Source organism: Pan troglodytes, chromosome 9 (genome assembly GCF_028858775.2).
Source record: "Pan troglodytes isolate AG18354 chromosome 9, NHGRI_mPanTro3-v2.0_pri, whole genome shotgun sequence".
Lineage (NCBI taxonomy): Eukaryota > Metazoa > Chordata > Mammalia > Primates > Hominidae > Pan > Pan troglodytes.
Window position 1 is genome coordinate 132,149,956 of NC_072407.2, and position 144,179 is coordinate 132,294,134.

General features: G+C 40.3%; 2 protein-coding genes and 3 pseudogenes across 19 annotated transcripts; 2 read left to right on the plus strand and 3 right to left on the minus strand.

Moving 5' to 3' along the window:
• Positions 1-2,793: 2,793 nt before the first annotated feature.
• Positions 2,794-90,441, minus strand: ZBTB44 (zinc finger and BTB domain containing 44). 18 transcript variants are annotated; one of them, XR_010147349.1, is made up of 9 exons: positions 90,312-90,441; positions 36,814-37,887; positions 15,911-15,995; positions 14,542-14,705; positions 12,886-13,186; positions 12,203-12,309; positions 10,260-10,377; positions 9,413-9,487; positions 7,413-7,822 (listed from the first exon to the last, which is right to left on the minus strand). XR_010147349.1 is itself a non-coding variant. In XM_016922293.4 (8 exons), the coding sequence occupies exons 2-7, from the start codon at positions 37,829-37,831 to the stop codon at positions 9,431-9,433; spliced, it is 1,743 nt and encodes a 580-aa protein (XP_016777782.1). In that variant the 5' UTR covers positions 37,832-37,887; positions 90,312-90,441; the 3' UTR covers positions 2,794-7,822; positions 9,413-9,430. The 18 variants fall into 18 exon arrangements, 12 of the variants coding, with proteins under 12 accessions (XP_016777782.1, XP_063639615.1, XP_054518832.1 ...); XM_016922293.4 differs by lacking the exon at positions 12,203-12,309 and having other exon boundaries at positions 2,794-7,822; XM_063783545.1 differs by lacking the exon at positions 12,203-12,309 and having other exon boundaries at positions 7,055-7,822; positions 14,542-14,651.
• On the minus strand, positions 60,865-62,056 carry LOC104001377 (NADH dehydrogenase [ubiquinone] 1 alpha subcomplex assembly factor 2-like; annotated as a pseudogene).
• On the plus strand, positions 71,013-72,996 carry LOC466851 (ATP-dependent RNA helicase DDX18-like; annotated as a pseudogene).
• LOC112204950 (small nucleolar RNA U3) lies at positions 80,533-80,615 on the minus strand (annotated as a pseudogene).
• LOC134807407 (uncharacterized) lies at positions 87,643-106,869 on the plus strand. The gene is made up of 4 exons (XM_063784648.1): positions 87,643-87,728; positions 90,137-90,545; positions 104,185-104,355; positions 106,778-106,869. The coding sequence occupies exons 1-3, from the start codon at positions 87,643-87,645 to the stop codon at positions 104,332-104,334; spliced, it is 645 nt and encodes a 214-aa protein (XP_063640718.1). The 3' UTR covers positions 104,335-104,355; positions 106,778-106,869.
• Positions 106,870-144,179: the final 37,310 nt, after the last annotated feature.

Consider the following 144,179-nt stretch of genomic DNA (forward strand, 5'->3'; position numbering starts at 1 on the left):
GGGATGAATAATGGAAAATGTTATCAACAGGGCTGCGAAGGATAACCCTGTGGAGGTATTAAATAGATGACAGCACATGAGAAAAAATCGACCAGTGCACATCTTTAGAAAATGGTCACGAGCACTTCCTTTCACACCGTAAGAAAAAGTTACAATGGCTCTCCTTTAAGGTAATTTAGACACAGCCACCTGGAGAATTCACATTTCCCTCCTGCATTACCCTCCCTCAAAGGTTTCACAAAGTGCCAATGCACAAAAGAACCCCAATTCCTGTTCTTCCAGGAACTGTGTTTGGGAGAGAGCCGAGTCCACAGAGACTCCACCAAGTCAATACCTCTGAGACTCCAGCCCTGTTCACGGCCTGATTTCTCAGTGGATCTTTCTCCCTGTAATGGGCAGGAAGGGCACCGTTTACGTGGATCACACATCTGTTAGTACTTTTCCTGTTTATCTTACTGGGTTTCTGAAGATCAAATAGCTAAAAAGTGCTAGCAGTTTATAAACTGTAAAGCAAAATGAAAAGGATTGTTAGGCTAGGCACGGTGGCTCACGCCTGTAGTCCCAGCACTTTGGGAGGCCGAGGTGGGTGGATCACGAGGTCAGGAGATGGAGACTCTCCTGACTAACATAGTGAAACACCATCTCTACTAAAAATACAAAAAATTAGCCGGGTGTGGTGGCGGGCGCCTGTAGTCCCAGCTACTCGGGAGGCTGAGGCAGGAGAATCGCTTGAACCCAGGAGGCGGAGGTTGCAGTGAGCTGAGATCGCACCACGGCACTCCAGGCTGGGCAACAGTGAGACTCCATCTCAAAAAAAAAAAGAACAAAAAAGGACTGTTTACTAATTTTGTAAGTCATTTGCACTCAACAAAGAATTCTGTTCCTGGATGAGTTAGGTACACAGTTCCTACTATATGTACTGTTGTTGAACTGTCAGCATTTCTGTCTGAGCCCCAATTTAAAACGGGCTACAGAACATTTATTTGGTGTAATATTTTCTTGTTATGTCCTAAGGCAACTTTGTCAACAGAGGGTCTCTAGATGTCAAGAATCATCAAAGGCCAGGTCATTTGAGCTGGTCCTTTACTAGGGGTGTGTGTGGGGTACTGAGCCTAACTTTCAGGATCTCTGGTAAATGAGACACTCACTAAATGACTTCCAGCCAAAGGCAGCCAGAAATGTTAGTCACGGGAAAAATTAGGCAGGTGTGGAAGAAAGGGCATGGGATGAAGTGAGGAAGCCTTGCAGAACGATGCTAGAGCCAGCTCCACTTTCTCATCTACAAAACAGATAGGTGCAAAAATTTTAATTTTGCAGAAAAATTCAAGTAAATGAATTGGAATTTAAGAAAACAACAAAACAGCTTTCCCTTTGTCCATAAAGGTGTTCAAACCCTAGTTATAAATCTATTTGCTCAAGAGGACTGACTTTCTAGATTGAATATGCCCTGTGTTAGTTTTTCTATCTGTATAGAAGTTAACTCCCCAAAAAAGAATTACATTAAATTTGGGGGTTTGATGTTGTTATATGCAAGTTCTGCCCCTTTAAACCTTTGGTATGTTTGTAGATTTTAACTTTCTCAGTTTAGTTCTTAGAACCAAAATTCCTGTTCAAAAGAGAAAAAGCCCAAACTTTTTTTTTGCTCTATCAGTTGAGATACACATCTTTGGTCATTACTTTTAGTATCATTCTCTGAAAGGAATCTTTCTGGTACGTAATTTATATGCAAGTACGCAAAGCCAACTGACAGGTTCTCACTCTGTCACCCAGGCTGGAGTGCGGTGGTGCAATCTCAGCTCACTGCAGGTCTTGACCTTCCAGGTTCAAGCAATTCTCCCACCTCAGCCTCTTGAGTAGCTGGGACTACAGGTGCGTGTCACCAGGCCCAGCTTTTTTTTTTTTTTTGGGTAGAGACGTCTCCCTATGTTGTCCAGGCTGGTCTTGAACTCCTGGGCTCAAGTGATCCTCCTCCCTCAGCCTTCCAAAGTGCTGGGATTACAGGTGTGGGCCACCATGGCTGGCAAGGATATATCTGTTTTGAATTCTTCATTCTGCACTTATGTACATCATCTGTGGTCAAGGCTACTGAAGAACCCAACATTTTCTGACTTTGAATGATTTGGTAAATTGTTAAAAATGGTCGACACACTGGAATGAAAAGAGTGTGCCTCTTAAAATTTACCCTCTTCCTCTCTGAACTTACTTCTAAAATGATCCAGGTAGCTTGAGGTCAATAAAATAATTTTATTTGCCTGTTACTGTCATTCTAAAGACCGGTATTGTCAAAATCCACATCACTGAATCTAAAGTTAGAAAACTTTTCCTTCCTCAGGATCTCATAGATTCATACCTATGTAATGAGCTGTTTTCCCCTGCTAGGTACCCACTTTTTAATCCCTGGTTGTAAGATATCATTGAAATGGCACCAGTTGGTCTCTAGTCAATAAAATGTGACTTTATAAAGAATCAGAGCAACTTTGAAAGATGCAACCCACCCATTAGTACCCAGCTTTACACAAGAACCTGATTCAATCGCTCTAGGATTGGATGATGTCCTCTAACTAGCTGCCTTTATACTCTCCTTCCAAGTTGGGGTATGGTGTTGGTGAGATCTTTGCACTTAAGCTCTACTTCACCAAAAATTGACATGTGCTGTCTAATATAACCCTCTCTACTCTGTGCACTCTAAGTAGATAATTATTTAAGTAATGAATTACTCTGATGCCTTTTCTCACTCACATGACCTCAGCCAACACTGCCGCCCAGCAAACAATAAATAACAACAGCAGGAAGTTTTATTCCATAAAGCATAAGATATTTTAATGAGAAAACGGAAACAAAATCAAACCTTAGTCTCATGTTTCTATCTAAAGACACTCAAAACTAGTTTTTCCCTGCCCATCCCTTTCCTAACTGCAACTTTATGTGTGACCATGTAATAAAGGCCAGTTTAAAGATTTTTTTTTTTAAAAAAAGTTTAAACCTTTTTTAAAAAGATTAAACAATCAGGCTAGCAAAAAGGTACTCAATACATATTTTCCTTATATCAAACAAGCTAATTTCAGTACAATATAACTATACAGAATATATACAATACACTTATGTTCACAAAGCAAACACTATAGGCTCAGAACAGATTTGAAAAAACATGATATTCACATTGATTACAATAACTCTAAAAATGATTGTAACGTTGAAACGGCACTTAGTTTACAAAAAAGGTCACAAAAATATATATATATATATATGTAGTCACCAAGAACTATGGTTCCTGTAAAATACTAATAGCCAGATACTAGTATATAAAATGTGAAGTTCTGATATTGTATACATTTTTTGGAAATAAAATCCAAAACCATTTTTGTTATTGTCAAAAGTCAAACATGCCAAGTAACTTAGCTATGGCCAGTGTCACCAAGTAAAGCCATACTTGAATGAGATGACGACTGGATACAAAGCTGGTGAACTGGGGACTGGCACAGTTAAGAGTTGTACTAATTCTAGGAAAGGGGTAGAAGACATAAAAACACCCATCTATGTAATTTAATTCACATTTTCTCCCCTGCATCACCTTCCCTTGAGAGTTTCACAAAATGCCAGTGCCCAGAAAGAATCACAATGCTATAACTGGCAGGGTAAAAAAGTCCCCCCGCCCCGACTTCCTTGCTGCCGGGCTATAGGCAAATATTAAAGCATGCATCAGCTACCCAAAGCCATCAGTCACCCATCTGGAAGACCATGGTGTACAGTTTCCACCTAGGCTGGCTGCACTAGGAAGTACTCCAGTTTTTAAATGGAGCCAGCTTTATGTTAGCCCTGTAAAATATTGAGCTACTGTAGCAGCAAATATGACATTACAGAAAAACAAAATTTTATTTAAAAAATTGTTGCATCAAAATTTTTTTCCTTCAAATCTGTGTCCTTTAACCAAACAACAGTTTCTTCTATCACTTAATTCTGGTCTATTACCTCAATCTGACTTTCTCATTATGCTTCTCTGGAAAGACACTTCTAAATCCTGGAGATTAAATTTACTCTTAAAAATGGAAATACAGGAATTTTAAAGTAAAAAGAAAAAGTCTGTTCTAAAAGTTCTTTCACAAATATATATATTTAAATATTAAAATAGGCTACCTAGGATTTTTATAAAATGGCTTTTGAAAAGATAGTAGAGGCACAAAGAAGCCATATACTATCCTCCAAGTTGGACATAAGGTGCCACAAGGCTGCCCTACAAAGAGGCAGGCAATCTCTACCTGATGCAACGGGAGGCACCAGTAAACAACAGAAACATTAAATACATTATTGGGAACTTGGACCAAAACCAAATTTTACTCTATTAGGGACCGTTGCTTTTTTAAAAAATACCTTGAGATATAAGCAGTAGAAGTCATCACTTTGTACAAGGAAGAAAATGAATACAGTTTATGATCTTACTCCTTCCAAATACCTGATGTCATTCATTTCAGGTACCTGAAAGATGAAAAGCAGTGCAACTTTCAACAATTTAATGGACTACTCTCATTATGAGAGACTTTACACAGCATCTGTCAACTTGAAAATTAAATTGGTAACTGAAATAAAAAATCTCCTAGAGAAAACACACATAAGCTAATCCTAGAAAAGGCTCTCCTTAGAAAGCAGGTGTTTCTAAGAACTGCAGGAAAGGCTTCCCATCTTGAACACAGCTTCCACTAATACCAAGGGAAACGTGCATTAAGAGGAGAGATGACGGGGCTCCCTTAAAGCAGGAAGATTTATCCTTCCTCAGCAGGTGATGTACTTTGGTAACCTCAACATTCATTTATGGGATGATTTTTCATCTGTTTTATTGAATAATGAAATCTAAATGTGGCTAGATTGGCATTTGGGAAAACAAAGGCATTTTAATAAAAGTCCTGACACTGGGGCTCCTCCCACCACTAGGCACCAATTTTATCAGTATATCACCACAACTGTGCCTGGGACTTTAAGCTTCATCAGCAACATCAGTCAATTTAAACGAGAAAGGAAATAATAAAAGAATTTGACTTTATAAACCAGGTACTTTGAACAAAAAGTAAAAATTTTAAAGTTAAAAAAGTTTTGTTTTTAATCCGCAGTCCTTACTCTTAAGTTCTTTGTAAACTATTATGCACACAGAAACCTTGGTATTAGTTGAAACCGGCCTGGGTCTTACACAGTGGGGGTTTACTTAAGTAAAAGTAACACAAACATTTTAAAGACAATCTCAATTTTTCGGATACTGCCAAACCGAGATACCAATAACATCTGAAATCTTTGCAGAGACTATTTATAAAAACATGGAAGTGTTTTTATTTTCCCATCATAAAAATATAATCACGATAGAGTGGAAATGTCTAACTGTATTAGTTTAGTAAAAAGTTAAAAAAAAGTATGACTACTGATGGTACTGGTACTACAAGTCTTCATCCCATAACTGACACAGGCTTAACCCCCCATAAATATTACAACATCTCAACTTATCTATCGTCTAAAATGAAACATCCAGAGAGCGACTGTTCTTAGTTGAGCCTGGGATTGAATCAATTCCACTTTATTGTTTAATCTGAACCATTATTGCTTTTGGCTAATTCATCTTGTTGAGGACTTTCCAAATAAAAATACTCTGTCACCATACTGTCAAGCAAAAACGACAATGAAAGATAAAAATGGGTATAGGCAAAATAAGGAACAACTTAATTTAAATGTTCATGATTTGAGTTTAAAGCCTGTGGGAGTATGCTTAGTTTTAATATTCCTCATAGACATGTTTGCCACAACAGAGCTTCCTTGTTACCCCAATTTTGTTTCACTGCTTCAGAAAAGAAAATTTAGCTTTTATACATTCATCTCTCAATAACTTTCAAAATCTAAATATATTACAAATAAAGCATCTTACGTCAATAACTTACAGTGAAAACTACATTTATTTATTACCTTTTGGCAACTTTGGGTCTGTTTCTTCTAACTGTAAACTTCACACTAGTTTTTTTTTCCCAGTTAGTATTTTTAGAAAATTTTTAATTCTCATTCACTTGGATGTGTATTTCAGAATTACAGCTTCATACTTTGCAGATGAGTGAAACAAAGTAACATATGAAAGTTTCTAATTCTTTTGTTCATTCCACAAATCTCAAACTTCTTTCAGCTAAAATATTAAAATTTTAGGATTATTCATTCAAGTAATAAGAATAATTCTCTGTTACAGAATTGCCACTACATTATACAGTAATGTATTTTTCAAGGACTATTAAAGCTAAAAGGGACTAAAACATAATCTGAGAATCTTCAAGAATAAAAGCTGATAAAATAGATAACTGTCCTCTATTTAGATTAAGAGAAAAAATTAGAAATAAAAGACTGAAAGATTTAATACAGCTTCCAAAGGCTCCCAAGAGAACCATTTATAAACTGGGAGAGTCTCCTGAACCAGCCTATTAGTTAGAAGGTAACTGAGTTACCAATAATTATGGACATCAGATGTGTTGACTAGTCTATTTCATTTGGCAAAGTATTTTAACAAGATGAAAGTTTTTTTTTTTTGGCTAGTTATTAAGACCAAAGGGCATGTGTCATAACAGGGGATCTAATTACTGTAAGCCAGAATGATTGCTGAAATGTCAAAATGTAAGATTGAATGAGGCTATTTAAACATTTTAGTATATTTTGTCTTACTGAAATTGATTTAAAAAACTGGCAATGTAACTAAATGCGTAACTAATTACTTGAAATAAAAAGATTACTTGAAATTCAAATTAAGAAAAATCCATTTAAATATATTTGTGGGTGATAATCTCCATCTGCATCCATTTATATAAAACTTAAAATGCCAAAAAATAAAGACCAATATTAATCTCTTTATTTCTAAATAAGATGAAATCACTGACATGCTTGATGCTTCCACTATTAGAATATACCCTTTAAACATGAAAAGAACAACTGCAGGAGCTTTAACATCCATTATCATGGGTGAACATCTTTGTTTACTTCTAAAGTACATCACACCTATTTGGTAGTTAAAAAACTGAAAATAAAAGCTTGTACAAAATGCTTGGTTTTAAAAAGGCAATTTATTCTGCATTCTGAAATTTAAGCCCTTTAGATACCACAAAGTTACCCTCCTGGCCTTAAGAAAGATAGCTACGTTTAAGCACTCTAAACTGGAATATTTATGTTTAGTTACACTGGTAATTTCTAATGAATGGGATAATATAACTGGCTATCTCTTTGCAATATTTTCAATATGTCCTGGTAAAAATTATGCATCTAGGCATCCCTAAGATGAATCTGAAATAAATCTAAATACTACTATATATACAATTATCCCTTGCAAATCTGTTTCCTAAAACAGATCCATAAACAGATCCAATATCCTTAAAGTACATATATCAAGAAAAATGTACCCTCACTGAAATAGAAAAAGGCCTTTATTTGTATCATTTTATGTTAAATACTGGTTAGTTACTGGTATTGATAAGATCTGGGCAGCAGACAACTAACCAGATATGCATTTTCACAGTATATTCAGATTTCCCATAAAACTTGGCAATGTGTATTACCAGTGAAAATCTAAAGTTTCTACTTGGGAAGGAATACCCAGTGATGGGTAATCCCTCATTCTGAGAACACAGTCAGAATATCTTAGAGCTACCAACATTGTGCTTGGCTCTGAATGCGAAGTTTTCAGGGTTGGGGATGTGCTAAAAACACTTTTAACCAATCAATCTGCAAACCATTCTTACACGTTTCTCTTCTTTATTCTTCTTTCCTTCTTTTCTTTTTTCTTTCCTCTTGCTCTTTCAAAAACAACCTCTTGGAACTAAGGGTAACAATGATTCCTGGTCATAATTTTACCTATTCTTGTCAATACAGATTTTAAAATTAATTTTGAGATCTATTGCTAGGCCTAACAGTTTTCAAAGACCACAACGTAACATTAAAACTCCTGACCTTTCCAGTTGAGACACAGCAGTACTATATGAAGTATTATAGTCTGCTGCAGAAAGTAATGCAACCCTATCAGTGAAGAAGCATAAATGGTGGGAGCCTATCATAACCTGTATATGCTGATTCTCCTGAAGGGAACACACCTATGTTTGGCAGCAAATGGGTAAAAACAAGTTCATGAGTGAGGTAAAGAGTTGAAAACAAGTTAAGGACTGCAGAATATGGGCGGACACAGAGAATCTTAACCTAAAACAGTTCTAAGGAATTTAATTTACTTTTCCTTTCTTCACATGTTTTTGGGGAAAAAATTACAGAATTAGCCAATCTAAAAAAATGAAACAAATCACTATAATTAAAAATATACACATTTAGTATGGTCTAGCACCTGAACAAAATTCAGATCTTGTGTTTTGACTAAAGAACTGTATTTTCTGTCTATCAAATCAGGTGCTCTCATAATTATTAAACTTTGGGTATCTACACAGAAACTTATTCCAAAGTTCACTGCTCATGGACTTACAAATATTTAGGATCAATATTAGAGATGCTTTAATGGCACCAGATGAAAAGTATACCCAAGTCTAGAGGATCATACAAATTTCAACTACAGACCAGAAAGTTTCATATTTTTAGCAGCAGAAATGATAATATTCATTAGTTTAAGGTTTTCAGTTTCTCATTAGTCTTAATAATTTTTTTCTCCCAGATTTATGAGTCATAGATGAAAATCTTACAGTCTATACTCTTCATTGTTGCCTACGTTGTGTAAAAACTATAGTAACTGTTTTTAATAACCTTGCAATGTCTAAAAATATGTAAGGACAACGTATCGCTGTCATATGGGATTCAGTAAACAATCTAGTTGGGTGAAGGATGCAGCCTTGGCCGGTGCAGTGACCCCAGCAGTCTGGGAGGCCAAAGGAGGAGGACCACTTGGTCTAGGAGTTCAAGACCAGCCTGGGCACCACAGTGAGGCCTCATCTCTACAAAAAATAAAAACGAAGTTAACCAGGCGTGGTGGAGCATGCCTATAATCCTAGATACTTAAGAGGCTGAGGCAGGAGAATGGCCTGAGCCCAGGAGTTCGAAGCTGCAGTGAGCTATGACTTAGCCACTATACTCCAGCCTGGGCAACAGAGTGAGATGCCATTCTTTTTTTAAAAAAAAAAAAAAAAAAAAAAGAATGTAGCCTCAATAGAGAATTATTTATTATGTCCAAAAGAGCACAATGAAAACATCTCCAACAACACATAAACCTATATATAAAATATAGAATATCTCCAATATTTTTACTTTATATGGCAGCACGCCAATATATGCAAGAGAACATATTGATGGGGCAGGGGGAAAACTGATCCGGGCAATGACACAGTCAGGCATTACATTCGGAGACCAGGTAAACAGCAATTTTAATCTGAAAAGCAGTATGAGAAGAGTTCCTATGAAGCTGGGATTTACATACTTCATTCTCCGTTCCTGGTCATTTCATCCACAGCTTGACTGTTGTCAATCGTGGTTCCTTGCCTTTGGAGTGGTACTATAAAGGTACAGAGAATGCCCATCTCAGTACCAAAATTTCACCATGAAAAATCATAACAGAAATGACAAAGCTTAAAGAAAAGTACGCCGGATTTCAGAAGTATTTACCATAATAATTTTTAAGAAAGCTTACCATAAATACTTCCAAAAACAACAGGCTTTACAAAATATTATACAACATCCTGTGTACAGCAGTAAGTATCTACTCAGGCCATTTGTCAAGCTGTTTAGTAATTAGTTTCTCATGCACCCTCTTGTCTCAGAAGGTCAATAAACATCTGATTTCCTCTCTAGCTAATGATCTGTTGTTAGCCTACTTTTAACAATGGAAGAAGGAACTGGTATATGTTTTAAGTCAACCAGTTCTCCTTAAGTCTCATAGTTTCTGTTTCAACATCATGTTATTGTGTACTTACAGAAGCAATCTCTCAGTTAGGAAAAATAAAATCAGTTTCAGGGCTCAGAAAGTAAAAAGGGAAATTCTTTCCCAATCTCCCCCTCCCTCCCACCCGGCTTTTTTTGTTTAAAAAATTAAATTAAATTTAAATGTACAAGACCAAGCACAGGCACTTTCCAAAAAACAAAACTGAAGCAAAATCACAAAACTACTCAATAGTTATAGAAGACAGCTCTGATTTTGGGGGGTCATCTCTGGTTGCCTCAGCACAAGCACTGCTCTTTGGCTGCTCTGGCACTTCTTCCTCTTTTTCTGCCAGCCCACCAAGAGACCCCAAGGGAAAAGTGCTTTCACAATTCTGGGTTGAGGAGACCTGTGAAATGACAGGCATTTGAACAGAGGAGTTGCTTTCAAAACCGTGTTCTCCAAGATCATATTGAACAAGGGTCTCTTCTTGTTCCTGGTTTAAGTAGTCCGGTACTAGGAAATCACTAGATAAGAGGCAAAGGATGAAATATGGAATTAATTTTCAAACCAGTAATAGATAAGCAACAGTAAAAAGCTCTGATTTATACAACAAAATTGGGACTCTTCATTTCACTAATTGTTCAGTGAAGATTAAAACTCAGGAACTTTCAACTTATAAACTTTCCTAAATATGAACCAAAACATCCATTAAAACCAAAATGTATCAATCTTCCCCACCACCAATACATCAGGTTAATTATCACTTTCATTATAACTCTGGACACCTTAACAGCCTTTCTTGTTCTATGTAGAGGAGTTTCTATATACAAAACAAATGTAGCATGCTCACTTAAACAAAGATCATCTGAGTAACTTTAATGCTAAACTTTTCTTGATTATACATTGAGTAAGAGATATATAAACCTAGCTTTGTATTACTAAACTTGACATAGGTTAGTTAAGAAACTAAGTCCTTATGCATAAATGACCTGATACATAATCTACTATAAAGTTGGGAAATGTAGAAAGTAATTTATGTGTATCCTGCTATTACATTTGGTATATGAAAATACTAATAAAGAATTTGGAAATGAATGCCTTGAGATTGGTTATGTGATAATCCTCAAAACGTGTTCAATTATTGGTCCCCACAGGCAACATGGACAGTAAAATATACTAAAACAGTGGCTACTTTCCTTAAGTGATGAAATAGATTTTAAATTTCTTCTTCATACTTTTCTGTATTTCCTAAATTTCCTACTTATAAGCATTTTTGGTAATTGAAACTAAGTATGTGAAATAAGTCTTATCTTAGAGGCTTTATTTAAATCTTTATTACTGAACTTAGAATTTCATTACACCATAATTGTCAATAATATATGTATTTAGACTTGATAAGGTTATTTTATAATTTCATTGTTCAGTATTAATAAAAAATTAAAATCTGTTCATCTGCAAAGCAATTTAGAATGCCCTATGTTATATTTTCTAAAAAGTCTTCATTCAGGTGTTAGAGAAGAAGAATGGAGAATACAGGGCTCTGTACAGGGACGATAAAGATAACATGAGTACTTAACAGGAACACTATTTTAGTCCTGAACAAACTATGTTTACTATGATATGTATAACCTAAGGTTTAGTGATATGGCAACCACACATTCAGAATTAGAGATGACTGCATTAAACAAAATGAATGTCTGGTTTGAAGGGAAAAACAAAATCTACGCAGGAATAATTTGGAATTTGTTTACAAATAAGGTTTTAAGTCAGGGGTGGTGCCCACACTTGTAGCCCCAGCAGGAGAATTGCTTGACCTCAGGAGTTCGAGGCTGCAGTGCACTATGACTGTGTCTATGAACAGCCACTGCACTTCAGCCTGGGCAACACTGCAAGACCCCATCTATTCAATTAAAAAAAAAAAGGTTTTAAAAATAAGGGTGATTTAAAATGTAAAGATTTGGGCTGGGCATGGTGGCTCACGCCTGTAATCCCACAGCACTTTGGGAGGCTGAAGCGGGCGGATCACTTGAGGTCAGGGGTTCGAGATCAGACTGGCCAACATGGTGAAACCCCATCTCTACTAAAAATACAAATATTAGCTGGGTGTAGTGGTGGGCACCTGTAATCCCAGCTACTCAGGAGGCTGAGGTTGCAGTAAGCCAAAATCGTGCCACTGCATTCCAGCCTGGGTGATAGTGAGACTCCATCTCAAAAAAAAAAAAAGGAAAGATTTGTAAAAATTTCATTTTATGAGAAACTAAGGATTCCTACAGAAGTACAATTCTTATAAACAATTTAAAACAGTTTTATATCTAGAGAAGGCCTTAGAAACCATCGTTTAAAGCTTACATTTTATCCTTCTCTAAGTTTCAAGCTTTTTCATGTGTAAAGTGACAGGTTTAATCAACAGCAGTTAGTGGCAGAGCTAGATCTAGAAGCTGATTTCCTGGGATGCCCTATAAATCAGAAAGGTAATTCTATTATAAATTAATATTACAAGAATAGAGCTCTAAACTGAATGAAAATAGCAATGACTTCATGATCTAAACCATCACACCCACTATAGTTGCCTTTGAAATTTTTCTTACTGGCCAATGGCTATTCCTTTATATAGAATATTTTTAAATAGAGAGAAGTGGTAAAGAATTTTATTAACATCTAGAGTCTGAAGTAATCCAGTATCACTAAGCATCATCTGACATGGTAAAATTTCCAGTAAGATCTATTTAAGGTCCATTACAGAATTACTTAAACCTTGTATTATTTAAAAAATATCTCAAGAGGACAAGTAGTCTACTTCTGCAGGAAAATATTTTTAATACCAACTATAAAATGTTTATAATTTTATATACGTAGAAGACTCAGCAAAATTTTATCAGATCAGGAGATTAGAGTATGAACAGTGGGAATCTGTAACAAATGTGACTGACTAGCTGGCAACCTGATGTAAAAACACAGAAGGCTGCCCTAAAAGCAGGAAAAGAGAGTTTAGAAAGCAGTTTTCCTGGTTGGGTTTTCGTTGTGCACCTCACCTGCTCTGGAAGTAGTTTGCTAGCTCTGATGCTTCATGGTTCAGACTCCTCAGGTGCACGATTAAATTTCCAGAGTTGGTGAACATGGCGCCACATGTTTTGCACTCGTAAATCCGAGGCTTGCGGATAATGTGCCGGGAAACCCTCATGTGGTGTTTATATTCCCCGAAGGAAGTGAAAGTGGCACTACATATCTGGCACCGGAAACAGCGTTTACCTTCATGCTTTAGGCGATGCATCTTTAGCGAGTAAGCCCTGGTGAACTTTTTCCCACAGCGGTCACACTGAAATGGTTTAATTCCTGTAAATAAAGCAAAACAAAATATCTAAAAACAAAAATAAACTGAAAAGTCATAAACCCTACAAATTTCTGAACTATATTTCTGTAGCAACAGATCATCTGAAAAGGCAAGAATTACCAGCAAAAACATATTCTAATTGAGTATCTCAGAAAATGTGCAGAATATGTGAAAAGTCACAAGTGCTTAAAAAGGAAAAGAAAAAAAGGCAGTAGGGGAGGCAAACTAGGTAACGTCTACTGAAGCTGATTTTTGAATGCTTTTCTAGATCATCTATTTTACTAACTTCAAAACACAATTTAACTACAGTATGTAGACAGAACCCAAATCCCCATTAACAGCACATATTATTTCATTTCATTAGAGGTTTACATTGAACAGATATGAAAATCATCAGTACCTACTCTCTGTTCCCTATCTCAGAGAAACGAGAAGAAAGAACAATTTTAACATCTCTGAATGTAATGAGCATGACAGAACCATCATTTGATATAATGGGTTTTTTTGGGTAATATGATGTAATATTGATAGAAATAAATGAGTTATAAAGTGTATTAATAGTCTCCTCAAATTCATTATCACAGTGTTTTGGGGAAAAAAAAATTTAAAACCTTTCAAAACACAGTCTACGGATTGAACAAAGTCACAGAGAATTGGTGCTAGGACAGGGACTGTAAGACCTATCTACAGAAGGGGAAAGTGAGATAGCTTTCTCACTCACGCAGCTGAAAACAGCAGCAAAGATCTCTTACTCGTCAGAGGTCAGTGTTTTACCCACAAGAATCCCATTGCCTTCATGTGATTACTGAACTAAAATTTCAAATCCCCTCTATATATTTATCCAAAATCTCTGTTATGTTTAAAAAAATACAAACTACAAAGCTGACTCATCAGGGCACACAGAGATTTAGGACTGTAGAATTGAAAGTAAATTAGCAAGAAAATATTACATTTTTAAACACACTTTTATTTGGGAAAAATTTCAAACTTAAAGAGACATTATAAGAAGAACAGCACAAAGAACACCCATACAGACCCTTTTAACCCTATTTGCTTTACCATCTGTGTTTGTGATTCTCTATCTCACCTCTATGTGCACACCTAATATGTCTTTTTATTTACAAAGTACTCACTCCATATCACCTTATGTTCTTTTAATCAGAATACTCAACACCCGTGGCAAGCAGCTTTCTGACACTGCATGATTTCAGCAATAAACCTTAGCTAATCTGTTTTCATTTGACTTCCCAGAGTTTTTTTTAAAACTCAGAAGCCCCTGTTTTCTATTTTAACTGGGACTGCAAAATAAAATGTTTTAGAGCGTTCACTTATGCACCAACAGGGAAGGTGACATTACCTGAGTGGATGAGCATGTGCTGCTTTAGGTTCTGAATACGGGTGAATCGCACCCCGCAGGTTGGACACTGAAAAGGTCTGTCGGGACCATTTGGACTTGGTCGCTCTGTACTGCTGGTGGAAGGAGCAATGTAGAGTTGGTAGGGATACTGAACATTTTCCAATCTAAAAAAAACAGACCAAAGAAGGCAACCAGGCTCTGATTTTTAAACTGAATAAACACTGCTATAGGTCAATTTTAAATGAAAAAAGATAAAACACTTAAAGACTTTTTGAAACAGTTTAACTGTTAGATTTCAAGTTTTACTTTAACAATATGAAAAACAATGTTAATGTCCAGAATGCTTTTTTTTTTTTTTTGAGACGGAGTTAGGCAGAAGTCATATCGTGTAGGGCTTTAGAAGGCATAGCAAGGCCTATAGATTTTAGGTAGGAATAAAGAATGTTAAGAATCTATAGCTTAAAACAGTGACATAATCTGACTTAATTAAAAAAGAAAAGATGATTTTGGCTGCTATATGGAAAATGGATTAGGGGAAGAATGCAATCAGAGGCTACTTTGAAGGTTATTGCAGTAGTCAAGGCAAAAGATGGTGGTGACTTACAGTAGGGTGGCTACAGTACAGATTAGAAAAGTAGACAGGGATATATTTTATAGGCAGAGTTGACAGGACTTAAGGATTAACTACGAGGGAGATGAAGAGTGGTAAGGAAAAAAGATTAAGAATAATCCTCAGAGATTTTGCTTGAGAAATTAGGGGATAATGATGATGCTTACTGATGCTTACTGAAATGGGAGAAAGGCTGGAGAAGCAGGATTCAGACAAGGAGTTAGAAATCAAGAGTTCTGTCTTGGCCTTGTTAAATGTGAAATGCCCTTTATACATTTATGTGGAAATATCAAGCAGGGAGGGAGTTATGGGTATACAGATCAGACTTTGGCAGATGTTTTTCACAGCAGTCCGTACAGCACACATTCTGACTTTGCACACCATACAGTCTGTTTCAACCACTCAACTCTGCCATCCACAAACAATATGTCAGCAAATGAGCCTGGTTGTGTTCCAGTAATACTTGATTTACAAATAAAGGTGGTAGGCTGGAATTGGCCTGTGGTTCATAGTTTGCCAACACTTGGTACAGATACAATTTAAAGCAATGGGACTAGGTAGTTTTGGAAATGCTGGGGGAAAAAAAAAAGCCTTGTATAGGTACTCTAATTTATAATGTGATGATGCTACTTCATTACTTTGAAAAGTATACTGAAGTGAGGTTGTAATAAACTTCTACAACTCTTGAGATGAAATGCTTGAATTTGGAGTTGTAAACACAACCCTTAAGAGGTAACGAAATGCTATGTTAGTACTGACCGATCATCATCATCCGGAGGAGCATTAGTGCTAGACGTGCTTTGAAGTGTAGGCAACCCCTCAGAAACGCCTTCATCTACTGAGCCTGTGAATAAGAGAAAGAGGACCACTGTAATCCTTTGGTGTGAATAAGCCAAGATTGTAACTGAAAGCTATATTATATCTAAGCCTCTGACATATATTATCTAGTGTTCATATCCTGAATTATTAATCCAAAGTAGTGTTCTACATTTTTTTTTTTTTTTTTTTGAGACTGAGTCTCGCTCTGTCGCCCAGGCTGGAGTGCGGTGGCGCGATCTTGGCTCACTGCAAGCTCTGCCTCCCGGGTTCACGCCATTCTCCTGCCTCAGCCTCCCGAGTAGCTGGGACTACAGGCGCCTGCCACCACGCCCGGCTCATTTTTTGTATTTTAGTAGAGACAGGGTTTCACTGTGTTAGCCAGGATGGTCTCGATCTCCTGACCTTGTGATCCACCTGCTTCGGCCTCCCAAAGTGCTGGGATTACAGGCATGAGCCACCGCACCCGGCCGTGTTCTATATTTTTAAATGTTTGTGATTAAAAAAAAAACACATGTAAGATAGTAGTCTTATATTACTATTTAAGTTCTTTTAGAAATATTTCTTTGACACATTTCAGAAAGCAAGCAGGGCAATTCAAAAGTGAACAAAAATCCACATAAAACTGAATAATTAACCATTTAAGGAAACACTGAAATTCTTATTTTTTAAAACTTATTGAAGACATACAACTTGTTGTACAACTTTTATACAGAATTTAACAGATAAAGTGAACACCCAGGCAACCTCCACACACAAGCCACACGAAAGCACGGCCAGCATCCTGGAAGTCCCCATTCATCCTTCCCTGATCATAAACCCCTCCCTTCTCCAAAAGCTTCTTATGGTTATCATTTTCCTCCTCCCATTCTCTCACTTTTAAAAGTAATTTTATCTTGAATAGAAGTATCCATAAAGTAGGTATTCGTTCTTGCTGGAACACAACTTTGGCTGGACTAGGGCTGCTTCTGCCTACAGTGGCAGAGTTTAGTAGCTTTTGGTTGTGACAGAGACCATGTGGCAGTTATGTCTAAAACAGTTATCATTTTGCCTTTAAAGGAAAGTTTGCCAAGGCTTGCCATAAACAATACTTTTTAGTGTTGTCTGGCTGTTTTATATAAACTGGGTCATACTATATGTATTCTTTTGTCTTGCTTCTTTCCTCCAACATTGTGGACTCATCGTTTTTACGTGTAACCAAACTTTATTTTCATTGTTTATAATATTCATCATTATCCATGTTACTCTTGATGGACAGTTTTTTGGCTATTAAGAACAATGCTACCTCTGTGAATATCCTTAATGCACATAAGCATGCTTTTCTCCATGGTAAAGACTTAGGAATGGAGGTGGTACATATGTAGGAATGGAATTGCTAGGTCACTGAACACATTTATCTTCAACTTTATTAGAAAATACTAAACTCTTTCCAGAGTGACTGTACTAAATTCACATCACTGCTAGTATATCAGAGTTGTGCTGCTCCATATCCTTACCTCCTTACCAACATTTGGTATTGCTGGATTTTTAAGTTATTACCACTGGTTTTTAAAATTATTACCAACCTGGTGTATGTCTTACAATATTTCATGGTGGTTTGAATTGCATTTCCCTTATAACTACTGAGGTGAATCTAGTGTCACATATTTACAGAATCTCCCTTCCTCCCTCTTTTGTGAAATGCCAGAGTTGTCTGCCTTTTTAGCATAAGAGTTCTTTTCACAATTTGTATATAAGCCCTTGGTCAGTGATACATACTACAAATATCTTTCCCCATCCCATGGCTTTTTTTTTCACCCTTTCTAATGGCTTCTTCTGATGACCAAAGTTTAACATTTTAATTTAATCAATCCTTTTCTCATTGTTATGGCTTTTTGGTCTTGTTTTTAAAAAATCTTTCCCTGTCTGAAATTATCTTATGAAAAGTATCATGTTTTGTGCCTTATGTTTTTTCTTTAACCCACTGGAGTTGACTTTGTGACCGAATGTCATGAAAGGTCTGCCTTCTCTGCTCTGCAGTGCCTCCTGTGTTGTATGTCATGTGTAAATACATAGGTCTGTTTTCGGGTTTTCTATTAGTTCTATCTGCTTATCTGTCCTTGTATTAATGCCAATCTTTAGTTACTGTAGCTTTATAATAAATCTTGCTATCAAGTAGAGAAAGTTCTCTGCCCTTGTTCATTTGCTTTCTGAACATTCTGGCTATTTTTTGACTTCTGCATTCCTGTATACATTTGAGAATCAGCTTGTTGAATACAAGTGGAAATAAATATTCCATTTCTCCCCTTCTATTTGTTTAGAAGTTACACAATATTTTCCTATTTCTTTGTATTGGTTGCCTTAGAAATTAGAGATATACTTTGTTTACCAAAGTCTAAAGTTAAAACCTTTACTTCCTTCTGGATAATACAAAGATCCTAGAAGCTTTAACTCCATTTCCCACCACTTCCATCCTGCCATTTACAAATTGCCTGATATTTTACTTCTTTGTTCTGATTAAGCCCCACAGACATTATCATATATACATGTTCTCACATTTACCTCTGCCTTTGCTGTTCATTCTTGCAAATGAAACCACTCATCTATGCTCACTTCACTTCTGCCAAAAGTCCATTCTTTATAACTTTTTTGGCAATGATTTGCTGATGATCAATTCTTTTTGTTTGAAAACATATTTATATATTTTCAAATATAAATATTTCATTTATATATTTTTCAAATATAATTCATTCTTGAAAGACATTTTTACCCTGTGTAGAAATCTAGACTGGGAGCTATTTTCTTTCAGCACACTGAGGATATCATCCCACTGGTTTCTGGTGGTGGTAAAAAGTCATATTCTTTTGAAGGTAATGTCTTTTTACATTTTTTTTCCCTGAATTTTCTCTACAATGTATCTAGGTCTGTGTTTCTTTTTACTATTCCTGTTTGGGACTGGTGTCTTTCATCAAATCTGGAAAATTCTCAGCCAACCTCTCCTCTCTCTTTAGAGCTTCCATCAAACCTACATTTGTTGTCTTCCACACCCTTCTCCTCTTTGCTACTGCAGTTTCCACCACTGTGTCTCTCTCTGTGTAGCACTGAAGTAATTTCTTCTAGTTTATCTTTTAATTTCCTAATTCTCTTCTGTTGAGTGCAATGTGCTGCCAAAATGTTCACGGAGATTTTAATTTTGGTTATCATTTTTCTTTTCTAAAAGTCCCATTTGGTACTCCTTAAATCTGCTATGTCACTTTTTATAGTTTACTGTTCTCTGCAATTATTGTTCATGTTTATTTTGTTAAATACAGTAAGCATATTTACTTTATATCTGTGCTTGAAAACTACGCCAAGTGGCAATGCCAATATATTTCTGCTGCATTTAAAAAACACATTTTTTTTTTCCTGTTGGTTCTCTCTCTGCCTTGTTTTCTTGAGTACTCTGGTAATTTTTCGACTGGTTATTGCCCTTGAAAATTATTTGTAGGAAATTGAGTTGCTGAGGTCAGGATACATAATGCCCTTTTCCAGAGAAGTTTTATGTTTGCTTCTGCTAGGTTCCTGGGCAGCATTAGCTATATGAGATTCACTGTTTGAGATTCCTTGGCCTACCCACTCAAAGTCTGTGTTGTAACAATTTGTAAGTGGTCTAGCAGTAACTTCTCAGGGATGTGTTTTCCTCTCTTTTTCCTTTTCTAGTCTGCTCATTGCCAAGGCAGGTTTTTCTACAGTCTCCTGGAGTTTGGAGGACAGGGAGCAGGTTTAGTTCTGACAGTACAATCCCAAAGGACAATGCACATGAGCATGCTTTTCTCCACAGTATATACTTAGGAATGGAAGTGGTATATGTGTAGGAATGGAGCCGCTAGGTCACTGAATATATTTATCTTCAACCTTATTAGAAAATACTAAATTCTTTTCCAAAATGATTGTACTAAATTTACATCATTGCTAGCAGTATATCAGAGTTGTGTTGCTCCATATCCTTACCAACACTTGGTATTGCAGGATTTTTAAATTATTACCAATCAGGAACGTGTTACAATACACACATTAAGCAGGGAGCAGGTTTAGTTCTAATGTAAACCTGCTCCCTGCTTAATGTGTGGGGCAACTTTTCTAAGACTTTACAACTTTTACACACTCTGAGCTTTCAGTTTCATTTCTCCTGCTCTTTGAGTTGATCAACCAAAGCCCACTTGTGTTTTGGCAAATGTCTTAAAGGCAAAACTGATTTTAGTGCTCTGATGATCTACTTACCTCCCTGGGCCAGGCTTTCTCCCCTAATTTAACCTTGCAGTTCCTTGGCCATCTTTTCAGCTTTTCAAACAGTTTTAAAGTGAATTTTTAAAAACTTAAAATTTGTTGTTTGTGGTGGGACAGTAGACTCAAACAACCTAGCTTATTCTCATTAGGTAATGAACTCTGCCAATTTCTTTACTGAACACAAACCAGCTGTGTTGCACCAAATGAACAAATCTGAGCCTCTGAGAATTTCGGTCTTTTAATAGCAAACAAGCTTTTGGTTATAATATTTTAATGAAAATGAAAATGTGGCCGGGTGCAGTGGCTCATGCCTGTAATCCCAGCACTTTGGGAGGCCGACGTGGGTGGATCACAAGGTCAGGAGATCAAGACCATCCTGGCTAACACGGTGAAACCCCATCTCTACTAAAAGTACAAAAAATTAGCCGGGCGTGGTGGCGGGCACCTGTAGTCCCAGCTACTCGGGAGGCTTGAGGCAGGAGAATGGCGTGAACACGGGAGGCAGAGCTTGCAGTGAGCCAAGATCGCGCCACTGCACTCCAGCCTGGGCGACAGAGAGAGACTCTGTCTGGAAAAAAAAAAAAAAAAAAAAAGAAAATGTACTAACTGTAACAGTTTGTACACCACTACATACATGTGAACATTTAATAAGTATCATCTGCTAATGAACATATGGGATGAAATTTCCTTCTGATGAAGATTTGGAATCTAATACTTAAGTTTCCCTCTTTGGAACACTTGAATTGCTGTCATTAGGAAACAGATACATCATCCACTTAAGTAAAAAGCATTTTAAAGAACTAAATTTTAAGGCATCCAAACTTTATTTAATCACTTGTACTGGAAAACTTGTGACAGGGTTACATTTTGCCTTGACTTCTTAAATGAAGGACACCAAATAGAACTTATTTTTTGTTTCTTGATGACTCACCACAATCATAAAGAACACTCATTACTATACAGTGTTCTAATACTTGGCATATACTCTGAGGCTTTTGAAAATAGGCAGGACTATGTGTGTTTACATTCATTCCCAATTGCACCCCCATTCTTTCTGGTCTCCCCATTCCATCCCTTCTGGTGTATGTGTAGCATTTCTGTGTGTGTCTTTTCTTTTTCTTTCTCTATCAAACGGCATTTCTGCTTTTCCCCTATGTCTACTTATGCAAGTTACTCCCAGGTTCTTCTGACTTGTTTTTAATCCAGATGTAGGACAGAGAACCAGATAATGCTGCATTTTAAGAAAGAACTGTTTACTTGTCAGTATCTTCCCATTCTCAGTTTTTTCCTTAAAGAAAAGAAAAATAAACATTAACTTTTCAATCAGTCCTGGGATAAGAAACTGGAAAAACGCCAGTATTTAGAGTTGGTCCCATGGACATAAAGATCTATTTTACGGTATTCTGAACTTATTCAGAGCACAGACAATATTCAAGCTCACAGGCAAAGGCTTGCCAAAAAAATGCCTGGAGTTGTGATAAGGGTAGGCCAAGAAGACTGGCATTTGCTTCTCACTATCAGGCAGGCCATACTCTTTCTAGGAGGGAATGGACTCTTGGTGAGGTGAGAATAAAAACCACACTGTCTGGGACTGATTCTAGTACCGTCAAAGGTTTGTTTAAAAAGCTGGTTGAAAAGAACTAAAATGCAGTACAAGATACATCTAGCAGATAGTCCTTCTTAAAACAAATCCATCTCTACATTCTAAAATGTCTAGATCCCCTAATTCAATGGATAGAGAGCATGCAAAGCAAAGCAAAACTATTTTCCCTCACCCATGGCTACTGAATGCACCAACAGCTAAAAATGAAAGCCACTCCAAGCTAAAATGAGTTAAAACAGACTTTTGGAATTCTATGTATACTGTGGAGGTAAACACATAGTGTTATATCACTTATGCAACTATCAGCAAAAAATAAATTTTGTGCAACTGTTTTTCTTGAAATGATGGTTTTTGCAAATAACACAAGTAATCATATGAATTGGAATTTCAGTTAAACTGATTTAACAGCAGAATATATACACATATATATACACACACACATATATATATACACACACATATATATGCACAATATTACTTTCCTGAGGTGACAGTGATGTTTCTTAAATTATTAAAATGAAGTTTCCTTTCTACCCTATAGGGATTCTGTTCTCAGTGGTAGTGAGGCTAAGAATTCTGGTCAGACACTTTTCACCTTGTGAAACAGTAAAACTGATTCACAGAGACAATCAGCTTTATATGGGTCAGGGCTAGCTTATCAAGACAGAGTCGACTCTCTCCCCAATTAGAAGTGCTGTATGATAGCTTCTGTTGCATCAAACTCAAGTTGCTGCTGCCACTGTTCAGGTATTCAAGATACTTACAAAGATCCCTCTGAAATTGAAAAGCAATTACAGTGGTCATCTCCTACTGAGTATTTACCATGTGCCAGGCATTGTTCTAAAAGGTTTTCAATATAAGATCTCAATTTATACTTGAAAAAGAGAAACATCTTCCAACATTCAGAAACAGGCTTGGCACTCATTTAGGGGTGGGGCCTGGTCCTTACAGCCACAGTATTCTCCTGGGGAACATAAACAGTCTCACAAAACAACATAAAATCAAGTCACTCTGTGACCCTTATTTAAAGCGAGACTAAAAAACACTTTTATTTGTGCAATCACAAACATACCAGTCATCCCCATCTCTCACTGGCTAATGAGTCACTACTGCTATAGATTCACTTTAGTCTGCATTCCTAGATAGTATTTATTAAGATACTCAATAACAGAATTCTCTCTCCTTTCTGACATCACCAGTCCTGAGCAAACCTCACTTCCTTGAACCCTCCCTAACAGAGAGTAAGCATCCCTGAAATCACCCAACACAAGGCCAAATCCTGCGCTAAGGCCTTTTTAACACCTTCTTACTGACAACCAGCTCTAAAAACCCCATGGTGTATAATCTCCCTTGTTGCAAATGAGCAACAAACTCAACCTGTTCAATCATAGGTGGTCTTTGGCTATAGGGCCCAGGCAGAAATAAAGATCCACTGAGATTCAGCTAAATTCCTTGTTGCTTCGTCCTGGGATCCTGGATGAGAGGGCAGATATAAAATCCCTTTTGAGGTGCCACCTGCCCTTGGCTGGGATTTAAGTTCATGCTGAATTAAGCTCAAATAGTTCAATGAAGCCCTTCACTGTCAGGTTTGTTTTGTTTTCCTAGAAACAGTCTTTTGAAAATATTTTGGTTATTCAGATTGTGTTGCTCCTTGGTGAAATTGTTTTCTAGGCTAACACCTGCTCTGAAGATCATCTGCCTGCCTGCCTACTGTGTTAACGGCCTACAAGAGAAATAAACTATAATGAGAAGATGAACACAGGTTGGATTAGTTCATCTGAACTGGCCCTGGAGGCCAAGTTCAGATCTCTGACTGGCAAAACCATTTCAAAACTTTACAAGGTATAACACAGATGAACTGTGAAAACATTATGGTAAAAACATAAGCCAGTGAGAAAAAAAACCCACGTATTTCATGATCCCACTGATATAAAATATCCAGAATAGGCAACTATTAATATTTACAGTGGTTTGCCTAGGAGTGGGGATGGGGTTAGAATGACTAGAGAGTTATCTTTTTAAGTAACAAGGCCCAACCTAAAACCAGCAGTCTTTTTTCTCCTTTAAATTTGTTGTATTTATTGCTTTTATTTGCTGCAAGTTGATACTGAATTTTACAACCTTTCCATGGGCAAGTGGCAACAAAAGGAACTTAAAACAGCAGGTAAAATCCTATCTGAACTAATTTCATGGATAATCAAATTATTATTTTGGAAATTTGAAAATAATACACTAAACATTATATTTTCTATCCCTAGAAAGACAAGATACCTCTCAGAGATGTTCTTTAACAAATTAGTAAGTAAAATTAAATACTCTTATGGAACTTACAGGGGAAAAAGTACCATGCACATCTTCCTTTTCTCCCTCTCAAATTTACTGACTGCCTTCAATACCGCAAGGAATTTTCTGTATGGCTTTGTTTTAGTATGCAAGTTTGGAGTTAAGATTGGTTTGTTGAGAGTGATTAGTACATTTGCCATGAAGGCAAGGAAAAAACATCATATTGGAGTTGGGCATGGTGGCTCACGCCTGTAATCTCAGCACTTTGGGAGGCTGAGGCAGGCGATCACTTGAGGTCAGGAGTTCGAGACCAGCCTGGCCAACATGGTGAAATCCTGTCTCTACTAAAAATACAAAAATTAGCCAGGTGTGGTGGCAGGCACCTGTAATCCCAGCTACTTGGGAGGCTGAGGCAGGACAATTACTTGAACTCAGGAGGCAGAGGTTGCAGTGAGCTGACATCACACCACAGCACTCCAGCCTGAGCAACAGGGCAAGATACTGGCTCAAAAAACCACAAAAACAAAACAAAAAAACACAAGAAACAAACCACATTGGGATTATCTGATTCAGAGCGGTTCCCATGTCTGCTTTATAGAATCCATTTATAATAATATATAGGTAACAGATTCTACTTATATAACTGAAAGATTTGTTCTACTTATTAACTCTTGTTAATAACATCATAAAGGGCTGGGTGCAGTAGCTTAGGCCTGTAATCCCAGCACTTTGGGAGGCTGAGGTGGGTGGATCACTTGAGGTCAGGAGTTTGAGACCAACCTGGCCCACATGGTGAAACTCCATCTCTACTAAAAATACAAATATTAGTTGGGTGTGGTGGTGTGTGCCTGCAGTCCCAGCTACTTGGGAGGCTGAGGCAGGAGAATTGCTTGAACCCAGGAGGCAGAGGTTGTAGTAAGCTGAGATCATGCTACTGCATTCCAGCCTGGGTGACAGAGCGAGACTCAGTCTCAAACAAAAACAAAACTACCATAAAGGCAAAACCTGAACTGATTATATATACTTGGGAGTGGTAAAGGATGACTATTTCACATGCCTAACTAAATATCTTAGATATTTAGACAGATTAATATTTGGGTTCCTACTTTCTTAAATGATTAAAATTATAATTATTCAGTAGGCAGTTCGTTACTCAGAAGGTACCAAGGTGTTTTCAATTACTGACTCTGGTAGTTTAGTAAAAACTTGGTTGTATCAACAAATAGCTATGATTTCTTGAAATTAAATATTTTGTTGGATGTGTTCATGTAAATTCTTCACAACTATTTTGACCCCAATTCAGGAATATGAACTTCAGTGGCTGCTGTGGGTGACATTATTTCCCCCAGAAAGACGCTACGTCTTGGCTGCTGGCAAGATGGCCGAATAGGAACAGCTCCAGTCTGCAGCTCCCAGTGAGACCAACACAGAAGGCAGGTGTCTGCATTTCCAATGAGGTACCCTGTTCATCTCACTGGGACTAGTTAGGCAGTGGGTGCAGCCCACAGAGGGTGAGCAGAAGCAGGGTGGGGCGTTACCTCACCCAGGAAGTGCAAGGAGCCAAGGAAAGCAGTGAGGGACTGTGCTATCTGGCCCAGATACTATGCTTTCCCCACAGTTTTTGCAATCTGCAGACCAGGAGATTCCCTCGTGTGCTACATCACCAGGGCTCTGGGTTTCAAGCACAAAACTGGGCGGCTGTTTGGGCAGACACCAAGCTAGCTCTTCTTTTTTCACACACCAGTGGTGCCTGGAACCACAGTGAGACAGAACCATTCACAGAACCTTTGCAGCCCCCTGCAAAGGGGGCTGAAGCCAGGGAGCCAAGTGGTCTCACTCAGCAGGTCCCACTCCCACAGAGCCCAGCAAGCTAAGAACCACTGGCTTGAAATTCTCACTGCCAGCACAGCAGTCTGAAGTTGACCTGGGACGATCAAGCTTGGTCGGGGGAGGGGCATCCGCCATTACTGAGGCTTGAGTAGTTGGTTTTCCCCTGACAGCGCTAAAAAGGCCTGGAAGTTCCAACTGGGCAGAACTCAACACAGTGTGGCACAGTGGCTGTGGCCAGACTGCCTCTTTAGATTCCTCTTCATTGGGCAGGGCATCTCTGAAAGAAAGACAGCAGCCCCAGTCAGGGCTTATAGATAAAAATCCCATCTCACTGGGACAGAGCACCTGGGAGAAGGGGCGGCTGTGGGCGCAGCTTCAGTGGACTTAAACGTCCCTGCCTGCGGGTTCTGAAGAGAGCAGCGGATACTCACAAGGAGGGTTCTACCAGCACAGTGCTTGACTTCTGCTAAGGGACAGACTGCCTCCTCAAGTGGGTGCCTGACCCCCATGCCTCCTGACTGGGAGAGACTTCCCAACAGGGGTGACAGACACCTCATACAGGAGAGCTCCGGCTGGCATCAGGCCGGTGCCCCTCTGGGATGAAGCATCCAGAGGAAGCAGCAGGCAGCAATCTTTGCTGTTCTGCAGCCTCCGCTGGTGATACCCAGGCAAATAGGGTCTGGAGTGGACCTCCAACAAACTGCAGCAGACCTTCAAAAGAGGGGCCTGTTAGAAGAAAAACTAACAAACAAAAAGCAATAACATCAACATCAACATCAACATCAACATCAACAAAAAGAACCTCCACACAGACGCCCCATCCAAACCCATCCAAAGGTCACTAGCCTCAAAGATCAAAGATAGATAAATCCACGAAGATGAGGAAAAACCAGCACAAAAATGCCGAAAATTCCAAAAACCAGAATGCCTCTTCTCCAAATGATTGCAACTCCTCTCCAGCAAGGGCACAACACTGGACAGAGAATGAATTTGACAAATCGACAGAAGTAGGCTTCAGAAGGTGGGTAATAACAAACTCCTCTCCACTAACGGAGCATGTTCTATCTCACCCAATGCAAGGAAGCTAAGAACCTTGACAAAAGGTTACAGGAACTGCTAACTAGAATAACCCGTTAACAGAAGAACATAAATGACCTGATAGAGCTAAAAAACACAGCATGAGAACTTCACAAAGCATACACAAGTATCAATAGCTGAATGGATCAAGCGGAAGACAACAGAGAATGAAGATCAACTTACTGAAATGAGGCATGAAGACAGGATTAGAGAAAAAAAGATTGAAAAGGAACAAACAAAGCCTCCAAGAAATATGGGACTATGTGAAAAGACCAAACCTACAATTGACTGAGGTCCCTGAAAGTGACAGGGAGAAATGAACCAAGTTGGAAAACACACTTCAGAATATTATCCAGGACAACTTCCCCAACCTAGCAACACAGGCCAACATTCAAATTCAGGAAATACAGAGAACATCATTAAGATACTCCTCGAGAATAGCAACCCCAAGAGACATAATCATCAGATTCTCCAAGGTTGAAATGAAGGAAAAATGTTAAGGGCAGCCAGAGAGAAAGGTCAGGTTACCTACAGAGGGAAGCCATCAGACTAACAGCAGATCTCTCTACAGAGAGTGGGGGCCAATATTCAAATTGTTAAAGAAAAGAATTTTCAATCCAGAATTTCATATCCAGACAAACTACGTTTCATAAGTGAGAAATAAAATCCTTTACAGACAAGCAAATGCTGAGGGATTTTGTAACCACCAGGGTTGCCTTACAAGAGCTCCTGAAGGAAGCACTAAATATGGAAAGGAAAAACTGGTACCAGCCACTGCAAAAACACACCAAAATACAAAGACCAATGACATTATAAAGAAACTGCATCAACGAATGTGCAAAATGACCAGCTAGCATCATGATGACAGGATCAAATTTGCATATAACAATATTAACCTTAAATGTAAATGGGCTAAATGCCCCAATTAAAAGACACAGACTGGCAAACTGGATAAATAGTTGAGACCCATTGGTGTGCTGTGTTCAGGAGACCTATCTCATGTGGGTCAAAGACACACACAGACTCAAAATAAAGGAATGGAGGAATATTTACCAAGCAAATGGAAAGAAAAAAAAGAAGCAGGGGCTGCAATCATAGTCTCTGATAAAACAGTCTTTAAACCAACAAAGATCAAAAAAGACAAAGAAGGGCATTATATAATGGCAGACGGATCAATGCAACGAGAAGAGCTAACTATCCTAAATACATATATACGCAATACAGAAGCACCCAGATTCATAAAACAAGTTCTTAGAGACCTACAAAGAGACTTAGACTCCCACACAATAATAGTGGGAGACTTTAACACCCCACTGTCAATATTAGACAGATCAACGAGACAGAAAATTAACAAAGATATTCAGGACTTGAACTCAGCTCTGGACCAAGCAGACCTAATAGACAGCTATAGAACTCTCCACCACAAATCAACAGAATATACATTCTTCTCAGCACCGCATGGCACTTATTCTAAAATAGACCACATAATTGGAAGTAAAACATACCTCAGCAAATGCAAAAGAATGGAAATCATAACAAACAGCCTCTCAGACCACAGTGCCATCAAATTAGAACTCAGGATTAAGAAACTCACTCTATCAGAGGTACAAAGAGGAGCTGGTACCATTCCTTCTGAAACTACTCCAATCAGTAGAAAAAGAGGGAATCCTCCCTAACTCATTTTATGAGGCCAGCACCATCCTGATACCAAAGCCTGGCAGAGACACAACAAAAAGAATTTTAGACCAATATCACTGATGAACATCAATGCAAAAATCCTCAATAAAATACTGGCAAACCAAATCCAGCAGCACATCAAAAAGCTTATCCACCATGATCAAGTGGGCTTCATCCCTGGGATGCAAGGCTGGTTCAACATATGCATATCAATAAATGTAATCCAGCATATAAACAGAACCAAAGACAAAAACCACATGATGATATCAACAGATGCAGAAAAGGCCTTTGACAAAATTCAACAGCCCTTCATGCTAAAAACTCTCAATAAATTAGGTATTAATGGGATGTATCTCAAAATAATAAGACCTATTTATGACAAATCCACAGCCAATATCATACTGAATGGGCAAAAACTAGAAGCATTCCCTTTGAAAACTGGCACAAGACAGGGATGCCCTTTCTCACCACTCCTATTCAACACAGTGTTGGAAGTTCTGGCCAGGGCAATCAGGCAGGAGAAAGAAATAAAGGGTATTCAATTACGAAAAGAGGAAGTCAAATTGTCCCTGTTTGCAGATGACATGATTGTATATTTAGAAAACCCCATTGTCTCAGCCCAAAATCTCCTTAAGCTGATAAGCAACTTCAGCAAAGTCTCTGGATAAAAAAATCAATGTGCAAAAATCACAAGCATTCTTATATACCAATAACAGAGAAACAGTGAGCCAAATCATGAGTGAACTCCTGTTCACAATTGCTTCAAAGAAAAGAAAATACCTAGGAATCCAACTTACAAGGGACATGAAGGACCTCTTCAAGGAGAACTATAAACCACTGCTCAATGAAATAAAAGACGATACAAACAAATGGAAGAACATTCCATGCTCATGGATAGGAAGAATGAATATCGTGAAAATGGCCATACTGCCCAAGGTAATTTATAGATTCAATGCCATCCCCATCAAGCTACCAATGACTTTCTTCACAGAATTGGAAAAAACTACTTTAAAGTTCACATGGAACCAAAAAAGAGCCTGCATTGCCAAGTTAATCCTAAGCCCAAAGAATAAAGCTGGAGGCACCACACTACCTGACTTCAAGCTATACTAGAAGGCTACAGTAACCAAAACAGCATGGTACTGGTACCAAAACAGATATAGACCAATGGAACAGAACAGAGCCCTCAGAAATAATACCACACATCTACAACCATCTGATCTTTGACAAACCTGACAAAAACAAGAAATGGGGAAAGGATTCCCTATTTAATAAATGGTGCTGGGAAAACTGGCTAGCCATATGTAGAAAGGTGAAACTGGGTCCCTTCCTTACACATTACACAAAAATTAATTCAAGATGGATTAAAGACTTAAATGTTAGACCTAAAACCATAAAAACCCTATAAGAAAACCTAGGCAATACAATTCAGGACATAGGCACGGGCAAGGACTTCATGTCTAAAACACCAAAAGCAATGGCAACAAAAGCCAAAATTGACAAATGGGATCTAATTAAACTAAAGAGCTTCTGCACAGCAAAAGAAACTACCATCAGAGTGAACAGGCAACCTACAGAATGGGAGAAAATTTTTACAATCTACTCAACTGACAAAGGGCTAATATCCAGAATCTACAAAGAACTCAAACAAATTTATAAGAAAAAAACAAACAACAACCCCATCAGAAAGTGGGAGAAGGATATGAACAGACACTTCTCTAAAGAAGACATTTATGTAGCCAAAAGACACATGAAAAAATGCTTATCATCACTGGCCATCAGAGAAATGCAAATCAAAACCACAATGAGATACCATCTCACACCAGTTAGAATGGCGATCATTAAAAAGTCAGGAAACAACAGGTGCTGGAGAGGATGTGGAGAAACAGGAACACTTTTACACTGTTGGTGGGACTGTAAACTGGTTCAACCATTGTGGAAGACAGTGTGGCGATTCCTCAGGGATCTAGAACTAGAAATACCATTTGACCCAGCCATCCCATTACTGGGTATATACCCAAAGGATTATAAATCATGCTGCTATAAAGACACGTGCACACGTATGTTTATTGTGGCACTATTCACAATAGCAAAGACTTGGAACCAACCCAAATGTCATCAATGATAGACAGGATTAAGAAAATGTGGCACATATACACCATGGAATACTATGCAGCCATAAAAAAGGATGGGTTCATGTCCTTTGCAGGGACATGGATGAAGCTAGAAACCATCATTCTCAGCAAACTATCACAAGGACAAAAAACCAAACACTGCATGTTCTCACTCATAGATGGGAATTGAACAATGAGAACACTTGGACACAGGAAGGGGAACATCACACACTGGGGCCTGTTGTGGGGCGGGGGGAGGGGGAAGGGATAGCATTAGGAGATATACCTAATGTAAATGACGAGTTAATAGGTGCAGCACACCAACATGGCACATGTATACATATGTAACAAATCTGCACGTTGTGCACATGTTCCCTAGAACTTAAAGTATAATAAATAATAATATAATAATAATAATAAAAGAAACTCATTCAAAACTGCACAACTACATGGAAACCAAACAACCTGCTCCTGAATGACCACTGGGTAAATAACGAAATTAAGGCAGAAATAACGAAGTTCTCTGAAACCAATGAGAACAAAGAGACAAGGTACCAGAATCTCCGGGACATGCTAAAGCACAGTTGAGAGGGAAATTTATAGCACTAAATGCTCACATCAGAAAGTGAGAAAGATGTAAAATCTATACCTTAACATCACAATTAAAAGAACTAGAGAAGCAAGAGCAAACAAATTCAAAAGCTAGCAGAAGACAAGAAATAACTAAGAACAGAGCAGAACCGAAAGAGACACACGAAAAGCCCTTCAAAAAACTAATGAATCCAGGAGCTGGTGTTTTGAAAAGATTAACAAAATAGATAGACTGCTAACCAGATTAATAAAGAAGAAGAGAGAGAATAATCAAATAGACACAATAAAAAATGATAAAAGGGATGTCATTATTGATCCCAGAGAAATACAAACTACCATCAGGGAATACTATAAACACCTCTTTGCAAATAAACTAGAAAATCTAGACGAAAATTCCCGGACATATACACCCTCCCAAGACTAAACTAGGAAGAAGCTGAATCCCTGAATAGACCAATAACAAATTCTGAAGTTGAGGCAAAACCTCAAAAAAAAAAAAAAAAAATCAACACCCCTTCATGCTATAAACTCTCCTGAAATAGCCTACCAACCAAAAAAAGCCCAGCACCAGACAGATTCACCAGACAGATTCACAGCTGAATTCTACCAAAGGTACGAAGAGAAGCTGGTACCATTCCTAACAACAGAAAAAGAGGGACTCCTCCCTCACTCATTTTATGAGGTCAGCAACATCCTGATTCCAAAACCTGGCAGAGGCACAACACAAAAAAAGAAAATACCAGGCCAATATACCTGATGAACATTGATGTGAAAGTCCTCAATAAAATACTGACAAACTGAATCCAGCAGAATATCAAAAAGCTTATCCACCAGGATCGAGTTGGCTTCATCCCTGGAACGCAAGGCTGGTTCAACACACGCAGATCAATAAACGTAATCCATCATGTAAAACACAACCAATGACAAAAACCACGATTATCTCAATAGACGCAGAAAAGGCCTTCAATAAAATTCAACACCCTGGCTGGGCGCGGTGGCTCACGCCTGTAATCCCAGCACTTTGGGACGCCAAGGCGGGCGGATCACGAGGTCAAGAGATCGAGACCATCCTGGCCAACATGGTGAAATCCCATCTCTACTAAAAATACAAAAATTAGCTGGGTGTGGTGGCATGCGTCTGTAGTCCCAGCTACTCAGGAGGCTGAGGCAGGAGAATTGCTTGAATGAGCTGAGATCACACCACTGCACTCCAGCCTGGTGACAGAGACTCCATCTCAAAAATAAATAAATAAATAAAAATTAAAAATAAAAAAAAATTCAACACCCCTTCATGCTAAAAACTCTGAATAAACGAGGTACTGATGGAACATATCTCAAAATATTAAGAGCTATTTATGACAAATCCATAGACAGTATCATACCTAATGAGTAAAAGCGAAAGCATTCCCTTTGAAAACCGGCACAAGACAAGGATGCTCTCTCTCACCACCCCTATTCAACACAGTACTGGAAGTTCTGGCCAGAGCAATCAGGCAAGAGAAAGAAAGAGTATTCAAATAGGAAGAGAGGAAGTCAAGGGTATTCAAATAAGAAGAGAGAAGGTCAAATCGTCTCTGTTTGCAGATGACATAATTGTATATTTAGAAAACCCCACTGTCTCAGCCCCAAAACTCCTTAAGCTGATAACTTCAGCAAAGTCTCGGGATACAAAATCAATGTGCAAAAATCACAAGCGTTCCTATACACCAGTAATAGACAAGCAGAGAGCCAAATCATGAGTGAACGTCCATTCACAATTGCTACAAAGAAAATAAAATACCCAAAAACACAACTTGCATGTTCAGCACATGCATCCCAGATCTTAAAAAAAAAAAAAAAAAAAGTACATCTTAATCCTTGCTACCAATGTATGTGACCTTATTTGGAAATAGGGTCTTTGCAGATGTAATCAAGTTAAGATGAGGTCATGCTGGATTAGGGTGGGACCTGAATCCAATGACTGGTGTCCTTTTAGGGAGAGAGAGATTTGAAGCCAGTGGCAAAACAGAGAGACAGGGAAGGTCATGTGAAGACGAATGCATATACTAAAGTACAATATCATATACTGGAGCTACAAGCCAAAGAACACCAAGGATTGTGGGCAGCTGCCACAGGCTGGAAGAGACAAGGAAGGATTCTTCCCTACAATCTTCAAAGAGAGAAAGATCCTTCAAAGGGAGCTAACACCTGTCGTTCAGATTTCTGGCCTCTGACTATGAGAGAATAAATTTTTTTTAAACCATTCAGTTTGCGGTACTTTGTTGCAGCAGCCCAGGGAAACTCACACAGAGGGTAAAAGCACAAGAAACTAACAAAGTTAATATGGTCTTCCTGGTTCTCCAATATTTTGGACAAATCTTTATTATTCACTAGTGGCTTTTCTTCTATCCCTTCCCAAACCTGAATATAGGTATTCCCCAAGGTATCCCCTTGGTTTTGGCTCTTCTGTTTTTCCTATTGAGATTGAATTTGCCACTACTAGTAGAAAAGTCCCAAGTTGGGAATCTCACTTATCTTTTCTACTGCTTTTGAAATGACACTGCTTGATCTTCATCCAAGCACAATTTACACAGAATTGACCTTGATAATTTACTCTCAAAACTGGATTCCCACCACCTTCCACTGATTTTCATATGGCAATAACTGCATTTAATAGATGCTAAAATGCTATTGATTCATATGATTGCCATTATTCTCTATAGCACTAAGGAAGAAAAAAGCAACTGTAGAAGACTGCCAACTGTAAGACATATCTGGATTCAGAAATAACAAAATATGAAAAATTATGACTTAGAATCAATGGAATATAATAAAATGTTACCATTATTTGCTAGTCATCAGAATACTTTAACCTCTCCTGTTCTTTCAATATACATATTCAGTATCATCAGGTACTAAGTCTTTCTTTACAAAGTCTTGTAATATCTATTTTCTTTCACATGGTTTTAAGTCTTCATTCACACCAAGATAAGTGCACTGCAATTGGTCTCTGAGACTGTCTCTGTACAGCCAAACTCACTGCATGTCAATAACAGTTTTCCTAAAATATCTGCATGTTTTTGTTTTTATCCCTTTAATGTAGACTCCTTACTACCTACCACTAAGATAAAATCCAAGTTTACTTGGCCTACTTGTGGCAGACATTGCTAGTTGCATACTCAATATCCATTTTGCTCTAATTTTGTTCAAGGCATTTAGGTACGCAACTAATATACATTATCTTCCCAGATTCCCTTGCAGCTAGGAAAGACTATGAGACACAGACTAGCAGAAGTTTTTTAGGGATTTCTGAGAACATAGGTGCTTTCTTGATACAAAGCATTGCCCCTTTCTAGAATACAAAGCTGAAGATGAAATGAGCATCTTATGGATGAAACCAACAAAGTAAAGATGGCAGATTATAAATATACAAGTTGCCTAGGCCACTGATTATATTGCAGATTCACTGTACCAGCCCTGGACTTTTATTCCTGAACACTTTGTGATAAAAAATCACAAGCATTCCTGTGCACCAGTAACAGAGAGCCAAATCACGAGTGAACTCCCATTCACAATTACTACAAAGAGAATAAAATACCTAGGAATATAACTTACAAGGGATGTGAAAGACCTCTTCAAGAACTACAAACCACTGCTCAAGAAAATAAGAGAGGACACAAATATATGGGAAAACATTCCATGCTCATGGATAGGAAGAATCAATATCGTGAAAATGGCCATATTGCCCAAAGTAATTTATAGATTCAGTGCTATCCCCATCAAGTTACCATTGACTTTCTTCACGGAATTGGAAAAAACTCCTTTAAATTTCATATGGAAATTTAATGAGATACCATCTCACACCAGTTAGAATGGTGATCATTAAAAAGTCTGGAAACAACAGATGCTGTTGAGGATGTGGAGAAATAGGAAATGCTTTTACACTGTTGGTGGGACTGTAAACTAGTTCAACCATTGTGGAAGACAGTGTGGCGATTCCTCAAGAATCTAGAAACAGAAATACCATTCGACCCAGCCATCCCATTACTGGGTATACACCCAAAGGATTATAAATCTTTCTACTATAAAGACACATGCGCACATATGTTTACTGCGGCACTATTCACAATAGCAAAGACTTGGAACCAACCCAAATCCCCGTCAATAATAGATTGGATAAAGAAAATGTGGCACATGTACACCATGAAATACTATGTAGCCATAAAAAAGAATGAGTTCATGTCCTTTGCAGGGACATGGAGGAAGCTGGAAACCATCATTCTCCGCAAACTATCACAAGAACAGAAAACCAAACACCACATGTTCTTACTAATAAGTGGGAGTTAAACAATGAGAACCCATGTACACAGGGAGGGGGACATCACACAGTGGGGCCTGTTGGGGGATGGGGGGCTAGGGGAGAGATAGGATTAGGATAAATACGTAACGCAGATGAAGGGCTGATGGGTGCAGCAAACCACCATGGCATGTGTATACCTATGTAACAAAACTGAACGTTCTGAACATGTACCCCAGAATTTGAAATAAAAAAAGAAAAAAATACTGCCAGAGAAAACAATTATAAATCATTTTATTTTCAATCTAAAAAGATAAATAAATAAATAATAAAGAAAAAATAAATAAAACTCTGCTACAGTTAATTTACTGCAGAAGGGATTCCATCACCTGCACTTAAATGCAAACCCTACTGAAACTAGGATTCGAGGCTCTTCACAGCCTGCGCTCAACCACTCCTTTTGTCTTATCTCCCACTATTCCCTACAGTTTCAGGCATCTGTACTTATTTACATCATTTTGCACTGAATTCACTGTTTACCAAACATACAATGCTCTTCCGTACCTCTGTGTTTGCATATATGCTCTGTGTTTTTATGTTTTCACAGAAATGACATTCCCACACTTGGGTAAACTCTTACTTATTGCGTAAGACCCACTCAAACATATAGTGTAACTTGCTCTTTCCTTTGTTGCAACCATACTACTTTGTTCACACCTCCAGATGAGCACTTTTGATAGTTCACTGTAATCATTTACTTACATATCTGCTTCCCCAATTAGATGATTAACCTAATTGTCATTGCAGGGACTATGTGTTTTTCTTTATGTATCATCAATGTTTGCTTGGCACATGGTAAGTTTTCAATACATATGAAGAATAAAACACAAACTGGATTTAACTGCTTTTTTGTGTATGTGTATCTGCCTTTGTCCCAGCAGATATCATTCAATTATTTTTATCTTCCCCAATGTGCAACTTGTAAAAAATAAACGATAGTGCTAATAGCATCTCAAGCAAATCCAGTTACCATGTTTTACTCTTCTTTATATTTCCTATATGACCGAGCACAAAACTTTTTATCTAACAGGAACTTAAAAATGTTTGAATTGACTTTATAGCACCAAGAAAAACACAGAAGGCATTATACCTATAGAGGAAGACTGTGGACTAATCAGAAGGTCCTCTTGGACTTGTTCACTTCCTGGAACTGTCTGCTGATCACTCAGTGAACTCTGAGATGCACTGACAGGCTGGGACACTTCCTCGTGGACCTCCTCATCACTTAATCTTTCTACTTTGACCCGGACATCTTCTTCGGTACCTAAAGGCAAGGTAGTTTTTGTGCTCTCACAAGTCACATAATCAGCCATTCTTCTACCGGTCTCAGATGGGCCAGGTAATTCTAAAGTCCGGGTATTTTCTGCTTGCTTAACTTTCTCAGGCTGAATCCTTCGATCAATTCCAAAAGGAAAAGTCCAAGGAAAAGCTAAGGAAGAGTCAACTGGTTGGTTTCTATTTTCTGAGTAGGAAGCTGAAGAATTCAATACCTGGGGTGAGCTTGTTTGTGTGCCACACTTTACAGGACTTTCAGGAGACATAACAATGTAGCTTTTGCGCTTTCTTCGGGATTCTCGGCAGACAGGAATCGTTCTTTCTACCACACTGCACTCTGAGGACACGGGAGAAATGCTCCCATCTCGAGAAGTAAAATTGCAGTTAGAATTATTTTCTTGTCCAGCATCTAGACCCTTTTCAGGTTGGCTGTTGGGTGTATTCCATAAAATGCTTGATTTCATGAACTCTGAGCAGGTGCTGGCAACACTGAACATTTGCATATAGCTGGCTGCTGCTAGAACATCAATAATATTTTCTGTGTTAATTGATAGAGTGGCTGTGTAAGCATATTCTAAAAGAGGTATAAAGCCAGTCACTGTAACATGATGCAGATCCAACACATTCTTGTTCTCATCCTCGGCTTGGCCTACAAGTTTGGTGCGAAAGAAATCACTGCAAGCTGCTAGTACCACCTTATGTGCCCGGAAGATTTTGTCCTGGACACGAATAGTGATATCACAAAAATGTCCATCATTTCGCAGCATATTTAGCTTTCCAAGCATTTCCTGGCTGTGGGAAGAGGAGCTATGAGTAAATGTTTTCACACCCATCTTTTACTTCCTCTTCTACAGATGCTCTTCAAGGATGCAAATAAATCAGAAATGTCCTAAAAAATACATAAAATAGAGCATTAATTGATATTTTAGTGGTTTAAAATGTGATTTAGATCATTTTCATGTGGCCACTGTACTAAATTAAAAAGCTGAAAGATGGTAGTGAGAGAGAAACTTCAAGGTAGGGACTGTATAGAAATATATTCTCCTTATCTGCCTTCCAAACTGTCCAATCAGTGAAGTCTGTGAACCAATTTTTTTGTTGTTGTTGTTTTGTTTTTGAGACAGAGTCTTGCTCTGTCGCCCAGGCTGGAGTGCAGCGGGGTGGTCTTGGCTCACTGCAACCTCTGCCTCCCGGGTTCAAGCAATTCTCCTGCCTCAGCCTCCCGAGTAGCTGGGATTACAGGCACCCGCCATCATGCCTGGCTAAGTTTTGTATTTTTGTAGAGATGGGGTTTCACCATGTTGGCCAGGCCGGTCTTGAACTCCTGACCTCAGGTGATAGGCCTGCCTAGGCCTCCCAAAGTGCTGGGATTACAGGCGTGAGCCACCATGCCCGGCCTGTGAACCAGCGTTTTAATGAGCTGCAGGGCTGCAACAGTTTGTAAATAATGACAATTATAGAGTGTCTTCTATGTGCCAGACAGTATTTGAAATGCTTCACATTTAATAATTAGTTGATTGTCATCATATCTCTATCAGTAGGCGTATTATCATTACTGTTTCTAAATGTGAGCATGCAGCAGGCAATGCCAGTGTAAACACTGAACAATCCATTACATAATCATCCCTGTTAATGTTTTATGCAGGTAAATGTATAGAGGAAAAGAAAGATGGGAAAAAGAAAAAAAGGAAGTGGAAAGGAAAAAAAAAAGATTTCAAGATGAATTTAAAAAGGTTGCCAGGTGTGGTGGCTCACACCTGTAATCCCAGCACTTTGGGAGGCCAAGGCAGGCGGATTGCTTGAGCTCAGGAGTCCAAGACCAGCCTGGCCAACATGGCAAAACCCTGTCTCTACAAAAAACACATAAAAATTAGGCGGGTGTGGTGGCATGGGCCTGTAGTCCCAGCTATTCGGGACGCTGATGTGGAAGGATCACTTGAGCCTGGGAGGTGGAGGTTGCAGTGAGCCGAGACTGCACCACTGCACTCCACCCTTGGTGACAGAGTAAGACCCTGTCTAAAAAAATATAAGTCCCAGACTATTCTAACTTGAGAAGACAAAATCATCAATTTGAGACTGTTCCATGTCAGACTTCACAAAAGGATAAGGCATAAATCTCTGTTCCAAAGCAGCCAGGTAAAGCTACTGAAATAATTATCTTGACCATAATTAGTAACAGAAGTTCGAATGTAAACTGAGCGCTCCACATACCCTTCCTGAAGTCAACTGACCACAATGAGACACTAGACAGCCAGGGACTGGTCTACGCAAACCATCATGTAACATATTTGCTGATTTGGGTCTCACAAAAATAAGATGAAAGGAAGAAAATGGGAGGGCTATATATAAAGCGTTTTGTTCATTTATTGCATCCCAGGAGACTAGCTTCTGCTTTTAAAGCATGGCCTTCGAGAGTGCTTACTTTGGGATCATCTGGCTGAGGGAAGAAACATGCTTTCAGAGCAAGTGAATTAGTTATAATCCAGGGACCATCTGCATGAACAAAGGTGTGAAGGCAAGAAATTAAACAGCATATTTGGAAGACATGTGCATCGGAGTATTAAAATGAAACCATTTCCATCTTGAATAGGCCCCAAACAACAGATAATGTACTACGTTCTCAAGTGAGGCACAAGGGCACCTTATACAAGGGGTAGTGGAAAACTATTTTCAACCTTGAGTTACATCCACCTTCAATCATCTTCCGTGTTCAAAGAGTAGATATGAAAAGGATTTTTGCTGAGAGTAATCAGTTTGTTGTGAGTTGCAAACCCCATTCTACTTCCCTGCTTACTCCCCTGCAGGGAAAGGGGCTTCAAGGCATGCTGATCCTTTACCTCAAGTCTATGGAAAATATGTTACAACTGAAAAAACTCTGAAGGGCACATAAGTCTGATTTAAACAACAACCAAGGCCAAGATGTATGCCTACTATCTCCCAACGGTATATAAAGGCAACACAGTGGAGTGGTTGAAAGCACAGACTCTGGAGCCAGAATGCTCACTCTGCATGCTGGTTCTGCTATTTTTACCTGTGTCACCTTAGGCAAGTCATTAAACAAACCCTCTGTATCTTACTATATTCAGTGGTATAAGAAATATAACACAACACACCTCATAGAGTTCTGAGGATTAAATGACCTAATACATGTTAAGTGTTTAGAACAGTAACTAGTAACATAATCAATGCTATAGAAACATTAGTTGCTGCTGCTACTAACATTGCTATCAAAGACCTTTTCTTCCTGAAAGGGCCAGAAACCACAGCCAGCAAATGAAGAGAAGTGAAAGAAGAAAGTTGGGGAAGAGAGAAAGAAAGAAAAAGGAGGTAAACCACACCTAACTCTTCAACTGCAGGCCTGTAGTAGGCCTGAGGTGGGAAAGGAGGGAAAGCTTTTACTCTAAGTTTATTAGTTCTTGAAAATATTGCTGGTATTTCCTGAAAGTGATCAGAACAGTTATTAAAACTTACTTTCCAGGAAGCTGGAGAACTAACTCCACAGAATAAATAAAATAGCTCATGAGTACCTCCCGTAAGTCATGCTTGTTCACATATATGGTACAAAGTCTGATAGAAGTATGGGATGAGAAGAAGGTGATGATGAGGAAATGCATTCTCTACCATATATTTATCACATGCATTTCCCAATATGTCTGCAGAAACTCAGGCCCAAGATATGCTCCATAATACAAACTTATATGGACAAATATATTTTGGATACAGAGACATACCTCATCTTCTTGCACTTTGCTTTAATAAACTTTGCAGATATTGTGTTTTTTACAAATTGGAAATTTGTGGCAACCCTGCTGTCAGCAAGTCTACTGGTGCCACTTTCCACCAGCTTGTGCTCACTTCACATTTGTGTCACATTTTGGTAATTCTTGCAATATTTCAAAATTTTTCATTATTATTATATCTATTATGGTGATCTGTGATCAGTAATCTTTGATGTTACTACTGTAATTGTTTTGGGGTACCACAAACTGCACCCATATAAGACAGTGAACTTAATGTTGTGTGTGTTATGACTGATTTACCCACTAGTCATTCCCCCATCTCTCTCCTCCTCCTCAGGTCTCCGTATTCCATGAAAAACAAGGATATTGAAATTAGACCAATTAATAACCCTACGATGGCCTCTAAATGACCAAGTGAAAGGAAGAGCTGCACGTTTCTCACTTTATTTTTTTTATGAGGCGGAATTTTGCTCTGTCACCCAGGCTGGAGTGCAGTGGCACAATCTTGGCTCACTGCAACCTCCACCTGCCAGATTCAAGCAATTCTCCTTTCTGCTTCCAGAGTAGCTGGAAATACAGGTGCGTACGACAAAGCCCAGCTAATTTTTGTATTTTTAGTAGAGAGGGGGTTTCATCATGTTGGCCAGCCTGGTCTCGAACTCCTGACCTCAAGTGATCCACCCACCTCATGTTTTTCACTTTAAATGAAATGCTAGAAATGATTAAGTTTAGTGAGGAAGGCATGTTGAGAGCTGAGAGAGCCTGAAAGCTAGACCTTTTATACCAAACAGCTAGCCAAGCTGTGATAGCAAAGGACATACTCTTGAAGGAAATTAAAAGTGCTACTCCAGTGCACACACAAATGATGAGAAAGTAAAACAGCCTTATTGCTGACATGCAGAAAGTTTGCCTGGTGTGCACAGAAGATGAAACCAACCACAATATTCCTTTAAATCAAAGCCTAATCCAGCGCAAGGCCATAACTCTCTTCAATTCTGTGAAGGCTGAGAGGGATGAGGAAGCTGCAGAAGAAAAGTTGGAAGCTAGCAGAAGTTGATTCATGAGGTTGAAGGAAAGAAGCCATCTCCATAACATAAAAGTGCAAGGTGAAGCCACAAGTGCTGATGTCGAAGCTGCAACAAGTTATCCAGAAGAGCTAGTTAAGATCATTGACGAAGGTGGCTACACTAAACAGCAGGTTTTCAATACAGACAACACAGCCTTACACTGGAAACAGACATGTTTAGGAATTTCACAGCTAGAAAGAAGTCAATGCCTGGCTTCAAAACTTCAAAGGACGGGATGCCTCTCTTGTAAGCGGCTAATGCAGCTGGTGACTTAACTGGAAGCCAATATTCATTTACCATTCTGAAAATCCTAGACCCCTTAACGATTAGGCTCAATCTATTCTGCCTGTGCTCTGTAAGTGAAACAACACAGCCTGATGACAGCACATCTATTTACAGCATGGTTTACTGAATGTTTTAAAAGCCCACTGTTGAGACCGACTGCTCACAAGACTGCTTTCAGTATATTACTGCTTTCCAACAGTGCATCTGGTCATCGAGGAGCTCTGATGAGGATGTACATGACTGATGTTGTTTTCATGGCTGCTAATATAACATCCATTCTGCAGCCTATAGATCAGGGAGTCATTTTGATTTTCAAGCCTTATTATTTAAGGAATACATTTCAAAAGGCTATAGCTGCCATAGATACTGATTCCTCTGACGGATCTGCACAAAGCAAAGTGAAAACTTTCTGGAAAAGACTCATCATTCTAGATGCCATTAAGACTGTTTGACATTCATGGGAGGAGGTCAAAATATCAACATTAACAGGAGTTTGGACAAAATTGATTCCAGCCTTCATGGATGACTTTGAAAGGTTCAAGACTTTCACAGAGGAAGTAATTACAGATGTGTTGGAAACTGCAAGAGAACTAGAATTCAAAATGGAGTCTGAATTGCTGCAATCTCATGATAAAACTTGAACAGATAAGGAGTTGCTCCTTGTGGATAAGCAAAGACAGTGGTTTCTTGAGTTGGAGTCTACTCCTGGTGAAGATACTAGGAACACTGTTGAAATTACAATAAATGATTTAGAAAACGACATAAACCTTGTTGATAAAGCAGTGGCAGGGTTTGAGAGGATCAAGTCCAATTAAAAAAAATTTTTAATTAAAAATTTTTTTTAGCTGGGCGCAATGGCTCACCCTATAATCCCAGTACTTCAGGAGGCTGAGGTGGGTGGATGGCTTGAGCTCAAGAGTTCAAGACCAGCCTGGCAACAGGGTGAAACACCATCTCTACAAAAAATACAAAAATTAGCTCAGTGTGGCGTCACATGCCTGTAGTCCCAGCTACTCAGGAGGCTGAGACTGGAGGACTGCATGAGCTTGGGAAGCAGAGGTTACAGTGAGCCGAGATCAAGCCACTGTACACCAACCTGGGCGACAGAGTGAGACCCTGCCTCTAAAACAAATTCAGAAAAGCTGGCAGAGGTTGGTTGGTTCATGAGGTTGAAGGAAAGAAGCCATCTTCATAGCATAAAAGTGCAAGGTAAAGCTGCAAGTACTGATGTCAAAGCTGCAAGTTATCCAGAAGAGCTAGGTAAGATTATAATTTTTGTTTTAGAGGCAGGGTCTCACTCTGTCACCCAGGCTGGAGTACAGTGGCATGATCATGGCTCACCGTAGCCTTGAAGTCCTAGGGTCAAGCAATCCTCCTGTCTTAGCCACTCAAGTATCTAGGACTATGGTGTGTATCACCACGCCTGGCTAATTTTTAAATTTTTTTATTTCTTTTGGTAGAGATAGGGGTATCCCTATGTTGCCCAGGCTGGTCTCGAACTCCTGGCCTCAGCATTGCAAAGTGCTGAGATTACAGGTTTGAACTACTACACCTAGCAATCAACTCTGATTTTGAAAGAAGTCCTTCTGTAAGTAATATGCTATCAAACAGCATCACATCCTGTAGAGAAATCCTCATGAAGGCCGGGTGCAGTGGCTCATGCCTGTAGTCCCAGCACTTTGGCACTTTGGGAGGCCAAGGCAGGTGGATCCCCTGAGGTCAGGCGTTCGAGACCAACCTGGACAACATGGTGAAATCCTGTTTCTACCAAAAATACAAAAAATTAGCCGGGTGTGGTGGCAGGCACCTGTAATCCCAGCTATTCGGGAGGCTGAGGCAGAACTGCTTGAACCCGGGAGGTGGAGGCTGCAGTGAACCAAGATCATGCCATGCACTCCAGCCTGGGTGACAGAGTGAGACTCTGTCTACAAAAAAAAAAAAAAAAAAAAAGAGAGAAATCCTCACGAAAGAAAGATCCAGGTTGGGTGCAGGGGCTCATGCCTGTAATCCTAGCACTTTGGGAGGCTGAGGCAGGAAGACTACTTGAGCCCAGGAGCTCAATGCAATGGAGTGAGACCCACCTCTAAAAAAAAAAAAAAAAAAAAAGTGGGGGGTGGAGTGGGGTAGGGGAAGAAAGATTCAACCCACGTGGCAAACTTCATCACTGTCTTATTAAACAAACTGCCACAACTCCAATCTTCAGTGACCACCATCCAGAGCAGTAGCACCCATCAATATCAAGACAAGACCTTCCACCAACAAAAAGATTATGACTTGCTGAAAGCTCAGATAATTGCCAGAATTTTTTAGCAATAAAGTATTTTTAAGATATTTGAAAAATGTGCCAAGTATAGTGGCATGCAGCTGTAATCCCAGCTACTCAGGAAGTTAAGGTAGGAAGAGCCCTTGACTCCAACCTGGGCAACACAGCAAGACCCTGTCTCAAATTTTATTTTATTTTATTTTGAGACAGAGTCTCACTCTGTCACCCAGGCTGGAGTACAGTGGCACAATCTTGGCTCACTGCAACCTCCGCCTCCCGGGTTCAAGCAATTCTCCTGCTTCAGCCTCCTGAGTAGTTGCGAATACAGTCGCCAGACACTACACCTGGCTAATTTTTTGTAATTTTAGTAGAGATGGGGTTTCACCATGTTGGCCAGGCTGGTCTCGAACTCCTGACCTCATGTGATCCACCTGACTCAGCCTCCCAAAGCGCTGGGATTACAGGTGTGAGCCATCACGCTCGGCCTCAAATTTTAAAAGAGAGAGAGAGAAAAAGAAAATGTCATACATAATATGGACAGTTGAGAAACCACAAGGTATAACCTGAAGTTTTTATAAGTTAGCCAAGTCTCTTTAAAAAAAAAAAATCTCGCCAGGCACGGTGGCTCATGCCTGTAATCCCAGCACTTTGGGAGGCCAAAGCGGGTGGATCACCTGAGGTCAGGGGTTCAAGACCAGCCTGGCCAACATGGTGAAACCCCATCTCTACTAAAAATACAAAATTAGCTGGGCGTGGTGGTGTGTGCCTGTAATCCTAGCTAGTTGGGAGGCTGAGGCAGGAGAATCACTTGAACCCGGGAGGTGGAGGTTGCAGTGAGCCGAGATCACACTATTGCACTCCAGCCTGGGCCAAAAGAGTGAAACTCCACTAAATAATTAATTAATTAATTAATCTCATTTATCTCTGTGTGTAGATGAATATGTATATGTGTAGTTATAAGTTTAATTTGGAGGTCATTTAAAATTCTTGAGTAAAGATCAGTATTAACTACAATTACTAATTTAGACTTTGTGCAGCATTTACAAGTAATAAAAATGTACTTGTAGCAGTTTGCAATTTGAACTATTCAGTAATTCAGGAAGTTTACTTCCCACCCATTTTATTCCAAATTACTGATGAAATGCTGCTATCACACATTCTTGTGAAAGTGGTATGTTGCTAAACAACATATAATTTAAGGGAATACAAAAAAGAACCTACAATTTTTTTTTACAGTTGGGTTGAAACAATTTTGCCAAATAAGGTATACAGCCTAGTTGATAAAGTAGATTGGTTTAAGTTAGACAAATCTTAGGTTTTAAATTTTCACTTCCCCATTTACCAGCCAGGCATTAAATCTGAGTCAAGTTGTTCACCTCTCTAATGATGCTTCTGTTTTTTTTCTCATCTGAAAAACAGGAATCATAGAAATTATACTTCCAAGATAGCCAAGAGGATTAAATTAGCACAATTCCTGGCATAAAGCAAGCATTCAATAAACGTTAGCTATTTATTCACACTAGAAAAAGCGTGAACAAAAATTAAATGGAGATCAAATTTTAAAATGTCTATTTTTCACAGCATTTTAAAAACCTGTATTTTGATATATAGATTAGCTGATAAAAATTATCAGAAGATTTGAGATTAAAACGAAGTAGCTCTTAGCATATAAAGTGACGTGGCTGCTTAACATGATGAAAGAGAAAGTAATGAGACTGTTAACCTTGGAAGTAATTTTAGTTGGATGGGAAAAGTTGATATTTGAAAGAATGTATCTATTTAAATATGCAGCCACATCTCAAAACTGGAAGCTAACTTTCAAAAGATACAAACCAGGTTTTAATTATGCTAAAACTGAACTGAGATCACTCACTCGCAGCTTATATTCTAATTAAAACCCATGAAGGACAGAAAAGGTTAAGGAGAGGGGCATATAAGTTTAAGATGCCTGTAAGAGGAATATCCAGGTGGAAATTTATACATAAACTTGTCTGTATTGGCTTTTATCAACTATGCTCCAGATATAACACTAGGGGCTTTAGATATGCTATCTCACATGAGTTTACATTATAATACCCTGATTTTACAGATGAGGAAACTGAGGCCAGAAAATTATTTGGTTCAAGACCACTTATGTTTATACCAAGCTTCAGACCTACAATCTTCTTCAAAAAGTACAGGTAGCCACATGGGAGTAGAAGAGTCCTATCTGCCTTTTAAGAAGATGTCTTGGTGGCAGCAGTGAGGATAAAGAAAATGCATCTGAGAAATATTTAGAATGGAAAACCACCTAGGCATGATTTTGTACTAAGGGTGGGTGGAACAGTAGCTAAAAGAGTCAGATGGTTTTATCTCTAACTTTGTTTTCACCAAACAAGACGAAAGAAGAACTGGTTTCGATAGGGGTTGATGATGGGGAAAGAAATGTTTAAATTTTGGATATACTGAGTTTAAAATACCTGAGAAGAATATCCACATGTAAATTTATACATGAAGTTGCCCATTCTGGCCTGCAGTTCAGGGAAGAAGTCACGATAAATTTCATTCTGCTGAATTTATCAGAGCTGAAGACATGTAAAGAATGTACGGGGAAGAAGGGCAGAAAGGCAAGTTGTTAGAAGCTTGGAGCAGATAGAGCAAAAGGCCTTGGTGAAAACATTTTGTGTCTAATTTCTCTCGACCCTGTCCAGTATTGCACATAACATACAACAGAGTGAAATATATGAATGAATAAATTTGTTATAAAATTTCTATCTGGTTTTGCTATATAAAATGCCTATATCTATTCATTATAAATAGTTAAAGGAAAAAGTTGCAATTTGAGTTTACAGTCTTGAATTTCATATTAAAAGCATCAGTATGAAATGATAATGTACTTAATCTCTAGCAATGAATATTGCTAGCACCCAGAATGGCTTCTAAATTCCATTTCTCATCTCAAAAAAACTATAAACTCATGGGTCCTTAGAGAAATGGCTGATTCCATGTCTCAGGCAGTAAATGCCTTCTGGAATATCTGACCAGATAACAAGGAAGCTACCAAAGATTACTCGGGGTATGTCAAAGCTCAAGTCAACTTGAGGAGGTTCCCAACAGACAAACCTAGGAGAACCCTCTCCAACTTCCTGCCAGCCCTAAGCAATCACTAATCTATTTTTTGTCTATAAACTTCCCCATCCAAGACTTTCATATGAATGGAATCATATAATAATGTGGACTTTTGGGGCTCACTTCACTTAGTATAATGTTCTACCATGTATCATGCATCATTTACATTTATTGCTGAAAAAATACTCCACTCCATATTCCGCATTTTTATTATCTACAGGTTAATGGACACGAGTTGTTTCCAGTTTTTGGCTATTATGAATAATGCTGCTATAAACAATCATGTGTAAGTTTTTGTGTAGACGTATGTTTTCAGTTTGTTGGGTATATGTGTAAGACAGGAATTGCTGGGTCATATGGTAACTCTATATTTAATCATTTGAGAAATTGTCAGACTGTCTTCCAAAGCAGCCACACCTTTATATTCCCATCAAGAGTTTATGAGGAGGCTGGATGCGGTGGTTCACATCTGTAATCCTAGCACTTTGGGAGGTCGAGGCGGGTGGATTACTTGAGGTCAGGAGTCAAGACCAGCCTGGCCAATATGGTGAAGCCCGAACTCTACTAAAAATACAAAAAAATTAGCTGGGTGTAGGGGTGGGCGCCTGTAATCCCAGCTGCTCGGGAGGCTGAGGCAGGAGAATAGCTTGAATCTGGGAGGCGGAGGTTGCGGTGACCCAAGATCACGCCACTGTACTCCAGCCTGGGTGTCAACGAGACTCCGTCTCAAAAAAAAAAAAAAAAAAAAAGAGTGTATGAGGATTCTGATTTCTCCACATCCTCACCAACACTTATGATCCAACTTTGTTTCTAGCCATCCTAGTGGATGTGAAGTGGTATCTCACTGTAGTTTTAATTTACATTTCCCTGATAAGTAACAATGTTGAGCATCTTCATGTGCTTACTGGACATTAGTGTATCTTCCTTGGGGTCCATTTGGAGCTCTGCCCATTGGGTTGTCTTTTGGTTACTGAGTTGTCAGAGTTCTTTATATATTCTAGTTGTGAGGTGCTTACCAGAGAAATGGTTTGCAAATATTTTCTCTCATTCTGTGGGTTGTCTTTTATGACGGTGTCCTTTGAAGCACAGAAGGTTTTAATTTTTATGAAGTTCAGTGTTTTTCTTTTGCTGTTCATGCTTTTGGTATCGTATCTACAAATTCCTTGCCAAATACAAAGTCATGAAGATTTACTAATATCTTTTTTTTTTTTCAAGGAGTTTTAAAGTTTCAGGCCTTTAACCTATTTTGAGTTATTTTTTGTATATGGTCCCACCTCGTTCTTTTGCATGTAGCTATTTAGTTGTCCCAGTACCATCTGTTAAAAAGCATATTCTTTTACCACTGAAAGATCTTGGCATCCTTGTTGGAAATCAGTTGAACACAAATGGGTTTATATCTGGACTCTCTATTCCATTGATTTATATGTCCTTGTGCCAGTACCACAATGCTTTAATTACTGTTGTTTTGCAGTAAGTTTTGAAGTCAAGAAGCTGAGTCCTCTTATTTTGTCCTTTTTCAGTACTATTTTGGCTATTCTGGGTCCCCTGCAACTCCATATTAATTTCAGAATCAGACTGTCAATCTTTACAAAGTCAGCAAGGATTCTGATAGGAACTGCATTGAATTTATAGATTAGTTTGGAGAATACTGCTATCTTTACAATGTTGAATCTTCTGATCCATGAACATGGGGTGTTTTTCTATTTATTTAGATTGTCTTTAATTTCTTTCAGCCATGTTGTAAGTTTCAGAGTATGAGTTTTTCTTTGTTAAATTTATTCTTTTGATGTCACCATGAATAAAATTATTTTCTTAATTTTTTTTTTTTTTTTTTTTTTTGAGACAGAGTCTCACTCTGCTGCCCCAGGCTGGAGTGCAATGGTATGATCACGGCTCACTGAAGCCTTGATCTGCTGGGCTCAACTGATCCCCCTACCTTAGTCTCCTGAGTAGCTGGGACTACGGGCACGGGCCACCAACACGCCTGGCTAATTTTTGTATTTTTTGTAGAGATGGGGTTTTGACACATTGTCCAGGCCGGTCTCAAACTCCTGGGCTCAAGCAATCCACCCACCTTGGCCTCCCAAACTGCTAGAATTACAGGCATGAGCCACTACCTCCAGTCTGTTTTCTTAATTTAATGCTTCACTGCAAGTGTATAATAAGACAACTCATGTTTGTATACTGGTTTTATATTCTGCAACCTTGCTCAACTTGTTTATTAGTCCTATACTTTTTAAATGAATTCCTTACGATTTTCTATAAACAGGTTGAGTATCCCTTATCCAAAATGCTTGGGGGCCAGGCATGGTGGCTCACATCTGTAATCCCAGCACTTTGGGAGGCTGAGGCAGGTGGATCACTTGAGGCCAGGAGTTCGAGACCAGCCTGGCCAACATGGAGAGACCCCACCCGCCCAACCCCGGCCCATCTATAAAAAATACAAAAAAATTAGTTTGACGTGGTGGCACATGCCTGTAATCCCAGCTAGTAGGGGGGCTGAGGCAGGAAAATAATTTGAACCCAGGAGGCGGAGGTTTCAGTGAGCCAAGAGCACACCACTGCACTCCAATCTGAGTGACAGAGCAAGATTGTCTCAAATAAAAAAAAAAAAGTTTGGGACTGAAAGTATTTTGAATTTTAGAATATTTGCATTACATGTTATTAGTTGAACATTCCTAATCCAAAAACCCGAAATCCAAAATGCTCTAATGAGGATTTTGAGCGTCATGTTGGTGCTCAAAACACTTTGCACTTTGGAGCATTTCAAATTTTACATTTTTGGATTTGGGATGCTCAACGTGTATAAGATCAGGTCATCTGAAAACAGTCTTACCTCTTCCTTTCCAAACTAGATGCCTTTTATTTATCTTGCCTAATTTCCTTACCTAGAGTCTCCAGTGCAATGTTAAACAGAATTAGCAAGAGCAGATATCCTTGTCTTGTTCCTAGTCTTAGAAGGGGAAATTCCCAGTCTGTTATCACTGATTATGTTAGCTACGAGGTTTTCATAGATGCCCCTTTTCAGGTTAAGGAAACTCTTCTCTATTCCTAGTTTGCTACAGTGTTACTATCACTAAAGGGAATTCAATGAGTCAAATGCTTTTTCTGCATCTATTGATATAATCATGTAATTTAAAAATTATTCTATTAATATATTCCATTAATTAATTTTAAATGTTGAACTAGCCTTGGCAACCTGGAAAAAATCCCAGTTGGTCATGTATGATACATAGTTTGTTTTTTTAAAAAATATGTTGTGGGATTCAGTTTGCTAGTACTTTGTTGAGGATTTTCACATCCATTATTCATAAGAGATATTGGTCTGGAGTTTTCTTGTGACGTCTTTGTCTGGCTTTATTATCAGGGTAAATACCAGCCACATAAAATGATATGGGAACAGCAGTTCCCTCCTCTCCTGTTTTTTGGAAGAGTTTGTAAAGAATCGGTATTAGTTCTTTAAATGTTTGATAGAATTCACTGTAAAGCTATCTGAGCCTGGGCTTTTCATTGAAGGTAGTTTTTAAATTACTAATCTCATTACTTGATATAGATCTATTCAGACTGTCTACTGCTTCTGACATTTGACATATGACAATTATATTGCTATAAAATTTTTCATAGTATTCTTTTATAATCTTTATTATTTCTTTCCTTATGCCTCCTTAAGTAGGTTTGCTCTTTTCCCAGTGTCTTAAGGTGGAGGGGCGAGGTCATTCGAGATCTTTCTTCTTCCTTAATATAAGCATCTATAGCTATAAATTTCCCTCTAAGCACTGCTATAACTACATCCCATGAGTGTTTGTAATGTCGTATCTTCATTTTTATTCACCATAGAACATTTTCTTTTTTAAAATACATTTTAAAAAATAGTGACAGGGATTCACTATGTTGCCCAGGCTGGTCTCAAACTCCTGGGCTGAAGCGATTCTCCTGCCTTGGCCTCCCAAAGTGCTGAGATTAAAGGAGTGGGCTACCATGCCTAACCCACTCTAGAATATTTTCTGATTTCATTTGGATTTCTTTTTTGATCTGTTGGTTATTTAGGAATGCATTGTTTAATTACCACATATTTGTGAGCTTCTCAAATTTTTTCCTGCTTTTGATTTCTAATTTCATTCCATATGGTCTCAGAACATAATCTCCATTTTTTTTTGAGACAGAGTCTCACTCTGTTGCCAGACTGGTATGCAGTGGCATGATCTTAGCTCACTACAACTTCCGCCTCCCAGGTTCAAGCAGTTCTCCTGCCTCAGCCTCCCAAGTAGCTGGGAGTACAGGCGCGTGCCAGCATGCCCAGATAATTTTTGTATTTTTAGTAAAGACAGGGTTTCACCATGATGGCCAGGATGGTCTCGATCTCTTGGCCTCGTGATCGGCCCACCTTGGCCTCCCAAAGTGCTGGGATTACAGGCATGAGCCACCGCGCCAGGTCATTTGCATTAAAATTTATTGGCCAGGTGCAGTGGCTCACGCCTGTAATCCCAGCACTTTGGGAGGCCAAAGCGGGTGATCACCTGAGGTCAGGAGTTTGAGGCTAGTCTGGCTAACACGGTGAAACCCTGTCTCTACTAAAAATACAAAAATTAACCAGGCATGGTGGCAGGTGCCTATAATCCCAGTGACTGGGGAAGCTGAGGCAGGAGAATCGCTTGAACTCGGGAGGCAGAGGTTGCAGTGAGCTGAGATCACGCCTTGGCACTCCAGCCTAAGCAACAAGAGTGAACGTGAAACTCTGTCTCAAAAAAAAAAAAAAGAAAAAAGAAATCAGAGGTTTGTTTCATGGCTAGCATATGGTCTATAATGGAGAATGTTCCATGTGCACTTGAGAAGAACATATACTCTATTGTTGCTGGGTGAAGTGTTCCATAGATGTCAGTTAGGTCTAGTTGGTTTATAGTGTCTATTTACTTGTTGACCTTTTAATTTTCTATACGTTTCTTTTCTTTTTTTTTTTTTTTTTTGAGACAGAGTCTTGCTGTGTTGCCCAGGCTGGAGTGCAGTGGCATGATCTTGACTCACTGCAACCTCCACCTCCTGGGTTCAAGTGATTCTCTTGCTTCAGCCTCTCGAGTAGCTGGGATTATAGGAGTGCACCACCATGCCTGGCTAATTTTTGTATTTTTAGTAGAGATAGGGTTTTACCATGATGGCCAGGCTGGTCTCAAACTCCTAAGTGATCTGTCCGCCTCGGCCTCCCAGAGTGCTGGGATTACAGGTGTTAGCCACTGTGCCTGGCCTGTTCTATACATTATTAAAAGCGGTATACTGAAGTCTCCAACTACTAATGTTGAATTGTCTGTTTCTTCATTTCTGTTTTTGCTTCATGTATTTTGGTATTCTGTTATTACATATATGCAACATAACTGTTACAGCTTCCTGATGAAATGACCCTTTTATCCTTATAAAACGTCTCTAGTAACACTTTTTGTTATAAAGTCTATTTGCTGGATACGAGTAAAACCACTCTCGCTTTCTGGTGGTTGCTGTTTACATGATATATTTATTTCCATCCTTTTACTTTCAATCTATTTTTCTTTGAATGACAATTATGTCTCCTTTAGCTAGCATACAGCTGGATAATGCTGTTTATAAACTTAGTCTGACAATCTCTGTCTTTTGATTTCAATCCGTTCACATTTAATGTTATTTGTATAGTTAGATTCAAACCTGCGATTCTATGTCCCATGTCTGTTTTGTTCCTCTACTATTCCTTTAGTGTTTACTTTTGTATTATTTTCTAATGTAGCATTTGCAGGTTTAAAATGATTTTTAATTATATTTTTTGAGTTGTTTTTAGTAGTTGCTCAAGGTTTTAGAATATATACCAGAACCAGCTTCAGATCTATACTAGCTTAATTCTTGTGACAGACAAAAACATGACTACTATATATGTCAATTCCCTCCCCCATTTATAGTAGTATTGTTACAGATATCATATCTGCTCATGATTACAAACACAATATGTGGTCATGATTACTGCTTTCCCATCTGTAGTCATTTCCTTAGCCCAACACAGCTTTGCTCCTACCCACTTATTTTTATGCTGTTACTGGCAGATATATTACAGATTTATTACATTTCTTTGTTATGGGATCAGCATTACATATATGTATATACATATAAAATAGCTTGCTTTTTAATAAACTTATAACAAGAAAGGAGAAAAAATGTTAATTTATTTTTTTTAAAGTAATTATATAATTACCTTTTCTGATGCTCTATTTTTTTGTGTGCATTCAAATTACCATCTAGGGTCATTTGCCTTCAGCCTGAAAAAATTCCTTTGATGTTCCTTGTAAAGTGGGTCAGCTAGCAACAAATTTTCGTTTTTATCTAGGACAGTCTTTATTTTGCTCTCATTTAAAAAAGATAGCATTGTTGGATATAAGACTTTTGGTTGACAGTTTTCTTCCCTTGTCCTTTGCACATTTTGAATATGTTCTCCCAACGCCTTCTGGCCTCCACTGCTATAAGAAGTCAGCCATTAATCCTACAGTGGTTCCATTTTGAGTGAGTTATTTTCTTACTATTTTAAAGATTTTCCCTTTTTAAACTTTTAGCGTTTTTACTGTATGTTTAAATTGCTACATTTTTCTTACTTAGAAAAAGATTTTCAGTAAAGATGCTCCAATGTATGGAATTATATCCAATAAGCCCATTGTTAGTTAAAAATATCAAAGTCAAAAATGCATTTAATATACCAACCTTCCTAAAGATCACAGCTTAGTCTAGCTTAAAGTGCTCAAAACACTGACATTAGCTTACACAGTTGGGCAAAATAACCTAACACAAAGTATTTTTAAATAAAGTGTTCAGTACCTCATATGATTTATTGCATACCACATTGAAAGTGAAAAACAGAGTGGTTGTAAGGGTACTTGAAGCACGGTTTCTACTGAATGCGTTATCACTTTCGCTTTTGCGCTATCATACACTAAAAACTTGTAAGTCAAACCATCATTCGTTTGTATGGGAAGTTTTCTGCCACTATTTGAGTGTTTTTTTCTATTGCTATATCATTTTCTATTGTTATCTTCTTTCTCTTCCTCCTCTCCTTCCAGAACTCCCATTACTCTTAAGTGTTTAATGGTATGTGGGATGGTGTCTTATGTTTTGCTGAAGCTCTACTCATTATTATCTTATCTCTGTTCCTCAGTTTGCATAATTTCTATTGATCTATGTTCGAATTCACTAAACCCATCTTCTGCCAGTGAAGAAGAGCACTGCTAGTGAATTTTCGGTTAATTATTTTTTTCAATTCCAGAATTTCTAATTTTTTTTTTGATAATTTTTATATTCTTATTGATAGCCTCTATTTTATGCAAAATTGTCACTATACCCACTTTTACCTCTTTATGCTTTTTCTCTAGTTCTGTGAACACACTTATGATGGCTATTTTGAAGTCTTTTCTGTTAAATCTGACATGTGGTCTCTCTCACACAGGCAGTTTATAAGGTCTGCTTTTTTTCTGGTGCATGAGTCATAATTTCTTTTTTCTCTGCATGCCTCATAATTTTTTGCTAGACACTGACATTTTTGATAATATAGTATAGCAAATCCAGTTACTGTTCCTTTCTTCTACCTCCCTCTTTCTTGGTGCTTCTTACTGTTTCTTGCTTATTTTTTAGTGACTAGCCGAATTATTTTAGCAAAGTCTATTTCCCCACTTCCCCAACCTCCACAATGCTAAGCCTTGGATGTCGATCCACAGAGAGGTACATTTTTGGGTACACCCACAGTCACCCTGGACTTACAATGATATTCTAGCTCTTATCACACCAAGGTGTTAAACTCCACTAACTGCTCTGTTATTAAAAAAAAAAAAAAAAGCCCTGGGTTTATATTCTACAAATTAATTGAAATCAAAATGTGGCTCAGGTTGGGTGCAGTGGCTCACACCTGTAATACCAGCACTTTGGAAAGCTGAGGCAGGTGGATCACTTGAGGCCAGGAGTTCGAGACCAGCCTGGCCAACACGGCAAAACCCTGTCTCTATTAAAAATACCAAAATTAGCTGGGCTTGGTGGCATGCACCTGTGGTCCCAGCTAACCGGGATGCTGAGGCAGGAGAATCGCTCGAGTCCAGGAGGTGGAGGTTGCAGTGAGCTGAGATCATGCCACTGCACTTCAGCCTGGACAACAGAGCGAGACTCTGTCTCAAAACCAACCAACCAACCAACCAACCAACCAACCAACCAACCGTAGCTCATTTGAAGGAACAGTTTGAGGTCTATCTGATATTTCTTCTTGCTACAGTAGAGCTTCACTTAGCTGTCTTATTCTGGTCTTTTCTATAGTCCTCTCCCACAACTACCACCATTTTTGACAGTGCCCTTAGCTTTGAAATTCTACACATTATCTTCCCAATTAAGTAAGCTGCATTCAGAAGAGATTAAGAACTATTGGTCTACTTCTCCCCACCACAAAAAATCTCTGAGCCAAGTCTCTAAAGCTGGGGATGGAAATAATTGCAAGCTTCTCTCAGAATGAAATCCCTGCTCTAGGAGCTGAGTACTTGGCAGAAAGGGGGACAGCAACCTGAAGACTTCTAGGCTTGACTCAATCATTGCTTCACAAGCCAGCGCAACGGCAATTTTTGTCCCAGTATTCTCAGGGTGTCAAGCCCAAAGTACAGCCTTCATTTCGTTAGCAGGGGATGGGTGTAAGAAGGGAGCCTCTACCTCTAAAGTGCATTTGCAATTATAATAAATGCAAATGATTTAATCACAACAATGAAAACACAGAGACAGCACGAGGAGAAAAAAGAGAATAACCATGATCTCAATGTAGTCTGTTTATAAGTAACTAACTTCAAACATATCTTAGGTACGTTAAAGGGGAAAGGTTGGAAAAGAATACATACCATTTAAACACTAATCAAAAGAAAGCTGAACTGGATTAACTCATCAAGTGAAACAATTCTGTGTATATACCTTAAAAGACAGCATCAAAATACATGAAGTAAAAACGACAGAAATGAAAGAAAAAATATACAAGGCCCTAATCTTAGAGACTTTAACACTCCTGTCTCAGCCATCACAAAACTAGTAGGCAGAAAATTAGCAAAGACATAACACCATCAACCAACTGGATCTAACTGACATTTATAGAACATTCTATGCAGTAACAGAAGAATAGTCAGTCTTTCTAATGTACGTTCTCTGACCCTAATGGAATTACAACACAAAAATTAGTAACAGAAAGGTAATTAAAAAATCACCAAACTTCTTTACGTTGACTTGTTCCTGTCATTGATTAGTTCTAGCACGCTTTTTGTATTTTTAAAAAATTACTTGGGTGTAAATAATCAGGTCTCTCAATAAGTTTTGTTTTTTCCTTTCATATCTCTATGCCTATTATTTTTCTTGCCTTTTTGCACCAGTGAGGACTTTTAATATAATGTTTAATAGGATTGGTGGGAATAGAACTTGAGGGAAGGGACAATCTTCCTTTTTAGCATCCAGTCTTACTATCTCTAGGTTTTTTGTAATTGCCCTTTGCCAGGTTGGGGAAGTTCTCTCATTAACACAACACACTTCTAACAATCCATAAATCAAAAGGCAAGACTCAAGGGAAGCTATAAAACGTTAAAATGAACAAAAATGAAACACATCTACATTTATGGAATGCAGCTAAAGTAGTGCTTATAGGGAAATTCATTCCCTTAAATGATTATAATTAGAAAATGAGTAAGGTCTCAAATTAATCATCCAAAGTGTCTGCCTTAAGAAGCCAGAAAACAGGCCGGGCGCGGTGGCTCATGCCTGTAATCCCAGCACTTTGGGAGGCCGAGGTGGGAGGATCACTTGAGCCCAAGAGTTCAAGACCAGCCTAGGCAACACAGTGAGACCCTGTCTCCACAAAAAATACAAAAATTAGTTAGGTGTGGTAACATAAGCCTGTGGCCCCAGGTACTTAGGAAGCTTAGGTGGGAGGATGGCTTGAGCCCAGGAGTTCGAAACAGCAGTGAGCTGTGATTGTGCTACTGCACTCCAGCCTGGGCAACAGAGACCCTGTCTCAAAATAAATAAATAAATAAATAAATAAATATTTTAAAAAGTAGTTTTATTGTTGTTGTTGTTGTTTTTGGGGGGGGGGATGGAGTCTCGTCTCACTCTGTCACCCCGGCTAGAGTACAGTGGTGTGATATCGGCTCACTGCAAGCTCCACCTCCCGGGTTCACGTCATTCTCCTGCCTCAGCCACCCGAGTAGCTGGGACTACAGGCTCCCGCCACCATACCCAGCTAATTTTTTGTATTTTTAGTAGAGACGGGGTTTCGCCGTGTTAGCCAGGATGGTCTCGATCTCCTGACCTCGTGATCCGCCCGCCTCGGCCTCCCAAAGTGCTGGGATTATAGGCGTGAGCCACCGCGCCCGGCCTATTGTTTTGATGATGTGCCCATGTCATTTTATTTTGTAAAAGTTCTCCAATACCCTATTTGCATGAGCCCAGGAATTCAAGGTTACAGTGGGCTATGATCATGCCACCACACTCCAGCCTGGGTGATGGAGTGAGACCCAATTTCTTAAAATGAAACATAACACTCTATTATAAACTAAAGCCTACATCATCTAAGTTACTTAATAAGCAGCAGTTAAGGTTATTTTTGTGGCAGAATATACACAAAATTTACCGTTTTAACTATTTTTAAGCATACAGTTTGTATGTTCACATTACATACATTCACACTGTGGTTCAACCATCCATCACTATCCGTCTCTGGAGCTTTGTCATCATCCCACGGTGAAACACAGTACTCATTAAACAACAGCTCCCCATTCTTCCCACCCCCACATTCCTGTAGTCACTGTTCTACTTTCTGTCCCTATGAATTTGACTACTGAAGGTACCTCATATAAGTGGAAGCATTCAATATTTGTTTCTGGCTTATTTCACATAGCGAAGTGTTCTCAAGGTTCTTCCACGATGTACTACTGTGTCAAGATTTCTTCCTTTCTAAAGCTGAATATAAACCACATTTTGTTCATCCATTCTTCTCATGCTGGACACTTGAGTCTTTTCTACAGATTTTAAATCCCTGACTTAACCAATAAAAGGTTTGAATCACAAACATAATTTCCAGGTAAAGAGCAATGTTGAAGGCCACCTAGCCCTACAGCCTTCTAATTAAATCACTTGACTGAAGTTACCCCAAACATAGAATTCTGTATTTTGCAGTATTTTGAGTAAGAGTGGCTACCACCTTAAACGGTTCACATTTCTCTCTTCCACGTTGGCAATTATCACCTGTATTTTAATTTATTTAGCCACGACACACGACAGCAGATGTCATGTGTGTGACACACCTCCCTGGGCAAGGAGATTTTTGTTTAAATTAGAGATGGGGTCTCGCTATGCTACCCACATTGGTCTCCAATTCCTGAGCTCAAGCAATCCTCCCATATCAGTCTCCTAAGTAGCTGGGACTACAGGTCCCCACCACTGTGACTAGCTCCAATATTTTTTTAATTGTGGTTAAAAAAATATAAAATAAAATTTGCCATTCTAACCTTTTTTTTTTTTTTGAGATAGTGTCTCGCTCTGTCACCCAGACTGCTGGAGTGTAGTGGCGCAACCTTGGCTCACTGCAACCTCCATCTCCCAGGTTCAAGCAATTATCCTGCCTTAGCCTCCCAAGTGGATGGGATAACAGGTGTACGGGACTCACCTGGCTAATTTTTTTGTATTTTTAGTAGAGAGGCGGTTTTGCCATGTTGGCTAGGCTGGTCTCAAACTTCTGACTTCAAATGATCCACCCGCCTCGGCCTCCCAAAGTGCTGGGATTACAGGCATGAGCCACCGTGCCCGGCCCATTCTAACCATTTTAAAGTGTACAGTTCAGTGACATTAAGTACAATCACACTGTTGTGCAACCATTTCCTATTTCCAAAATTTTTCATCAGCAAGGCCAGATTTTTACAAAACTCAAAAGAACTGCAGGGAACAAAAGCAAAGCGCACCAGACTTTATTTTGGCATGATCACTGCAAAATAATCTTATGTAAGAATTACTCAATTTAAATTTATATCAAAAGATTTTCATTTTTAATAAACACAATTATATGTTCAATCTCACTTTAAAAAATTAAGCTTTATTCGACAATGAGAAGGAATCTTGATTTTTTTTCTTGATATTAAAAAGGCAAAGCAGGCCAGGCGCAGTGGCTCATGCCTGTAATCCCAGCACTTCGGGAGGCCGAGGTGGGTGGATCACCTGAGGTCAGGAATTTGAGATCCACCTGGCCAAAATGGTGAAATCCCATCTCTACTAAAAATACAAAAAAAAATTAGCTGGGCATGATGGCAGGTGCCTGCAGTCCCAGCTACTCAGGAGGCTGAGGCAGGAGAATCTCCTGAATCCGGGAGCTGGAGGCTGCAGTGAGCCAAGTTTGTGCCTTTGCACTCTACCCTGGGTGACAGAGTAAGACTCCATCTCAAAAAAAAAAAAAAAAAAAAAAAAAAAAAAAAAAAAAAAAGGCAAGCAGCTGGGCACGGTGGCTCATGCCTGTAATCCCAGCACACTTGGGAGGCTGAGGTGGGCAGATCACCTGAGGTCGGAAGTTCAAGACCAGCCTGGCCAACACGGCGAAACCCCGTCTCTACTAAAAATACAAAAAAGGCAAGCAAGCAAACAGGTAGGTAAATTTTTTCACATTTAATATTAGAATTCATGCAATTTATAGAATTATACTGTATATGATGTTAACTGCAAATTTTTTCATTGTATCATTCTTGCTTATAGGCAATACGGACAAACAACTCACACTTTGCAGTCATCCTCCTCTTATTAAAAGTTTATTCATTGGTAAAATAAAATTCAAGTAACTAATAATCACAAACACTTTGGTAATGTATAATTACCACAACTGTTCATGGTACCTCAACAAACATTTACTGGTGGCATATACTTGTGCTAAAGCCCAGAAAAGTAAACCAAGTCAGTTACTTAATGTCAGTTATTAACGTCAGAGCTAGGGATGTTAGTTACTTAATGTCAGGGCTAGGGATGGAGCACAGATGACTTGGTTCTTAAGAGTCCACTACTTTGTACAAAAAGCACTGTTGGCCAGGCGTGGTAGCTCACTCCTGTAATTCCAGCACTTTGGGAGGCTGAGGCGGGTGGATCACGAGGTCAGGAGTTCGAGACCAGCCTGACCAACATGGAGAAACACCGTCTCTACTAAAAATACAAAATTTAGCCGACGTGGTGGCACGTGCCTGTAATCCCAGCTACTCTGGAGACTGAGGCAGAAGAATTGCTTGAACCCAGGAGGTGGAGGTTGCAGTGAGCCGAGATCACGCCACTACACTCCACAGCCTGGGAAACAGAGCGAGACTACGTCTCCAAAAAAAAAAAGTCCACTGCTTTGTACAAAAATCACTGTTAAAAACAGGACCTGGGGGCCAATCTCTCTAAATTGTAAGTATATTTTGACTTCTTTTCTTTGTGAAAATCGTCACATCCATATACACAAAACGACCTGACCATAATGCAGTCACTGACTGTGGCTCCTTCTATCTTGCGGCATCTGGGATTCTGGCTGAAAGGTTTTACCAGTGCTGGTGGGAACCAGTGAGTTCTTCCTTTCCAAAGTATGGAGCAAAGCCATGTCCTTTGAGTTTGAACTGGTGGAGCCAAGAGTTCCTCACTAGTCTCTTTACTAAGGAGTTTTTGGTTTTCATAAAAATCTTTGCTTTTTAATTTCTTCTCTGTATTTTTCATTCTTTAGTATTTCCTCCATCGTAGGTGGAGTTATTCTTGTTCTCTCTTTTTTTTTTTTGAGATGGAGTTTCACGCTCGTTGGCCAGGGCTGGAATGCCGTGGCACAATCTCGGCTCACTGCAACCTCCGCTTCCCGGGTTCAAGTGATTCTCCTGCCTCAGCCTCCTGAGTAGCTGGGATTACAGGCATGCACCACCATGACTGGCTAATTTTTGTATTTTTAGTAGAGATGAGGTTTCACCATGTTGGCCAGGCTGGTCTCGAACTCCTGACCTCAGGTGATCTGCCTGCCTCGGCCTCTCAAAGTGCTGGGATTACAGGCGTGAGCCACCACACCCAGCCTCTTTTTTGTTCTTCTGATCTAAGCTTCCCATTCTGTTGGAATATCCCCTACTTCACAGTCTAATTTTTTATTTGCTGCTTCTACAATTCTTTTCTCTTGAATAGTTTGTCCTCACCTCTCCAGTTCTTGTACTCTGGAATAGAGTAGTATTTGTTCCCAAACCAGTTCACACCCACATGCTCCTACACTTCTTTTGACAGTGATCTCCACAAGGCACAGAACAAATCCTGAGACCAACCCGTGCTGTCCACTCTGCTCTCAGAACTGCTAGCAGCCAGTATGCAGCACGGGTAATGCTCCAGCCACTGATCCAGCCCACCTACAAGTATTCTTTCTAGTGATTTGATAATAGTGTAAGAAAACTTGTTTCTATAAAGGAACAACTGTTCTTGTTGGAATAAAAATCTTACTATTCTAAAACTCATATTCGATCTGTTCAAACCAGTAAATCAACTATCCGAAAAGTGACAAACTACACAACTAAAAAGATTGATGTGGAAAAATGTTAGGACTCATTACAGTCAATTCCTTTCTAAATTATCAGACTGAGACGAAATCAGGCAAATTCTGTAACAAAGTGATCTTTAAAAAAATGAAAAAATCACCAATGGGCCAGAAAATTAAAAGCTGAGTCCTTAGCTGTAGTTATTTGCTGCCTAACAACCTAAAGAGAAAAAAGTGACTGTGAAAATGACAGATATTAGCCTATTCTGATTATCTGAATATCCCAGAAAAATACATCCTTTTCGACCTGTAAATGTATTTTTAAAATTACAATAAACTTAAAAAAAATCTATTAATTTGAATAGTCTCTGAAACTTACTACCTGAAATTTTCCCAATAAATTATACCTCACACTATAACTACTCAATTCCTATTAAGGTTTCTAATTCTAGATCTGCCATAGACACTCGTGGTATCCCTAACCCTTTGAACTACAGAAGATTGCTCCAAGGATAAATACATTTGAATCTTCTGACACATTACTAAGCATTAATTAAAAGAATTATAGTCTTTTCATATTACCCAAAACTCAGTAACAGATTTCTTCACCTCATGCATAATTAGGCTTTGAGTATTTCACATTCAATTCAATTATCAATGAATATATTAACATTGCCTGGAGACAGCATGTACACTAGGTAGAACAACAGCTTTTTAGTTCAGACAGACCTGCATGTTAATCATGGTTATATGACTGTAGTGGCTGGATGACCTTAAACAAGTGAGCTTTCTGAGGACTGTCATACAGATTCAATGAGATGAGTCTATGTAAAGAGCCCAGTGCCCAGCACAGACTATTTATATAAGAATATGGTGCAGCAGTGATTAACAGATAAGCTATCATTATTGACAGATCTCTGACTCTACCACCTTTGACTAAAATCTCAGCAATATCCCTCTGAATGTCAATTCTGGGCTTCTACTGACCAGCTAGAGTGCTAGACAATTCCATCTGAATGTGTTCGCTATCTTGCGAATTCAGTGTCTGAAAACAAACTCAAATTATTTCCCAACTAACATACCACTACAGAATTTCTTAATCTGTTAATCATGGATACCTTCAATTGCTCAGTCACCCATAGCTTAAAATCTAGTACTCATTTTTGATTCTCCATGCCCCATCCCTCACCTCCCATCAAAACTGGGTATCATCCATCAGGCACTCTCCCTTCACAGCCAAGTTTATAAAAATTACAGATACTCCCCACTTATAAATGTTTATCATAAATCAAAGTCATTTCTCAGAGCAAGAGTGTTAACTATGCCTATTACCAAGAGATGATAATAATGGACTTGTGTGGTCATGTAAGTCTTAGCTCTCTAGTCTTCATTAGTTTTTTCTCTGTGCTTAGTTTTGAGGTATATTACTAAATCCAGCATGTTCGATAAGCACAAAAACAGTAAGAATGGTGAAAGTACTAACAAACAGAGGTAAGTGTTGGAAATAAAATGCAGAGACATATTAATAAAGAATAAGAAAGCTGCTGCTCCCATAAATGGGATCAATATTAAATAGAATGAATGACTCTAAAGTACTTGCAACAAATCCTGCAACATATGAAGATGATATACCTACATGATAACTGATAATAGTAAGAGAAGGAAATAATGATTGGAGAAATGGAAAAACTTTGGAGTATGTGGTTAGAGTGGGATTAACACTAGACAGCGGATTTTAAACTCGAATCTCAGGCCTCTTTACACTCTTAAAATTTATTGAGAACCCAAAAGAGCTTTTATTTACATGAACTATATCTAAAAATATTTACCGTATTATAAATTAAAATTTAGAAATTTAAAAAATTATTCACCTAAAAATAACAGTACATTTTAAGACAATATAGTTTTCAAGAAACTAAATTTTCTCAGACAAAAAAAAAAAAAAAGAAAGAAAAAGGCAAGAGTAGCACTGATTTTTGAAAATCTCTTTAAGTCTGGCTTATTGGAAATCAGCTGAATTCTCACATGTGTTAAGTCTGTTACAGTATCACACTTCAGCTGAGCACAGTGGCTCACGCCTGTAATCCCAGCACTTTGGGAGGCTGAGGCAGGCAGATCACCTGAGGTCAGGAGTTCAAGACCAGCCTGGCCAACATGGTGAAACCCCCGTCTCTACCAAAAATATAAAAATTAGCCGGGTGTGGTGGCGCACACCTGTAGTCCCAGCTACTTGGGAGGCTGAGGCAGGAGAATCACTTGAACCCAGGAGGTAGAGGTTGCAGTGAGCCGAGATCACGCCACTGTTCTCCAGCCTGGGTGACAGAGCCAGACTCTGTCTCGGGAAAAATATAAATAAATAAATAAAATAAAAAAATAAAAAATAACATTTCAAGTAGGTAGCCTCTGGAAAACTCCATTGTATATCTAAGAATAAGAAAGAAAAATGGCAAGTAGTGTCTTAAAACACTGCTAGAAGACTATTTTGATCTCATGTACTCTCTAAAAGGTTCTCGGGATCCCCAGGAGAGTCCTCAGACTACATTAACCACTGCTTTCAAGTTTAATGTTAAAAATCAGGACACGGGCCTGGTGCGGTGGCTCATGCCTGTAATCCCAGCACTTTGGGAGGCCGAGGCAGGCAGATCACCTGAGGTCAGGTGTTTGAGATCAGCCTGCTCAACATGGTGAAACCCTGTCTCTACTAAAATACAAAAATTATCCAGGCATGGTGACACGCACCTGTAATCCCAGCTACTTGGGAGGCAGAGGCACGAGAATTGCTTGAACCCGGGAGGCGGAGGTTGCAGTGAGCTGAGATCACACCACTGCACTCCAGCCTGGGTGACAGAGCGAGACTCCGTCTTAAAAAAAAAAAAAAGAAAAAGAAAAAGAAAATGAGGACATGGTTAGGAATTTGTAGACAAGAACTTAAACAAGACTAAGCAAGGTGAATGGACTGCTGTTTAAATAAACCACAGAAAAGACAGTTCCACATCTGCAAGATTCTACCAAATCTGCATAGCAAAAAGTAGTAAAACAATGTGATGTGGGAAGTGCTCAAGAGGTCTGTTTTGCCATTTGTCACTGAAGATGGATGGGTGTAATGTTTGTGTATTTGAGGCAGAGGTCCCTTACCTGAACAAATCTGCAACGTAGATATAAAAAATTTAGGTGGCTAGGTGCGGTGGCTCACGCCTGTAATCCCAGCACTCTGGGAGGCCGAGGAATGTGGGTCACCTGAGGTCAGGAGTTCAAGACTAGCCTGGCCAACACGGTGAAACCCCGTCTTTACTAAAAATACAAAAATTCGTCAGGCACAGTGGCGCATGCCTGTAATCCCAGCTACTCAGGAGGCTGAGGCAGGAGAATTGCTTGAACTCGGAGGCGGAGGTTGCAGTGAGCCGAGATCCCACTGCACTTCCAGCTCCAGGGCAATAGAGCAAGACTCTGCCTCAAAAAAAAAAAAAAAAAAAAAGATTTAGGTAAAAGATGGTGGTCAACAGAATGTTTATCTGGCCAAGAAAAATAGAAGCTAATGGGTAGCTTCAGAAGTTAGGTTTCCTTGCAGACTTTAAAAAAAAAAAAAGGTGGGGGTGGGGCACACAAAACAAGCCAACTAAATTTTCATATCTGTATTGAAGGCCTAGAATTGTGGGGATCGTTTGGTTACCATAGGAGAGCCAGCCTAAGGATGGCAAAGCAAGAACTTATGTCCTCAAGGATGTCACTGAATTGCTAATTTAACCAACTCTGAGGCTGTTTTTTGTTTTAAATAAATGTCCGTATTGTTTAAGCCACCTGATTCAAGGTTTTCTGATAACATAAATTGAATACCCTCATACACATGGCCCATAGGTACTTCAGCAGGTCCCAAGTGAATTCATTATCATCTCTGAAAAATGCATTCTTCTTTTTCAAGTACTCTGGTCAATGACAGGACCAGCTCCAAAAAGCTAAAACCCCCAAATGTCCATGTTCTAATCCCTTGAATTTGTGAATGATACCTTTATGGCTTTGCAGATGTGATGAAATATCTTGGAATGGGGAGATTATCCCAGATTACCCAGGTGGGCCCTAAATACAGTCACAAGTCTCCTTATACAAGGAAGGCAGATGTAGACTTGGCACACACAGGAGAAGGTGAAAAGTGGGGAAGAGGAGGTGGTGTAGCAACGTGAAGACTAGTGATGAATGATATGGTCACAAGATGAATATGCCTGCAGCCCACATAAGCTGGAAGAGGCAAGGAATGGTTTCTCTCCTAGATCCTTCGGAGGGAAGGAGCACTTGCCAACATCTTGATCTCAACCCAGTTATGATTATTTCAAGCTTCTGTGAGGAAATTACTTTGTTGTTTTAAGCCATCTAATTTGTGATAATTAATTACAACAGCCACAGAAAACTAATACAATTTCTCTTCCCCTTTTCCTCCTAACACAGACCTGGTCACCAAGACCTATCTCAAATCCATCCCTTCCTTTCTCCACTGCCACTGTCTCTGCGTCTGCCTTGGACTACTGAAACAGCATCCTGATTGATCTCCTTGCCTTCAGTCTCACTGGCCTTATATTAATCTTTACTGTTATTTAAACTGTCTCTAAAATACAATTATCTGAGTCCAGACACTTATTAGCCCACAGCTTGATAATCACGCTGAACTATCAACAGTACTTGGTACTTTTCAGCACTATCCTACACCCTATCACATCTGACATGGACTGATTTAAATACATAAAATCCTTGAGATCTGGCAGAACTATTATCATCTCCCATTACATTGATGGGGAAATTAAGGCTCAGAGAATTAAATGACTTGGCTAAGGTTACAGGGCTAGTAACAGCAACTTATATCCTGATGGTAAACTTTCTCGCTATTTTATAATCTCTCTATTATGCTTTTAGATACTTTAAGCTGCTATCTCTCCCTCCCTGCTCTGCAAAATGAACTCTTTGCTCTAAACTGCTTTTGACTCATCATTTTCCATATATATCATACATATTCCCACTCCCCCAGCTCTGGTCCCTTTTTGGAATTCCCTCCTCACTGATCTCCACAGGTCAAATTCTACTTTATTTTGTTTTCCCTTCTAAGCTAAATGTCAGGAAAGCCTTTGTTGTTTTTTTTTTTTGAGACGGAGTCTCATTCTGTCGCCCAGGCTGGAGTGCAGTGGCGCAATCTTGGCTCTTGAATTGCTTGAACCTCCGCCTCCCGGGTTCAAGCAATTCTCGTGCCTCAGCTTCCTGAGTAGCTGGGATTATAGGCGCATGCCACCATACCCAGCTAATTTTTGTATTTTTAGTAGAGACAGGGTTTCACCATGTTGGCCAGGCTGGTCTCGAGCTCCTGACCTTGGGATCCGCCCACCTCGGCCTCCCAAAGTGCTGGGATTACAGGTGTGAGCCACCGCGCCCGGCCAGCCTTCCATTTTTAATGTCACTTTCAGATGTACTTTCAAATATATTCTTTGGATCTTAAAATCTTAATGAAACTAAAGATGAGAAAAATAAAGATTAGAGAAAATATGGCCTAACAGGGATTCAAATTCAGAGCCTCTGACTTTAATTAAATCCTATCCTCATTTTACTATTAAACCAAGCTGTCTTTCTCTACACTGAACTCTGGTGGTAGTTCTGTTGGGACTCACTGATCCTGTGTTTGATAGCGTATCAATTTAGGTTTACCAGGGTATACACTCTAATCTCTCCAAGGATTATTCCAATATATTTATGGAATCAATCACATCTGTACTTCCAGCATAGGTTCTTTAAAAATCACTTTATGAGTGCTTTCCTGATATAATTCATGTACAATAAACTGCATAGTGGACAATTTGATGAGTTATAACATATATATCACCACCACAATCAAGATAAGGAATACTGCCACAATTTCTGTAAGTTGCTTTGCAGTCTCACCTTCCTGTCCTTGCCAGGAATTATCAATGTGCTTTACACTTTAGTAGCTCCATTTTCTAGAATTTTATATAAATGGGATTATATAGTATGTACTCTTTTTTTCTGGCTTCTTTCATGGACATAATTACTCTGAGATTCATCCATGCTGTTGAGCGTAAGGATTTTTGTTCTTTTTATTGCTGAATACTATTCCACTGCATGGATGTAACACAATCTGTTTATCATTTAATTGTTGATAGACTTGAGTTGTTTGCAGTTGGGCTATTACGAATAAAGCCGCTATGCACATTTGTGTACAAGATTTGTGTGGACAAACCAGCAGATGTTCTTAATTATTTCTGTTTCTATACCATTTATGTGTTATACTCTTAATATGGCTTATTATACTGCAGTGATTCCATAAAAAAAGTCACTACTCTATTCACCAGTATAATACTTTACATACAAGTGATCAGTAAGTAGTTTACAGATTTTGCTCACCCATGGGCCTAATGAGACTTGACAGAAAAGGCTGAGCCTTGTCTATATTCTATAACTGCCTAAAAGAGTACATACACTGGTATGCAACAAGATCATAAGAAAAAAATTAAAAATTAAAAAAATAAATAAAAGTGTGCATTGAAAAATTGCTGAATAAATGTTCTTGATTTACGGTGCTTATTTTTGGGATAAGCGTATTATTCTTTTATGTTCAATCACATTATTATTAAAAGCTTAATTGCAAATGATAAACAAAACATATAAATTAGTATTTTAAGAGTGTAACATACACAACATACAAATGTTTTGCAGGAAACCTGTTAAAACAATTGATTTAGGAATGGAAGAACCACAGCTCAACGTAGAAACTTCATGTTAAACTTACATGGAAAATGTATACGTGTACTCAAACTAGTGAAAATTACAACTCACCCACCCCACCAAAAGTTATTAAGACGTTTCTCACTATTAAGACTCTTTTTTACTTTACAAATATAGCAGTACCTCATATTTTATATTTTGCTCTAAACTTGTCACTCTTATCAATCTAAGTAAAGGTATTTTCCCATGATATGAGCCAAGTTTTTAGATTAGATTCACATGAGAACTCGTATTTGGGAACATGCTTTTTCTTTTTCTGAACACTACTGAAAGTGTTTTGTGATCTTTATTTCACACTAGTTTACTTCCCTTAAGTGTTTTTTAAGTTTTCAAGGAGAATTTCAAATGGACTACTTTATCTGAGTTTTAAAAAGATAATTTTAGGCCTGGAACAATGGCTCATGCATATAATCCCAGCACTTTGGGAGGCCAAGGCAGGAAGCTCATTTGAGCCCAGGAGTTCAAGACCAGCCTGGGCAACACAGAGAGAACTTGTCTCTACTAAACATGAAAAAAAAAAAAATTAGCTAAGTGTGGTGCTGTGCACCTGTAGTCCTGGCTACACAGGAGGCTGAGGCAGGAGGATCACTTGAGCCTGGGAGGTTGAGACTACAGTGAGCTGTGATTTCACCACTGCACTCCAGCCGGGATGACAGCAAGATCTTGTATCAAAAAAAAAAAAAAAAAAAGACCATTTGGCCGGGCGTGGTGGCTCACACCTATAATCCCAGCACTTTGGGAGGCCAAGGTAGGTGGATCACCTGAGGTCAGGAGTTTGAGACCAGCCTGGCCAACATGACGAAACTCCATCTCTACTTAAAAAAAAAAGAAAAGAAAAGAAAGAAATTAGCTGGGTATGGTGGTGCACGCCGTCATCTCAGCTACTTGGGAGGTTGAGGCAGGAGAATCGGTTGAACCTGGGAGGCGGAGGTTGCCGTGGGCCAAGACTGCACCATTGCACTCCAGCCTGGGCAACAAAAGCGAAATTCCATCTCAAAACAAACAAACAAACAAACAAACAAACAAAAAAACCATTTTATAACTAGTTGTTTTTCAATGAAACAAAGATTCTAATCATTTTACTCTATGAATAAGCCCTTTCTAGTTCAGAGATTTGAAAAAGTAATGGAGAGTTATCAATAAATCAATTAAATCAGAAACATTAAATGATTAGAATTTCCTCTCGTTAGTAGTCACCAAGTCATGCTGATTGTTACTTTCTACATCAAGAGAAGATAATATACATTGAGTAACTCCCACCAAGTGTCACTATCTCACTCTGGACTCACAAGCTCTGGTAAAAGGATTTTTTAAATCCAGTTATAGGCCGGGCACGGTAACTCACACCTGTAATCCCAGTACTTTGTGGGGCCGAGATGGGTGGATCTCTTGAGGCCAGGAGTTTGAGACCAGCCTGGCCAACACAGCGAAACCCCGTCTCTACTAAAAATACAAAAATTAGCTGGGTGTGGTGGTGCATGCCTGTAACCCCAGCTACTACTCAGGCGCCTGAGGCACAAGAATTGCTTGAACCTGGGGGGCAGAAGTTGCAGTGAGCTGAGATCACGCCACTGCCCTCCAGCCTGGGTGACAGAGAGAGACTCTGTCTTAAAAAAATAAAAATAAAAATAAAAATAAATCCAGTGTTAAATGAGGAGACAGAAAATCAAATTAAATTGTCCATTTCCCTATAACTAAGTTAACAAAACCATGATTTACACAAAGGTCTATATGACCAAAAAAAAAAAAAAAAAACTTCAATTCCCAGTTATTTCTCCCCACCCCATTATGTTGTCGTTTATAATAATTTAACCCATTTATGCCAGAGGTTGCAATTATTTGAATTTTTGCAATCAGACCTTAGCGATGACCTTGAGCAGGACAGCAATAACTCCCACATGCTTAGTGTTCCAATAATGGAACGGTAGGCAAAACAGGTTAATCAGAGTACTTAAGGGATATCTGCTATTCACATCATATTATTTTATCTAGAAAGAAAGACTGAATAGAGGGCCTATCTATCTTATTCATCCATTTGGCTCCTTACATGAGCAAGTAAAATTCAAGTTAGTTTTAGTCAACTAGCATTTAAAGAGCTCCTTATTTTCCCTAAAGACTTTTTAAGTGTTCACACCAAGTACTCAAGAGTTCAACTGCATATACGCTTTAAAATATGTATACAAGTGGAAGCAACATCAGCCCCGAGAACTGAGTAGCTGTACTGTGTGACGTCATGATCTAGGCACTTCTTGGACAGCAATGTCTCACCTGCCAATGAAAAACTCCTGCGCAAGAAGATCAAGAAGCAGAAACTCAAACTGCGGCACCAGAACCTAAAGTTGCAGGGGCCTCAAATCTGACCCTGTCAGAAACTCAAAATGGAGATGTGTCTGAAGAAACAATGAGAGGTAGAAGGGTTAAAAAATCAAAACATTCTATGAATGTGGGCTTATCAGAAGCTCAAAATGGAGACATGTCTCAAGAAGCAGTGGAAAATATAAAACCTAAAAAATCTCCCCAGAAATCCACCGTATTAACCAATGGAGAAGCAGCAATGCAGTCTCCCAATTCAGAATCAAAAGAGAAAAATGGTGAATGATGCTGGGACTGATACAAAAAAAGCAAAAACTGAAAACAAAGAGGAATCTGAGAAGAAAGTGCCGAGGCTCCTAAAGAAACAGAAAATAACGTAGAGAAGCCAGATAATGATGAAGATGACAGTGAGGTGCCCAGCCTGCCCCTGGGACTCACAGGAGCATTTGAGGATACTTCATTTGCTTCTCTACATAATATTGTCAATGAAAACTCTGAAGTTAAAAAAAAAAAAGGGTTTTACCAACATGACTGAAATTCAGCATGAAAGTATCAGACCACTTCTGGAAGGCAGGGATCTTCTAGCAGCTGCAAAAACAGGCAGTGGTAAAACCCTGGCTTTTCTCAAACCTGCAGTAGAACTCATTGTTAAAATTCATGCCCAGGAATGCATCCGGAGTCCTTGTTCTCTCACCTACTAGAGAATTAGCCATGCAAATTTTTGGTGTTCTTAAGGAGCTAATGACTCACCACGTGCATACCTACGGGTTGATAATGGGTGGCAGTAACAGATCTGCTGAAGCACAGAAACTTGCTAATGGGATCAACATCACTGTGGCCACACCAGGCCGTCTGCTGTATCATATGCAGAATATCCCAGGGTTTATGTATAAAAACCTGCAGTGTCTGGTTATTGATGAAGCTGATCGTATCTTGGATGTTGGGTATGAAGAGGAATTAAAGCAGATTATTAAACTTTTGCCAACATGTAGACAGACTATGCTCTTTTCTGCCACCCAAACTCGAAAAGTTTTGAAGGCCTGGCAAGGATTTCTCTGAAAAAAGGAGCCATTGTATGTTAGTGTTGATGATGATAAAGCTAATACAACAGTGGATGGTCTTGAGCAGGGATATGTTGTTTGTCCTTCTGAAAAGAGATTCCTTCTGCTCTTTACATTCCTTAAGAAGAACCGAAAGAAGCTCGTGGTCTTCTTTTCATCTTGTATGTCCGTGAAATACCACTATGAGTTGCTGAACTACATTGATTTGCCCGTCTTGGCCATTCATGGAAAGCAAAAGCAAAATAAACGTACGACCACATTCTTCCAGTTCTGCAACACAGATTTGGGAACACATTGTGTATGGATGTGGTGGCAAGAGGACTGGACATTCCTTAAGTCAACTGGATTGTTCACTATGACCATCCGGATGACCCTAAGGAATATATTCATCGTGTAGGTAGAACAGCCAGAGGCCTAAATGGGAGAAGACATGCCTTGCCAATTTTGGGCCCAGAATAATTGGGTTTTCTTCTACTTGAAACAATCCAAGGTTCCATTAAGTGAATTTGACTTTTCCTGGTCTAAAATTTCTGACATTCAGTCTCAGCTTGAGAAACTGATTGAAAAGAACTACTTTCTTCGTTAAGTCAGCCCAGGAAGCATATAAGTCATACATATGAGGTTATGATTCCCATTCTCTGAAACAGATCTTTAATGTAAATAACTTAAATTTGCCTCAAGTTGCTCTGCCATTTGATTTCAAAGTGCCTGCCTTTGTTGATCTGAATGTCAATGGCAATGAAGGCAAGCAGAAAAAGCGAGGAGGTGGTGGTGGATTTGACTACCAGAAAACCAAGAAAGTTGAGAAGTCCAAAATCTTTAAACACATTAGCAAGAAATCATCTGATAGCAGGCAGCTCTCTCATTGAAGACATGCCTTTCTTTCATCTTGAATAACTGTCCTAAAATGAATTTTTTCCCCTTGATTTAATAAGATTTTTGTAGCCTTTAGAATTTAAACTTATCTAACAAGAGTATAAATTGACTTGGGTTGCAAGCACTGAGCACTGTAACTTCTATCAAGTCTCTTTTTATTTTTGGGATATAAAACAGGCTCTAATTTTCTTGGTTGCCCAAGAGCAGAGCAAGAATATTAGGTCTTTCTTGTGATTATATAATATTTTAATTTTAAATATCCCTCCCTCATACACACAAATGTATGTTACTGTTTTAATATAATTAAATTTTTGTACCTTTTAAAAAAATATGTACACAAGTACTGTGGCTTTCGCCAACTTACCTCTGCACAAGCAGTTAACTTTATATATGTCTTGGTATGGGGTTGAATTGGGTTCTCTAAAAAGATACGTTGAGGTCCTAAACCCCAGTGCCTCAGAATGGGACCTTATTTGGAAATGGAGTCTTTATAGAGGTAATCAAGTTCAAGGGAGATCATTAAGGTGTCCTCGTATAAAGCGGACATTTATAGACAGACATGCACATAGGGAGGATGCCCCATGAAGACAAGCCAAGGCACTACCAGAAGCAAAGAGACGTGGAACAAGAGATGCTTCCCTCATGGCCCTCAGGAGGAACCAACCCTACCTATGCCTGATTTCGAACTTCAAGGCTCCACAACTATGAGACAAAAATTTCTGTTAACAGCCACCTACTTCGTCATAGTTTGTTACGGCACCCTAGCAAACTAATACATGTTGCTTTTTAATAAACTAAATGTTTTGACTAAAAGTCACAGATTGTCAGAAGAGATAAAAGCATTCTTAAATATATGTTTTTTTATAAGAAACACACTTTAAATAAAAAAAGACAGATATGGAAGAACATACATCATGCAAACAGTACGTACAAGAAAGCTGGAGTTGGCTTACTTTAATATCAGATAAAGCAGACTTAAGACAAAGTATTATCAAAGATAGAGGTGAGTAATAAAAAATGTATATGCTTCAAAATAAAACACTGACAAAATTAAAGGGAAAGATAATTCCACAATAATAATTGACGATTTTTTTTTTTGAGATAGGGTCTTACTCTGTTGCCTAGATTAGAGTGCAGAGGCACAATCACAACACACACAGCCTGGACCTCCCGGACTCAAGCAATCCTCCCACCTTAGCTTCCTGAATAGCTGGGACTACAGGCGTGCACCACCTCACCCAGATGATTTTTGTATTTTCTTGTAGAGACAGGGTTTCAGTATGTTGCCCAGGCTGGTCTCAAACTCCTGGGGCTCAACGAATCCACCCACCTTAGCTTCCCAAAGTGCTGAGATTACAGGTGTGAGCCACCGTGCCTGGCCTAAAGTTGAAGTTTTTTTTTTTTTTTTTAAAGACTGAGTCTCGCTCTGTCACCCAGGCTGGAGTGCAGTGGCATGATCTTGGCTCACTGCAACCTTCAACTCCTGGGTTCAAGCGATTCTCCTGTCTCAGTCTCCCAAGTGGCTGGGACTACAGGTACGTGCCACCACGCCTGGCCACTTTTTGTATTTTTAGTAGAGACGGAGTTTCACCATGTTGGCCAGGCTGGTCTCAAACTCCTAACCTCAGGTTATCTGCTTGCCTCAGCCTCCCAAAGTGCTAGGATTACAGGCGTGAGCCACCACGCCCAGCAATAGTTGAAGATTTTAATATCACCTCTCTGCAATTATAGAACTGAACCACACAGACACAGACACACACACACACACACACACACACACAAAACCATCAGTAAAGATAAAAGATCTGCAGCTTGGGAAACATGGTGAAACCCATCTCTACAAAAAATACAAAAATTAGCCACACATAGTGGCATGCACCTGTAGTGCCAGCTACTTGGGAGGCAGAGGTGAGAGGATTTATTAACCCTGGGAGGTGGAGGTTACAGTGAGCCAAGATCGATCCACTGCACTCCAGCCTGGGTAACAGAGTGAGACCCTGTCTCAAAACATTAAAAAAAAACCGTAAAGGGCAATCATCGTCACCAAACTGACATTTATAGTATAGAATATACATTATTGTCAAGTGCAAAGTGGTATGTTCACCAAGAAAGATCATATGCTGGGCCATAAGACAAATCTTAATAAATTTTAAAGGAATGAATGCACAGAGTATGTTCTTTCACCAAAACAGAAAAAAATAAGTAATAAAATATCAAGAAAGTCCTAAGTATCTGGAAATTAAACAATGCACTTCTAAATAATAACCCATGGGCTGGTCAAATAAGGAATCAACAAAGGAAACTGGAATATATTTTTAACTGTAATTCAGCTAGGCATAGTGGCACGCACCTGTAATCCCAGCTACTTGGGAGGCTGGGGCAGGAGAATCACTTGAACCCAGGAGGCAGAGGTCGCAGTGAGCCGAGACCGTGCCATTGCACTCCAGCCTGGGTGACACAGCGAGACTTCGTCTCGGGGGAAAAAAAAAAAAAAATGATGGTCTCTAAATATCAATGACTTACCACCTCATACCCATGTGAATGTCTAATGTAATAGTAAAAAAAAAAAAACAAAATAACAAGTCTTGGCAAGGATGTGGAGAAATTAAAATCCTTGTGCACGGTTGGTGGGAATGTAAAATGGCGTAGCCACTATAGAAAACAGTATAGTGGGGCTCCTCAAAAAATAAAAAATAGAAATTACCATATGATCCAGCAATTCCATTTCTGGGTAGATACCCAAAAGAAGTGAAAGCAAGGACACACCAGTATTTGTACATTAATATTCAAAGCAGTATTATTCACAACAGCCAAAAGGTAGAAGCAACCCAAATGTCCACAAGAGATGAATGAATTAATGAGATGTGGCATAAATACACAATGGAATATTATTCAGCCTTAAAAAGGAAGGAAATTCAGATATATGCTGCAACACAAACAAACCTTGAAGACATTTTGTGAGTGAAATAAACCAATAATTAAGGAACAAATACCATATGATTCCGATTACACGATGTACTTAGAGGACACTCAAATTCAGAGACAGAAAAGTAGAAGGGTGGTTGCCTGGGGATGTGGGGAGAGAGAGATGGGGAGTTACTACTTAACGAGCACAGAGTTACACTTCTGAAAGATGAAGAGAGTTCTGAAAGATGGGTGGTGGTGATGGTTGTATAATAATGTAAATGTACTTAATGCCACTGAACTGTACCCTTAAAAATGGTTATGATGGCAAATTTTATGTTACGTGTATTTCACCACACACACACACAAATCAATGGTCTATGTGTCTACCTTAGCTAGAAAAAGAGCAAAGAAAACCCAAAATAAATAGACAAAACAAAGCACAGACATAAATTAAACAGAGAAGCCATAGGAAAAATTAAAGCCAAAACTTGGTTCTCTGAAAAAAATAAGCAAAATTGATAAATCTTTAGCTAGACCAATTAAGAAAAAAAAGAGGAAAAAAGTGAAGGCGGGGTAGCAGAAGGGAAACCTGTGAAAGAGACAGATACACAGAATAACCAGCATAGTAGGAGTTACTTCAGAAACCAAGGGTACAAGGTATTTCAAGGAGTGGTGATTGACAGTGTCAAATGCTGCTGACTGGTCAAATAAGATAGAAACCAAAGTCTATTTGATTTAGCCACAGAGGAATCACTGATGACCTTATAATAGCATATAAGAAAAAAGTAGAATTAGAAGCAAGATTGCCACAGAAAAAGAAAGAATATACAGACATGAGGAAGTGAAAACTGTGAGTAAAGATAATTCATCATAAAGCAGCTAGGTTCTAAAAATAGAGCAAGGGGGTTAGCTGGACAGAAGTAAGGGGTCAGGCGAGGATACTGATTTTTTACAGAATGGACAAGCTAGAAAATGTTTTTTTCCCTTGTTACTCTCTCAGATTTTTTTTTTATTAAAGTAAAATATAAACAGAATGTTTTGATTTTTGTTGGAAAAGACACAGAAAAGAGGGAAAGGTTAAAGATACAGGAAACGGGTGATAACAGATGGTATAAGGTCCCTAGATAGGTAGAAGGAAATGGGATTCAGAGGATGAGTGAAAGGATTAGCCTTAAACAGGCAGAGGCCCAGGCTGGGGAGATGGGGAGAGGAAAGAAAGAGTACAGCTATAGTTAAGTTTATTGGTGGCGTGGTGAGAAGTAGCTAGAGTTCTTGTCTGGCTTTGGCTTTACTCCTCTTTCAAGTTTTAAGAGGTAGACTCCTGAGAGAAAAGATGATGAAGTAGAATTTTTAAGAAAATGAAACATGAAAAATAACACGTGGAGGCCGGGTATGCTGGCTCATGCCTTTAATCCCACCACTTTGGGAGGCCAAGGCAAGCAGATCACGTGAGCGTTCAAGACCAGCCTGGGCAACATGGTAAGATCACGTAGATGCGGGCATCTACAAAAAATATAATAATCCGCTGCGTGTGGTGGTGTGCATCTGTGGTCCCAGCTACTTGGGAGGCTGAGTTGGGAAGATGGCTTGAGCCTAGGAGGCAGAGACTTCAGGGAGCAGAGACTGTGCCATTGCACTCCAGCCTGGGCAATTGAGCCAGATTCCGTCTCAAATAAATAAATACATGTGGAGAAAAAAGTAGAAGGATGTATGATAAGAGGCACTGAAGACCCAACTGCTTTGAACCATTTTATATTAAAAGTAGTAACAATAGGCAAGGTGCAGTGGCTCATGCCTGTGATTTCAGCACTGTGAGAGGCTGAGTTGGGCAGGCTGCTTGAGCCCAGGAGTTTGAGACCAGCCAATGCAACATGGCAAAACCCCATCTCTAGTACAAAAATTAGATGGGAGTGGTGGAGTGCACCTGTAGTCCCAGTCACTCAGGAGGCTAAGGTGGGAGGATCTCTTGAACCCGGTGAGCCCAGGAGATCAAGGCCATAATGAGCCACGATCACACCACTGCACTCCAGCCTAGGCGACAGAGGGAGACCCTGTCTCAAAAAAAAAAAAAAGTAATAATAATCATTAGTTTATAGTTAATACTTACATAGTACCCAATATGTGCCAAGTATTGTTCTAAGTACCCTTTACATATTATGTAACTTAATTTTCACATAAACTTTTGTGACAGCTATCACCAGGTATCTTCATTTACCAGTGACGAAAAGGCAGCATAGACAAGTTAAGGAACTAGCCACACAACAGGTAACAGAGTCAAGAGTTGAACCCAGCTAGCATGCTAATTGGTGCTCCTTACACTATGCTATACTGCCTCTCAAAGTGAAGTTAGGTAAAACTAGTGGCGGAAAGTAGAAAGAAGGAAAAAACAATACCAAGTGGACACAAAGACAAAGAGAAGCACCGATTCCTGTAAATAAAAATAATTCTCTTGGAAGAATGGGTTAGTTTTATACAGCATGTGAAGTGCACCAAAGACAAAAGAAACCGTCCTGATTCAGTAATGGAAAGCCACAAAAAGGAAATGAGCAGTGGGAAGGTCCAAAGCAGAAAGTAAGAAGAGCAAAGAGCCAAAGAAAAAGTAAAACCCAGGAAAAATGTAAAAAGGAGAAAAAGCTGTAAGTAGAAGAAACACATACACACAACAGTAAACACCACCAGTAAAAAAGTGAAATGAGGGCTGGGCGTGATGGCTCACGCCTGTAATCCCAACGCTTTGGGAGGCTGAGGCGGGTGATCACCTGAGGTCAGGAGTTCGAGATCAGCCTGCCTGACATGGTGAAACCCCGTCTCTACTTAAAAAATACAAAAACCTGCTGGGTGTGGTGGTGCGCGCCTGTAATCCCAGCTACTCGGGAGGCTGAGGCAGGAGAATCTCTTGAACCCGGAAAGTGCAGGTTGCAGGGAGCCAAGATCACACCATTGCGCTCCAGCCTGGGGGACCAGAGTGAAACTCCATCACACATACCCACACATACACAAAAGTGAAATTAAAGCAAAATAAGTAAATCTAAGTCCCTGAAAAACTTATTCTTTATTTTCTTATCAAAGAGCACGATTATTTAATAAAATACACTATTGGATATGCTTATCTGCCAAGAATAGGCAAGGATCAGATACCTAACAGGTTAAGATTGGAATAAAAGAAAATAATTTTTAAAAGGAATCATCTAAAGTTGTTTCAGAAGCTAGAGAGTAGTAGTTCCACAAAAACTAGATTCCAGAGACTCACAGTCTTAGTTACACGTTGCCAAGATGTTTGTAGTTATGCTGAGTGCGTAAAAAACTATCAAAACCAAATCAATAGCAAATCACTTCAGCATTAAAAAATACATACCAAGGCCGGGCACAGTGGCTCACACGTTTAATCCCGGCACTTTAGGAGGCCGAGGTGGGTGAATCACCTGAGGTTGGGAGTTCAAGACCAGCCTGACCAACATGGAGAAACCCCATCTCTACTAAAAATACAAACTTAGCTGGGCGTGGTGGCGCATGCCTGTAATCCCAGCTACTCGGGAGGCTGAGGCAGGAGAATTGCTTGAAGCTGGGAGGTGGAGGTTGTGGTGAGCCAAGATGGCGCCATTGCACTCCAGCCTGGGCAACAAGAGCGAAACTCCATCTCAAAAAAACCAAAACAAAAACAAAAAAACACCCCCCAAAAATATCATTTAATACCTGTAGAAGGATAGCAATATCCTGAAGTAAAAGAATATCAAAATTGTAAAAAGGCCAGGTATCAAACATCTGTAATTTTGAGTTTTTTTTTTAAAGCTATATAAGGAAAGTTAAAAGGGAAGAATATTCAACGTGGAGACAAAGAAGGATGTTATTCTCTAATTAATAAGCTTCAGCCACCCATTTCACTCTTGCAAGACAGAGTTATCAACGTGAAATAACATGATAATACAAGTCAGTGATTTACTCCAGGGTAAGTTATGTAAAACTGTGCCAGCCAATATCAACATTGTAACTAATAATATTAGTGAAAAAATTAATTTAACACTCAATGTGGCCTTCAAGCATAATACAAATCTAACGTATTTTTTTAATTTTTAAAGGCACACATACAATCACTATTTTAAATCCTATGGCTTGGAATATTTCTAGCTCATTGCTTAAAATGGGGTGAAGTATTTCTACTATAAAGAACAAAGAAAAACTAATGTAACTTTTAGCTTAACAGGAGATAAATTTTAAACAATTATTCTGAAGTACCAAGGACTATCCATTACAGTTGTGAATGTGGTAGCACTTAAAAAGCAAAAACACCCCATAACGCTTATATAGAGTGTATTCAACAGGGGTTACAAAATGTCAGGAAACCACAGGCAGAAATTTGATACATGAAATATTTATAAGAGTATTAAAAAATCATATTGGAAGAAGCTTAATTAGAAGCCTCCTAAGTAATGAGGGAACCCTCTTTACAACAGTCTTTAATGCTTGACCATTTTCAGTGATAAAAGACTAGGAAGAGTTAATAAATTTTTCAGAAGATCATTGTACACAGACATGGAGGATACAGCATGTTACTGGTTTTTACACAGCTGCCATTACTGCTTTATAATAAGAATATACATATATTTTTTTCTTTTTTTAAAAAAAATGGATTTTTCCAGTGCTCTATATATTCAGAGAAACTTCTCTAGAAACAAACTATAGAAATGATCCCTGAAAGTACAGTCCTAAGAATATATTTTTAGTCAGTAACATTTTATTTTGAAAACTTTTACATACAGCAAAATTTAAAGAATTTTATACCAAGCTGCAAAGGAGGAAGTCAAACTGTTGCTGTTTGCTGATGATACAAACTTATACCTAGAAAACCCTCAAGATTCATTTGAAAAGCTCCTAGATCTGATAAATGAATTCAGTGAAGTTTCAGGATACAAAATTAATGTACACAAATCAGTAGCACTGCTATACACCAATGATGACCAAGCCGAGAATCAAATCAAGAACGCAATCCCTTTTACAACAGCTGCCAAAGAAAAATTAAAATACTTAGGAATATACCTAACCAAGGAGGTGAAAGATCTCTACAAGGAAGACTAGAAAACACTGTTCAAACAAATCATCGATGACACAAACAAATGGAAACACATCCCATGCTCATGGATGGGTAGAATCAATATGGTGACAATGACCTTACTGCCAAATGCAATCTACAGATTTAATGCAATTCACATCAAAATACCATCATCATTCTATAGAACTAGAAAACACAATTCTAAAATTCATATGGAACCAAAAAAGAGCCCACATAGTCAAAGCGAGACTAAGCAAAAAGAACAAATCTGGAGGAACCACATTACCTGACTTCAAACTACACTACAAGGCTATAGTCACCAAAACAGCATGGTACTGGTATAAAAACAGGCATGTAGACCGATGGAACAGAATAGAGAACCCCAAAATAAAGCCAAATACTTACAGCCAACTGGTCTTTGACAAAGCAAACAAAAACATAAAGTGGAGAAAGGACACCCTATTCAACAAACAGTGCTGGGATAATTGGCAAGCCACATGTAGAAGAATGAAACTGGATCTTCATCTTGCATCTTACACAAAAATCAACACAAGGTGGATCAAAGACTTAAATCTTAAGGCCTGAAACCATAAAAATTCTGGAAGATAACATCAGAAAAACTCTTCTAGACATTAGCTTAGGCAAAGAATTCATGACCAAAAAACCAAAAGCGAATGCAACAAAAATAAATGGGACCTAATTAAACTAAAAAGCTTCTACATAGCAAAAAAAATAATCAGCAGAGTAAAGAGACAACTCAAAGTGGTAGAAAATTTTTGCAAAGTATGCATCCAACAAAGGACTAACATCCAGAATCTACAAGGAATACAAACAAACCAGCAAAAACAAACGCACAAACAAAAACCACCAATCCTATCAAAAAATGGGTTAAAAAAAACATAAGACAATTCTCAAATGATATAAAAACAGCCAACAAACACATGAAAAAATGTTTAACATCCCTAATTATCAGGGAAATGCAAATTAAAACCACAATTAGATACTACCTTACTCCTGTAAGAATGGCTATAATTTAAAAATTAAAAATAATAAATATTGGCATGACTGTGGTGAAAAGGGAACACTTTTACACTGCTGGTGGAAATGTAAACTAGTACAACCACTATGAAAAACAGTATGGAGATTCCTTTAAGAACTAAAAGTAGGCTGGGCACGATGGCTCACGCTTGTAATCCCAGCACTTTGGGAAGCTGAGGTGGGCGGATCACCTGAGGTCGGGAGTTCGAGACCAGCCTGACCAACATGGAGAAAACCCATCTCTCCTAAAAATACAAAATTAGCTGGGCGTGGTGGTGCATGCCTGTAATCCCAGCTACTTGGGAGGCTGAGGCAGGAGAATGGCTTGAACCCAGGAGGCAGAGGTTGCAGTGAGCCGAGATTGCGCCACTGCACTCCAACCTGGGCAACAAGAGCTAAACTCCACTCAAAAAAAAAAAGAACTAAAAGTAGAACTACCATTTGATCCTGCAATCCCATTACTGGGTATCTACCCAAAAGAAAATAAGTCATTATGTGAAAAAGACACATGTACACACACTTACAGCAGCACAATTCACAATTGCAAAAATATAGAACCAACCTAAACGCCCATCAAACAACGAGCAGATAAAGAAAACGTGGTATATTTACACCATGAAAACTGAATGAAATAGTGGCTTTTGCAGCAACTTGGATGGAGTTGTAAGCCATTATTCTAAGTGAAGTAACTCAGGAATGGAAAACCAAATATCGTATGTTCTCACTTATAAGTGGGAGCTAAGCTACAAGGACGCAAAAGCATATGAAGGATATAATGGACTTTGGGGACTTGGAGGGAAGGGTGCAAGTGGGGTGAGGGATAAAAGACTACACATTGGGTACAGCGTACACTGCTCAGGTGACGGGTGCACCAAAATGTCAGAAATCACCACTAAAGAACTTATCCATATAGCCAAAAACCACCTGCACCCCCAAAACTATCAACATTCAAAAAAAAAAAAAAATCAAAGAACAAGCAAAAAAAAAAAAAAAAATTATAGTTGAATACCTGAATAGCCATACCTAAAGCCCACCATTAACATTCTACTGTAGCCCGGGTGTGATGGCTAACGCCTGTAATCCCAGCACTTTGGGAGGCCAAGGTGGGCAGATCACAACTTAAGGAGACCGAGACCATCCTGGCTAACACGGTGAAACCCCGTCTCTACTAAAAATACAAAAAAATTAGCCAGGCATGGTGGCAGGCACCTGTAGTCCCAGCTGCTTGGGAGGCTGAGGCAGGAGAATGGCGTGAACCCAGGGGACGAAGCTTGCAGTGAGCTGAGATTGTGCCACTGCACTCCAGCCTGGGCAACACAGCAAGACTCTGTCTCAAAAAAAAAAAAAATTCTACTGTTATTGTTTTATCACATACCTATCCATCCATCAATCCATCTTGATTTTTACTCTACTGTTAAAATGCCTTTTAAAGTAGTATCTAAATGCAGTTTCTGAAGCAAGGGGTCAGAAACTCCCGCACCTATTAGAAAGGAAAATGATATACAATCATGCGTGGCATGTGTCCCTCAATGATAGACCACAAATACCACAACCGTCCCATATTATAATACCATATTATTATTATTTTTGAGACAAGAGTCTCGTTCTGTCACTCAGGCTGGAGGGCAGTGGTGCAATCTGGGCTCACTGCTGGAGGAATCACATTACCTGACTTCAAACTATACTACAAGGCTATAGTTACCAAAACAGCATGGTACTGGTGTAACCTCCCAGGTTCAAGCAATTCTCCTGTCTCAGCCTCCCAAGTAGCTGTGACTACAGGTGCATGCCACCACACTTGGCTAATTTTTGTATTTTTAGTAGAGACAGGGTTTCACTATATTGGTCAGGCTGGTCTCGAGCTCCTGACCTTAGGTGATCCACCCGCCTCAGCCTCCCAAAGTGCTGGGATTACAGGCATGAGCCACCGTGCGCAACCCTGTAATACCATATTTTTACTGCACCTTTTCTAGCTTTAGATATGCTTAGATATACATATACTTTCCACTGCATTACAAAAGCCTACAGCATTCAGTACAGTAACATGCTGTACAGATATGTGGCCTAGGAGCAACAGGCTATACCATATAACCTAGATGCAGAGTAGGCCATACCATCAAGTTTTGTCTAAGTACACTTTATGATGTTCATACAATGACACAATCGCCTAACGACGCATTTCTCAGAACATATCCCCGTTGCAATCTCTGAGGTTGTTACAGCATCAGTCATGTAGTTCCCTATTCATGGTGACTGAAAATTTATTCAATTTTTATGACTTGTTACATTTAGTTGTGAGGTGGAGCAAAGCAGCTAAGTGCTAACTCTAAACAGCCTTGAATTTGAAAACTGGGTCGGCCACTTATTGTGATACTCAATGCAAGTCATTTAATGCTTTTAGATATCAGTTTCCTTACTGCAAAATAAGATACTAGTAGCAATGTCAAAGTGTTAATGTGAGATTTAAAGAAGATAATGTATAAAATGTTTAGCACAGCTGGCATACAGAAAGGGCGTAACAAATGTTAGCATTATTATCAACACTGTATTAGTTCATTCAGCCTACACAACAGGTTCTAGCTGCTACATGGCTACACATACCCATGCAACTGTTTATAGTATTCTTTTTCATCACCTTATATGTTCTAAGAACCTTGGGTAGTGTATGTATTTTACTGAGATTAAAGACAGAATGAGGGTGAATGGGTCCAAGTGCAAGCATTCCCCATCTTCCCACTCCACTCCCTAATGGAACTAGATGTTCACTCTGTTATTGAAAGCATGATTGTGGAGTCCTAGTAAGGGAAAAGGAGTCAGGCGGGTGGGAAAAGGAGTCAGGCGGGTGGGAAAAGGGTACAGCAAAAAGAAAAAGCAGATAAGGTAAAAGTCTGCCTTTCTTCATGGTCCAAGACACACAGCCCTCTTGCACAAATAACTCACAAGCTTTCTGCACTCAACTTATCACCAGACTCTCAGCTGACAGAAAAATGCAAGTTAGCTCACTGCAACCTTGGCCTTATCAGTACCGCACATAGCCCTCTCTGCAGCACACAGCAGAAGCATCATCCTATAACATCCCCAGCAAGCCATTGTCTCCTGGCAGTCAGCTTCTCTCTTGCTGATCTGCCCGTTGCACCCTTGCAACCAACCTACTTTCACACTTTCTCTAATAAATCTGCCCTTCTTTACCTACAATTGCCTTGGTAATTCCTTTACCACCTGCAACGCCAGCCTCAGCTAGTGTGACCTATGACAGTGAGGATGAACACAAGAAAACACACTATAGGCACAGTTTTGCTTTTCAGCACTTGGTTGACAAGAGGCTGATAAACTGCCTAATTGTGCTCTGCTTACTTTAGATGAACACTGCTCCCTCTTAAAACTTCATTTGAGATCACATAATTATGATTTTATATCAAATTTGGTCCAACCCAAACAAAATGTGTTATCTCCACTGATTACACATCCAAATGCCTTTTTTCTGTACATAGCATATTTATGCCAGTTTTGTTGTAGATGGAGTCACCTGGGCGCAGTGGCTCACGTCTGTAATTCCAGCACTTTAGGAGGCCAGGATTACACTTCAGGAGGCCGAGGCAGGTGAATCACTTGAGGTCAGGAGCTCGAGACCAGCCTGGACAACATGGTGAAACCCCATCTCTACTAATACAAAAATTAGCTGGGCGTGGTGGTACACGCCTGTAATCCCAGCTACTAGGGAGGCTGAGGCAGGAGAATCGCTTGAACCCAGGGTGCAGAGGTGGATTGCAGTGAGCTGAGACCAAGCCACTGCATTCCAGCCTGGGCAACAGAGGGCGACTGCATCTCAAAAAAAAAAAAAAAAAAAGTTAAAAAAGTAGATGGAGTCATAAAACCTCTACCAACTACCTGCCTCTTTAAAGACATGATTTAAGTAAAAGCTACAGTTCTATTTTTATGGAATTTTTATTTAAAAATATGGTATCTAGGCCTACGGCTACAGGCTTACACGTGTAATCTTAGCACTTTGGGAGGCCAAGGCAGCAGGATCACTTGAGCTCAGGAGTTTGAGAGATCAGCCTGGACAACATAATGAGAAATCTATCACTATTTTAAATCACTATTTAAAAAAAAGAGCTGGGCGCAGTGGTGTGTGCCTGTAGTCCCAGCTACTCAAGAGGCTGAGGCAGGAAGATCCCTTGAGCCCAGAAGTTTTGGGCTGTAGTATCCTATGCCGATTGGGTGTCTGCACTAAATTAGGCATCAACATGGTGACCTCCAGGGAGTGAGGGACCACCAGGTTGCCTAATGAGAGAAGTGGCCCAGGTCAGAAACAGAGCAGGTCAAAACTCCCGTGCTTATCAGTAGTAGGATCACATCTGTGAATAGCCACTGCACTCCAGCCTGAGCAACACAGTAAATCCCCCGTCTTTAAAAACAAAAAAAGTAAGCATGGAATCCACTTCTCTGTTAACTTCTAAAAATTAGTCTTAGTTCTTTCTCTTTGCCAGAGGAAGCAGAATCTAATTTTAAAATTTAAAAGTACTTCTATGTGGCTTCACATAACATAATTTGTCTATTGCTAATTATTCTGAGCTTGATATGAGAATGTAGTAGATACTAAAAGGAGTATGGTAAAGGTAAACAATACTTCATCTTTAAAAACTAATTTTAATGAGGTTTATCCAAATATAGTTTTTTTTTTGTTTGTTTTGCTTTTGAGATGGAGTCCCGCTTTGTCACCCAGGCTGCAGTGCAATGGCGCAATCTCGGCTCACTGCAACCTCCGCCTCCCCGGTTCAAGCAATTCTCCTGCCTCAGCTTCCCAAGTAGCTGAGACTACAGGCATGTGCCACCATGCCCGGCTAATCCAAGTATAGTTTTAAAACATTATTTTGACTTCTACACTATGTACATACTTTACATATTCAAAAATAAAATCCTAAGTAAAAACTGAAACCTATGAACCATATCAAATTGGTAGCATAACCAGAGAAAAGTATTTCAAGTGACTTTTGAACACAGTACTCATTATACATTCTTCATGCAATATAGTCTAAATACGAAAATAAATGCAAAGAAATCTTAAACTACATGAAGCTTATTGGTATTAGCAATACCAGCACCATAATTTTAAAATGATTTTATGTATACAGTGGGAGAAAGCAAATAAGTTTATTATTTTTTTTTGAGACAGGGTCTCACTGTCAACCAGGCTGAAGTGCAGTGGGGCATGAACATGGCTCACTGCAGCCTCAACCTCCTGGGCTCAAGCGATCCACCTGCTTCAGCCTCCTGAGCAGCTGGGAACACAGGCACACACCACCATGCCTGGCTAATTTTTTTATTTTTTATAGAGATGGGGTCTCATCATGCTGCCCAGGCTGGCCTTGAACTCCTGGGCTCAAGCAATCCTTCCACCTCGGCCTTTCAACGTACTGGGATTACAGGCATGAGCCACTGTGCTTGGCCAGTTTATTAACTGTATTAAAAACCAAGATTTTCATTTAAGACAAGAGACAAATATAGAGTCAAGGAAGAAAAAGTCTGCTTGTTAAATAGGAATTGGAATATCACTCTGAACTCATGATTAAACAAGCAAAAACCTTTTTCTTAGTTCTCTCCTCTCAAAGCACCTAGAAGCAATGATACTGCAGCAGCAACGAATATGCCAAACATCCAGAACTTGGTTTCTATATACGATTTCTCATTAAAAAGAACCAAGACTCCCTGGATAAACAGCTCTTTCCAGAGGTGAGCAAAGAAAGTATAAGATAAACCCTGGAGTAACTTGTGTCAGAAAGCACTCCAAGATTAATGGGGAGCAGGGGTGTCAAGACACACAATAGTCAGCTTGAAATGGTTCCTACTGACCAAATCTGGGACAATTTGGTCACTAAAAAGAAAAACGACTGTAACTGGTTATAAAACAAGGAATAAATTAAAACCCATGAGAGTCTGAAGTGGTATCATTCACCCCTGCCCCAAAAAACATCATTGGGGGTGGCTATTTCTCCAGCTCTTTACTATGAATATTGAAAAGCAAAGAGATTAAATTTAACATTTAATTTGCATTTTGGGGAAGAACAATAGTTTACTTGCACTTAATGAAGGAAATCTCTTCCTTACAGAGAACCTCCAATAACTGATTTAAGCAAAAGTCATCATGGGTGCTAAAAACCACTAAGCAAAAGATTGTCAGAAACTGGGTATTTGCTTAGTGTCCAAGTTTTACCCCAAGATTACATATTAATCACAAACTGGCAAACCACACCTTTACAACAGATCAGTAGTCAGGACTTTAATCAAATGGTTACATTTAGCATCATTAATAGTGTGGGAATCTGACATTATGTGCCTCCTATATTATGCAATAGGAGGTACACAGCATCACCTATTAAATATTCTTGCCAAAGGAAGTTTTACTTTAAGCTAATTAAGCCTTCCTTTACACCTAACTTCCAGTTAATAGGAAATTCAGGGAGAAAGAGGAATAAATGAAATGACATTAGGAGGGCACAAATCCAGAATGTGGGTATATTTTACAAGACAACTGGTTTGGTCAATTAGGTGTCAGAAAAAAAGAAGGGAGGGAATATTCATCCTATTTAATTTCCCCTGCAAAAAGAAGAGGGGATGGATACTCTTCATTTTACAAAAGGACTAAAGACTTACTCACCAAATGCAATCAATGCATGAATCTTGACTGACTACAACTGGGGGCAGAACCCTCAAAGACACTTTGGAACAACTGAGGAATTTTGAAGATGGAGTTGTTAATTTTGATAGGCATTAATAATGATACTGGGGTTAGTAGGAGAATGTCCCTATTTTTAGGAAACACATGCTGAAATATTTGAGGATTACAGTGTTTGCAGCTTACTTTCAAATAATTACACACATACAGAGAAAGACAGGAAACAATATGGCAAAAATGCTAATCACTGAGTTGGTTATTCATCGCATTGATTAGCATTTTTATTCATTGCATGAATAACCGATCACAATTGTATAGAACGAACCTCTATACGACTAAAATTTTTCATAACAAAGTTAATAAAATTGTACTTCTATTGAGAAGTACGGTAGAAAGTACACGAAAGTACATCTATACTGGAATTATATTTGGGTTGAAATCTAAACTATCTTACTAGTTGTGTGCCCTAAGGCAAGTTGTAATTCTTCGTATCACTAAGTTAGTCACTTCTATAAAATTAAAGTAATAATACCTGCATCATTAGGTTGTTCTGAGAATTAAATAATTACAAATGCAAAAATGCCAAGCAGTACTGCACAAAATGAATAATCTGGTTTTCATAATTAATCAGTACATTACTAATAATCCTAAAATACAAAACTAAAGGACTACGTTCATTATATTCACATTCTATGATAAGGGGAAACTACATTAGGTAAAATTATTATTAATCCACTGACAGTCCAAGTGAAGTAATGGGGGAAATGAAGATTTATACAGTATTTTTTAAACCCAAGAATTCCAACTGAACACCTAGAGAAAAGGAAATCAAAATCGTGCAGCTTGCTTCCGGTATCAGCCGATCTCCAAATAAAGCATTAAGAAAATAAGTGGAAGTTATAGAGAATTTCTTCCTGACTTCAAGAGATTATCTACTTACACGCTGAAAAAGAAATTAAGTTTTTGTCTTCATTTTTGTAAGTTCCAAAAAAAGCACACAATTACGGGGTTTTATTCTAAATTCTGCTTGGATTCATAGAACTCACATGGACGCAATTTCCTTTTAATCAGTTCTAACGTACCTGTCATTTCTCGAGGTAACCCCTTTTTCTGATTAGGCCAGCAATAAAACGACTAGATGCAGAGTGATCCTCAGGAAGGAAAGAAAAAGAGGTGTTTGTGTTTGTGTGTGTGTGTGTGTGTGTGTATATATATATATCTTTTTTTTTTTTTTTTTTAAAGAAGTGCCATCTTTTTCTTTCTGTACCAGAGAAAAAGCAGAAGGGGAAAGGAGGAAAAAAAACAGGTCTGAGCCTCCCGGGTTCGACCAGGTGAGAGGTGGCAACACCTCCGGCCGCTCCGGGTTAGGGTGTTGGGCAAATGGGCGTGCAAAGGACGGGCAGCTCCCTGGAAGGTCGGGGTAACTGCTCCGGGACCGCGGGGCCCAAGGCCGGTCTCCTCCCAGAAGGATTAAATGCCACCGAGGGGATCCCGTGGGGTGTCTCCCGGCGCGGACTAGGGTGACAGACCCGGCTCTCCGCTCCCTTCGGCGCCAGGTGGGGGCCACGCGGTGTCAGCCACGGGCAGCGTGCAGGGGCCGTCCCCCGCGCGACCGGAGCCCGCCCTCCCCTCCCCGTTACCTGCGGGCGGCGGCGCCGGGCCCGGAGGCCTGCTGCTCCTCCTCCTTCTCCCGCCAGGCTGGGGCGGCGAGGCGGCGGCGGCGGCGGCCCGGGGGGAGGGGGCGGAGCGCGCGGCTCGCTGCCTCTCTCCTCCCCCGGGAGGCTCAGGGGCCCCTATCTCGGGCCGCCGCGCCTAGGCCCGTGAGCAGCCTGTGGCTGGGGCATGGCGGCACAGCCCACCGGCGTGCCCGCGAGGTGGGAGTGCGAGGAGGCGGGGAGGGAAGCACCCCCAGCGCTCGGAGGGGCCAGAGGGGAGGAGCGAGGGGGCCCGGGAGCCGCGCGCTGGCGACCGTTGGGGACGGTTGGCCGAGGGCAGGCGGTTGTTTGGGGAGCGCGGCGACGGCTCGCGTGTTCCCAGCGGGGCGGGGTGGGGAAGGGGAAGGGGACTGAGGGGAGGGGAGGGGGAGGTTGGGAGGGAGCCGCCGCCGCGCGCGTGCGGGCCGGCGCCGCCGCCGTTGCCGCTCCGCTCACTCCAGCCTGTTTGGGGGCACTTTGTTTGTGTCCCACAATGCTCTGCGCCGGCGGCCTGGCTGGGGAAGGGGAGGAGAAGGGGGCGGGGCGGAGCGAGCTCGGGGGCGGGGCTCGGGGCGGGGAAGGAAACGTGATGATTGCGCAAGCGCAGAAAATGGGCCCTCTTGGCCGTCGGGACTTGCACTGTTGGTGACTCCGTCTCCTTAGACGGTGGAGCCTGCGTGACCCAGAAAGGCCGTGAGTCTTGACACTGTATTTTTGCATATGTGCGCACATGTGCCGATTTACATTCACATGCCCCATAAGCCCTGTCCCATTTGTCCTTCCTCTAAGCCGTCCTCTTACCCAGTTCCCCTCTCACACCTGAGAAGCATTTCTCCGCAGGAGTCACATTTATAGCATTTTTTTTTTCTTCGAACTAAAAACATTACTCCTATTTTCTCGGGTAGTTTTTGTAGGGAGGTCGAAATAGAAACACTTCAGCCCCTCTTCGGCGAGGGAGGTTAGTTGGTAAGGTGCCCATTGTTCACCCATGGAAACAGGCCTGCCAAGGGCCGCCCCGCAGACGGGTGAGCCCGCGCCCCCGTCTTGGGCGGACTGGGACCTGCGGCGGGTGTCTGGATTGCGTGGCTCCTCGGGCCTCCTCGCAATGCTTGCTCTCTGCCGTTCTAGCACTTGCCTCGGTGACCTGGCAGGACGTGCGGCTCTTGAGATGAGTGGAGAAACGGACTCCCAGGTCCCTCTCGTTCTTCCAACACAGGGACAGCTAGAGCTGCTCCAAAAATATACCTTACTTCTTCCACAACCGTGAATCTGTCATTTTTACTGCACCATCACTTACTTCCTGGCCTTCCCGGAGGAAGTGTGCGGGCCTCCCCGAAGTAACCGGTACCGCCCGGGGGGTTTTGAAGTTCTTGGTCAACTGCAAAATCAATCAACCTAGTTAACTCCTAGGGCCCTAAGTCTTGGCTTCCCCTGGCCAAGCGGGCGAGCGCTCTCCACACCGCCCCCGGAGGTCATAGGGGTTCCCGGGACTGCAGGCGGCAGCGCCCCAGGTGCCTGGGGGCGGGCGGGGTGCGGGCGGGTGCTCCTTGGGCGCTTTCTGTTTTCCCACGCCTCCAGTTTGCAAACCGAAAGACTTCTTTCCAGAGGGTTTTGTGCAAGGTGGGTGGACGTCCCGCTGAAGTAGAGTGGATTTTCCTTTTGAAACACTTGGCAACATCTCACATTAATTCACTCTGAGAGACAAGCAGCCAAGCACCTGAACACCCTGACACTTGCAATCTTCTTTAGGAATAAAGGCAATAAAAACAACTTCTGTTTTTATAGTCCTTCGCAGTTTCCAACAAGTTTTCAAGCATGTATAATGTTATCTAATCCTTACGGCAACTGTAATTCACAGGTTTTATCACAGGTTTCTATTATTATTCCCACTATCATTCTTATTATTCCCATTTCAGAGATGAGAAAAATCAGAAAGATGCGAACTAGGCCCAGAAACTTTTGCACTAAGTTTTGAAGAGGGGAAGGGAAAGAAGGCGGAATGCTTACCCGGGAGAGGACTGGCGGCCACAGAGCAGGGCTCAGGAAAGGGCAGGAGCTGGGGCCCTGGTGAGGAATGTGTGAGAATGTATGTAGGTGGTAAGCAACTGGACAAGAATCAGGGTGGAAATGAAGTAGTCAAATCCTATCTACCTCTCCTAGTGCCTTTAACAGGATAGTCAATAAAAGACCATGAGGCAAGTCTTTTCTAAGTGCTTCTCCAGGGGCTGTGGTGGCAGCTCCTCAACTACTACACTGACACAAAAATTTGCTTTCCTTTGTAGTACAACTTGAAGTCAGGTAGAGGAATGCCTCTAGCTTTGTTATTTTTGCTCAGAATTGCCCTAGCTTTTCAGGGTCTTTTGTGGTTCCATACAAATTTTAGGATTTTTTTTTCTAGTTCTGTGATGAGTGTCATCGATATTTTGGTAGGGATTGTACTGTACCTGTAGGTGGCTTTGGGTAGTGTGGATATTTTAACAATATTAATTCTTTCAATTCATGAGCGTGAGATATCTTTCCTTTTTTTTTTTTTTTTTTTTTGTTCTCTTCATTTTCTTTCATCAATGTGTATACTTTTCCGGGTAGAGATTTTTCACTTCCTTGCTTACATTTATTGCTAGGTATTTTATTTTGCTTTTTTGTAGCTATTGTGAATGAGATTGTTTTCTTGATTTCTTTTTCAGATTGATGGCTGTTAGCATATAGAAAATCAACTGTGCTGGGTGTGGTGGCTCACGCCTGTAATCCCAACACTTTGGGAGTCCAAGACAGGCAGATCACGAGGTCAGGAGTTCAAGACCAGCCTGGCCAACATAGTGAAACCCCATCTCTACTAAAAATACAAAAAAGTTAGCTGGGAATGGTGGCACGCGCCTGTAGTCCCAGCTACTTGGGAGGCTGAGGTAGGGAATCGCTTGAACCCAGGGGGTGGAGGTTACAGTGAGTCGAGATCGTGCCACTCCAGCCTGGCGACAGAGCAAGACTCCATCTCCAAAAAAAAAAAAAAAGAAAAGAAAGTCAATTGATTTTTGTATCCTTCAACTTAACTGAATTCGTTCATCAAAGTTCTGAAAGATGGAGTCTTTAGGTTTTTCTAAATATAAGAACAAGTCATCTGCAAACAAGGATAATTTGACTTCTTCCTTTCCAATTCAGTTGCCCTTTATTTCTTTCTCTTGCCTAATTGCTCAGGTGAGGACTTCCAGAAATATATTGAATAGGAGTGGTGAAAGTGGGTATCCTTGTCTTGTTCCAGATCTTAGTGGAAAGGCTTTCAATGTTTTCCTGTTCAGTGCGATATTAGCTGCGGGTTTGTCATCTATGGCTTTTATCATTTAAAAACTTTTTTTCCCTTAGATTATTCCCTTGTCTCCTCTGCCTTTTCCACTTAAAAAAATTTTTTTTGGAGACAGGCTCTCATTGTGTTGTCCAAGAGTGCAGTGGTGCAATCACAGCTAAATACAGTCTCAAACTCCTGGGCACAAGCGTCCTCTGGCCTCAGCTTTCCAAATAGCTAGGACTACGAGTGTGCCACCGTGCCTGGCTAATTTTAAAAATTTTTTGTAGAGATGGGTCTTGCTATGTGAACTTGGGCTCAAGTGATCCTCCTGAAGTGCTGGGATTACAGGCATAAGCTACCATACCTGAGCCCTTTCCTGCTTTTCTTTCTCATTTAACATTTAAATATTTTATCATCCTTCCACTCCACCCCCACCTCAGGTCTGAAGAATTTATTAACTAACAAATGACCGTGAGGCCCTTAAGAGCTCAATGCTAGATGCTTGGAGAGGGTGTGAGAAAAAATTCAAAGAAGATTAACTTTGCAGGAGCCCTCTTGTCTGTTTTGGCTCTGGGCAGGGTCAGTTTCTGTGGCTTCTGCAGCCTCCCACCTTTTTCCTTCTTGAGCTGGTAGAGACTTGCCTCTGGGTTGCTGGAATATACACACCTTTCTTTGATACTAGGTTAAATAATACTGCTGGGAGGATTTTGTGAAATCAGAATCCTGTACACAGGTGAAAAAAACAAATGTAGACAGTATGAGGAACCTTTAATTATTAACTTGGTGTGGATGATTCTGAGGAATTCAAATTCCAGGCAAATTCCAGGAGTTATATTTCAGTCACGAGCTCTTTGGGGGAATAAATTCTGCAAAAGATGGCACTTCCTTGTGAAAGACCATTATAACTGAATGGAAACTTAGTTATTTAGTCCAAAAGCATTAGCATTAAGGCATGAATCCTTTCTACCCGACCTTGCCTCCTTATTAGATTAGATTATACAACTACATATATAAAAAATTAATCTCACTCTCTTACCCTAAAATTTATACCTCTTCTAGTGTTCACATTTTACCATTCACCCAGTGAAGCAGGGTGACTTTCCTACTTTACTACTGTATCTCAATTCCAATCCATCAACAAGTCCTGTTGAATCTGTCCCTCTCCACTGCCACCGTCCTAAAATAAGATGATACTAGCTTGTGCCTGGAGAATTATAATACCACTCATGTGGTTTCCCAAATGCACTCTCCCTTTTCCTCATTCTCTACATGGTCGCCAGAGTTGCAATGCATAGCAGTGATGTCAGCCAACAATGGCTTCCTATTGCTCCCAGGATAAAGTCCCAAACCCTCAGCATGGCTTTCACACCGCTGTGCAGTCTGGGCCCTTTCACTGTCTTGAGCTTCATCTCTTAGCTATGCTTTTTCAGGAAATGTGCCAGTTGCAGAGGCAGTTTTGTTTTTTCTTTTCTTTTTTTTTTTTTTGAGACGGAGTCTGACTCTGTCGCCAGGCTGGAGTGCAGTGGCGTGATCTCGGCTCACTGCAACCTCTGCCTCCCGGGTTCAAGCGATTCTCCTGCCTCAGCCTCCTGAGTAGCTGGGACTATAGGTGCACGCCACCACACCCAGCTAATTTTTGTATTTTTAGTAGAGACGGGGTTTCAGCATATTGGCCTGGCTGGTCTCGAACTCCTGACCTTGTGATCCGCCTGCCTCGGCCTCCCAAAGTGCTGGGATTACAGGCGTGAGCCATCATGACTGGCAGTTTTTTTTTTTTTTTAATCTTCTAAAATGCTATGCTGTTTCTCCATTACGCATATTATTTCTTCTGTGTAGAAATACTGTACTCCGTTCCTTAGCTGATTTCCTTTCAATCCTCAGATCTCTTCTTTTACATATAGATACACATATATAGACACACACATATACATATGTCAGATTTCTTGAGATATAGTTCACATACCATACAATTCACCCATTTAAGATATGTAATTAAATGGCTTTTGGCATATTCACAGAGCTTTGCAACCATCACCATAATCAATTTTATAACATTCTCATTACTCAGAAAGAAACACATACCTGTTAGCAGTTACTCCCATTTTCCCCCAACTCCTCGGCCCTAGGAACCACTAACTTAGTTACTTTCTCTCTGTACAGATCTGCCATATATTTCTTTTTTGCAGTTTCAGTGAGAGCTGTGCCATGTTTGGCTGGTATAACGGTTAAGTCCTCTGCATTGTTTTCCCTTTCTCTTTTTTCCCCAGCATTTCTAAAAAGGGACTAGGTTGTTTGCCCTATAGTGTTTGCCACAATCTGGATTTTGTCAACTGCATCCCTGTGGTGTATTTATGTTCCCTTAGCTGCATTTTGTGTAATTTGGCAGTAGGATCTAAATGTTTTATCAGATTCAAGTTTAATTTTTGGCAATATTACTTTATAGGTGGCAATGTACGTTTCCACTGAGAGATACACAGTGTATGCTTGTCCTTCTTTTTGTGATGTTGGCAGCCATTAATGAGAAATGCCCAGATCAATTCATTCATTAGGAGTTTTTAAGTGGTGATATAATTGTATCATTATTCATTTACTAGCTATTGTACAATGTTTCTACAAAGGGAAATTGCCCCTTTTCGATTATTCGATTACCTAGTGATATTGTTTATATAAGAAAGCATGATAAATGCTTGATTATTTCCCTTTTACCAAATAATCTCTTAATTGTTGCCACTTCTCTCCTTTTCAGCCACTACCATCCTGATCCAAAGTCCTTAACCTGACCCCCAAGACCTTGAATCTTTGGGATCCTACTCCTTTTGTAAGGTCCTGCATGATTTGGTCCCCATCTCTGCAGCCTCCTTTCAGGCCACTTTCCTCCTCTCTCGCTATATCTAAGCCAACTGACCTATTTTCATTTCCTAAGTCACCAGAGTTTTTTCCATTTCAGGGCCTTTGCCCATATTCCCTCACCTGGAAAGCTTTCTCCAACTTCCACTAACTCTTACTTACCTTTCAATCATTGTTTTCTTAAGGAAGACTAGGTTGGTCTTCTGATTATATCCTCTCGTACCACCCTCTGTTTGACCTTCATGGCACTTCTTATACAGATGCTCCTCAACTTATGATGGGGTTATATTGCAATAAACCCATTGTAAGTTAAAAATATCATAAGTCAAAAATGCATTTATTTATTTATTTATTTGAGATGGAGTCTCACTCTGTCTCCCAGGCTGGAGTGCAGTGGTGCAATCTCAGCTCACTGCAACCTCTGCCTCCCGGGTTCAAGCGATTCTCCTGCCTCAGCCTCCCTAGTAGCTGGGATTACAGGCATGCATCACCATGTCCACCTAATTTTTGTGTTTTTAGTAGAGATGGGGTTTCACCACATGGCCCGGGCTGGTCTCAAACTTCTGACTTCAAGTTATCCGCCCACCTCGGCTTCCCAAAGTGCTGGGATTAAAGGCATCAGCCACCACACCCAGCCAAAAATACATTTAATACATCTAACCTACCAAACATACCTGGCCTACCTTAAATGTGCTGAGAACATTTACATTTGCCTACAGTTGGGCAAGATCATCCAACACAAAGCCTATTTTACACTAAAGTATTAAATATCTCATTTACTTTATTGTGAAAGTAGAAAATAGAATGGTTGTATAGACATGTGAAGTACAGTCTCTTTTGTATATTTATCACTTTACACTGTTGTAAAGTCAAAAAATCTCAAGTTGGGGACTGTCTGCAGTTCATATTTATGCTTATTTGTGATAAGCATATGTCTGATCATTTGTATAATGTCTGCCTCCTCACTAAACCATAAGTTCCATGAAGGCAGCAATCATATCTACTATTTTTCTTCTAAGATTAACTTAATGATTGGAATATAGTATATGCTCAAAAAATAAATGTTGAAGTCATATTTGGGAAAAAGAAAATACTTTATCTTAGCCGGGTGCGGTGGCTCACGCCTGTAATCCCAGAACTTTGGGAGGCCGAGGCAGGTGGATCACCTGAGGTCAGGAGTTTGAGACCAGCCTGACCAACAGGGTGAAACCCCGTCTCTACTAAAAATGCAAAAATAAGCTGGGCATGGTGGCAGGCACCGGTAGTCCCAGCTACTCAGGAGGCTGTGACAGGAGAATTGCTTGAACCCGGGAGGCAGAGCTTGCAGTGAGCCAAGATCATACCACTGCACTCCAGCCTGGGCGACGGAGCGAGACTCCATCTCAAAAAAAAAAAAAAGAAAGTACTTTATCCCAATTTGTAAAGAGTGAAGATGGAAGATTTACTGAGTTCTTCTGATATTCAAATCTAAGTAATCTGGCCCCAGAACCTAAGATATCAGGTTGAAATCCCAGTATAGACATACCTCAGAGATATCGTGGGTTCAGTTAAAGACCATCACAATAAAGTGGGTCACACACACTTTATGGCTTCTCAGTACACATAAAAGTTATGTTTACACTATACTATGGTCCAAGATTGTCCAACCCATGGCCCGCAGGCTACATGCAACCCAGGACAGCTTTGAATGTGGCCAAACACAAATTTGTAAACTTTCCTAAAGGATTATGAGATTTTTTTTGCAATTTTTTCTAGCACATCAGCTATTGCTAGTGTCAGTATATTTTCTGTGTGGCCCAACACAATTCTTATTCTTCCAATGTGGCCCAAGGAAGCCAGAAGATTGGACACCCCTGCTATAGTCAATTAAGTGTACAAGAGCATTATATCTAAAAAAATAAAAATTAAAAATACTGTATTGCTTAAAAGTGCTAATGATCATCTGAACCTTCAGCGAGTCATAGTCTTTTTGCTGGTGGAGGGTCTTGCCTCACTGTTGATGGCTGCTGACTGAGCAAAATGGTGGTTGCTGAAGGTTGGGGTGGCTACAGCAATTTCTTTAAAAATGAGACAACAATGAAGTTTGATGCATCAATTGACTCTTTATTTCACAAAAGATTTCTCTGTAGCATGCAATGCTGTTTGGTAGCATTTTACCTGCAGTAGAATGTCTTGCAAAATTGGAGTCAGTCCTCTCAAACCCCGCTGCTGCTTTATCAACTACGTTTATGTAATATTCTAAGTTCTTTGTTGTCATTTCAACAAAGTTCCCAGCATCTTCACCTTTATGTTTATCATGAGTAGATTCCATCTCAAGAAACTATTTTTGGCTGGGTGTGGTATATGCCTATAATCTCAGTATTTTGAGAAGCCAAGGTAAGGGACTCACTTAAGACCAGAAGTTCAAGACCAGCCTAGGCAACATAGCAAGACCGTATCTCTACAAAAACAATTTTTTTAATTAGCCAGACGTGGTGGCATGCACCTGTAGTCCCAGCTAATTGGGAGGCTGAGGTAGGAAGATTGTTTGAGCCGAGGAGTTTGAGGTTACAGTGAGGTATGATTGCACCACTGCACTCCAGCCTGGGTGACAGAGCAAGACCCTGCCTCAAAAAACAAAACACTTCCTTTGGCCCTCCACCAGAAGCAACTCCTTATTGTTCAAGTTTCATTATGAGATTGCAACAATTCAATCATATCTTCAGGTTCCACTTCAAATTCTAGTTCTCTTGCTATTTCTAGCATATCTGTAGTTACTTCCTCTACTGGAGTCTTGAACCCTTCAAAGTCATGAGGGGTGGAATCAACTTCTTCCAAAGTCCTGTTAATGTTGATATTTTGACCTTCTCCCACAAATCATGGATGTTCTTAATGACATCTAGAATGGTGAATCCTTTCCAGAAGGTTTTCACTTTGCCTAGATCCATCAGAGGAATCACTATACATGGTAGCTAAGGCCTTTTGAAATGTATTTTTTTTTTTTTTTGAGACGGAGTCTCGCTCTGTCGTCCAGGCTGGAGTGCAGTGGTGCTATCGCGGCTCACTGCAACCTCCGCCTCTCAGATTCATGCCGTTCTCCTGCCTCAGCCTCCCGAGTACCTGGGACTACGGGCGCCCGCCACCACGCCCAGCTAATTTTTTTGTATTTTTAGTAGAGACGGGGTTTCACCATGTTAGCCAGGATGGTCTTGATCTCCTGACCTCGTGATCCGCCCGCCTCAGCCTCCTAAAGTGCTGGGATTACAGGCGTGAACCACCACACCTGGCTTCTTATTCCCCCCCCCCCTTTTTTTTTTTTGAGACGGAGTATCTCTCTGTCACCCAGGCTGGAGTGCGGTGGGCAATCTCAGCTCGCTGAAAGCTCCGCCTCCCGGGTTCACGCCATTCTCCTGCCTCAGCCTCCTGAGTAGCTGGGACTACAGGCACCCGCCAACACACCCAGCTAATTTTTTTGGATTTTTAGTAGAGACGGGGTTTCTCTGTGTTAGCCAGGATGGTCCTCGAACTCCTGACCTCGTGATCCACCCGCCTCAGCCTCCCAAAGTGCTGGGATTACAGGTGTGAGCCACCACAACTGGCTGAAATGTATTTCTTAAGTAAGACCTGAAAGTAGAAATAGCTCTGTGATCCATGGATAGCAGAATAGACGTTGTGTTAGCAGGCATGGAAACAACATTAATCTTGTACATCTTCATCAGAGCTCTTGGGTGACCAGTTGCACTGTTGGAGAGCAGTAATACTTCGAAAGGAATCTTTTTTGAGCAGTAGGTCTCAATAGTGCACTTAAAATATTCAGTAAACTATGCTGTAAACAGATGTGCTTTCTCCTTCAGGCTGTGATGTTTCATTTATAGAGCACAGGCAGAATAGATTGAGCATAATTGTTAAGGGCTCTCGGATTTTCAGAATGGTAAATGAACATTGGTTTCCACTTAAAGTCACCGGCTGCTTTAGCCCCTAACAAATGAGTCAGCCTGTCTTTTGAAACCAGCCACTGCCGCCTTCTCTCTAGCTATGAAAGTCCTAAATGTATCTCTTTCCAATCTAAGGCTGTTTTGTCACAAGAAGCATAGCTTTCAGCTTATCTCAGCTTTTGATCTGTCTTTCTCACTAAGCTTAATCAATTCTAGATTTAAAGAGAGAGACGTGTGACTTTTCCTTTCACTTGATCACTTGGAGGCCATTCTAGGGTTATTAATTGGCCTAATTCCAATATTGTTGTGTCTCAGGGAATAGAGAGGTCTGAGGAGAGGCAGACAGACTAGAAACAACTGGTCAGTGGATCAGTACGAGCACACATGTTTATTAAGTTTACCATCTTACATGGGTGCGGTTTGTGGTGCCCCTAAACAATTACAATAGTGATCAAAGTTCACTGATCACAGATCACCATAACAGTTATTATAATTAATGAAAAAGTTTGAAATATTGTGAGAATTGTCAAAATGTGATAGAGACATAAAGTAAGTGCATGCTGTTGGGAAAATGGCTCCAATAGACTTGTTCAATGCAGGGTTGCCACACACATCTTCAATTTGTGAAAAATACAGAATCTGCAGAGTGCAATAAGGTGAGGCACAATGAAACAAAGTATGCCTATATACTCTAATCTGTAGGAATACACCATACAAATCTATATATTGAAGAGGAACTAACCTCAATTTTGGGGGGTTCTAAATTTATAAATCCCAGGGAAGAGACTTACTGGTTTAGCTTGGTTTGAGTACTCATCCCTAAACCAATCAACTTTCTTATAAGAAAATGCAGCCTGGGCACAGTGGCTCACGCCTGTAATCTCAGCACTTTGGGAGGCTGAGGCAGGTGCATCACAAGGTCAGGAGATTGAGACCATCCTGGCTAACACGGTCTCTACTAAAAATACATTAACAAAATTAGCCGGGCGTGGTGGTGGGCACCTTGTAGTCCCAGCTACTCGGGAGGCTGAGGCAGAGCTTGCAGTGAGCTGAGATCCCGCCACTGCACTCCAGCCTGGGCAACAGAACGAGACTCCATCTCAAAAAAAAAAAAAAAAAAAAAACAGAAAATGCAGCTTTCATGCCAGATGTGTGGATGCTATGGGGCAGTTTCTAGGAGAAGGAACTATACCAGGCAGATAATCTCATAGTTGAGCACATGCATATTTCTTTCCATAGTCTAATTTCATAAATTCTCTTGTCTAGCATAATGCAGTTTTCCCATGTAGAACAGACACCTTGCCTACTAAATGAGAAACAAGTAAAAGACATGACCAGCTACTACATTTATCTTTCATTTCCAGAATCTCAGTTGATCAGGTCTGGATGTAGTTGTATATAATTTTGCAATCTATGGGCTAAATGACAAATGTAACAGCCCTCAAAACAATACAGTCATATCTTTTGCAAAGGTCCTAAGGTCAGCTCCTGTTGTATGAGAAATTACCTTGGGGCAATGGTAGCCTCCTAGACCCTTAGGCAAAGCTATGTCAGGGGAAGACCCACAGGCCAAACTAAGTATCTAGAATCCCACAATTTATTAAAAAATTTAAAACAGTGAGAAGTAAGAGGAAAGAGTGAGGTAGATTAACACCCTTTGGGTAAGGTACAAGCAGGGTGAAGGACCATACTACCTGGATCTAGATTACACAATGTTCATAGTCCTGTCTTTCCCCTTGCTGTGCCAGCTTTTCTTTCTGACGGTGTGGTTATGAGGATCAGAGGTGATGTTTGAGCAAGGGGTCCAACAGACGGAAGGTGTATGGAACCAGTATACACAGGGACTTGCCTATTGGAAAGACACAGGGATATGTATGCATGGCAGTAGCTGTATCTCATCAATCAGCCTGATGAGTAGGTCTCAATTTCATTTGCATTTTTGGGGCAAAGGACAAATGGGGTTAGAATAATATCAACTATGAGTGGCTGATGTAAGTCTTCAACAATGTCAAGGGCTTAATGTGTCTCATGTATATTTAGTGAATCATGAATATTTGCTATGTCTTGGTCCTTCCTTCCCTTTCTATCTACTTTAGAACATGTATGTTCTAACATGTCTGACATGCCTGTTAGAAGTGCTTGTTCCCCAGTGCTACAAAGAAATACCACTTGAACGTAAATTTAATTTTCTCAGCAAGGCCATTTTTACTTTCTGCAGAAAGGGCACACTAGCCAGCTGTTTTGCCACGAGAGTACACCAAACAAAGGAGACAGGGTTATTTATAACCTGACACGTCTACCCTACTGCTGTGTATGGTTTCCATTGCCTGGAATGGGACCTGAAATTCTGTATTTGTCCCAACTGGCTAGCAACTTAGAACTTTCTAAAAGAGACAAAGGCAGAGGAGAACAAAGGAAGGAGGTAGTAACTTGTGGAATGCTGAGAAAGGTAAAAATACCTCCAAATAAGGAAGAGGAACAGGCTATGACCTAATGCTTGCTTGGACTAGTATAAGCATGCCAGGGCAAATATTTAGGCTAAATTGTGGGAGCTAAGAACACAAAGTACATTGATTTCTTTATTATGGCTAGCAGATATCTGAGAATGTTAGCACAGGTCTTTGAATAAATTTTGCTTCTAAGAGAAGTTACTATTTATTCCTAATTAGACAGGGAGGAAAGTCTTTTTGAAGAGGAACCTTTACTTTACTTTTTACATGCCATTTGCTTCCACACTTGGTTTCACTTAGCCTTTTTATTTTTTGTTGTCTGCTCTATTAGTAAAACTGAAAATTCTCTAAAAATTTAAAATGTGCATTACAAATTGAAGATCATGTATAGTCAAGATTACTGTTGAAGATCTCTTAAATTGCCCATAAGGCACAATATATTGCATTTATGAGCCACCTTGGAGGCTGACATTCTGTCTCTCAGTAAGTCCAACCTAGATGATTTTCCTTGCAGCATTGGAACAGATGGCTCATCCTTCTATTGAGCCCCAGAGGAAGTCATTGGCTTGCATGTAGGACTTCTAGACTTGGACTCAGACTGCTAGATGCCCACACTATGAGAGGCACCTGGAAACAGACCAACTGAGAGAATGACACGTTTGTGTCTTCTATCTTCTGCTTACTTTGGGCATTAATTTGCTTAGTCAAATGATGCTTATACTTCCCTCTCTCAAGCCTACTTCAGTTCATATGAATTAAATGTGTGTACATTCTATTTCTAGGGTAAAAAAGTATTAAATGATGAAAGACAACTAGAATATCCACAATTTTTAAAAAACTCTTTAGAAAAGAAGAAAAAGAAGAGCAACCTACAGAGGTCACTTGCCCAGATCTTATAGCACATCTTGCTGGAGGAAGACAATAAAGTAGATCATAGGGCCAGCAAACTTAATGTGCATCTGTTTGTTAATTTACTTCCTTAAGAGTGGATTAAGTTCAGTATGGCCGCCCCAGGATTCTGCTAGGAGGGTTTTCCTTATTTGTATCCAACAGGGCCATCCCTGAGTATGATGATTAATGTTATGTGTCAACTTGACTAGGCTAAGGAATACTCAAATAGCTGGTAACACATTATTTCTGGGTGTGTCTGTGAGGATGTTTCTGGAAGAGATTAGCATTTGAATCAGTAGATTAAGTAGAGATCACCCTCACCAACATGGGTGAGTGTCATTCAATCCATTGAGGACCTGGATAGAACAAAAAGGTGAAGGAAGGGTGAATTTGTTCTCTCTGCTTGAGGTGGGACATCCATCTTCTTCCACCCTCAGACAGCTGTGCTCCTGATTCTCAGGCCTCGGGACCCAGACCAGGATTTCCATCAGCTCCCCTGGCTTGCAGGCCTTCTGACTTCTGACTCACCATCAGCTCTCCTGGATCCAGCTTGCCAATGGCAGATCGTGGGACTCCTTGGCCTCTAATCGCATGAAACAATGCCCACGGTATGTCTCCTATTAAATAAATATATATATAATCTCTTATTTGTTCTGCTTCTCTGGAGAACCCTGACTAATACACTGAGAAAGAGCTTGGGGAGGACTCCTCTGAAGGGGACTCTATTTTAGCAGTAGACTCTATGTTGGCGAATACATTTGAGCTGAGTCTTATCTTACGGGTTGAGCAATAATCACAGGTGATTTCGCAAGGATTGACTTTTGTTTTATTTTATTTTATTTTGCAGTGCTTAAGACTGAAACAGCTCATTGCATTCATTTTTGAGGACAGTGTTTGCTAATAACCCAATGCAGAAATCATTTGTGGTTAGGATTATGATCTAATCATTCACCAAACTTATAACAGATGATCTTCACTGGGTCACAAAAAAATTGCACAACAGTGGGGTAATTAATATTTTCTAATAAAAAAATGGAACTCTCATAGTAGCCATCTAGATGGGGGAGAAGGTGTTCTCAATTTTGTTATGTGTTTTTAATTCTGTTTGGCAGTTATATTCCATTTTTCTGGCTCATTCATTCTTTTGCACTTAGAAGACTATTTTCTATCATCTCTTCTGTCAGTCCTCCAATACTTCCTTTACCACTGTCTCTCAGTTAATGCCCATCATAAAAAACTACCACAGGCTGGGTGCAGTGGCTCACACCTGTAATTCCAGCACTTTGGGAGGATGAGGTGGGTGGATCACCTGAGGTCAGGAGTTTGAGACCAGCTTGGCCAACAAGGTGAAACTCCGTCTCTACTAAAAATACAAAAAATTAGCTGGGCATGGTGGTTGGCACCTGTAGTCCCAGCTACTTGAGAGGCTGAGGTGGGAGAATTGCTTGAACTTGGGAGGTGGAGGTTGCAGTGAGCTGAGATTGTGCGACTGCACTCCAGCCTGGGCAACAGGGTGAGACTCTCAAAAAACAAAACAAAACAAAACAAAAAACAAAAAAAGAACTACTACAAATATGGTGGCTAAAAACAACACACGTTTTTTATCTCACAATCTAGAAGTCACAAGTTGGACAGAAGTCTCCCTGGCTTAAAATCAAGGTATAGGCAGGACTATGTCCATTTCTGAAAGCCATACGGAGAAGCCCTTTTTGCCTTTTCTCGTTTGTAGAGGCCACTTGTACTCCTTGGCTCATGGTCTCCTTATTCCATCTTGAAAGCCAGCAACTCTTCTCTGCCCCTTTCCCCATCATCACGTTTCTCTCAACCACGTTCTTCTGCCTCCTTCTTCCACTGTTTATTTTGTTTTGTTTTGTTTTAGATGGAGTCTCGCTCTGTCACCCAGGCTGGAGTGCAGTGGTGTGATCTCAGCTCACTGCAACCTCCACCTGCCAGGTTCAAGCAATTCTCCTGCCTCAGCCTCCCGAGTAGCTGGGACTGCAGGCGCGCGCCACCATGCCTACCTGATTTTTTGTATTTTTTGTAGAGATGGGTTTTCACCATGCTGGCCAGGCTGGTCTTGAATTCCCGGCCTCGGCCTCCCAAAGTGCTGGGATTACAGGCGTGAGCCAACACACCCAGCCCCCTTCCACTGTTTTTAGTAATAGCCATAGTGAAGATATAGTTCACATACCACATAATTCATGCATTTAAAGTGGACAATTTGATAGTTGTTAGTATATTCACGGAGCTATACATCCATCCATTACCAGAACCAAGTCTGGAACATTTTCACTATCCCCAAGAAACCCTGTGCCCTTTAGCAATTATCTTTTATTCTTGCCCATCACTCATTCCTAACCCTTGGTAACCACTAATCTGCTTTCTGCCTTTATGGATTTTCCTCTTCTGGCCTTTTCATGTAAATGGAATCACACAGTATATGCTCTTTTGTCACTGGCTTTTTTCACTTGGCATGCTTTCAAGGTTCATCCATGTCTCAGTACTTCATTCTCCTCTTCCACTTTTAAGGACTCATGAGATTAGATCGGGCCTACCCTGGTAATCCAGCAAAAGCTGCCCATCTCACGGTCCTTACTGTTTTTTGTTTTTGAAAGAGTCTCGCTCTGGTGCCCAGGTTGGAGTGCAGTGGCATGATCTCGTCTCACTGAAACCTCTGCCTCCTGAGTTCAAGTGATTCTCCTGCCTCAGCCTCCTGAGTAGCTGGGATTACAGGTGCATGCCATCACACCCAGCTAATTTTTGTATTTTTAGTAGAGATGGTGTTTCACTATGTTGGTCATGCTGGTCTCGAACTCCTGACCTGAAGATCCGCCCGCCTCGGCCTCCCAAAGTGCTGGGATTACAGGTGTGAGCCACCGTGCCCGGCCCACGGTCCTTACCCTTAATCACATCTGCCAAGTCCCTCTGGCCATGTAAGGTAACACAGTCACAGATCTCAGGGTTTAGGACATGGACATCATTGGGGGGCCATTACTCAGTCTACCACAATGAATATCCTTCCTATTTCAGAGAGAAAATAAAAGCAGTCAGAGGAGAGTGGAGAATTTCCCCTATTCCCCAGCATGTGGAGCCACGGACTCTGCCTTCTCCCAGTCAAGATGGTACAGAATCTCATATTCCCAGCATTTCTCATCACAGAATTCCCCTTTCTGTCCTGCTAGCAAAGGCCATGCTGCCACTCAGCGCCGAACCCCTTCTCCTCTCGCTTACTCAGTGGCACTGTTGGAGCTACCCTCCCCTCTCCTGCATTATCATTTTACTTTTCTCTTGGATCATTTCAATTGGCATAAAACAACTTGTAATTTCACCCTTCTGAAAACAAAATCCTTTTTTGACCCCTTTCCCTCTTCTACTAGTGCCTCATTTCTTTGTTCCCCTGACTCTTTAAAACAAAACTTCATGAAAGATTTGTCTATGTTGTTTTCCATTTTTCTTTTTCAATTATGGTTTCATTTTGTCAGAGAGTCATTAAACATTTTTTTTTCTTTTTCAATTTTTTTTTTTGCAGGGGCAGGTCTCACTATGTTGCCCATTCTGGTCTTGAACTCTTGGACTCAAGCAATCCTCCCACCTCGGCCTTCCAAAGTGCTGGAATCACAGGCTTGAGATACCATGCCCAGCCAATTTATTGTGGTTAAGTATATATAATAGAATTTACCATTTTAACTGTTTTCAAGTATACAATTCAGGGGCACGAATTACTTTCACAATGTTGTCCAACCATCAACACTGTCCACTTCTAGAATTTTTCATCATTCCAAACAGAAACTGCATACTTCTTAACCAATAGCTTCCATTCTCCCCTGCCCCCCAGCCCCTAGTAGCACCATTCTACTTTCTGTCTCTGAATTCGACTACGCTGGGTACCTCTATAAGTGGAATCATGCAGTATTTATTCCTTTGTGTCTGGCTTCTTTCACATAGCATAATGTTTTAAAGGTTTGTCTATATGGTAGCATGAGTCAGAATTTCATTCCTTTTCATGGCTGAGTAATATTCCATTGTATGCATATAGCACATTGTATTTATCCATTTCTTTCTTGTTTTTGTTTTGAGACAGAGTCTTGCTCTGTTGCCAGGCTGGAGTACAGTGGCACGGTCTTGGCTCACTGCAACCTCCACCTCCTGGGTTCAAGAGATTCTCCTGCCTCAGTCTCCCAAGTAGCTGGGACTACAGGCATGCGCCACCACGCCCAGCTAATTTTTGTATTTTTGTAGAGACACGGTTTCACTATGCTGGCCAGGATGGTCTCGATCTCAACCTTGTGATCCGCCTGCCTCGGCCTCCCAGAGTGCTGGGATTAAAGGCGTGAACCATCACGCCCGGCCCCATTTTCTTGTTGATGGACACTTAGGTTGTTTCCATTTTGGGGCTATTGTGAATACTGCTGCCATGAACATGTGCATACAAGTATCTGTTGAGTCATTTCTCTTAAGTTCACTACAGTTAGGCTTTCACTCTCACTGGTGAACACAAATTGTTCTTGTCAAGGTCATCAGTGACCTCTGAGTTGCTGCAGCCAATTATCAATTCTTCATTCTCATCTTATATAACAGCGCCATTTGCATTGATCATTGCGTCCTCCTTGAAGTCTTTTCTTCAGTTATCTCCAGGACACCACCACACACTCCCAATTACCTTCCCACCTCACTCACCACTATTCCTTAGCCTCCTTTGTTAATCATCCTTGCTGCCCCCTCAGTAGTCTTTGGAACTATTCTCTTTTCTGTCTGTACTTTCTCCCTTAGTAATATCTTCCAATCTCAAGGTGACTCCAACTATTTACTTGACACGTCCACCGGATAGCAGGTGAGCATCTTACATTTAACATGTTGCAGACTAAATTCCTGATCATCCCTACCTCCCCATCAAAATATGCTCCTTTCGGTCTTTCTGAACTAATTCAATGGGATCCTTCTAGTTGCTTAGGCACAAGTCCTGGAATCATCTTTTATTCCTCGATTTCTCTCCCATCCCATGTTCAGTCTATTAACAAATGCTGTTGGCACCTTCTTTAAAATGTTTACACAATCTGCCATGTGTGGCGGTACACACCTATAGTCCCAGCTTCCATCTACTCAGGAGGCAGAGGTGGGACAGGTGCTTGAGTCCAGGAGTTCGAGTCCAGCCTGGACAACATAGCAAGACCCTATCTTGAATACACACACACACACCCCCACACACTTTGATCATTTTTCTCCATCTTTACCACTACTGCCTTGAGGCAAGTCATCAACATCTCTTGCCTGGATTATTTCCATAATCTCCTAACTAGTCTCCTTGAGTCTTCTTTTGCCTCTCTCCAGTTAATACTCAATACATCAGCAAAATGATGCCATTAAAATGTAAGTTTCTCATGTTATTCTTGTTAATCAAGAAGCATGAAAGGCCGGACTGCAAAGCAGTTAAGACACTTATTGGGGTCTTAGGAATTGTGATTCAGGAGAAACAGATGTGGTCAAAGGCCACATTGTGTTCTGAAAAATAAAGTGGAATAGTAATTTTTAAAAAGATGCCGAGGGTGATTACACTAGTTGTTTTGAAAGAATTATTGTTGGTAGAGGAGGCTGGCTTAGTACATGAGTCCATAGTTCATGGGTTGTAGCTGTTTAGGCGTTATAGTGCTGGCAAAATTTATCTATTTTCCAAGATGTTTTGGTCATGGGGATTTGGCCCAGTTCAAAGGTTTAAGGCAAGTTTCTGGGTTTTTTTATTTCCAAGGTTGCAGGTTTTATAGAATTAGTACTTCTTTGAATGGCTTCCCAATTTAATTTGATTTAATTATTTATTTGAGACAGGGTCTCACTCTGTCACCCAGGCTAGAGTATAGTGGTGTGATTGCAGCTCCTGGAAGCGTTGACCTCCCAAGCTCAAGTGATCCTCCCACTTCAGCCTCCTGAGTAACTGGAACTACAGTCACATGCTATCACACCAAACTGATTTTTGTAGTTGTTTTTAGTAGAGACAAGGTCTCACTATGTTGCCCTTGAACTCCTGAGCTCAAGCAATCCTCCTGCATTGGCCTCCCAAAATGGAGATTACAGGTGTGAGCCAATGCACCCAGCCCTGATTTAATTTTAGAGCTCTGAACCAGAGTGACGCCATTTTGTATATCACATTTCACATTCCCTGTTTTGATCAAGATCTGACAGGAGGCAGCACTGCTGATCAATTATTATTGGTTGGCCATAGATTTGTTACATATTGTCTTTGGAGCTAGAAATGTCTGTTTTTAGAGTGGCTTGTCCCACAGAAGTGAGCTGTCAAAAGATAACATGCAGAAATTGGCCAAGTTGGAGTAACAGGGGAGCCATTTTCATAAAGAGTCCTGCATTAGTCTATGGCAATTAGCTGTACATCAGGAAAGGCATACATTTGGTTAACCACGTGTAAAGGTCATTCTTCAGCCTTCTTTCCTGAAATAGATGATGAGATTTCAGGAAGGAGATAGAAAGCGACTGTGTTTCTTTTGGTGAGAAGCTTTCTTGGTCAGATAAAGGAATTCCAGAGGGAGACTCTCTGTGCCCTTGGAGAGAGAGGAAAAAGACAAAATTAGAGGGACCTTGATTCTGAGGCTTATTTCTGAGGCCTTTCCATTTTCAAAAGCACTTAACATGCCAAAGCACCATATTTTTGGGGAAACATTCTCTGCAAACAACATTTCCATATGAAACTTCCCTAGATGTTTCACACACTGAAAGCTGAGTTGGTGGCTGTGGAGAGAATATTTCAGTTAATAGCTGAGTGGCAAAGGATCCCATTAACCCAGTCTCCCATTTCTGGAAATAGGCCAGCCCCATTAGACAGCTGTATCTGATTTCAGGAGATGGTGTTGCAGACAGGCTCTCACACAGAAGAAACACAAAGGTTAATGTTTGGAACAGTATAAACCAGTTTCTTCAGAGTTTGGAGGGCAGTCAGTTGAGGTGTCTTGATGTTAAACTCAAAGCATTCTCAGCTGAAGTAGAAATAGGCGGTAGCAATCTGACAGCTTTTCTGGTCTGTAATTTGCATATCACAAGGTTGTTTATTCATGAGCTTCAGCTTGCAGGCCCTCCAGAAAAAGGTAGTAGCAATTTCAGTGAGTCCAAGTCAGAAAAATGGAATAAAATTTTGGAAACATTAGTTTGGAGACTTGTAACCAGGAAGGAATTCAAAATTCAGTCTGAATTGTAGGCAAATAATAGAAACAATGGTCAGTGGTAGAATCTAATAACAGGTGTACTATAGTTTTTTTTCTGAAACATAATTTTTCAATCTCTAGTCCCCCATTTCTACCAAAGATAAATCATAGCAGAACCAATTTAATTGCAGAATAATTTTAGTCCTATTATACATGGCTTGATTATTTGCATAAAGTAAAGCAGCAATAGTGATTGGCTACATAGGCTCTTTATAAATTGGCTTTGCAGGGGCTTTTTCATAAGAACCTCAGATTATATTTTTAAAAGCTGGCCAGGCATGGTGGCTCATGCCTGTAATCCCAGCACTTTGGGAGGCCAAGTGGGCAGATCACCTGAGGTTGGGAATTCGAGACCAGCCTGGCTAACATGGAGAAACCCATCTCTACTAAAAACACAAAATTATTCGGGCGTGGTGGTGCATACTTGCAATCCCAGCTACTCGGGAGGCTGAGGGAGGAGAATTGCTTGAACCTGGGAGGCGGAGGTTGCGGTGAGCCAAGATCGTGCCATTGCACTCCAGCCTGGGAAACAAGAGTGAAACTCTGTCTCAAAAAAAAAAAAAAAAAAAAGCCTCTCAAGGGTAGGAAGCCACGCCAAGGATTTTCCATCAGATTATACCTGTAATAACTACACAAATTGGATGAATTCTTCTCTTCTCAAGTGAAAGGCAATGGAAGGGCACCGTGGATCAATAAGGCCGAGAGGCGAGACAAAGAGGGCAAAAATCTTCTTTATTGAGCTCTCGGGCGAGGTTCACTGGTCCGCAGGGGGAGGGCCAGGGAAGTCGCGCTGTGCCAAAGGTGCAGCGCGCTTTTATGGATGCTGGGTGAGGAGTGGGCGGGGTAGGGGCGGGGTCGGTTGAGTTTCGCGCTTCTGAGTGTGACACGCCCTAGTGGGCATGCGCGTTAGTCGGGGTGGCGGAAACAGGAAAGGTGAACCCGGAAATGCTGAGTCAGGGTATCTGAGGTGGCGATCGCCATCTTGGAGTCTTCACCGGAGTCCAATCATCAAGGTCCCCAAAATATCTTGAGGTTCCTGGGCCTGTTAGAAAGTGACATTCTTTACTTACCATAGGATCAAAAATCCTTTAAAGAAACTGTGTATACAAGGAACCAGGACAGTCTTTTTCCAAGTCTGTTGACTTTAAAGTCAGTTTCAGTTCCTTAAAGCAGCCCCATCACATATGAAAATATGACATTCCAGCCAAAGCCTTGGTAAAATAACCAGTGTCTCTAATTGTGTCCTATCACAGAAGAAAACAGATTCTTACTGAGTTTATTCAAATACCTATATTGCCATAAAATAAAAATACTCATTAATAGTTTCCAAATTTTGAAGATATCAGTTAGGGAGAAAAGTAAATATTTCCATTTTGCTCACAAAAGTATACTTTCCCAATTACTGTAGGTTATAAATAGCTTAAGAGGAAAAAAAGTTTTTTTTAACTCTGGAAAACAAAACAATTAGCAGCATACCTATAATCCCAGCTACTTAGGAGGCTGAGGCGGGAGGATTGTTTGAACTCAGGAGTTTGAAGCCAGCTTGGATAACATGGCATGGCCCTGTCTCAAAATAAGTAAGTAAATAAAAGAATGTTTCAAGCAAAAAAGTCATAAACATCATTTTAGTCATTTATCAGGTTAGTCCCATCTACTTAATTATTGTTCTGTATGATGTCAGATTAGCAATTTTATGAGTCCATTTTTTTTTTACTGGAGTTTCTTTTTTTTTTTTTAACCCAGTCCAATTGAATAATCTCAAAGTCGTAAGCAGAGGTCTCTATTTAAAAGTACCTTTCAGAGGCTTTTTCATGAACCTCCTTGAAAATACACCACCTTAGGATTTGCAAAGAGCTCTTAGAAAAAAAGCATCAGAATGAAGCAATTTACCAAGACATATCAAGAGTTTTAGGACTTTCATACAATTTTGGAACATATATTAACACATTTATACAAATATAACTCAAGGAAAATTAAACACGATTTCTAAATTTGACAATGCTTTCTATACGATTTTAACATATCAGATAAGCCCAATATGTCTCTCTTAAGAGTTCCAGGGGCTCTTTTTGGAATGTCCAAAAGTTAGTTTGAAGTTAAAAATAATTTAGAATTCAAAATCTGCTTTTGGGTAGTTTGTCAGATGGCAATGGTTTAAAACACTTGATTTAAAGCTAATTTTAATATTATAAACAGATCTATCCAATCTCAGTCAGCCTTGACCATACAAGATAATGGTTCCACAACCCTTTTATAACTTCTTACAGATTTTTTTCCATTCTCTTTCCCCCCACAACTCTCTACATCCATTCAATTTTGTTTGTTTGTTTGTTTGAGACAGAGTCTCGCTCTGTTGCCCAGGCTGGAGCACAATGGTGGGATCTCAGCTCACTACAACCTCCGCCTCCCACGTTCAAGTGATTGATTCTCCTGCCTCAGCCTCCCAAGTAGCTGGGATTACAGGTTTCTGCCATCACACCTGGCTAATTTTTGTATTTTTAGTAGAGACAGGGTTTCACCATGTTAGTTAGGTTGGTCTTGGACTCCGGACTTCAGTTGATCCACCCGCCTCAGCCTCCCCAAAGTGCTGGGATTACAGGCATGAGCCACTGCACCCAGCCTCATTCAGTTTTATCTATTATTTTTAAAACTTTTTTTTTAATTTGTATGGGTACCTAGGGGATATATATGTTTATGGGGTGTATTTTGATGCAGGTGTACAATGTGTAATAATCACATCAGGGTAAATGGAGTATCCATCACCTCAAGCATTCATCATTTCTTTTTATTTTGAACATTCCGATTATATTCTCTCAATTATTCTAAAATGTATGACAAATTATTGCTGAATGTGGTCACCCTGTTGTGCTATCAAATACTATATCTTATTAATTATAACTAATTTTTTGTACCCATTAACCATACCTGTTCTATACCCCCACTACCCTACCCAGCCTCCGGTAACCATCATTTTATTCTCTATCTCCGTATGTTCAATTGTTTTAGTTACTAGCTCCCACAAATCAGTGCTAACGTGAGAAGTTTGCCTTTCTGTGCCTAGCTTATTCCACTTAACATAATGTCCCCCAGTTCCACTCTTGTTGTTGCAAATGACAGGATCTCATTCTATTTTATGGCTGACTAGTACTCCATTGCGTATATGTACCATATTTTCTTCATCCTATCCTGTTTGACACTTAGGTTGATTCCAGATCCTGGCTACTGTGCATAGTGCTGCAGTCAACATGGGAGTGCCGATATCTCTTCAATATACTGATTTCCTTTTCCTTGGGTATCTACCTAACAAGGTAATCTACCTTGGGATTACTAGATCATATGGTTTTTTAATTTTTATTTTAGTTTTTAGTTTTTAGTTTTTGAGGAACCTCTGTACTGTTCCTCATAGTAGCTGTACTAATTTACACTTCCACTGACAGTGTATGAGGTTTCCCCTTTTCTCATCCTCACCAGTGTTCATTGTTGTTGCCTGTCTTTTGAATAAAAGCCATTTTAACCAGGGTGAGATGATATCTCACTGTAGTTTTTGTTTTTTTTTTTTTTTAATCAGGGTGCCACTCTGTTACCCAGGCTGGAGTGCAGTGGTGCAATCATGGCTCACTGCAGTCTTGACTTCCCAGGTTCAAGTGATCCTCCTGCCTCAGCCTCCTGAGTACCTGGGACTACAGGCGTGGCACCACCATGCCCGGCTATTTTTAAAATTTTTTTTTGTAGAGATGGGGTTTCCCTGTGTTGCCCAGGCTGATCTCAAAACTCCTGGGCTCAAGAGATCCTCCCTCCTTGGCCTTCCAAAGTGCTGGGATTATAGGCATGAGCCACTACACCCAGAGTTCATTGTAGTTTTGATTTTTCATTTATCTGATGATCGGTGATGTTGAATACCTTTTCATATACCTGTTTGCCATTCGTATGTCTTCTTTTGAGAAATGTCTATTCAATATCATTTTTTATTCATTCCATTTAAACAACCTTGAATTAACCTCCGAACTAGACAAAATTACTTTTCCTTTAACAAAACCCACATATTTACGTTTTTAAAAATAACCTAACAAAAAACACATTCTACTGTCCTTGTCCAATCTGTACACAGAATTATTTCTCTTATATCTAGTAGTTTTAATTATACAAACTAACTACAATTTGAATTCTTAGTGATTCTAAATTCTAGTGAACAACCTAGGAAGTAAGCAGTTTTAATTATTATGTACCAGATACAGAGCCCAGGCCTGAGGACAGGGCTGTGAAGACAATGCCTGTAGGAGCTAACCTCTCCCAGCATGGCCAGGAGGCACAGCTGGGCCAGGGAGGATGTATTGACCTTGGCTCTGCCCTGAAGCTGGTGGCCCAGGTGCTGTAGATACACGTCTCTAGACTTCACCATAGGCATTATCCACACCCCAGAATCTAAAGGCTCGAAATCTAATGTTAAAACCAGCTTTATTTACCAAAGATTACTAAAGTCATGTAAATTTGAAAAGCATTTGGGGCTGGGTGCGGTGGCTCACGCCCGTAATCCCAGCACTTTGGGAGGCCAACACAGGTGGCGCACCTGAGATCAGGAGATCGAGATCAGCCTGGCCAACATGGCGAAACTCCAGCTCTACTAAAAATACAAAAATTAGCCAGGCGTGGTGGCAGGTGCCTGTAATCCCAGCTACTCAGGAGGCTGAGGCAGGAGAATCGCTTGAACCTGGAAGGTGGAGGTTGCAGTGGGCCGAGATTGTGCCATTACACTCCAGCCTGGGCAACAAAAGCAAAACTCTGTCTCAAAAAAGGGAAAAAAAAAAGAAAAGAAAAAAGAAAAACATTTGGGCTATTTATCAATACTCATTTATTAATAAGTCAATTTGGCACCTTGTTGACAATATACAAACAGACATGTACACATGTATACACAAAAATAGAGAAAAACACAAAGATTTTATAGCTTCGATTTAAAATTTTTTAGCCAGGAGACAGGTAAAACTGTTTAAAGAATCAGTTGAATCATGTCTCTTTAAATGAGACAGTTGAAGTTTCTCTGGCCAACATAGCCAAAGCCATCTCAAAGTGCACAGAGAGAATATTAAGCATTTCAAGAAAGACTTTGGGTGAGTTAGAGGATTATTACAAATGGATGCCAAGGTAATACAAAATCACAGGAATTTGCTACAGCATTTTACAAGGAAAACATACAGATGAATTTAGAGAACATTCAGAAACCTTTTCAAAATAAACTGGATGCCGGAAAGGAATATTTTGTAAACCAGTCTAGTTACATATGTGGCTAATTCAGTCTTTACTTTCTAACTGGAATACTGAGCTCAGGGCAAAGCCCATTAACAGGACCAACAAAGTATTTGCAGTTTCCAAGGCCTAATATTTTATGTGTGAAAAGCAGACACAGCTGGAAACTGAACGTCTAGATCCTCAGAAATCAAGGATCACATTTTACACTGGATCCCAGACCCCCCAAAAAAGAGATACACCACAAGACGGGGCAGTACACTTCCACAGTGCGCCTACCCTTAAAGGGTGACTGACCCAGCACCCATCAGCCCACTCTGGGATCAGCCCAGTCCCCACAGGAGCTTTTTTTTTTTTTTTTTTGAGACAGGCTTGTTGCCAAGGCTAGAGTGCAATGGCACGACCTCAGCTCACTGCAACCTCTGCCTCCTGGGTTCAAGCAATTCTCCTCCCTCAGCCTCCAGACTAGCTGTGATTACAGGTGCCTGCCACCACACCTGGCTAATATTTTGTATTTTTAGTAGAGACAGGGTTTCACCATGTTGGCCAGGCTGGTCCCGCACTACTGACCTCATCAGGTATCTGCCTGCCTCGGCCCCCTAAAGTGCCGGTGTGTCCGGAATTGGTGGGTTCTTGGTCTCACCAACTTCAAGAATGAAGCCACAGACCCTTGGGGGGAGTGTTACAGTTCTTAGAAATGGCGCGTTCGGAGTTTGTTCCTTCTGATGTTTGGATGTGTTCAGAGTTTCTTCCCTCTGGTGGGTTCATGGTCTCCCTAGCTTCAGGAGCGAAGCTACAGACCTTCACATGAGTGTTACAACTTATAAAGGCAATGTGAATCCAAAAAGCAAGCAGTAGCAAGATTTATTGCAAAGAAGGAAAGAACAAAACTTTCCCAATGTGGAAGGGGACCCAGCCGGTTGCCAGAGCACTGGGCAGCCTGCTTTTATTCTCTTATCTGGCCCCACCCACATCCTGCTGATTGGTCCATTTTAAAGAGAGCCGATTGGTCTGTTATACAGAGACCTGATTGGTCCGTTTTGACAGGGTGCTGATTGGTGCATTTACAATCCCTGAGCTAGACACAAAAGTTCTCCATGTCTCCACTAGATTAGCTAGATACAGAGTGTTGTTGGTGTATTTACAAACCCTGAGCTAGACACAGAGTGCTGATTGGTGTATTTACAAACCTTGAGCTAGATACAGAGTGCCGATTTGTGCATTCACAATCCCTTAGCCAGACACAAAGATTCTCTAAGTCCCCACCAGATTAACTAGATACAGAGTGCTGAATGGTACATTCACAAACCCTGAGCTAGACACAGGGTGCTGATTGGTGTGTTTACAAACCTTGAGCTAGATACAGAGTGCTGATTGGTGTATTTACAATCCCTTAGCTACACATAAAGGTTCTCCAAGTCCCCACCAGATCAGCTAGACACAAAGCGCTGATTGGTGCATTCACAAACCTTGAGCTAGACACAGAGTGCCGACTGGTGTATTCACAATCCCTTAGCTAGACATAAAGGTTCTCCAAGTCCCCACCAGACTCAGGAGCCCAGTTGGCTTCACCCAGTGGATCCCCCATAGGGGCGCATGTGCAGCTGCCTGCCAGTCCCGCGTCCTGCGCCGGCACTCCTCAGCCCTTGGGCGGTCAGTGGGACCAGGCTCCGTGGAGCAGGGGGCGGCGCTGGTCAGGGAGGCTCAGGCTGTGCAGGAGCCCACGCGGGGCGGGGCCAGGTCGGTGTTCAGGCATGGCGGGCTGCAGGTCCCGAGCCCTGCCCTGTGGAGAGGCAGCTACGGCCTGGTGAGAAATCAAGCACAGCAGCTGCTGGCCCAGGTGCTAAGCCCCTCACTGCTGGGGCGGCAGGGCCTGCGGGCCGCTCCGAGTGCGGGGCCGGCCGAGCCCGCGCCCACCCGGAACTCACGCTGGCCCGCAAGTGCCGCGCGCAGCCCCAGTTCCTGTCCCTGCCTCTCCCTCCACACCTCCCCGCAAGCTGAGGAAGCTGGCTCTGGCCTCGGCAAGCCCAGGAAGGGGCTCCCACAGTGCAGCGGCGGGCTGCAGGGCTCCTCAAGGGCCGCCAAAGTGGGCGCCCAGGCAGAGGAGGCACGGAGAGTGAGCCAGGGCTGTGAGGGCTGCCAGCACGCTGTCACTTCTCACTGGGATTACAGGCAGGAGCCACTGCTCCTGGCCCAGGAGTCTTATCCTTTCGTGGCAGGTGTTCTCATAGCCTCCAAGTATTCAAACTTCACTTTCCTTATCTAAACTTGCAATGAAATGAGTATCCCCCTGCAGTATTAACTATTCACCGCAAACAACCACTGTCAGCCACCTCCAAAACTGCAGCCCTTGCTAGTGATGACTGGCCATTGCACAAAGATCAGTCTTTCTTTCACAGTGCAAAGGAATCCCTGGTACCCTCAAAAGCCAGAGGAATTAGAGAGGTCAATGTAAAAGAGAGCAGAGCTTTAGCCCCGAGAGGATCTCGCCACAACTCTGGGGCTCCGTAAGGAAAACTGAGAATCCCAAAAAGGAGGCGTGGTGTCTTTTTCTGTGTGGCTGAAGGGGTTTCAGGGCCACTAGAAGTTCCTCCTAGATCTCTTCATGTGGAATCAAAAATAGCAAAAAAGAAGGAGCAGTAGAAGTGGAAGGAAATGGAAGAACAAATCTTAAAGGAGCCAATTTGGAGATTTAAAGCTTTCCAGAAAGGCCAGTGAAATTTTACTTTTTTTTTTTTTTTTTTAAGCAAAATCATGCCAACAAGAAAGGAAGCCGACAGAGGAACCGAACACAATTAAAAAGGGATTTCAGTTGACTGAAAAAAAATTCCCAGAAACAGAATCCAAAAGAGAAAAACAGAAAGACCTCGAAAAAAAACCCCACAAAAACAGCCTGAATATCAGCTTTTAATTTGGTTGATTTCTGACTGTAGAGTTCTTTAAAAAAAAATCTTATCATATCTCTTATTTTCAGATTTCAGCAGGGATAAGTAGCCAATATTCCTGGCTTTTGACCTGTTTTTTTCTTTTTTCTTTTTTTTTTTTTTGAGACAGGGTCTAACTCTGTTTGCCCAGGCTGGAGTGCAGTGGCACAAACATAGCTCACTGCAGCCTTGACCTTTTGGGCTCAAGCAATCCCCCACCTCAGCCTCCTGAGTAGCTGGGACATAGGTGTGCACCGCTATGCCTGGCTAATTTTTTTTTTAATCTTTTTAATTTATAGAGACAAGGTTTGCCATGTTGCCCAGGCTGGTCTCAAACTCCTGGGCTTAAGCAGTCCTCCTGCCTTGACCTCCCAAAGTGCTGAAATTACAGGAATGAGCCACTGTATGCAGCCAGTTGTTTTTTGCTATTGTTGTTGTTTTTAACAAAGGTACCTCCCAAGTGACTTACCAAAAGCAAAAGCCTTAGCCAAGGTTATAACTTAAAGAAGGATGCATGAGGTATTGCCAAAGAAGTACAAAGCAGTCCTTACAAGACCCAGAACTACCCCCCCAAAGACAGCTTAAAAAAAGGAAAGCTTCTCTATGGGCATCTCAGATGAAAGATTAAAACAGTCAGTAAGACAGGAAATCAAAAGCTGTATGGAAGGGAAAAGCGTCAATAACAAATGAGTATCCCAAAAAGTCACGAGTCACATAAATATTAAACCATAACTGGGCCATGGCAGTGAAAGCACCAAATCCTAACCATAGACCACAGAGTGAGTGGTGCCTTTTTTTTTTTTTGTAAATAAATCCTGCAGGAAATCCAAAGCAGGCAATGTTTTTTGTTTGTTTGTTTTTGTTTTTAAACTTTAGAGACAGGATCTCACACCCTGGCCGGAGTGCAGTGGTGTGATCTCAGCTCACTGCAGCCTCACCCTTCTGGGTTCAGTTGATCCTCCCACCTCAGCCTTCCGAGTAGCTGGGACTACAAGCATGTGTCACTACACCTGGCTAACAAAGCAGGCAGTTTGAGCATACAAGAATTTTTTTCTTCAGATAACCCTGTTCTGAAAGCATACAAGGATTTTAACTTAGTTTTAGGTCAGAATTTTTGCTCTTTAATTTTGTCAAAATGATTTCTAAGGCTAGCCATAACATGATCATGTGTCTTTTTTTTTCAATTTGATCCTCCCATAAATACAAATAATGCATTGTTTAGAAAGAGAGACCTCTAAAAACCTTTCAAGTATAGAGTCTTTCTAATTTAAAGGATGTATCTGTTGGTCACTGAAGTTGAGAAATTCTAGAAACTTGAGTTGTTTTTTTTTAATTTTAGAGATTTTTAAAAGTTATTTTGGCATGGTTATCTCTTAGGGACACTAGTTTAGATCTCTGGAGTCTTTTAGATACCTCAAGAAACCCAATTAAAGTAGGCGTCCCACTCAGGCTGTTTATTCTTTCATTTTAGCCCTGTAATTGAGAAGGAAAACAAGTTTTGGAGATTAAAAAAGCTTCAGGTTGGCGATTGTAATTCCAAATCACTTTCAGTGATATTGGTCCACTGAGAATGAAATTTACAAGGTGAATGACCATAATGTTTGTCTAAAAAACAAACAGATGTTTAAGAAGGTGGGTAACTTAGCACCTATACCATTAGAAGCAAAAGAGCTCCTGAATACCCACCAAAAAGGGAAGATTTTCTTTGTTGACAGCTGGCAACAAAGGCTACCCAATAAAGGCTTCAACCTCAACCAAGGTGGGAGGTTCAGGAAAATGAGAGGACTCCCCAATAGGGTTTGAGGCTGTCAGGAAGGCAATGGAATGCAAGGAGTTCCTGCAAGTACCATTCTTGAAACCACAGCAGCACTGGGACACAGAGGAAGAGAGTCACTTGCATCCCACTTATGACACCATTTAATGTCAACCAAGAAGAGGTGAGAGACCTTACTGCAGAGCAAGGAAACAAGGCATTTATTGGGGTTGTAGGAATTGCAATTCACGAGACATAGATTCAGCTAAAGGCCAAATCATATTCTGAAGAGAGGAAGGAGAGTAAGGATTTTTAAAAGGATGCTGAGAGTGGTTACACTAGTTGTTTTTGAAAGAATTATCATGGGTGGAGGTGGCTGGCTTAGTACATGAGTCTACAGTCATTGGTTGTGGTTGTTTAGGAGTCATAGTGCTAGAAAACTTCAGCTGCTTTCCAGGATGTTGTGGTCATGGAGGTTTGGCCTAGTTGAAAGTTTCAAGGCAAGGTCCTGTTTTTTGTTTTTCAAGGTTGCAGATCATGCAGGTCATCCTTAGAATGGCTTCCCTGCTCCATTTTAGAGCTGTGAACCAGAGTAATGCTATCTGGCATATCACATTTCATAGTCCTCTACTGAAAACTCTCCAAAGGCTCTGCATCTCACCCATAGTGAAAGTCAACATCCTGGAAATGGACTGCAAGGCCCTATACAATCAGGTCTTTCATTGGTTCTCTGACCTTACCTCCTATAGCTCTCTACCTCACTCATATTTTCTCAGCCATCCTGGCCTCGTTGCTTTTATCAAACATTCCAAGCACTTTTTCACAAGGGCCACGCAATTACTGTTTCCTCACTCCCTTGCCCTCTTTATTCAGGTGCCATCTTTTCATTGAGATCTTTCCTGATGACCCTATTAAAATTATAATCCTGCCAGCACTTTACTTTTCTTTTTTTTCTCTCTTTTTTTTTTTTTTTGAGATGGAGTCTCACTCTGTCGTCGAGGCTGGAGTGCAGTGGCGCAATCTCGGCTCACTGCAACATCCATCTCCTGGGTTCAAGCAATTCTCCCTGCCTCAGCCTCCCGAGTAGCTGGAATTACAGGTGCCTACCACCACGCCTGGCTAATTTTTTGTATTTTTAGTAGAGACGGGGTTTTGCCATGTTGACCAGGCTGGTCTTGAACTCCTGACCTCAGGTGATCCACCCACCTTGGCCTCCTAACGTGCTGGGATTACAGGCATGAGCCACCATGCCTGGCAGCACTTTACTTTTCTTTATTGTACTTATTACTTTGTAAGATACAATTTACTCAGTTATGCTTTTCATTGTTTTTCTCTTCCTAGTAGAATGTAAACTATCTAGGGCAGAAATGTGTTTCTTTTGTTCACTGATGTAGCCCCAGGGCCTAGTACACTGCCTGGCACATGGCATATACTCAGACATTTTTGTGTGAGATAAAAGACCAAGTTCTAGTCAAGTCACACATGGAGGCAGTAACTTGGTGGTGAAGCCACCTGATACTCTCAGTATTGAAATAGGAAGCAAAGTTAGCTGCTGGTTGGCCATGGCTTGAAGAAAATGTTGCACATTTGCAAGAGCAGTTGTCGGGAATGATAAAAGCAGCACATGAAAGATTCCCAAACCTCACAGAGGGTCTTGCTGAGGTTAAAAAAATCTATTTGTGAAGGACCAGTCTGGAGATTTTCTACAGAATCTTATCATAGCTACCATTTATTAACTGTTTCAGGAGCTGTAGTAAATGCATTACCTTCACTATTTTATTTTATTTTCACAATAACTGAGATTAATATTATCATTTACATTTTACTGGAGGGAAAATGGAGGCTTAGATCAGTTGAATAACTTGTCCATGGTTACCCAACTAGAAAATGGCAGAGCTGGCCAGGCACGGTGGCTCACGCCTGTAATCCCAGCACTTTGGGAGGCTGAGGTGGGCAGATCATGAGATCAGGAGATTGACACCATCCTAGCTAACATGGTGAAACCCCGTCTCTACTAAAAATAGAAAAAATTAGCTGGGCGTGGTGGTGGCGGGCGCCTGCAGTTCCAGCTACTCGGGAGGCTGAGGCAGGAGAATGGCGTGAACCCGGGAGGCAGAGCTTGCAGTGAGCTGAAATCGCACCACTGCACTCCAGCCTGGGCGACAGAGCGAGACTCTGTCCCCACCCAAAAAAAAAAGAATAGAAAATGGCAGAGCTGAGATTCAAAATCAGCTCTGTTTTACTCCAAAGTCCATCATGCTTTGCACCCTGCACTATGCTTCTCGTTGGTGTGGTGTAAGAAAGAGGATGTTTGGATAGATCCAATCTGGAATGATTTCAAAGTGGATGAGGCAGAATAAAAGAGGTCTACAATGTTAGTTTGTAGGAAGTAGAGTGGTTGAATAGTGTACTGTGATTCTAGGCTGGACAGAGATGGTACCACAGCCATGAATGGAGTAAGGTTCCCAGAAGCCAAGGGAGAAATGAAGGAATTAGATATATGAATGAAGCAGTAATGCAGGGCGACGGACAATTTTAGCATCATGGCAGAATGAACCAGTGAGGATCTCTGCCACTCCTTTTCTACTGCAAAGACATAGAAATGGTGTTCTTGGGTGCCAAAAGTGAACGAGGAACTAAAGTCTGGATCTGTAAACCTGCTGCCTTAGCCAAGGAAATATCAAAGCAGGATATACACTGTATAGGCTAGTTTCCTGGCTTTTAACACCTTTGTAAGAATAGAAGATATGGCCGTGTGTGGTGGCTTACGCCTGTAATCCCAGCACTTTGGCATGCCGAGGCGGGTGGATCACCTGAGGTCAGGAGTTCCAGACCAGTCTGGCCAACATAATGAAACCCCATCTCTACTAAAAATTAGCTGGGTGTGGTGGTGCATGCCTGTAATCCCAGCTACTTGGGAGGCTGAAGCAGAAGAATTGCTTGAACCTGGGAGGCAGACGTTGCAGTGAGCTGAGATTGCGCCACTGCACTCCAGCCTGGGCAGCAAGAGTGAAACTGTTTCAAAAAAAAAAAAAAAAAAAAAAAGATATGGCCTTGAGGTAGGGTTAGTCAGGAAACTGAACTGAGATACCTTTTAAATCAAGCCAGGGCTCTGGTGGAGCTACTCCTCAATGAAAGGGGAAACTAAAAAATCCTCAGGGAAGTTGTAAGGGAAATGTATGTCTTCCCATGTTCAGACTTTTTAATTTGAATTTATCCCATACTTACTGTATTAATTTGAAGAGGAGATACTAGTATAAAAGCTGAGCCTGGACAATGAAATCCTTCTTGTGCCTGGCAGATGCAGATATAAAGTCACTATGTAACACACTTCTATAACTCAGCAAACTCACAAGGGAAAAGAATCCCTATTGAAGATGAGCTCATAGTTGAATTTCAAACCACATAGAGAAATAATCCACTATGCAAAGATTTATCAGGCACAGTATAATACATTTCTAAAACTTTGATTTGTATAGAATGATCTTTAAAAGATTATAAAGTAAATAGTTTTGAAAAATGATTAAAAGGATGAAAGAAGATGAGATACAGGAATCATATGGAAAGAGCAAGACTTTGTAAAGACAGACCAGGTGGATTGAAAAGGAATCAAATAGAACTTAGAGAAATGAAAAACTTTTGTATTGAAATTAAAACTGAATAGGTGGGTTAAATTATAGCTTAGTGATTGACTAGTGAACTGGAACACAGCTGTAAGGTAACTATCCAAAGGACTGCACAAAAAGAAGAGATAAAGAATATAAAAGAAAAGTTGAATCATGGGGTTAGTATTCAACACACGTTTAACAAGAGTTTCCAGAAGCAGAAAGTAGAAAAAAAAATGGAGGAAAAAAATATTTAAAAGGACAAATTTCCAAGGATTATAAAAAACTTGATTGCTTGAACTGGGCATGGTGTCTCACGCCTGTAATCCCAGCACTTTGGGAGGCTGAGGGGGATGGATCACCTGACGTCAGGAGTTTGAGACCAGCCTGGCCAACATAGTGAAACCCCATCTCTACTAAAAATATAAGAATTAGCTGGGCATGGTGGCAGGCACCTATAATCCCAGCTACTCAGGAGGCTGAGGCAGGAGAATCGCTTGAACCTAGGAGGCGGAAGTTGCAGTCAGCTGAGATCGCGCCATTGCACTCCAGCCTGGGCAACAAGAGTGAAACTCCGTCTCAAAAACAAAAACAAAAACAAAACAAAACAAAACCAACTTGATTGGTCAAATTGAAGAAAGCTGACTTATGAGAGAATAAATTCTAGCAATCCTTATTTAAACACATTACAGAAAAACTCAAGGACACCAAAGATAAGAGTTACATATATAGAAATAACACATTAAATTGGTATCTCATCATCAAGAACAGAAGCCAAAAAACAACAACAACAACAACAAAACCCCACAAAACACTGGAATAATATATTTAAAGTTCTGAGAGGAAATAAGCAGGATACTAACATTATACACCTAGCTAAACTATCATATAAGATGGCGGCTAGGATAGAAACCTTTTCAGACAGTCAAAAGACTGAGTGTTCATCATGCAGAGGCTTTTTCTGAAATCATTAACAAATGGAGTAATTCCAAAAGAAGGAAGTTGGAATCAGAAAAAAACAAATGGAATGCAAGAAACAGTAGTGTTCAAAACAAAGCAGGTCTACTGAGAAAAAGAGAGTCAGCCAGCTGGTAGTTTAGAAAGTTGTGGTCAGAGACTGGCAGATTGAGGCTTAATATTTTGGAGGTGGAGGAGTCCTGTATATTGATAAATTCCATGTAACCTTGAGAGAGGGTGATTTAAATAGAGTGAGTGGAGTGAGGCTGATTTAATCCCAGAAAATCAAGAAACTTTCAAGCTGAGATATTAAAGGGATCATCAATTGTACCATTCTCCTCCATTACCCCAGATACATTCTCCAGTTTTCTCCCAGTGCTGCTTTGAACACTAGGATACTGACCCCTATGAACTGTATTATTGAGGCTTTCTTGATAGCTGGCTTCATGTTGGATTTGGCCAGTTGGAGTCACTGGCCAAAAATCAAAATGGAAGATAGAAATTGGAATATTTCTTTCTCATTATTTCCCTGCTTCAGCATTGCTTCTCTGGTGCCTGTGTCTCTCTATGACTGAAGTTCTTAATGGGTGGCCTCTTTTCCATGCCTCCAGCTCTTACTGGGCTCAGATAACTGTATTTTTTCTTGGATTTTGGCCCTATGAACGGTGACAGATTTTTACCACCACTGGTTTCTAGGTAGTGTTGAGAGATAATTCTCCATGGGTCTCTCGTGTTTCTGCACATCTTACTTGCAAGATGCTAATGCCTTTTCAAGGAGGTTTGTATACTAAGTAGCCTTGGAAAATAAAGATGGTGTCTCTGGAGCAAAAGGCAGTCATATTTACTATGCAGTATAAGAAAGATACTGTCTTCCTCTAGAGAAAGGGACAGGCCTATTTAGTGCCCATTACAAAAGATTGGGTTTCCTAAGCTCAGAATTCCCTCTCCTATAACTCAACCTACCCCACTGCATGTACAGTTGTTATCTGGCTCTTTTCATGTCACACTCTTCATGGAAATTAGGACCTGGGAAACTAGAATAAAAGTGCTGATGCTGGTGGGGCGCAGTGGCTCACGCCTGTAATCCCAGCACTTTGGGAGGCCGAGGCGGGTGGATCACCTGAGATCAGGAGTTCAAGATCAACCTGGCCAACATGGTGAAATTTTGTCTCTACTAAAACTATAAAAATTAGCCAGGTATGGTGGTGCATGTCTGTAATCCCAGCTACTTGGGAAGCTGAGGCAGGAGAAGTGTTTGAACCTGGGAGGTGGAAGTTGCAGTGAGTGGAGATCACACCACTGCACTCCAGCCTGGGTGACAAGAGTGAGAATTTGTCTCAAAAAAAAAAAAAAAAAAAAAAGGTGCTGATGCTTTGGCTACTGCTGTTATTATGAGCAATAAACTGTCCTTCATGTTGACCCAGGAGTGTCATGTCTTCTACCAGCATCTGTGAAACGAATAGGTTCTCTTGTTAGCTTTCAAATAAGGCACAATCTCAGATTCTTTACAGTTCTTAACAGGTAACTTGGCACCTCTTGTTTGTTCCTTTAAATCTGAGTGAGACCCTGTCTCAAAAAAGAATCTGATGATACCTTTAAAAATAGTTCTTCCATAAAATTCATTTCAGTGAATTCTGTTTCCTGCTATCCCCTGCCTGATATATCTAGAGAGTTTGAAATCTCATGGGGATGTGTGATGGTTAATTTTGTATATCAACTTGGCTAGGTTATGGTGCCCATTTTTTTGGTCAAACACTAGTCTAGATGTCGCTGTAAAGTTTTTTTTAAAGATGTGATTCATTCTTTTTTTTTTTTCTTTTTTTTAGAGACAGGATCTCATTCTATTGCCCAGACTGGAGTACAGTAGCACAATTATGGCTCGCCATAACCTCGAACTCCGGGGCTCAAGTTATCCTCCTGTCTCAGCCTCCCAAATTGCTGGGATTACAGGTATGAGCCAGTGGCCTATAATCTTTTTTTTTTTTTTTTCTGACTTTGACTAAACTAGCTTACCCCCGATAATGTGGGTGGGCCTTATCCACCTAGTTGAAGGCCTGAAGGGCAAAGACTGAGGTTTCTCAAAGAAGAAGAAATTCTGCCTTAAGACTGCAATATACCTGTAATCTCAGTGCTTTGGGAGTCCAGGGTGGGAGGATCACCTGAGGCCAAGAATTCAAGACCAGCCTGGGCAACATAGCAAGACTCCATCTCTACAAAAAATTTTTTAAAAATTAGCCAGGTATGGTGGTGCATGTTGTAGTCCCAGCTACTCAGGAATGTTGGGAAGATAATTGAGCCCAGGAGTTCGAGGCTGTAGAGCTATGATTGTATGACTGCATTCCAGCCTGGGTGACAGAGTGAGACCCTGTCTCTATATAAAGAAAGATAGAAAAAAAGACTGCAATATAAAAACCCTGCCTGAGTTTCCTGCCTGCTGGCCTACAGATTTCAGACTTGACAGTCTCCACAATTGTGTGAGCCAATTCCTTAACATAAATATCTCTCTCTCTGTGCAAATATATCCTATGGGTTCTGTTTCCCTGGAGAACCTTGATTAACATAGGATGCCACAGAATTTAGTGAGAAGCCTATGCACACAGTGTCAAGGTCCCCAAATAATGAGTGGGGGTTTCTTAGGCAGAGAGTAGGAGACAGCTATAGAATGAAAAAGAGCTATTTACTGAAGAGAGTAGGATTTATAGAGTCTAAGAGGAGCATGAGGAACATGCCTCAGTGGTACCTTCAGGCAACAATATAGGCAGAGTGCACATGATCATGCCCCTGACTGTGCATCAAGCCTTGTCACCCATCCCTGTCACTCATGACCAACCCTATTGTCCAGCTACCAAAAAGTGACTTGCTGCTCCTGGAACCCAACTCCATACTATCTTATATCTCCCTGACTTTGGTCTTGTAGTTCCTTCTACTAGGAATTCCCTGTCAATCTCTCTCTCTATGTTTCCTATGTCCCCAGGGCCCTTTACTCTCTCATACTTCTTACCTCCTTCCCTACCTTTTCTTCCTTTTCTCCAGTCTCATTAAAGCAGTCTGATGCACCATCTTCCTCACTCTTCCAGCACGGACACTATGCTGTAATTTTGTTGGTATGTCTTCCTTCTCACTGGTCTATGAGCAAGAGCTGTGACTTTTTACTCTATTATATGTATATAGGATAAGACGTATAAAATGTGCTCTGCACATGTTTGTTGCGTGAATGAATAAATGAATGCATGAGTGAATAAATGAATTTGACAATGACCATGTACATGGTTGGAACAGGATTCAGCTAGGATATTCTTATTCCAAAGCCCAGTCTTCTTCCATATATGATGTGATCTACTTCCTTAGGAATTCTGCATATAGAATCCACCTTTTATGAAGAAGAATTTCTGTCCGCAGTAGAAGGAAACAACAGATGTGGGGACATTGATAATGAATGCCCATTTAAAAAAGAATAAAACACACCAACACTTGTTTTATTTTTATTTTATTTTGTTTCATTTTTTTGGTTAGCTATGCTTTTCTGGTTGCTGACAAGATTCTCAAAGAATTTATCTCAAATATAAGAAGGTATTTAGTATTTTGCTTTGCCACAGACAAGATATATATTAGAAGTCCCTCTTGCTTCAAAATGAAACCCAGTCTGGAAAGCTCCCGGGCTTATCCATACTCGGTTTATTCTAATACGCTTTATTACACACAACACTGAGTGGGCATCGGCCCATGTGATTCGATGTCGATGTCCTATAGGGGAGCTGCTCCATTCCTTAATCTCCCCTGCTGTGGAAGAGGTAGACTTACTTCTAATAATGGGATTCTACATTTAGACATTAATTCCTTTCACTTAAGGCAGATCCTCCTTTCTGTCCAGTGCACCCTCCAATCTATATCTGTATGTCAGGCTTTTTTCCTAACTCCACACCTAAATAGCCATCTGTTTCTGCCCCATAATCACCTCTAATACAACAGTTCCAAACAGAACCTAAAGGCCAGGCGTGGTGAATCACACCTATAATCCCAGCACTTTGGGAGGCTGAGGCAGGCAGATCACTTGAGGTCAGGAATTCAAGACCAACCTGGCCAACATGGCGAAACTCCATCTCTACTAAAAATACAGAAATTCGCCAGGCATAGTGGCACGCGCCTGTAATCCCAGCTGCTCGGGAGGCTGAGGCAGGAGAATTGCTTGAATCCCGGAGGTGGAGGCTTCAGTGAGCCGAGACTGTGCCACTGCACTCCAGCCTGGGTAAAAGAGCAAGACTCCATCTCAAAAACAAAACAAAATAAAACAAAAACAAACAACAACAACAAAAAAACAAAAAACCCCAGAACTTATTATCTCCCTTGTATCAAAACTATTTCTTCTTCTAGGTTTCTAATTTTTATGAATTGTACCACCACTCGCCAAGTTTCCCAAGCTAGAAACCTGAGTGAGAGTCTTCCCGTCACCCACATCCAGCTGGCCATTTGGAGTCATTTTTTTCTTTCTTTAGAGACAGGGACCAACTCCGTTGTCCAGGCTGGAGTGCAGTGGTACGATCATAGCTTACTGCAGCCTGGACCTCTTAGGCTCAAGCAATCCTCCCACCTCAGCCTTCTGAGTAGTTAAGACCACACCATCCTGGCCAACACGGTGAAACCCTGTCTCTACTAAAAATACAAAAATTAGCTGGGCATGGTGGCACACACCTGTATTCCCAGCTACTTGGGAAGAAGAGGCAGGAGAATTGCTAGAACCTGAGAGGCAGAGGTTGCAGTGAGCCGAGATCGTGCCACTGCACTCCAGCCTGGTGACAGAGTGAGACTCCATCTCAAAAAAGAACAAAAACAGAAAACACAGACCACCATGCCTGGCTAATTAATTTTGTTGTTGTTGTTGTACCGACTGTGTCTCACTCTGTTGTCCAGGCTGAAGTGCAGTGGTGTGATCACAGCTCACTGCAGCCTCGACCTTCTAGGCTCAAGTGATCCTCCTGCCTCAGCCTCCTGAGTAGCTGGGATTACAGGCATGTGCCGCCATGCCTGGCCTTCTGAGTCTTTATCATGAACGTTTCTTGACTGTTGTCCACTGGCCTCTGTGACTGTTGCCACTCTCTTGCTTCAGGTCCTTCATCAGTCCTCACTTTAAATGAGGAGTTGAACCTCTCTTCTGTCCCTTTTCCACAGTGTAGCCAGGAAGTCTGTTTTAAAGATACAGCTGACTCCTCTTTCTGAACTTTTTTTTGTTTGTTTGTTTGAGATGGAGTCTCGCTCTGTCACCCAGGCTGGAGTGCAGTGGCGCAATCTCGGCTCACTGCAAGCTCCGCCTCCTGGGTTCACGCCATTCTCCTGCCTCAGCGTCCCCAGTAGCTGGGACTACAGGCGCCCGCCACCACGCCTGGCTAATTTTTTGGATTTTTAGTACAGATGGGGTTTCACCGTGTTAGCCAGGATGGTCTCGATCTCCTGACCTTGTGATCTGCCCACCTCGGCCTCCCAAAGTGCTGGGATTACAGGCCTGAGCCACAGTGCTTGGCCTCTGCACCCTTATAGAATGGCTACTCATTGCCTGTAAGATAAAGTGTGCACTCCCATATCATATAAGGTATTAACTTTCTGAGCCTCATCCAGCTCTCCAATATTCATCTTCTTCCCACCCCATTTCTACTGACTTCATAAGTTTCCGTGTTTTTTTCAGTCTCATGTTCTCTTTACTCTGTCTTTTTACATGTTAGTCCTCTTTTCTGAGAAGCTGTTTCCCCGTTTCACCTGGCCAACTAATACACGTTCTTTGAGACTCAGCTCAGTCACTTACATTCTTTCAAAAGTGTTCCCAGACATTTCTCACGTAAGCTAAATGTTCCCATCAATGTACTTCCCAAGGTCCCTATCCTTACCAGTATCATGGTACTCATCCACATGGTATTGTCTGCTAATTTACTTCCATGCCTTTCTAAGTAGATTATAAAGTCCTTTATGAAGAATCCTTTATGTATCTTTGAAAGCTGGGGACCTACCAGACAGCTGACATTTGGTTAGTGTTCAATAAATTTTGGTTAAGAAAAAAAAGTTAAATGACACTTAGTGGATAGTCTGAGAGGGTTATGAAAACACATTTTAAGCCTGACAAGGTGGTGCGTGCCTCTAGTCTCAGCTACTTCATAGGCTGAAGTGGGAGGATCCCTTGAGCCTAGCAGTTAGAGGCCAGTCTGGGCAACAGAGTGAGACTCCATCTCTTAAAAAAATATTTAACACCCTGAATCCCCTTCCCGCAAAAAAAGAAAAAGGAAAGAACACATTTTGTCTTCAACATAATTTAACTTTTTTTTAAAAAATGCATAACATAAAATTTACCTCATTAACCATTTTTAAGTGTAAGTTCAGTGGCACCAAATACATTCAAATTGTTGTCCAACCATTACTACTAATCCTTTCCAGAACGTCACAATCCCAAACAGAAACTCATACCCGTTAAACAATGACTGTCCAGTTCACCCTCACTTAAGCTCCTAGTAATCACTATTCTATTTTCTGTTTCTATGAATTTGCCTATTCTTAGTAATATACAAGTGTAATCATACAATGTTTGGATTGGATCTGGTTATGTGGTCTTTTTGGGTCGGGTTTATTTTACTTAGCATAATATTTTCATGTTTCATCCAGGTTGTAGCATGTACCAGAATTTCATTCCTGTTTAAGGATAAGTAATATTCCATTGTGTGTATATATTACATTTTATTTATCTATTCAGTTTTTGATGGACACAGGTTTTTTTCTACATCTTGGCTATTGCAAAGAATGCTGCTATGAACACTGATGTACAAGTTATCTGTTTGAGTTTCTGCATTTAGTTCTTTTGTGTATATACCCAGAAATGAAATTGCTGGTCATGTGATAACTCTGAGTTTCCCTTTTTGAGGAACCACCATACTGTTTTCCATAGTGGCTGCACCATTTTACATTTCTACCAGTCAATGCACAAGGTTTCCAATTTCTCCACCTTCTTGCCAACACTTGTTATTTTCCTTTTGTTTTAAATAATAGCTATTCTTTTTTTTTGAGACAGAGTCTCACTCTGTCGCTCAGGCTGGAGTGCAGCGGTGCAATCTCAGCTCACTGCAAGCTCCGCCTCCCGGGTTCACGCCATTCTCCTGCCTCAGCCTCCCCAGTAGCTGGGACTGCAGGCACCCGCCACCACGCCTGGCTAATTTTTTGTATTTTTAGTAGAGACGGGGTTTCACCGTGTTAGCCAGGATGGTCTTGATCTCCTCACCTCGTGATCTGCCTGCCTCAGCCTCCCAAAGTGCTGGGGTTACAGGTGTGAGCCACCGCTCCCGGCCAATAATAGCTATTCTTTAAATGTGAAGTAGTATCTCCTTGTGGTGTCGATTTGCATTTCCCTAATGGCTGGTGATGTTGAGCATCTTTTCATGTGTTTATTGACCAATTGTTTATCTTCTTTGGAGTAACGTCTATTTGAGTCTTTTACCTACTTCAAACAAATTTTGTTGTTATTGTTGAATCGTAGGAGTTTTACGAATAAGATGTATTCTGGATATTAATCCCTTCTCAGTTACATGACTTACAAATATTTTCTCCTTTTCTGTGGGTTGCATTTTTGCTTTTTTCATAGTTTTCTTTCTTTCCTTCTTTCTTTTCTTTTTCTTTCTTTTTTTTTTTTGAGATGGAATCTTGTACTGTTGCTCAGGCTGGAGTATAGTGGTGCAAGCTCGGCTCACTGCAACCTCCACCTCCCAGGTTCAAGCAATTCTCGTGCCTCAGCCTCCCAGTATCTGGGACTACAGGTGCATGCCACCACACTTGGCTAATTTTTGTATTTTTAGTATAGATAGGGGTTTTACCATGTTGGCCAAACTGGTCTCGAGCTCCTGACCTCAGGTGATCCACCCACCTCAACCTCTCAAAGTGCTGGGATTACAGGTGTAAGCCATCTCACCCAGCCCTTCATAGTTTTCTTTGATACACAAAATTTTTAAATTTTGATGAAGTCCGATTTATCTATTTTTTTTTCTTTTTTTGCCTGTGCTTTTCGTGTCATATCCAAGAATTCATTGACAAATCCAATGTCATTAAGCTTTCCACTATGTTTTCTTTTCTTTTTTTCTTTGAGATGGAGTCTCACTCTGTCACCTAGGCTGGAGTGAGGTGGTGCAGTCTTGGCTCATGGCAACATCCGTCTCCTGGGTTCAAGCAATTGTCCTGCCTCAGCCTTCCAAGTAGCTAAGACTACAGGCATATGCTACCATGCCAGCTAATTTTTGTATTTTTAATAGAGATGGGGTTTCACCAAGTTGGCCTGGCTGGTCTCAAACTCCTGACCTCAAGTGATCTGCCACTCTTCGCTTCCCAAAGTGTTGGGATTACAGGCATGAGCCACCACACCTGGCTCACTGTGTTTTCTTTCAGGAGTTTTATAGTTTTATCTCTAATGTTTAGACTTTTGATCCATTTTGAGTCAATTTTCGCATATCGTGTAAGATAAGGGTGTAACTTCATTCTTTTGCATGTGAATATCCGGTTTTCCCAATATCATTTCTTGAAAAATACTTTCTCCATTGAATGGCCTTGGCAACCCAGTTGAAAATTGTTTGATTGTATGTGCAGCAGGTTATTTCTGGGGTCTCTATTCTATTCCTTTGGTCTGTAGATCTGTCTTTATGGCAGTATCACACTGTGATGGTGTGGCACCATCAGAAAATGTGAGTTGAAAAATTTGTTATTTTTCAACATTGTTTTGGCTATTTGGGGCCCTCGAGACCCATATTAATTTTTAGGATGGATTGTTTTTATTTCTGCAAAAAACATTATTGGGATTTTGATAAAGATAGCATTGAATTGCTTTGGGTAATATTGACATCTTAATTAAGGCTTCCAATCTATGAACATGGGATGTTTTTCCATTTACCTTTCGTTTCTTTCAGCAACTTTTGTAGTTTTTCAGTGGACAAATCTTTCACCTCCTTGATTAATTTTATTCTAGGCATTTTATTCTTTTTGATGTTATCATAAATGCAATTGCTTTCTTAATTTCTTTTTCAGATTGCTCATTGCTAATATGTAGAAATACAACTGATTTTTGAGTGTTGATTTTGTATCCTACAAGTTTTATGAATTTGTTTATTAGGTCTAACTGGTTTTTGGTAGAATATTTACTTTTTCCTACATTTCAGATTATGTCATCTGTAAGCACAGATAATTTTACTTCAGTTGATTCAGTTTGGTTGCCTTTTATTTCTTTGTCCTGCCTGGTTGCTCTGGCTACAATTTCCAGTTTTGTTTTGAATAGAAGTGGCAAAACCAGGCATCCTTGTCTTATTCCTAATCTTGGAGGGAAAGCTTTTAGTCTTTTAGTATCAAGTATGATGTTAGCCATTGGTTTTTAATAATAGCTTTTATCAAGTTGAAAAGATTTCCTTTTATTCCTAGTTTATTGATTTTTTTAATCATGAAAGGGTGTTGAATTTTGTCAAAGGCTTTTTCTACATCAATTGAAATGATCATGTGGTTTTCTTCTCCTTCATCCTGTTGATATGGTGTATTATACTGATTGATTTTTTGTGTGTTGAACTGTTCTTGCATTCTAGGAATAAAACCTACTTGGTAATGGTGTATAGCTCCTTATTAATATGCTACTGAATTTTTTGATAGTAGTTTGTTGAGGATTTCTGTGTCAATATTCATAGGGGACATTGATTTGTAGTTTTCTTTTTGTGTAGTGTCTTTGTATGGCTTTGATATGAGGGTAATGCTGGCCACATAGAATGAGATTAGTAAGTAGTTTCTTCTCTTCAATTCTTTTGAAGAGTTTGAGAAGGATTGCTATTAGTGCTTCTTAAGTATTTGGTAATATTCACCAGTGAAGCCAACTGATCCTGGGCTTTTTTTTTGTTAAGATGTTTTGATTACTAAGGCAATCTCCCTACTAGTTATAGTATTCTATTTCTATTTCCTATTTCTTACATTTTCTATTTCTTCCTGAGTCAGTTTTGGTAGGTTGTGTATTTCTAGGAATTTGTCCACTTTATCTAGGTTACCCAGTGTGTGCTGGCAAACAGTTGTTCATAGAATTATCTTATAACGTTTTTCGTTTCTTTCTTTTTTCTTTTTCTTTTTTTGAGATGGAGCGTCACTCTTGTCGCCTAGGCTGGAGGGCAATGGCGCAGTCTCGGCTCACTGCAACCTCTGCCTCCCAGGTTCAAGCGATTCTCTTGCCTCAGCCTCCTGAGTAGCTGGGATTACAGGCACGCACCACCACACCCAGCTAATTTTTTTATTTTTAGTAGAAATGGTGTTTCACCTTTTTGGCCAGACCGGCCTTGAACTCCTGATATCAGGTGATCCACTTGCCTCGGCCAAAGTGCTGGGATTACAGATGTGAGCCACTGTGCCTGGCCAACCTTTTTCATTTCTGTAAAATCAGTAGTAATATCCCCACTTTTATTTATTTATTTATTTTTAAGTTGAGACAGGGTCTTACTTTATTGCCCAGGCTAGAGTGCAATGGCACCATCAGCTCACTGCAACCTCTGCCTCCTGGGTTCAAGCGATTCTCCCGCCTCAGCCTCCCAAGTAACTGGGGTTACAGGCATGTGCCACCACACCTGTCTAATTTTTTTATTTTTTGGTAGAGATGGTATTTTTTTGGTAGAGACGGGGTTTCACCATGTTGGCCAGGCTGGTCTTAAACTCCTGACCTCAGGTAATCTGCCCACCTCAGCCTCTCAAAGTGCTGAGATTACAGGTGCTAGCCACTGCAACTGGCCTCCCACATTTATTTCTGATTTTTGTAATATGAGTGTTCTGTCTCTTTTTCTTAGTCAATCTAGCTGAAGGTTTGTCAGTTCTGTCAATGTTTTCAAAGAACCGGCCTTTGGTTTTATTGATTTTCTGTATTGTTTTTCTATTCTATATTTTATTTAATCCCCTCTAATCTTTATTATTTCCTTCTTTCTGCTAGCATTTGGTTTAATTTGTGTCTTTTCTAGTTTCTTAAGATGTAAAGTTAGATTATTGATTTAAGACCTGTTTATTTTTATTTATTTTTTGTTTTGTTTTGTTTTTTGAGACAGAGTCTCACTCTGTCACCAGGCTGGAGTGCAATGGTGCGATCTCGGCTCGCTGCAACCTCTGCCTCCCAGGTTCAAGCGATCCTCCTGCCTCAGCCTCCCGAGTAGCTGGGACTATGGGTGTGCACTACTACACCCAGCTAATTTTTGTATTTTCAGTAGAGACAGGGTTTCACCATGTTGGCCAGGATGGTCTTGATCTCTTGACCTCCTGATCCGCCCACCTCGGCCTCCCAAAGTGCTGGGATTACAGGCATGAGCCACCGCGCCCAGCCTAAGACCTTTTTAAAAGAATAGGTTTACAGCTGCATATTCCCTCTTAGCACTGCTTTCACTACATCCCATAAGTTTTGGTATGTTGTGTTTTTATTTTCATTTGTCTCAAAGTTATTTTCTAATTCATTTTGTCATATATTCATTGGCCCATTGGTTGTTTAAAAGTATATTGTTGAATTTCCACATATTTTTGTTATTTCTAGTTTCATTTCATTGTGATGAATGGACACCTTGCATAATTTAAATCTTAAGATTTATTAAGAATTTTCTGGCTAAGTACAGTGGCTTATACCTGTAATCCCAGCACTTTAGAAGGCTGAGGTGGGAGGATTGCTTGAGCCCAGTTCAAGACCAGCCTGGGGCCGGGTGTGGTGGCTCATGCCTGTCATACCAGCACTTTGGGAGGCCGAGCCAGGTGGATCAACTGAGGTCAGGAGTTCCTGACTAGCCTAGCCAACATGGTGAAACCCCGTCTCTACTAAAAATACAAAAATTAGCTGGGTTTGGTGGCGCGTACCTGCAGTCCCAGCTACTCGGGAGGCTGAGGCAAGAGAATCGCTCAAACCTCGGAGGCGGCGGTTGCAGTGAGCCAGGATTGTACCATTGCACTCCAGCCTGGGCGACAAGAGTGAAACTCCATCTAGGAAAAAACAAAATGAAACAGAAAAACCAGCCTGGGCAACATAGTGGAACCCTGCCTGTATTTAAAAAAAAAAAAAATTAGCTGTGCATGGTGGTGTGCGGCTGTTGTCTGAGCTACTTGGGAGACTGAGGTAGGAGGATTGCTTGAGCCTAGGATTTTGGGGCTGCAATAAGCTGTGATTATGCCACTGTACTCCAGCCTGGATGACAGAGTAAGAGCCTGTTTCAAAGAAAATTTTTTTCCTAGAGTTCTCTAAAGCCTAAAATAAAATTTCTTTTTTTTTTTTTTGTGACAGAGTCTCACTCTGTCGCCCAGGCTGGAGTACAGTGGCGCAATCTCAGCTCACTGCAAGCTCCGCCTCCCGGGTTCACACCATTCTCCTGCCTCAGCCTCCCGAGTAGCTGGGACTACAGGCACCCGCCACCACGCCCGGCTAATTTTTTGTATTTTTAGTAGAGACAGGGTTTCACCATGTTAGCCAGGATGGTCTCGATCTCCTGACCTCATGATCCGCCCGCCTCAGCCTCCCAAAGTGCTGGGATTACAGGCATGAGCCACTGTGCCCGGCCTAAAATAAAATTTCTTTAAAAATTGTTTTGCTGCCTAAAATATGGTCTATCCTAGTGGTATAGTTTGGATGTTTGTCCATCTAAACCTTATGTTGAAATATTATCCCAATGTAGGATGTGGGGGCCTAATTTAATAATCCCCTCAGCAGTGAGTGAGTTATTGCTCAAATATTTAATTCCTGCTGCTTGTACAAAGAGCCTGGCACTGTGGCACCCCACCTTGCTTTCACTCTTCCCATGTGATTACTGCATACACTAGCTCCCCTTTGCCTTCCACCATGAGTGGAAGCAGCCTGAGGCTCTCACCAGATGCCTTCCAATCAGCAGAATTGTGAACCAAATAAACTCTTTTTCTTCATAAATTACCCAGTCTCAAGTTTTTTAAAAAATAGCAACACAAAATAGACTAAGACTTCTAGAGAATGTTCCGTGCACACTTGAGAAAAATGTGTATTCTGCTGTTGCTGGATGGAGTTTTCTGTAAATGTTTGTAGATCTAGTTGTTTTATAGTGGTGTTCAAGTTTTCTGTTGGATCTTTATTAGTCTTATCCTTATTGATCTTCTGTCTGGTCATTCTATCCATTATTGAAAGTGGGATATTTTAGTCTCTAATTATTATTGTGGGACTGACTATTTCTCCGTTTGATTCTGTCAATTTACTTTATATATTTGGTGTCTCTGTTGGTTCCTTCATATATATTTATAATTGTATATCTTCTTGATGAATTGATCCTTCATCAATATATAATCTCTTTCTTTGTCTCTTGAAACAGTCTTCAAGTTAACATCTAGTTTGTCTGTTATTAATATAGCCATCCCAGCTTTCTTTTGATTACTATTTGCATGAAACATCTTCTTCCACCATTTTACCTTCAAACTTGTGCTTTTAGATCTAAAATGAGCCTCCTGTAGACAGCACATAGTTGCATTGTATTTTTTAATTCATTCTGCTAATCTCTTTTGATTGAAGAGTTTAATCCATTTACATTTAATGTAATTACTAAGAAAGGACTTCTGTCATTTTGTTATTTGTTTTCTCTATGTTTCTAGCTTTTTTGTTTCTAATTACTCCATTGCTGCTTTCTTTTGTGTTTAGTTGATTTTTCTTAGTGACATGTTTTGACTCCCTTCTCATTTCCTTTTGTATATATTCTATAGATATAATTTTGTGACTACTATATAAGTGAATACATATAAGATCCTAATGTTATAACAATGTAATTTGAATCAATACCAACTTAACTTCAATTGAGTACAAAAATTCTACTCCTATACAGCTCTGCTCTCCCCTCTCACTTTATGTTATTGATGTCCTGAATTACATCTTTATATTGTGTACTTACATTAGTTTCCTAGGGCTGCTGTAACAAATGGTCACAAATTGGGTGACTTAAACAAGAAAAACTTATTGTCTCACAATTTGGGAGGCTAAAAGTCTGAGATCAACATGTCAGTAGGGTTGCATCTTTCTGAGGTGGTAAGAGAATATGTTCTATGCCTCTCATCTAGCTTCTGGTACTTCTGGAAAAATTTGAAATTCTTTGACTTGTAGAAATGTTATCCTAATCTCTGATTTCATCTTCTTATGTCATTCTGTCTGTCTCCAAATTTTCCCTCTTTATAAGGACACCAATGATATTGGATTAGGGGTCACCCCACTTTATTATTACCTCATCTTAACTAATTGTATCTGCAATGGCTTTATTTCCAAATAAGGTCACATTCTGGGGTACCGAGGGTTAGGATTTCAACATATGAATTTTGAAGGGACATAAATCAACTCACAGCATTGTTTAATGATACAACTTTATAATAATTTTTAAATGTATTTTCTCTTTTAAATCCTTTAGCAGAGCTCTTTACTTCTTCATAAAGCTTTAAGTTACATCTAACACTCTTTAATTTTGACCCAAAAGGACTTCCCTTTTCATTTCTTGTGGGGGCAAGTCTAAATGGTAATAAATTCTGTTGGGTTTTGTTTATCTGAAAATGTCTTAACTTCTTCCTCACTTTGAAGGAACATTTTGCCAGATATATAATTCTTGGTTGACAGTTCTTTGTCTTTCACCATTTTAAATGTCATCCCACATCCTTCCTATCTCCAGTGTTTCTGATGAAAAATTCAGTGATACTCTTTTTTTTTTCTTTTTGTGTTAGTAAAAATCTCACAATTGTGGCATTTTCATTGAAGATTCCTTACTGAGTTGCATCTCTCTTGCTGTTTTCAAGACTCTTTCTTTGTCTTTTGGTGGATTGATTATAATGTGTCTTGGTGTGGATCTTTTTGAGCTTGTCACTCTTGAAGTTTATTTGGCTTCTTGGAGTTGTTGATGTGTGCCTTTTATGAAATTTGGGGTGTTTGGGCCAAGATTTCTTCAATACCTTTCTTCCCCTTTTTCTCTCTCTTCTCTTTCTGAGATCTCCATAATACATATATTAGGCTGCTTCATGGTAACCCATAGTTCCCTCAGACTCTATTCATTTTCCTTCATTCTTTTTTCTTTCTGTTCTTCAGACTTTATAATTCTAATTGTCCTTGTCTCAAGTTTGCTAATTCTTTCTTCTACTTGTTCAAATTAGCTGTTGAATCTCTGGTGAATATTTATTTCAATTTTTAGTTTTCAACTACAGAATTTCCTTTTTTTTTTTTGAGACGGAGTCTTGCTCTGTTACCCAGGCTGGAGAGCAGAGGTGCAATCTCGGCTCACTGCAACCTCTGCCTCCTGGGTTCAAGCAATTCTCCTGCCTCAGCCTCCCAAGTAGCTGGGACTACAGGTGTGTACCACCATGCCCAGCTAATTTTTTTATTTTTAGTAGAGTCAGGGTTTTACCATGTTAGCCAGGCTGGTCTTGAACTCCTGACCTCAAGTGATCTGCCCGCCTTGGCCTCCCAAATTGCTGGGATTACAGCCATGAGTCACTGTGCCTGGCCAGAATTTCTGTTTGGTTTCTTTTTATAATTTCTATATCTTTGTTGATATTCTCATTTTGTTCATATGTCTTTTGTCTTAGTCTGTTTGGGCTAGTTTAACAAAATACCATGAACTGTGTAGCTTATAAACAACAACAACAGAAATTTATTTTTCACAGTTCTGGAAACTGGGAAGTTCAAGATCAAGGAGGCAAATCAAGATCAAATCAAGGAGATTTGCTGCCTGGTGAGGACCTGTTTCCTGGTTCATTGACAGCCATCTTTTTACTGTGTTTTCAGAGGACAGCATGGCTAAGAGGCCTTTTTTTTTTCTTTTTTTTTTTGAGATGGAGTTTCGCTCTTGTTGCCCAGGCTGGAGTGCAATGGTGCAATCTTCACTCACCACAACCTCTGCCTCCCAGGTTCAAATAATTCTCCTGGTTCAAATAATTCTCCTGCTCAGCCTCCCGAGTAGCTAGGATTACAGGCATGCGCCACCATGCTCAGCTAATTTTGTATTTTTAGTAGCGACAAGGTGTCTCCATGTTGGTTAGGCTGGTCTCGAACTCCCGACCTCGGGTTATCCTCCTGCCTCGGCCTCCCAAAGTGCTGGGGTTACAGGCGTGAGCCACTGTGCCCAGCCAAGAGGCCACTTTTATAAGGAAATTTGTCATAATTACCGAATTACCTCCCAAAGGCCTCCCTTCCTAAGATCTTGGAGGTTAGGATTTCAACATATGAATTTTGGGTAGACACAAATATTCAAACCAAAGCATTCTTTTCCTGATTTCCTTTACTTCTTTTTCCTTTAGGTTTTCTTGTTTTAAATCATGTAGAGTTTTGTCTAAGTCTGAAGTCTGGGTTTCCTCAGGAATGGCTCCTGTCAATTTATTTTGTTGTTTTGAATGAGTCGTATTTTCCTGTTTCTTTGTATACTTTGTGATTTTTCAAATTGGGCAAATGCCCAATCATTATAATATGGTAACTCTGGAAAGGACTTTTTTCCCTTTGTCCAGGGTTTGCTGTTTTCTTTTTCTTTTTGTTTTTTCGTTGTTGAAGGCTGTAATAGTCTGTTAGTTTTGAGAGTTTTCTTAACTATTTTTGCAGAGGCTATTGTGTTGGATCACTGAAATCTCTGTTCCATTAGCTTATGTTTAGTTAATGCTTTAACAAAGATTAAACAACAATGTTATTTAAATGCCAGCAGTTTTGTCAGTGTTTGTAGATTGGCCTTGTCCTAGGGCATTCTTTTCTTTTCTTTTTTTTTTTTTTGAGACAAAGTCTTGCTCTGTTGCCCAGGCTGGAGTGCAGTGGTGCGACCTTGGCTCACTGCAACCTCTGCCTCCCAGGTTCAAGCAATTCTCCTGCCTCAGCCTCCCGAGTAGCTGGGACTACAGGCACGTGCTACCATGCCCGACTAATTTTTTGTATTTTTAGTAGAGACAGGGTTTCACCGGGTTAGCCAGGATGTTCTCAATCTCTTGACTTTATGATCTGCCGGCCTCAGCCTTCCAAAGTGCTGGGATTACAGGCGTGAGCCACTGTGCCCGGCCAGTCCTAGGGCATTCTTTTAACACTTAGCTAAGCTTGTTTTGTGCCTAGGGATCAGGCACAAAGCTTCGAGGTGGAAGCTTAAGGTCTTCTCAGGTCTTTTCTGAGCATGCATCTTGCATGGACATGCACATGGCTTCCTAACTTCTCTCATATATATGGCTGCTTTTGAACGTCTGAATTAGTTAGTCGTACTGCAGCTTCTCCTCTGGGGTTTAGATGGTCTGTTATATATCTTCACCTGTAATTTTTTGTCCCAGGAGTCTGTGGATCTGCAGTCGCCTTGCAGGTTTTATGAGTAGTGCCTACCACTTTTTTCACCTGAGTTCTGAGTTAGGCAAAACAGAGACTATCTCTTTGTTTCAGTTTTTCAAGTATCTGCCAGAACAGACATACATAGTTATTTGTGAACAAGATCTGCTATGCTCCTTCTGGTTCAAGAAAGGGTACTGGGAACTAGGCTGTTGCCAGTTCAAGACCAAAACCACATAATGGAGAAGGGTGGGGTAAGACTCAGTAATAAATAATGTCAGAAAACTTTCCTACCATTTTGAAGATGGCTTTTTCTTTTTATTTCTTTTTTTTTTTTTTGATACGGAGTCTTGCACTGTCGCCCAGGCTGGAATGCAGTGGCGTGATCTCCTCTCACTGCAAGCTCCACCTTCCGGGTTCATGCCTTTCTCCTGCCTCAGCCTCCCGAGTAGCTGGGACTACGGGTGCCCGCCACCACACCCGGCTCGTTTTTTGTATTTTTAGTAGAGACGGGGTTTCACCGTGTTAGCCAGGATGGTCTTGATCTCCTGACCTCGTGATCCACCCGCCTTGGCCTCCCAAAGCACTGGGATTACAGGCGTGAGCCACTGCGCCTGGCCGGCTTTTTCTTGATTGGACATTTGCTTGGTGGCTGTCAACTTTGTTTTCCAGAGTTCTGATAAAGTTGGTTCAAAGAGTTTCTGCTTCTTTTCCCCTCATATGTTTCTGTGGGGAAATAAAAGCTTCACCCTTCCTAGCCTGCCATTTTGCTGATACTCTCTTCATCAGAGTTTTGCCTTCACTTGGACTTTCACCAAAGGGCAGCAGAGGACTCGGCATGTAACCTAAATGAAGGTGTGTGCAATCACAATATAACGGTGGGAACAGAGACACTCTTGGCCACTGTAAAGAAACTTGGAATAGGAACTTGGTTGGAGAGTTAGGATTTTATAGATGAGGAATCTAGGAGGATATTGAATGACAGTTGAGAACAGAGAAGCTTATAAAACACAGTTTTGTCCAGGTAGTAAATTGCTTGGGGAGCTTGAGCTTGCTGACAGTAGGGGACAGCTGCAATTACATGCTATGAATGGTTGGGTCTGATATCTGGTTGCAAATTAATTCTAGCTTATGAAGGATCCTGAGCAATGCCAAAAGTGACCAAGTAGAAGAATATGTGAAAAGAATGAGATGACTGGTTCTGGTATTAAACTAGAGCCTCTCCTCAGGGTTCAGAGAACTTGTCTAATTTACTGTATTCCTTATGGCACCTTACATATCAGCTTGTTTCACCCTGCCTGTGCTTGCCAGTCATATCTCAGAAGTGACTGGGGGATGTAAGCCTCTGGTAATTGTCTCCATTTCTCCATCACTGCACTCTTTTCCCCATCAGCAGTGTCCCCTGCTTCTCCTCTTAGTTTTCTTTTCTACTACTTATCCTCCTTTGCCTCCTACTTCCTCTGAGGAAATATGCT

Excerpts from the sequence above, each read along its gene's own strand:
- ZBTB44 (XM_016922288.4), bottom strand. The coding sequence starts at position 37,831 with ATGGGTGTGAAAACATTTACTCATAGCTCCTCTTCCCACAGCCAGGAA. Across the intron at positions 14,706-15,910 it reads CCTCCGGATGATGATGATCG|ATTGGAAAATGTTCAGTATC; the intron begins GTCAGTACTAAC and ends TGTTTTTTTTAG. Across the intron at positions 13,187-14,541 it reads GCACATGCTCATCCACTCAG|GAATTAAACCATTTCAGTGT; the intron begins GTAATGTCACCT and ends CTTTATTTACAG.
- LOC134807407 (XM_063784648.1), top strand. The coding sequence starts at position 87,643 with ATGCCAAACATCCAGAACTTGGTTTCTATATACGATTTCTCATTAAAA. Across the intron at positions 87,729-90,136 it reads ATAAACAGCTCTTTCCAGAG|AAGGATTAAATGCCACCGAG; the intron begins GTGAGCAAAGAA and ends GTCTCCTCCCAG. Across the intron at positions 90,546-104,184 it reads CCCACCGGCGTGCCCGCGAG|ACAGCTGTGCTCCTGATTCT; the intron begins GTGGGAGTGCGA and ends TTCCACCCTCAG.